We start from the raw sequence: 143,359 nt of genomic DNA, 5'->3' as shown, positions 1-143,359 counted from the left end.
AATCACAGTGCATCTTCCTTTTCAATGTCAAGATTTTCTGCTCAAGTTGGTTTATTTTTAAGTTGCATTAATTCCGTGAAAAGTTTAAATGAATAGTCACCCAGCAATTTGCATGAATTAAATCATTTTCAAGTACTAATTAGAAAAAGTGTGAAGAGCACATTAAGTATTGAAGCAAAACATGATTTTGGGTTAAAAGAAGAACAAACTCAGAACTGCTAGCAGTTCAAAGCATTATGGTCTCTGGAAGGTTTTTGATTTCCTTATCATGCTCTTTCCATGCTTTGGAAAACAACAGAATTAGTTTTCAGTTTAGTTTATGCTTTTTTTTTTCCAGCTTCCATTTCTAAATTGAAGTAAACAATTGCATGACTAGAGTAAATAGAATTTCAGTCTCAAAGCTATAATCAGAAGACTCAAGTAGCAGGATGCCAAAAATGAATGGGTGTGTTTAAGTGGACTCTGAAGTGCTTCTTGCTTGTCTGAGAATTTTGGAAATTGAGTGCATCCTGATCACTTGTATAGAGGGCCAGTGTTTCCTGTTCAGAAAAAAAGGACCATTTTCTAATACCCTTCTGAATAGTAAGTCACAGACTACCAACCAGGTGGTCATCTTGAAGCTCGTAGTGCTATTATTGAAATAAAGGTGGAATAACCAAATTTTCTTTTTTTTTTTCCCCCAATAGGAGTTAGTTATAAATCTGTGAAAATAAAAGGTAAAATGTAACTAATGGCTCTTTTTTTTAGCCTTAACAAAAAATTTCTTAAGTGTTTTAAGGGGCAAAAGAATCAGCTTTTTGGTACACTGACAGAGGACAGCTTGTCTACAAATTCTTGCACCATTAAATTAGAAAAACTTTAGTTTTCTACTTCTCTGAAACGTGGCATAGTGGCAAACTATTCCGCAGCTCTAAACGTCTTTATTCTAAATTGATCCAGCATGGGCCAGGTCATTTAATTGTTACGTGCTGCATTCTTTCTGTCCATGCAATGGTTTAAAAATTAACCTTTGTATAATGCTTAGCAAACTGCATCTGGATTAAATATTTTGAGAAAGTTAAGACCATTCCTTTTTCTTATTGCCATAGTGAAGCTTAAGACTTCCCTTGAGGAAACTGTTGGCCCAGCCCCCATCTTCACTTCTTTCCCAACATGTCTTTACTGCTCTCCAGTGGAAACCTTGGGAAAAATCTTATCTATACTGAAGTCAGTAGAAACAGACTTTTTTCCTTGCTGGGGCAATGATTTCACTCTGGAGCAGAACTTTTTGGGAAAAATTTAAAAATTAAGAAAGCTTGGAGCCACTAAGCCAGACATAAAAGCCATGAGGTTTGTTTACAGCAGTGTTTCTGCATGCAGTCAGTTGTGGGTTTTGTAAAAAAGGGAAAAAAAAATTATCAAGGTGATGTTTTTTGAAATGCTTCCCCCTGCACAAGTCTGGAGCACAAATAATGTTTTTAGTTCTTTGCTTTACATTTATTGTTTCCTTGTAGTTTCTGCCTCAGAGAAGGTCTTATTTTCATCCTGAGACACTCCCAAGTTGCCTCATTACCCTTTGAGCAAGAGTCTGATCCTGCAGCTAGCTCAGTAAGAGTCACCATTCAGACAGTGAGCTTTTAAATTTCTGGGAGCAATGACCTCGGTGCAGCAGCTTGAAGTCTTTCACGTAATAAATGTGACTGTTTCAGTTAGCTTCTTTTTGTTAGAGACAAACTCGGCGGTGTACGTTCGGAGCACTCCCCTTGCCATTGTGTCAGCATTGCCTCAGGAGCAGTAAAGCATCTGTGTAAATAAGATGCTTGCTGACAGTATAAATTATGTAGTGGCTTCTGGTTTTGTGTATGTTGTTCAGAATGCTGTTCTTATGGATGTTTTTCCTCCATTCTGTTTTTCCTTCAGCCTTTCATTATCCTAAGCTTAATGTGTCCCAGCTGATGAAATCTTCCTGGGTGAGAACAGGTACGTACAGTCTGTGTGAGTAAGTAAAAGTGCAATTAGTTTTGTGAGTGGGATAACTAGCCTGCATAAATATCGATGGCTTAGGGGTGCTGCATTTTTATGAGGTAATAACATGTCTGAGCTGAATAAATTCTAAAACCAAAGGCCCAGTGACCCGGAATATCTGGGAAATATAAATCCCTGGTCTAGAGTTAACTACTGCAATTCCTTGATAATGCACACAAAGCACTTTTTGTCTGTAAGGCAGTTCATTCTTGAAACAACTCAGACTGTCAGGCATAAAGTGTCTACTCTGCATGTTGTCAATATGCCACATTGATTTTTAGGTATCTGTTTTAAGTGAAAATTAAGATTTTTATTTGTGTGACACTTTCTACCAAAACATGCCTGGAATAAAACAGAGTGAAAATAGATGAATTCTGAGTGCATGAAAGAGTTTAATCACATTTCATTGATCTCTTCTGATTCATTCACAGAAGATCCCTCCCACCAAAATCTTCTCAATGTCTTATTCTGTAATTTACAGATGTGGCTGAGCTGTCACATTTAGGTGCTCAAAGGCTGTTGAGGTTGCCTGCCTGCTGTAAGTCTGCTGCTTTTAAGCCTGACTAGTGAGGAGGCTGTGCCTACCAAACTTGTTCTTAGGGTGCAGGTGCCCCACTGGATACACTTTTGTCTTCCTACAACTTTTACTACCTGCAGTTCACTTGTTGCATAGACTTGTTCTTTTTTCCAGGTTTCCTCTCACCACTCACCACTTTAAGCAGGAAACCAAGTTGCACCTTAATTTCTGAAGCCCACATGGTTTGCTTTAGAGAAGAATTTCAGATAATGCTCACTAATGTGGGAGAAGCTCCTATGTGTGTCTCGTATCCAGTGTCATCCTTGCTTAGAGATTTATGTTGGCTTTTTTGGCTGCACCCATTCCCTTTCTTGCTCAGCCTTAGGTTTGTCCATTGCTGCTGAAAATTCCCTTAGCTCCTGCAGTAAAAAAAGGGTTTTTCCAGCTCTGAAATCTCATCCCCTTGGGTTTTAATAAACTTCCTCCCTGTAAGATTTTGAAAGCCAATTGCAGCAACTTCTTTTTTTTTCTTTGCTGTAGAGGAATTCCTTGTAGTCTCAGTTCTTGCAAGATTCTGGGAAGAGCTAGTAGACTTTGGCTGGGTCAGTGATTTCAGTCAGTTTATTGTATCGTAAGGGTAATGAATCATGACATAGGAAAATGATAGAATCTATGCATGTAAAGGTTTTCAATATCAAATTACCCAGATATATGTGCATGTATCCCAGTAGTCATAAAACACTGGGATATGTGGTGTTCTCCCTCTGTTGAAGAATACAATTCATGCTATTAAGCGTAATTCATTGATACTGAAATCCAATACACAGGCAAGAGCAGTTTTCTGCTTGGTGTATATAATAGCCTTAGGTCACTGTCTAGTTTGCTATTTAATTCTCAGATACTTAGTCTGTGACTGAATTCAGAAGACAGATGCTGTTTATCTCAGTGAGAAATCATGAAAATGTTTCTGTTTTCTGACATCTGCAGTGAAAAGTTTTAAATTGAAAAACTGGCTTTAATATATTTGTTTTTAAAAAACCCCTATATTTAATTGATTTTTATCTAACTGGCGGCTTTTCATTAAGCACCACACTTTAAAAGAAAAGGTGGAAACACAGAAAAAGGGGCTTCTGAAAAATAGAAACAGTTTTAGTGGAGGGGAATTAAGACTGAGTTTATTTAATGCAGTCAGCAGTGAGTTGGTTTGCTGTCCTGGAGGATTGCTCAGTTGGGTCATTTGAATGACTATTGCTCCATTCACTCCACTTTTCTCTAACTGCTAGTAAAGGTCCCCCTTTTTTCTCATTTTCCCTCAGGGATTCCTCTCAGCATTAGCTGCCCAAGTGAGCCAGGGTACCTACTTGCCAAGTGAGCAGGGCTGCTAACCATTTTTTTTGTGCTGTGGTTGGCATACTTGCTAATCTTATCAAGGGAAGTTGCACTTGAATACACAGCTTCATTCATGTGCTGCTGTTCTACTTTTTCTCCATGACTCTGAGCTCTTGCCCTCCCCATCTCCAACTCTGTATCACTTCTGAACACAACACTTTGACTGCAGTTAGTTGAAGCAGACAATTTAGACTTAAGTTTTCTCTTTTAGTAGTTTTTGAAAATTCATGGAATGTTCATAATTTGATCCAATTTTAGAATTGAAATAGTTTCCTTCTTATCCTGGGTCTGTCTGGCTTGGTTAAGGTTCCAAAAAAGTCCTCTGCCTGAATTTCTTTTTTCCACCAGATTACTTATTTTGAGTTGTTCCCACCAAATGTCTCCCTTTTCCAACATGTAACCTCCAGCTGAGCAGGTCAGAATTCCCATATAAATACAGGTGCTCTCGAATCGTCCATGAGCTGTCACAGGGCGACTCAAAGCTTGTAACTGAAGTGGAGGAGAAGACACTGAGAAGTTTTACTAATGAGTTTGTTTTCTTGGGTTGCTTTCTGTGCCATGCAGTTCTCCTGGGAGTCGTCGACCAGCGAATTCAGGAGGAAGTGTTTCGGGCTGAGATGGAGCGGAAGCTCGCTCACCTGTTAAACGAGGCTTTGGTCCGAGGGCGGATATGGAGACGGGCCAGTTTTGCAGGCAGCAACATTGTGCAGGTATGAAGAGCTCAAAATCAGAGGATGAAAAGTAAAGGGTAATAAATTGCTGAATAAATTAACGTTGTTCAGGTTTTGAGCTGAGAAATGTAACTCAAAAGCATGTGTCACATTTAGCTAGTTGATGATACTTGTGTTTTACACCTAAAACCAGGATTCTTCTTGTCTCTTAAGCTAAACATAACAAATGGAAATAACTGATAAGTTCCTACTAAAAATTTCTGATGGCTTCTTAGAAACAACATTGAAAATTATTTTACCAACATCCTATTTTAAAAGCATTCTGTCTTGTTTAGCTTACATGAGGTGCCTAGCAAAAAAGGAGACAGGATGATCATCTGAAAAAAATTAATCTGCTGGGACAGCTACTTCACAGTTCTCTTGGTTTGGTAGTGGTGTAGAAATACAAAATAGAGTCGTGTGCATCTTGATGCAACAGTAGAGTAGCACGTTCTGCCCCTTAACATCTTATTTGTCACAGTACTCCTGGTCACAGGGTTGGATTTCTGGTAAAAATGATTAATCATGCCAAATTTTGCACACATAGCAACTTTTGTTATTGTTATTTTGATTCCAGTGCTGCTTTAAAGTTTTGTCACAGGCGGATTTATTTACATAAAGTCCAAGAAGACTTGGATTTTTAAAGTTTTAAATTCTTATGTGTTCTTTCTAGTCAGTTCGACAATCTGTAAGCCAAAGTACTTTTTAATGGCTCATCATCTTAAAATTTTCCAGCTTATTCATTGACAGTTGGTTTACCCTCCCAGATGCCCTTTTGCATTTCAGATCTATTGTCTTTATTTAAATTAATCCTACAGTTTTTGCTGCCACTGAAATTTCCAGATGTTGGGATAGTCTTACTTCTGTTTTCCTGTTTCAGAAACATCTGTTTCAGTAATGGAGATTTTATTTTATTTTTCTTCTGTACAGCTTTGAATTGCTGCAAATAGGTGTCTGCTTCAGATCTTCTATTCCCAACACCTCCTAGTGCACTTTGTTCATTATGCCTTTGTCCTCCCTTTGCATATAAATTAAACAAATATTCCTTATGTTGCTAGTGAAGATACCACAGCCTATAAAATGTGTGTGTTTAGATTAGAGTTTTATGACTTTGCACTATAAAGCTCAGGTAATTTCTTTTTTCATGCACAAAATTATGGGCACATCCTTTTTAGACAGAGAGTAGTATTTTGGAAAGTGAAAATACAGCATTTTTCTTTTGACTTTGTATTACTTACTGGGCCATAAGATGAGGTCTGCAGCTCGTGTTCCAGACAGCAGTGCTGCTCATTTATGCCACCTAATTAGTGCAAAGAGCCTGCCAACTGCTGTCTTTGGGCAGAGGAGGATTCTGTTCATTACAATCAGCACATCTTACCATCACAGGGCTTCTCCAGGTGCTCTCAGCCCACACTTGCAAGTGGTTAGAAATGTAATGAAGGAGATGTGGAAGAAGGGAGGCTGAAGAGGTACCTTGCAGCGAGGTGTGTGATGGGTGTCCTGCTCTCCTGGGTGAGAACAGCGGGTACCTGCAGGTGCTGCAGCACCTTGGTAGCTTCCTTGGCAGGATGTTCAGGTGTGTGGCAGGTGAGACAGCCAGAGAGGCTGTTGTGTGCAGCTGGACTGATGCACCTGGTCGTGGGCTCCAGAGTGAAGGATGGCTTCTTTGAAGGGTGTTCCCCTGTTAGCTGAGGATCTTGTCCATAGGCATCTGCCATGAACCTTTTCCTGCTGTTAATTCTGTTCCTCATAGCCAAGTTTATAAGCTCTGTTTGAAGTGTGTTTGTGTCTCCTGGGAGAGCTAATAATGTTTCTTGTGCTTTATATTCAGATTTTCCCATATATATTTCTTGCACACAAATCAGTGACTGCTACGATAATAGAGCACAATGAAGTGAAAATAAGAACAAAAGCTGCCAGCAACAGAAGTGTTGCATAGTTTTGTTAACAGAACATGCATATATCCATTAAAGACTAGACTCACATTTCACTTGTGTTGTGACCCTGTAGACCAGAGTTTTTCCTGAGGTGAAATATATTTATAGTGTATTGAAATGTGACATTTCTAAGCTCTGTGGAAAATCAGGACTGCAGGTCAGGAGGTGAAGCAATTATTTGTGAATGTTACTGCAGGCATATTAGTTTCCTTTCACGTGCTCAGGAAATAGAAGTGATACGTTGTGAGGTTTAGATTTCATTTCTAAAGGCATGTGTTAGTACCTAAGAATGTTAAAAATTATGCTTTAAACCTAGACATTTTGAAGAAGAGCTTTGGAGGGTGCCCAAATAGCAGGCTTTCCCCTTCTGTTGGACTGACTGTGCTGTTAACAGGTGGCACTCCATGACAAAAAGAGAAAAAAGCCTGTAACCATTATCTACAAAAACCCCTCTGAAGCCTCACACCTGGTTGTTATATTTCTGATAGTTCCACTGATTTTCGTATGATGTTGTATTAATGTTTCACAGAGTGAGCCATATATATTTTCAATATGCATCTTCTGTTGCTGCAGATTTGAAGGCACATGCTTAATGTGGTTTGCATTGCATCTTCAGAGACCTATGCTATATTTTGTCAATAGTTTACTGTAGTAATTCTCATTGCATTTTTTAGGAAGTAAATGGCTTAACTGTAGTTTAAAAATAGACCAGCAGCTAATAAAAAAAAATTGTTTTCCTTCATTTCAACATGCTTGGTCCTTTAAACCTAATAGAAAGTGAAAAGATGATCCTAGTAAATGAAACAAAGAGGAGTGTTCTGATTGAAAGAACATGTTAGGCAGCATTTTAGTTGCAATATGTGTGAGGAGGTAGCAACTATGAGGGAATGTAATGACTGAATTGAGCTTTTCATTAAGGCAGACATTCGTTCTCTTGTTTTTCTGGTGACAGCTTATGTGTCTCTCCTGTCTGAGGAAAGCCTGTCTTGCTGTGAGTTCTTAGGTTTATAAATGAAACATTTGGGTGCTGCTGCTGCTGCTTCACCTTTTCCTCTGAGGCTTTTGGCCCCTCCAGCAGCCGTCCCAGGCAGCAGTTGGCCCCTCTGTCTGGTTGCTCACAGCCTGTTCCTATATCTGTGTGCTGTCCAAAGCACAATACAGCTTGAGTTAATTGCCCAGACACTAAAATCCTGCTTTTAATAAGACAGAAAAAGGATCTTTTTTGATTATTTTTTTTCCCAAGGTGATGAATGAAGCAAAGAAAGGAAAATAATACTTGTGCACGAGCTTTGGAGATTGTGTGTGCATATCTGCTTGTTTCTAAGTAGTGCTCGTGCCTTTGAGACCCTGGAACAGTTCACCCAGGGGTTCCTTGCTCCTGTGGGTTTGCTGACCAGGACATCCCACTAGCTGGCTGTGACTGTAAGAATGCCTTGGGAGCTTCCCTACCACTTGTATTTCCCTGCTTGAAATTACGAACTAGATTTTGTTACCAAGGCAACTCTGTTCACTGACCTATGATATTCACTTGAAAACACTTTTTAAATTAAATTTACTGACACCTGAACACAGTTAAGCCTTTCCTCTGTGGAGGTTAAATGCACATCTAGTATCAACAAAGATGGTATCATTTATGTACACAGAAGTTGAATTAGTCTTTTTGTCTGGTTTTTTTTTTCCCGTCCCATTTTCTGCCTCCTGTGTTTGAAATTCTTCTGTCTCCTCCCTCCCTGTGTCATCCCTCACTGTCAAAGTGTAAATGTAAAATGCTTAAATGCTTCCTTACATGTGGGCTGCTTTGCTGGATGCCTGGAAAATAGTATTTGTCTCTGCTTGCATTCTTAGCACTCTCAAGGACAGAGACTAAACCAGTCTGAAGCTGCACAAAGCGTGTAATTTGGAACCATGTGTCACAAAACTTAGAATACAGAAACACTATAAAAAATAGGCACAGTGACTGTACCTCAGTTCCATGACCAGATTTAAAACAGTTCAGCCCCAGTATGCCATTTCCTCTGTTGCAGCAAACTCAGAGGCTAGTTAAAACAATCAATAAATAAAATTTAGTGAATCAGTGTGACAGAGATGAAAACTGAGGTACTGATAGTGTCACAGTTACTGTGTTTATGTACAAGTCTAAGTGTCTTGTATTTGCTTCCAGACTACTGTGCTAGTCATCAGCTTTCCCAGAACAGAAATCCATAACCATTTCCCTATGGTTTTGGAATTTTGTCTGCAGCTTCTTTCTCTGTGGTGTGAGCAGTCATAAAACATTGTGTATTCAGAATGAATTATTTCAGGTAAAACTTAGCCTAAAATAGTGAGCTTAGTTTGTCAGCACTAGCCTGCACCTCCACTGAACTTTTTCGTGCTTGTTCCCATGTTCTTTATACTGTGCTGAAATACTTCCAGCTACTTCTTCCTATCTCCACTCTACTGTTCTCACTCATCCCTGTTCCTCAGCATAGGGAGCTATATGCTGTTGTTTTAAGTTCTGTGTTAAACTTTGTAGAGTTCAGTTGCGACAACTTGCACTGGAGTCTTGTCCTTCTTACCCTCTGCCTTTTCTAAAGGCAGCTGTGGAGAAGTTCCTTGGTTAACCCGTTCAGTCAGGTTGGGACTGTTACCTGGTGTGTGTGTGTGTGTAACACACATAATTATAGTGCTTCTTGGATGCTTCACAAGCCATAAAATATATGACAGTTCAGTTAGAGAATTTTCTAAATTTCTCTGAATCCGTGGCTTTGCTACGCACAGAGGGCTTTAATAAAATTTAAACAAAGAACCCATTGATTTTCAGTCCCATGTGGCCTTTGAACTCCCTGACCCTCCATGTGAGTTAAGTGCTGTTTGGGAAGGTTTCTTCTGTGCTGGAAGCAGAGAGCAGTCTGTATGCCCTGCTGCTCTGTGCACTGAGAGCAAGCTGTGGCAAGCCAGCTGAAGCAGACATAATATAAAGCTGTAGACATTTGTTAACTAATTGTATAGTTGTGTTCCATGAAGCCAGATTCAGGTTTATAGCTGCTGAATATGTCTGTTGAATTGATGCTGTTTTGTTACCTTCAGCCAGGGATTGGTTGCCCCTTAGCTGGTGGAAGAGTGAAGGGTGTTCCGCTGAGCAGCAGCATCGTTTAATGGGTCCTGTTAGCAGCTCTTGCTGTGTTTCAGAGATCTGCACATTTTTCTGCTCTATTTGTAGATATTCTGTTTCTTGCATCAAATGTGGCTGACACTGAACATTTATTCTTTGCTTTCAGTTGATTTGTCCTAGAAGACAATTTTATGACAATTGTGCTTTCTCTTGTCTCATTTTTTTTTCCCCCTCTTTTTTTTTTTAATATAGATATACACACACATCTTGCTGTTACCATTCCTGGGAAATGCTTTTTTAGAACATGTTGAGTTGCTGTTCCCTAAAACCAGAATATCATTCCTGTTGAGCTAGAAGTTGCACTTCTTTCCTTCAACATAATTTGTTTAGTTGGAATCTAGGAAAGAAAACAATACAAAGCTTTGCTTTTGTAAGCTTCAGACATGCAAGCATTTGTGTGTTTGCTTTACTTCAGGCCTATGGGCAGTTTCTGAGATTATAATTTATTAAATATGTACTTTATAGCAGAAGGATAATTCTGAAGGAAGCAAAATACATTGCTCTATTTATGTCAATTCCTTCCAGAGCCCTTCAAACTTTATTTAAAAAAAAAAAAAAATCATGACCCAATACCTCCTACTATTTTTTGTCCTAATTCTTGTTTGAGCTCACCCTTACATGGTAAATGGTTAAACAGAGGAGAGTTGTTACATAAAAAGATGTAATTTTACAGGAATTCAAAGTTATGTGGTTCTCATATGCAATGTAGATGTTTGGTGGTTAGAGAGTATCTACAGGGCTTCCTCATAGCATGCATTCTTTTGATTATTAATGTCTTTAGATGTAGGTAGGAAGAATTGCTTCCCACAGCGTCAAATACATTCCTTCCTGAAGAAGGGTGGATGCCAAGGGGAGCTGTTTGGAGGATGAAGGTGGCTGTGCAAGCGCTTAAGTTGAATCAGAGCAAACAGTTTTATTTGATGCTAACAGAATATTCGCCTGTGTAGCTGCTTAACATTTAGAAAAACTGGAGCAAAGAGGTGTGTGTGTTATGAATAACAAATCAAAGTTATAGTAGGTATCTAGAGAAGGGAAAAGTGCAGTCACACTTCTTACTTCCTACTAACCAACAATTGCTAAAGGCAGTAGAGGATTCCACGGTGGCATCTTTAGGGTGAAAGCAGTTCTCTTACTTATCAGATCTGTACATTGTTATGATACAAGTAGGGGGGAAAAAGAATGGTTTGTCATAAAAATGTATCATACAAGCGAATATCTCTTGAAATTTTCCTTTCTGTTACAACAGGGCAGAGAGAGTATGGACTGTAAGGCCAAATGTATGGGACCTCCAAGCAAACACAACTTAAAATGTAAAAGCTTTGCAATTTCTTTTCAGATCGTGAATGTGTCACGGTTAGTTGGTGTTGATAACCCTGTGGAGCTGATCTACTTTGTGGAGGACCAAGATGGGGAGAGACTGAGTGCTCTGAAGTGCTCAGACCTGATGAACAGAGTCGATATCCAGCGGGCTGCCATCATCCTTGGATACCGCATTGAAGGCAGCGTTGCACAACGTAAGCCCTGTCAAATCCACACCGATGCCAGCAAAGGCAAACAGGAAGGGTGTCTTTAGCTTTGGAAGTTACGGCACTGTACAGTGCCTGCTGTTGCAGTGTTTTGTTCTTGGAATGCTGCAGCTATGACACTACTGAGGAAATCCATTTTAGCAGCCTTGCAGTGAGCTACGCGGTGGTGTTTGGCTTTTTAAAGACCCCGCTGAGCTTAGGGTTGCAGCAGGGTCCTTAAGTCAAGCCTCACTGCATTCACTCCATGCTTGTGCTGGAAAAGTACTGTGCTAACTAAAGACCTTCCTGCCATTCTCATCTCATCCTGCTAGTCCAGTATTTCTTTAGTTTATCTTGCCCAGGAGCTTGCACAGACCCCACAATTGTGAGATGGGAGAGTGTTGGTATGAAATGGGTGTTTCCTTCAGCTGAGTAATGGCAATGAAATTTAACACAAGTCACTGCTTTTTTGTCTGAGTTACTTTTTCTGTGAAAGATGTACACTCTTGGTAGTTGCGGCATTTATTACCTCCACTGAATATGATTGACTTTGGTTTTATTTGTTTGTCCATCAGTATTATATATTATATCAATAATATGATCGTCTAATGAATTTAATATAAAAGTAATGTGATTTTTTTATTATCTATACATCAGAATGAATAGGATAGGTCATATAAAGTCATACAATTACTTTATTCAGGAGGCTTGGTATAAAAATGATTTTCAGTAAGTGGCGAGACAGAATACCTACTCAAAATTCCATTTTACAATTAGGAAGGACATTTAAAAGTGTCTTAGGAACAGACAGGTATGATTTGCAAAATACCTCATTGGTATGAATGCTTAATTACCTTTTCTCATTTCTGTGCAATATGGAGGCATGAGCTACATGGTACCACAGGGTATTTTGCCAACAGAACAAGCATGTGTTTGATACTTAAAATTCTCTGCAAAAAGAAAAATAAGAAAATAGTAATAATTGCACCATCTGTATGTTTCTCTAAATTTTGTCTCTCATTAAAACAGTTGTGTACAGATAGGTCCGTAGCTCATATACATCTGCTTAATATCCATTAATGGACCGTAATGCTGGTTAGACAGAAGTGAAAGAAGTTGCAAGAATAAATTCTCTTTACAAAAATAATAAGTGTTGAACAAACTTCATGAAGTGTTTATAGCTTGCTGTGCGTGTTGAAACTTGTTACATTTGACCTGACATTAGAAATTTAAGAGTCAGAGAGTCATAGAAATCTTTAAATGCTTCTTATTGGAAGAAACTAGACCAAGAAAAGGTTATTTTTATACCAGAAAATATAATGTCATAAATGAGCTGTTAGGTGTATAAAATACAAGATTAATATGTTCTTTTAAGCTCTAGGCTCATCATTAATAAAATGATATATAGAAAAAATAGAAATATTCTTTTTAACTTGAAAACATCATTTTTAGAAAGTGCATCAGTTTGACTAGAAATATATTATTGGTTTATATATATATATATATGTATGTATGTATAGTTTTTAGTCCCACATATAACCACTATGCAAAATAGAGCAAATGGAAGTTTTGTCATTTCTTTAAGTTTACTTTTTACAAGAGGGACTTGCTTGGTTATACTTTCCAGCAGTTTTGTTTTCTGTTTGGGGCTAAAGGATCTCGCACACTGACAATGGAACAGAGAGAAGAAAGGAAGTAATCAACAATGCAGAACTATATACCTTGGTGGGGGGAGTGTCAAATTGGTTGTGATGACAAAATGTTAAGGAGGAGAGGCAGCTGGTGATACTGCTTAAAGCAGGAAACAGGCAGCAGTGTGGGAAAGTCCATCTTACCTTTGCTAGTGGTAGAGTCTTTTTTTTTGGACCCATTTCGGTATGTCAGCTTAGTTTTGGGTTACAGGATGATGTGGCAGAAGTGCATTTTCATTAGTATTTTAAGCACAGGTCTTCAGAAGGTGGGCCAGGACAATCAGTCACCTGCCCCATGCTTCCTGAGCGTGACATACCTTAACTTACAGTGGTATGACATTTCCTGTGATGTACAGCTGGTTTCTGATAAATTCCTTAACTAGCATTTACAAGAACATAAAAATACATAACCTTGAAGTGCCCTCAGTTTAAAAGATACCCACATAATATTGCTGTCTTCCTTTTAACTTTACAGCTGTGGAGAAGATGAAGGAGTCTGCTTCAGAGACACAGAATAGCAACCTCTGGATTATCGTTGGGGTGGCAGTCCCAGTTGCCGTGGTGCTCCTGATTGTTATTATTTTATACTGGAAGCTCTGTCGAACAGACAAGCTGGAGTTTCAGCCAGACACAATGAGCAACATTCAGCAGCGACAGAAGGTAAAAGGGGAAGCTGTGCTGAGAGGAGCTTGAGTATTCTGAGCATAAACGAATGTGAGACTCTGGGGAACACCTGGCATCCTTAACTAGCATGTGTAAACACAGTTTCAGAGCATTCCAGTTCGGGGAGGGGGGGAAAAGAGGAAAGTAGTCTAATGATAGTTGAAGTCAAGAATCCTGTAGTGTTTTATTTATTCTCCTGAGTATATGATACTGCATTAGATAGATCCATCCCTCTGAAATGTGGCCACTGAGGCTGAAAAGAACCTTTCTTTATCACTTCATTTCAAGGCTGTGGCTGGGACTGAATAAGAAGAAATGTAGAGTCTTGAATCACTGACCTTGTTTTCCCCAGAAGGCTGAATTTTTCTTTGGAGAGCTTCTGCTAACCAAAGTTGACAGCTAAAGTGCACCACCCATCATACCTCATGCTGGAACTGGAATTTGCTAGACCCTATCCTGGCTGGTCCATGTTCTGCCAGGTCTCTTTTTGTTGCAATTGTGAGAGCTTGTTGCAGTACTAGAGCGTTAATTAGTGGATCTGTGTGTGCCTGCATAAGTGAGCATGTTGGCCATAGTGTTGGTTAGGATAGTGAGAAATTCAGTGCCCTTGTCTTTTTCTTGTCCAGGACTGTAAATCAAAAAATTTGTGACCCAGGATTTTCACAAAGGATGTATTCAGTAAAAAGAATGATAAAGTGCCTGAAAGGTTATTTTCTTTTTACAACCAAAGAGAACTTGCATGTGTCAGAAATGCTTATTATTGACTAGACCTTCAGAGGCATTAATAAAGGAAAAATAATCTGCCTGTGCTAATCCTGTGGTACTGCAGTCATGTTCTTGCACTGTCACCTCATGTTCAGTCACACAGTTTCCTCCATAACGAGCCTTGTCTGTACACCATGCTCTCTTTCAAGATAATTAATGGTGTGAAAGATGAGAGAAACAGAAAGCGCTTACACTTCCAAAGCAGTCAGAACAAATCAATAGTAACTTCCACTTGCCTTGCGACTGCGGGTTGTGTGTCAGAATCCAGGCTGGCAACAAGTGGTGCCTTTTGATGAACTCCACCCCCTGGTACCGTGTTTCACCTCTGCTGTGGTGGGTTTTTGACTGAGGAAGTTCCCCACAGTAGTTTTGACTAATTTGAGTAGGGTCATACAGAAGAGGCAAGAGAGGACCATTACCCTTGGTACACTCTTTGATCACATTTTCAGTACCTCTTTGCTGTCACAAGGTTTTTTTTGTAAGGAAGCAGCTGGGTTGTATTGGCTGCAAGGCCAGAAACATCCTTCATATAATTACTTTCTTTTAAGAAAATGGCTCAGTTGCTTTTCCCCACTGCTTCCACAATATTCTTCATCTTAATCATTCATGAGTCAGAAGCCTCAAACTTGTTTATATGTGAGTCTCATTTTGGATTGCCTAGGGAACCTGTCACTTTGCCTTCTTTGGGGAAGTTGCTGTAAGCAAACTAGAAAGAACCAGTATGGACATCTAGTTCAATCCTTGTGCTACTGGAGGTAAAGCAATAAAAAGTCTCTTACATTTTTATCACTTTGCACATCAAGCAACTGGAAGAACCTACTTTGCAAACCATTTCCTCCTTTCCCCAGAATAAAAGCAGTGCTCTGGCTTCCTTGCTATTAGGCTGTCATTGGGATTTCATGTCTTCAAACAGTGGGTTGGAATTCTGGGTCTGAGTAGGGTGTATTTAACCACCACCAAAGACCCCCAGACAGTCAAAACAGCATACAAATTATTAGGGACATTTGGTCTGATCCTGCCCTCTAAAATTGTCTCCGTATTTTATACTTTTTATTAGAGTAAATGCAAAGAAGTGATCAAAGGAGTGTCATCATGTGGTCAGGGATTTATGTCTGTAAATAAACTCCATAAAAATGGACTCAGCCTCCCCCTTCCTCACCACAGCCACAATTATTTCCATTCTCTATTTTCAGAGTTTGACCTTGGCACTGAAGGGAGGTGAAAGCCTGCACTACATCTGTAAATAGAAAGATATTTAGGTTAAAGATCTGAGTTTTTATCTTGGAATCTATATATGTAAAAGACAAAGATGCATTTGTAGTGTGCTAGCTCTTCTTACTTCTGTTAATATTTAACAAAAAATTAATGTAAATGTAGAGTTTTTCATTAGCATATGTATGGCATATTTCCATACTGGAAATAGAAAACAAGACTTTTCAACCTTGTAATAAGTCTATAATGTGTTTTGTGCTTGAAGATGTGTGTTGACTGGAAGACAAGAAACTGAGACACACATTTCTTGTTCAGCTGAAATCAGGTATCATACTGCACTGGTGGATCTCCAGGGGTGTCACCAGTCTTTCTTCAGTGTCTTTAATTAGCCATTTTAACATAGCAGATCAGTGGGCAGCATAATAACCTTTAGAGTTCACAGTAGCAGCTGGTAGCAGATTACGTTACCTGTGACTTAAAAGCCTGGAATGGGGTTGGGAGTGAGGAGAAAGCCTGTTTGCTTCATGCTGCAGAGACAAGACTGGAAGGCTGGTTCCTTGGAACACTGAGAGACAGAATTCAGTAGATGTACTGTAAATGCAGATTGCATAAGTAAGCCACAGGTTGGGCAGGTGCTTTTTATTCTTAGTTAGAATCTCTCTTACAAAGTTGCATTATCCTCTTCAGAGAGATTCTTAGACACTACAAATTTTACTGGATTCTGTAGCCCCATATTCATTCTTAGTCATATGTTTCCTTTCTTCTTTCACTTAATTGTTTCATTCTGCTTTGAAATTCCTGGATTTTCTCCAAGTGTTTTGGTATTCATTCAGACAATACAAGTTTTATTTTTAAACCTTTACATATAAAAGATTACTTTTACAGAGTAGGTATGATTTCTGTGTTCCTATGGCCACCATTAAAAGTCATAAGCTGCCTAACCTCGCAGTCTATCTTCTGATGAAGGAACCCAATACTGTTATCTGCTGGCAATTAGAGCCTACATGCCTTTTTGGGTGTATGGGATATGGCTGCTTGGGTACACCTTGGTGAGGTGAAGGCCACCCGGTAGTTGTGCTACACAGCAATTCAGTTGTACTGCCAGCACATCATGCCAGCACAGCTAACTGGCTTTGGTACCTTAAATGCTCTGTGGATGCCCCTTTAGACTATTTGGGTCACAGCTGCTCACTTGTGATGGTCAGTAATAGCAGATTTCCCACTTGAGTGGACATGGCTGTGTTGAATAATACCTAGATCCTATGGTGACAAGTCCAGAGGTACCCAAGATTGCATCAATATTTATGTGCCACAGCAGCCTTGAAGCTGGGCTTGAGTCCAGATGTGCTGCTTGGCCCCACCCTTAAGGCCAGGTCATTCTCAAAGGTAATATAGATAATAGCAAGGATTGTGTTTCTCTAAGGCAGTGATACAGGGCAGGGTGGACTATACACGGCAAAGGCCTGTTCTCCTCGTTGGATGTACCACTCCACCAGTTTCTGTTCTTTCCATCTGGCCTTCCAGCTTCATTACAGGATCAATGTCCTGCAGACAGGATGGCACAAGGATACTGCTTAAAAAGGCTCATAATGTTACTTTCTGCAAAGAGTATAGAAAGGGAGCCTATTATTAAGGGATTTTTTACTTATCTGCTGTTTCAGTGAATATACACACAAATACATGGGAAAGAAAACTTTTGTGGGAACTGATGCTAGCAAAACCAGGCTTGATCATAAAGTAAGGAAAAATAAAGGATCTTGAAGAGACTCTGGTTTGCTAATCCATCCTGTTGCGTCAAAACAGGATTAACAATACTTGCAAAACGTTTGGTTTCCTTTTTTATTCTGGAGATTAAATGGGAAAACATGCTTAGATCAAAGTTATTTGTATGCTTTTTAAACTGAGAGTTAAGGAAACAGGGGAGAGCAGTGCATCTATGCAAGATTCATTGGTCTGTGCAAGGATAATTCTTTTGAAGAGATGATACTAAGATATTTAAAGGGCACATCAAATATTCATGACCTGTTCTGTAAGCCATAGCAGCCTACTGGAAATTCACCTTGATGTGACCTGGGTTGTTGCACTGGATAAAGATGTCTTTGCCTTGTGAAGTAAAAAGATGCACAAGTGGCATTTTTGAATAACAAGGTTTTCTCTCTTGGCATTGCCTATATCCGCCATAACATTGTCCCAGCCTTTTGCTTATCCCAATTTTTTGTTTTCCAGCAAGGAAGCTGTGCCTTTTGTGGTCAACTGAATTTTTGCCATTGGTTATTTTTCTTCATGAAAAAATTAATTTCTTTAATACCCAAACCATCATTTTGCTCTGTACAGGGCCTCTGATGTTTTTGTGCAAAAACACTCATTTGCTCTTCCCCAAAGAGCAGAAAAAACATTTTACATGTTATCCACAATGGGAGCAGCATCAGCAATACTATTTCCTCCTCTGCGGACATCCAAAATTTAAAATGGAACCTCGTTCTCTAGGGGTTTCACTTTCCCTTCTGTGTACAAGCATTTGAAGAAAAATGTCAGATTCCTTCCTATAGCATCTCAGAGATAATTTCAGCTGTAGACAATTATTCAGGGAAGGGCTCCCTGCCCTAATGGCGAGAACTTGGCACCTGTGGACAAGCTAATTGGCAGTTTATTTAGAGGGTCTTGGATGTTCCCCTCTAAATGCTGGGTGTGCTGAAGTTACTGCTTTTGCAGTGATAGCTTTGAGTGGCTTGCTCAGTTCCTTGTTTTTCCAAGGGCACATCCTAAAACCCATGGGGAAAAATGCCTACTTCTCCAGTCAGATGTCACTCCTCTCTGGAGCCTTCTGCACCCCACGGTGGTTCTTAGAGACTGAATATGTCTTTCTGGCTCAGTGTCCCTCCTGTGTGTGTTTACCTGTGGCAGAGGTGGAGTGGGTTAATCCCCACAAAACCTTGGACAAAGTACTGCACCTTCTCCTGGAGCAGCAGCACAGGTAATGCCAGAGCTGGAGGGCTGCCAGTTTGCCTCGTGTGCCAGCACACCTCAGCTAAGTGTCATCATCACCTGGGGACTGTCACCAGCCCTTGCATGTCTGCTCTCATCAGCTCATGGTCACAGGTAATGAGTCATGCCTTCTGCAAGATGTCTGAGAGGCACTTGTGTGGGTTTTTATTCCCCCCCCTAAGCAGGAATATCTGATATCCAAATGTCATGTGTCAGGTGTAACTTTACACCTCTGAATTGAGAGTTTTGCTTATTATTGTATGTTCAGCAGACTATCTCTTGGATGTTCCCAAGATCAGAGCTCAGCCCTGCTGGAGGCTAAATACTAGGCTTCTGCTCCTAATGCAAAGAATTCTTGTGATGTTTTGACATCCTATAATCCTTTTGTTCATCTGTATAATGTCGAGGCAACAGCTCTGCATTGCAGAAAAATTCAGTCAAAAGAGACTCCTGTTAAGAAAGGCATCTGACACCAATCTTATAAAAACTACTTGAAAACTGACATGAGTTTATGCAAGAGATTCATGTTTGCATAACAAATATCATTCATTTCTAATAGCTACCTTGATTAACTATCCAAACTGTTGTCTTTTTTTGGGATGGCATACCGGATCTCCTTCAGAGTCAATAGCTGGATTCTAACAAGGGATGCAGTATTCAACATCTTAATTACTTCTCAACAATACATTTCTCTGATGGCAATTCCTCTGAAAGAGCTCTTTTGTAGTAACTCTTCTTCTGTTATGAGGATTAACTATTTGCAAATGGTAGAGGTAAAATACCACGCTTATATATACTGCTTATACAAATAGGTATAAAAAGTAAAATGTCTCCATCTGCTTTCTTACAGATATTTGAGTATCTGTCTTGAGAGCATTCCGAAAGGCCAACTAGCCCAGATGCCAAAAGAAAAAGCCTAGAGAAGGGGAGAAGGACAGGGCAAGTAACGACAGGTTGCTTTGCCTTGAGGAACTCTTCAGCCCCCAGTTATTTGTGCCTCAAGGACTGTGTGTAGAAGTGATGATATTTAGCAACCCTCAACATGCTTCTTTTCCATTAACTTGTTTGGTCCTTCTAAACCCGTCTCAGCTGCTGACAGGGATTTCCACAGCATGTTAAATGAAGAACCGCATCATCTTGTTTCATCCTGCTTTTATCCTGCTACTTCTGAGTTTTCTGTGATGTCCCTTAGTCCTTGTATGGGAGGGGACAGGGAACAGCTGATTCCTAGGCATTTCATCTTTGCCAGTCCTGATTTTACAGAACTCTGTCATATTCCCTCTCTGCCATCTCTTCTTCCAATCAGAGGAGACCTTTTGAACTGGCCTTTGAACCTTTGAATAATCTGAACATTTTCTAGTTCTTTTCCATCCTTTTTGAGAGAGGGAGGCTAGAAGTGAACATGCCATTCAAAATGTAGGTGATCAGTGGATTTTTAGTCATGTTTATGTAGTGGTTACTTTTCAAAAGGAGTTAAAAAGAATCTGTTTTCAAGATACAGATGAATGTTGTGCCGTCCTAAACATAATAAACCTCTGAGAAGAGATTAATACTGGGGAAATAAATTTCTCTCTCCTAACAAAAGACAATAGAAAGTCTACTGTAGAATTTAGCTGTTTTGGGCGCTAGGAAATGCACCAACATTAAATCATTGTTGCCTAAGGTTTTAATGTGCTATCCACTTGCAGTTGAAACTTGCAGTTTCATTTCAGCAGGTGGGATGTTTTCTGTAGTACATGTGAATGTACTTTCTGTGCATGTTAAAACCTTTTAAGGTATATAAATGTGTGAATCATTGAACCCAACAAAATACCAGCATGAAAAAGTAAATGAAAATTGCTGACCTATGCTCTATCTTTAAAGTCTTTAGTTAAAAGTGGTAGCACTTTTCTCATTATCTGTAGAGAGGATGTGTGGTATATGTGCACTGTGCAGATGGTGAGAATCATGTTAGAATGTATTTGTTTGCTTCACAAGTTTGGAAAGGAGTTCCCTAAATTTGGAGGTTTTTCATTGGTTGTGCTGTCTCTCTTAGAGGTTGCAGTTGGTGCTGGAGTTGTGTATGTGGCCTTAGAAGAGTTAATTGTTTAACGTAACTTACGGGTGAAAATCTGGTGAAACACAGACAGCTGTGGCCTGTCTATCCTATAAAGTTGCCTGTCTTCTTCTAACATACTCCTCACACTTCCATCCAACCAGTGTGCAAAGGAACCTCACAAACAGTGATTAAGATAGTATCCACCCAGCGGCATTTCTGTCTGAGGAGGAAAGCTAAAACTGTGTGTGATTCAGGAACAAAATTCTGCCTGTTACAGCAGTTACCTCAGCAGCCTGTGGGCATATATGTACTCAGAGTTATGGGCTTTCAACAACATGATCCCTCTTGTATTTTGTAAAATTTACTGAGCTGTCATGGTAATATTAGTGTGGCAGGAAGAAATGCACAAAGGAGAAGAAGGGGGATGATGAAAATCCATGAGAAGAATCTGTCTGAAGAAAATATTTCAGAACAGGTGTCTTGAGAATTTCAGGCTTTATAAAGTTTTGTAAGTTTGGGGGTTTCTTTTATTTGTTTTTTATCCTTCTCCAGGAGCAAAATTCCTGAGCTGGTATTTTCTGTGGGATTCCTGCTTTCCTTACTATTTGTTTGGTGGTAAGCAGTAATACAGCTTTGACTTTTCAAAGGAGGGAAAAGGAGGTCCAGAGGCTGTACACCAGCTTGTTTTGGTTTTCTGTGCCAGTGCCGGCTGTACAGTGCAGTGCTTTTTCCAAGCTTGATGGGAGAAGCCCAAGCAACTCTAAGCATGTTTCTTTTCCCCAAGGACAGGTTTGCTCAACTGCTTTACCTTTTCCCGAAAGGGTAATAGTTGACCAAAGTGCTGTTGTGATGACAAACGGGAGACGACATTTGTATAGAGAAATACTTGATCCAAAATAAGAAAATGGTATTTTGTACATGGAGCCTCTTTTTTGGCCCTCAGGTCTCAAAATCCTGCTTCTGGTTTGAGGCTTGCCGGAGAGGGCACAGGTTGTCACACTGCTGTAGTGGGAGGGTGGTGGCATCCCATGAAAGATGTGATAAATCCAGAGAACTGTCATTGCTCATGCACTTCTTTTTACATACAGACATTGTTACCAAGTGAAGGTATTTAAATTAGAGACTTCTTTTAGTTTTGGTCCCTAAACATATTTTCTAAACCAGCAACGAGTGAAGGAATCCCTCTGCACATTTCTCAGTGATGCTTAGTGTTGAGGTTTTTTTAAAGTAGGCGTGGAAGTAGTTCGGCTTATGGTACAAATAGGTTGCATCATGTCTCATGTCAGAAAAGAGACACAATGACACAAAAAGACCTCCAGAGATACAAGTGGGTCTTTCTTCAGTATTTTGAAGGTGGCTATGGAGTCAGAGCTCTCCTTCTATGAGATCTTCTAATATGCTTTTTTCATGAATGAAGGGGTTTTGTGCCTTAAATCAGACCTGCATTATTGTTATTGAATCCCATGTATAAATTATATGCATACTTTACAGGCAGTCCCTGGCTATCATCCCAAAGGGGGTTATGTTGAAGGAGAGCAATGCAGACAAAAATACAGAGGTTGTACTTATGTAGGAATGATAATAGAAAAATGAGCTGAATAAGAAAATGAGACTCTGAAAGGTGACCATGCCTCAGTACTTCTAAATTCTTGCTTATTGGTAAACTGGTAGGTGTTTTGAATATCTTGTGGAACAGTGAACTGCGTCCAGTATGGATGAATGATCCTTGAGGGAAGATCCAAGAAGACTTCTTGGATGAGATAGTAGACACATAGTGCAAAAAGAGTTAAAATTAAGAGGATCCCACCAAGCATACATGCAACTGCACATTATTATCCTTTTTGATGCGTCATGAGAGTAATGCAGTGAATTCACGCTAACCTATGCTCTGGTGCCCTGGGAATATGGACAGGGGTTTGGTGGTGTGCATCTCAGGTTGTGAAGGCAGTTGGCAATGTTTAGTAGCTTTAAGCTGTCTTAAATCACACTGACTTACATCTTCAACCCACATTAATTTTAAGAACAGGCTTTTCCATTGTCTTGCTGTGTTTAAGCTTGTACACTTGCCTGGTTTTTTTCTGAAAAGTGTCTTCATCCTGTAACATTCTATGTGCTAGCATGATAGTAAGGTTCTAAGTCAGCAGGACTTCTTTACAGGGATTCTTGTCCTGTTCACAGGTTATGTACTGACACTAAAGTACATTTGTAGTTCCTTTGTTTCCTTAGAAAGCAGCCTGTGCTCAATCCAGCTGGCTCTACAAGGAACAAGGCAAGACCATGGTATAAAATCAGTAGAAAATTGTCTTAATACATTATTCTTCATATTATGTCCAAATTCAAATGCTGCTTATAGGAACTACGGGGAGACTACTGACTTAAGTGTATTTCTTTTCTTCTGCTTTCTGCTGAAATTACTCACTGACCTGTGAGCAGCATTTGCTTTCTTTCAACAAACAGGTTGTTGACATTCCTGGTGTATCTCTGCATCCAGCAAAACAGTATGTTGGCAACCATTTTGTATTTCTGTGGCTTGAATCACACTGAAACTATTATCTGCTTTTATGCAATAAGACTTGACTGAGTGGCACAAATTTTGTAGGCTTCTGCAGAAATTATTAGATTTTTCTGTGAATTGAGCTTCAAATACTGGTTTGGGTTTTTATTTTTTTCTTTCAGTCTGTAACAATAGAATTAAAACACTCTCTTGGCTTACCAATATGAAATCATCTTCCTCTAAGATTTTGGCAGGCTCTGCATTTGTATTATAATATAATTCCTTATGAGTGCAATAATTTAGACGTATTCATTTTGGTGGTAAGCTTCAGAGTAGTTTCTCTCCTTCTCTTTCACAAATATATTAAGATAAATGAAAACCTCTAACAACTTACATTTAAAACAAGAAATCTTTGCCAAGACTGGTTTTGTGCAGTCTGGGTAAAGGCATCTGAGGCTTGAGGTACCTGAACAAGTAACAATATCAGCACAACTTAAAAAGTGCTCTTAAAAAGCTACTGTGTTCTTTTCTTGGTGCTGATTAATATATGAGTAGTAGGTGGCTGATCCACACATGGTATCCTGACTACCAGTCCAAGATGAGCAGAGGTAATGCAACCTGTTACATAACTTGATATAAAGAAAAGAAAGAATTCAGCAGGTGGCACACAGAAATTTGTACGAAAATGTTGGAAACATCTTCAGTCAGGAGTAACACCATTCATTTCACTGAGTTCGGTGATCTGGGCGTCTGGTCTTGCAGAAAGCAGAGTTGTGGTTCAGCATCCTTCAGACACTTTTCACTGAAAATGTGGATTTTGGCTGCTATCAGGTCTCAATTAAAGTCATTATCTTGCTGTGGTCTACAAGGAGATGTATGAGAAGCGTAGATTTTTTTTTTTTTTAAGAAAACAAAGCAGGCTTATATCAATGTTATTTCTACAGTAGTAATCCTATTAGTATTTCTATTTTTCAAATAATATTATTTTTAATAAGTGATTTTATCATTTTTTTGAGGACCATCTTTTCGTATTCAGTCATGTATCATGTTGTATATATGTCTGTATTGTCACATTTTTCTGTCATGTTTTTTTCATTCATATGCACAAACATATACACACGTTGGATAGAGCTGGTAATACCAACTTAAGTTGTTTTAGGTGGAGATTTCTAGAAATATTTGGCTGTACAGAACTCTGCAAGACTTGAAGCATTCAGGCCATTTCCATTCAAGTATCAGTTTCATATTGAAACTATTTTTTAAGATGAGAAGAAGAGTTTGTTTTCCAAAGAACAAGGTTAAGAGAAAATAAAAAGCTCTGTCTGAATTTTGGAAGTTGTTGTGGAGAAGCTCTAGTGCGCATTCTGAGCCTTAGGGGGTGCAGGGTGTGGAAGGAAAGGGAACAAGAAGGTTGTTTGGTATGAGGGAAATGCTTTTGCTGATTCTGTGGGGAACTACTAGTTTCTGACTTAAGTTTTAAAACTTTAGGAAAATGTCTGCATGGGGTTGACAAAGACTTGTTAGAGATTTACCAGTTAAATTCCCAGAGGGTGACACCAGTTCTGCACATGCAAGGTCTGTAGAGCTGTACCGTAAAGCTGAGAGGGTTTCTTCTCTGTTGTGTTACGCAGAGCTTGTTATGACATCAGGTGTTAAAAGTATAAAGAGTGATGAGCCTCAGGTTCTTGGATGCTGTAAATGGGCACTGGCAGCTGGCAGGCAGAGGGAGAGGCAGGAGAGTGGGGTAGAGAGAAAGGTTCTGCCTGTCAAGGAAGAGTAAGACCAACTGAGGAGTTTACCTAGCTCCAACTTAAGGAAAATATAACTGTTGGTTCTGTGGTGCCTGGGGTGGTGATAAGCTGAGATTGGCGTGTCCCCTGTTGCCAGCAAGTGTCCCTGAAACCCTAAAGTCTTAGCCACCCCAGCTGTAAACATGCATGAAGGACTCACCTTGCATTCCCTTCTCCTTTCACTGTGTGTTTGCCAGCTTCTGCATGAAATGAAACTGGTATCCTGGTTTTGCAAATAACATTCTTACATTCTGCCCAACTTTGACTAATAGCAGAAGGCCCAGCATATGCCAAGGATCCAGGATGCAGGCTGGGAGGGAGCAAGAGAGTTCCTGTGGAAGAACTGAACTTAGGATGTTCTAACTCAAGACTTTATTGCAGTGCCTGTGTGTGAGAGGATCCAGTTGTGGTTGTTTCAGATAATCAAACTGCCATTTCTTACAGTGTGAGTGCTGGTCTTTGCAGTACTAACAGCCTTTTAATTCAGCTGCTGTGTGGTCTGTCTGCAGATAAACATTTGTGGATACATATGCTGTTGCGTATGTACATGTACACATAAATATATCTGTTCCCATGACTGTGCTTAGATGAAAGGTTATGTTGGGCTGCAGCTAGGAATAAGACTATTCAAAGTTAAAAGATGAAAATTTTATATTTTTGTATGGTTTTTTACTCCCAGACGGGTTTACAAACTCAGTCTGCTGGAGTGACTCTGAGATAGGTTGAAGTTCATGCTTCAGACATGCATCATTCTAAGTAAAACCATACTAGTAAGTCCAGTATTCCTGGAATGTTTGTCTCTTCAGTTGTCCTTGCCCACCCCACCCATCACACTATTCAAAAAGCAGTAATAACTTGGCAGGTTGATAAGAAAAGGGTAGAACACCACCAGACTTTTTTGTGGAAGAACTGTGCCCAGCACATGGTGAGGACTGTCATCATCTTTGGAGCCAAGGGGGCTGGAGTCTGTGGAGGGGAATGTAGTGAAGTAGAGGATGTGATCATCAGGAAGCATCAGCAGGCCTGTGTGGGCAGGAGGGGGGAGTATGAAAGGGGTAGAAGAAGGGAAGTCACTGAAGGTTCAAAGGACAAGTGTCATACAGAGGAATATCTTCTAGGAGAATAGACATAGCTTCAGACAGGCCATAAGTGAGATGGGGTACTAAGAAGTTTCAATAATCGAAGTGGTGCAAACTGGCCATATAATTCTGATAGCAGAAGTGGAAAGTTTGTCTTCAGAAGTATTTGGTGGAGGGTGTAAGGATCATACTGGGGTTTTGGTTTGTTTTTTTTTTTTAATTAAGTAAGCAAGATCCTGAAGACAAATGTTTAACATCTGAAGGGGGGAAATTTCAGGAAGGCTTCACTAAATGACAGTGACTCAAAAAAATGGAGACACAGTTACACCTTCACCTAGTGTAGCTCCCCAGTGCCTTTTTGAATCTGTAGTTGCAGTCATTTGCATAAATTCAATGACTGAATCACCCATAATGCTGACTTGAATGGACTGTTGTAAAGCCCAGGACAAATGGGTATAGTGGAAGACCTCCAGATCTGTTCAAATAACAAGCTTACTCATTTGGTGAGAAATGAACTCCAGAACCTCAACAGATAAACTGTTGGATTTTACAGAAGAGCTTTTATTGCCATCTACTGGTTTAAATAGGCGGCTTGCTCGACTGCATCGCCCTTTCTAAGAACCATTTGGAAAATGTTTGCTTACTGAGAAAATATTTTGAAGAGATTGTTTCAGAATATTCCTCAGGCGAGCTTATCTTTGGCATGATATCAGAGGAGTCTGTTTGCAGTTAGCTGTGTTGGCCTGCCAAGCTTTATGAAAGGGGGTTCATTTAAACATCTGGAACCTGACGCACCCATAAATGCACTCCAGCACATGCTTCACTTTGCAGGAAATCAGCTCTAGGAACACACAGAGGGTTTTGTACGTGTGGTGTGCAGCAGGTTGTGTGTGCGTGCACGTCGAAAACTGGAGTTGTTTCTTCCTGCTTTCAACTTCCAAACTACATAAAATTGAGTGGGGTTTGAAGAAAAACTTTCTCTTAATTAGTTCTTCAGATTTTCGAGTTACTCCAAAGACCCCAAAAAAAATCAGCAGAGAGCTTGAAACTTGGAGCCTTGATTAAGTCTGAATCAAGTCATTGACAAGGTGAGATTAGCTTTTTTTATAAATACAGTTATGAAAGTAAAAGGCTGAATTCTGTGTCTTTCTCAAGCAAGATGCCTGTTGAATAAGATCTTCAGGAAAACTTCTCTAAATTCCAAAGCCTTTTGTATATTTTTCTGTCTGTTCAGTATGAAATTCCTAAGAGATTTTCATTTTTTTTCTGGAGGCATCAGTACTGGCTGACAAGTCATCGCCAGGCTGCTGTATAACTCAGATCTGCAGAGCGTTTATCTTTCATCAGATGAACTAGGTGTTTGTACAAGCACTCCCAGACTCCTGCAGATTTGGGGAGCTCAAAATGAGAAAGATCAACGGTGACATTATTCGAATTATTTAAAATCCTGCATCTATTTTGGCTGGAAGAAATACAAATATGACCTAGCAGCTGTAGCCATTCCAGTCTGTACGCAGGTGTCTACAGCCTTGCACTCACAAGTACACAAAAAGCTCCTCACACAATGATTAAATCTTGAAGAAATAGCAGTAAAAAATAGTAGCAGCATCAGAAGGCTCTTCTTTAGCTAGATTTGTTGGTTTGGAAGCTTAAACTGTGTGTCTTATACTGCAGTAAGATGACAGAATTGTGGAGAGTTTATTTTTCTTTTCCCTGGCGCTCTCGTGTTCATTCCTGAGACTACCATAGCCTGGCCATCCTCTCAGTGGCCATTGTTTGCAGATCTGAACCAAAGCCTTTGTACTCATGTTCACTTACGGTTCCTGTTTTTTGTCTTTGTTCTTTTCTCACAGCTACAAGCCCCCAGTGTGAAAGGCTTTGATTTTGCTAAGCAGCATCTGGGCCAGCACAATAAAGATGATGTCCTGATTATCCATGAGCCAGCTCCTTTACCAGGACCTATTAAGGATACTACCCCATCTGAAAACGGAGATGTGCCCAGCCCCAAATCCAAGACTTCCACAAAGCCTTCAAAGACTGTTCGGCACAGAGGGAGGTCAGTTCACAGAGATAAAACAAATTGGAGTAGACAACAGTTTATTAAGGGCTAGTGATTGCTGTATTTTTAAGGCAATTTCAGTGGAAACAACTGTTCCAGAGCTCCGGAACTCGCATTTTCTAGCGAGCCACCAGTTTTACACCTCGCTACTCATTAGTACAAGGTTGTGAGAATTCAGTGTTCATTTTTCTCTTAAAGGGAGCATACCCAGTTAAGAGGGGTATTTAAGACAGTGCTGAGTTGACTGGAGTCAAGTCATTGCTTTTTACTGGAAACACCAAATGTATGTTTTCCAGTGCAATTTCTTTGTGATCTCTAGCTACTAAACCAGTGGGTGGTTAAAAGCAAATGGAAACCATTGACAAAGAGTAATGTGTTTCAATTACATTAATAGTGATCAATACATGTATGAAGAGTCGGGATTTCCAAAAATAAGCCATATCTCCAAAATTCAGGAAATATGCACGAATGCTGTTATTTACCATTATCTGGTGACTCTCATAGCAAACAAGCCTTATTCTGAAAAAGGAATGATAATTGGCAGCTCTGTAAATGGAGAAGTGTCTGTCAACCATCAGCAGAATTTTCCTAACCTTTTCCAGTAATCATATGATGTGACTGTCCCTTGCTGGAAAGGATTGTGTTTGTAGGATACATGATGTAACAAAGTTATGCAGTAAAGAAGGATCTGTGCACAAAAAAAAAGCGGATAAGTAGGAAGGTAACAGGTGGGGAAAAAAACCAGAGCTCTGAGGAGAAGACCCCCTCTGAACTACAGTTTCTGCTAATTCTTCTTCCTCCCTCACTCTCACACTTCTTTGTCTCCAGCTCTGCATTCCCTGTGCTTGTACCCATTAAATAGTGCACAGGGGGAGAAAAAAAAAGCAAACAATCAAGGGCAGAGTTGGATGAGCTGAGAAAGAAACCAGTGGTGATTCTGACTGAGCTGCAGGTCTCTGCAATGCAGCTTGCTCCTCTGTTCAGCCCTCTTCGCTTCCTCTAAAGCCCCAGTTGTCTTAAGATCCTTGCTTCATCTACCCCATGTGTGCTTCATAAAGCTCAGTTTCCCCCTTCCAGATGCTAAGCCTGTCTTCCTAACTCCCTATAGGCCTTTTAAGTAGAACACTGCCAGTGCTACAGTGGAAGGTGGGCAAAACTGGAAAATAATGGAAGAAAAATGAGCTAACTCGTTTTGGTGTAGCTTACATAAATTAAAACAAAGCAGTTTAAATTGGGAAGACAAGTGTTTATGGGTTCCTTTTAAAAAGTTCAGAAGTGGCCTAGGACAGAGATGCTACGTGGGGGAAGGGAAGGCATCTATATTTATATGCAGATAAGCATAAGAAAAAAGTTTAAATTTTAGGTTGCTGCTGTGTTTTGTCTAGAATAATTCAGAAAACCAAGCAAGAGAAATTTCAGAAGCCAACATTCTAATGATACACTGTGATCCCATTGTAGAAGGCCAAGTAATTCAGGTGTGATTTGCCCTTAGTGAAGCCATGTTGGCTTCATGTCACCCGTTCTTAGTTTTCATGTGCCTTAGCATAGTTTCCAGGATGATCTTCTCCGTGATCTTCCTAGGCACGGAGGGGAGAGTGACTGACCTGTAGTTCAGACACTTGAAATGTTTTCAAGAGAATCTCCTTCTTCTGCCTCATATTCCCTTAAGAAAAAAATCTTCCTTTAGGCTTAACTATGGAGATGTTGCCATCATCTCTCTGCCATGCTGTTGTTCCCATGTCAGCTTGAGATTTGAGACATTTATTCCCCGAGGCAGAAGTTGAAATGTAAAATGGTATCATATTGTGTTATGTTGGATTTAGCTGCTTGATGTTTCGTGAGGAAATACAGGATGCAGTTCATCACAGTTCAGTTCAGGGTTGTATGTTACATGCCAGGAAGTCTAGTGGTGATGTGAGTACGTGTTCTGTGTCTGTAAGAAACAACAAACAAGAACAGCCGAGTTCAGAAAGCTCAGCATCCCGCAGCTCCAGCTGAGAGTTGGACCTGTTGTTTTGGCTTGAGAGTATACAACTGCATATTCCTCAGCACTTACAAGAAATGACTGATGTTGACTCAACACTATTTATGTTCCTATAACTTGGTGATAATTTGGATAGACTGAGAAAAGAGTATGAAGGGGAATGCTGAGCACAGTGAGATGAAACAGGAAGTCAGTAGGAGATCTGGAAACAGAACTCCAGCCTCATACCCTGCTGAACCAAGACACAGGTGATGGAGATGATAGCTCTGCACACCCTTTCCCCCATAGAAAAAAATGCAGTGATGCAGATCTCTAAGCTTATTGAGGACCATTTGTCCTCTTTTCCCTGCTATTATTTTTTTTAATTGGGATGTGACATTAGTATTACAGTCCTACAGATCAGGGCATTATTTAGTGAGGAGAAAAAGGGAAGTTGAATTCAGAGCATTGCCTGCTGCAAGGAGTAGATTTAGCTTCAATGGACTTGTCAGGCTACATATAGTTACCTTAGTCTGTGGGCTCTAGGCAGGTTGATGTTTAGCCAAGAGCCTCAGTAACTAGTTCAGATACCAATCTAGCCCAAGCAAATCCTGCACTTAGGAGGTAATGCACAGACATGTGCACACTTTCCATGATTAACTCCCTGCTGAAATAGAATATGAGTGTTCACAGGACAAAATGGTCACTAGAGACACTATCACAAAGGCTGATCCCATGTGAAAAGACAGCCTTTGGTGTCAGGCAGTGGTGTGGGCCCTGTATCTTTTCTATTTTTATACTGTCAGAATAATTTTGCAGCTGAAGTATTTTGTTGGGGAAAATCATGATACTCTTTTATTTTTCTGTATTGCCTACAAAAGCCACGAGCAGTGAGATTGTAATTTTTAGATAATAAATGTTCTTAAGAATCTTGTGACTGCGTGGAATAAATACATAAAAGAAGCATTTTTGAATGGCCTTACATTTTGCTAGTCAGGAAAATATTCACATGGATTTGTATTGTTAGCAAGAGAACAGCAAGTTAGTAAGGCTGAATGTTAGACTGGTTACCTATATGGGTTTCATATTTCCAATATAATTATTCTCTTTCTGAGAGGTAAATTACTAGTTACAAATGAAGAGCTTTTTCTTGTAGTGTATTTTAAAGGAAAGATTACTTAATAACATTGTCACATGTGAATCCTGTTGTAGTCATTTTTCACACACAGCAACAGTAACACTGTGGCGTGAATATCTAGCTGTGATAATGTATTATAAATTTACTTATAGACAGAGGAAGATTTTAACAGACTTCACAAGATATTTTAGCACAGGATTCTTTGCATGTCAGAATTGTGCCCCTTTGCAAACTTGTGTTACATGTTGGTTTGTTTGGTTTTTTTTGTTTGTGGCAGAATTTCGCCATCAGATGCTGAATCCACAGCAAGTGAACAATCCAGTGGGAGAGAAACTGGAGAAGAAGGTGCAAGACCATCAACTGCTGCAAACGAGGGCAAACCACGCAGAGCAGTGAAGAAGGGTTTGTTACTTTTTTTTCTCCTTGTGTGCTCTAGTGCTTTACTCAGGTTGAAGAGTTACTCTGCTGCAACTTTCCTAAACTCATCTTCAATCAGCTGTTGATTTTTCTGCTTTTTGCCACAGAAAATCCCTTTCTATTTGGTTTAGTTTCTTCGGTTGAAACTGAAGAGCTACACATTCCTTTCATTCCAGCAAGCTTTTGAAACAAATGGCTTAGCAGGAACAAATCTTGCTTCCTTTTGTCCCACACAGACCCCCAGCAAAACTCTTTCCAGTTAGGCCTAATTGTGTCTCTCATGGAACCAGAATTGCAGACAATTACATGGGCAGTAGAGGTCACAGCAGGACTTCAGACCACGGGGGTGTGTCTGTAACACTAACTTCAAAATTGTGATAGGAAAAAAAAGACACCAGAGAGGTAAAAGTTCTACAAGTGAGTTGTAATTACATCGTCAAAGTGCCTGCACAATTGTACTTTAGAACGATGAAAATTCAGTGCTAATATGTTAATAACACTGGTATTTTTTATAAAGAACCATCTTGCTTTCAGTTAAAGTGCCACTACTTTTCTTGGAGGTGCCCTAACATATATCTGTTTATATATTAGTAAAGTTGATATAACATCTCAGGAGGGTTTGAGTTCCTCCAACCTATCTGACTTCAATTCTGTTGCTCTGTTTTAGTGTTCTCCCATTTCTTCTTACCTGGGAACTCCATATTTGTCTCTTCATTTTCTATCTGGCTTAAAACTTTATGTAAGGTTTAACATTTCACTTTGGTATAGAAATGTTAGGTGTTGCTGCATCTGAATTACCTGGTAAAGGCAACAAGGAGACTGTGTAAAATTTGTCCTTTCTACCTATCATGCCCTTACTGGGTAAAATACACTATTTTTTAGCATTTGGTGCCTCTAGTTTGCAAATCATAGGGACTATTTTTAGCATTCAGAATTGGAGGCACTGTCTGCAGAGAGCTCTCTACTAAATGGGAGATTCAGTTCCCTTTTCGTGCAGCTGAGATTTGGCAGTTTGATCCAAGTTCATGCATTTCATTCAAAAGTAAATGCAGTCATCTTACTGCTGTGTTTTTTTTCCAGTTGCCATTCTAGCTAAATTGCTTGTCATAATTACTGTGTTGTCTCTTCTTTTCCCTTTATGTTGTCAGGAGCAAACAGAGTGGGTAAGTAACCAGAGCTGGTAGTTGAGTACAAATATGAATAGAGGTGTTGGAGTAGCTGCAATTATGTCTTAAGGGTGGAAGAGTTTGTCTTCTGAGTCTTAGAAAATAAAATTGCTTTTGATCTATTGAAGTATAGAAGAAGTCTCAGTAACACAAATTATAGTAATCCAGCACATTTTTCTAATTTTTTCCTCCCAATTCTTTCAAATTATTGAGGAAAACATCGCTGTGAAAGAAGCAAAACTAAGGCAGCTGTTGGTCCTGAAACCAGCTTTGTATAAACAAGTTGGAGATAATGTTAGAATTAACGTCTTTACTGGAAGCCCAAATAAAACAAGAGCTACCTGCAAAGAAACACAAATATTTTGTTGTGAACTACTGTTTTCTCTGCCAGGATTGAGTCATGGCAAACATAGGGCAGGAGAAAGCTGATGCTGTCTTTGATAATGTATAACACATCTAGTGATAAAATAAGGATTGTGTCCTCTAATAGCACTGACCATCTTATAATAGCCAACCTTCTGTCCATCCTTCTGTACTATGCTGCTTTCCATGGTTGTGTGCAATGAGTCATCAGCTGCATCCTAGGGATATCACCTACTGGAATACAAAGTAACTGTGTGGAATTTCTCTCTTATTGCATACTCTGGCATGATTAAGATACCAGTGGATGAGCTGAAGAATCCCATTGACTTTATCTGATTTTGGATGAGGCCTTATGAACCTTGGTTGCTGTGTCTCTCGAGGGTGCAGGAAGCAGTAGCCTTTCTCTGTCTCCAGCTGTATTGGTTTTCATATGAAATCACAGCTGCCTGACATCTCAGTTCAATTAATAGTTTCAGCTCAGGGAGCAGTGATGAACATTGATCCTGGCATGTGACCTATATGATCTAGTTGTTTAAACATGATCTGACCAGTACTGGGGTATTAATACCTCTCCATTATTTTTTAACCTCAGCTGAATTAGTCTGAAATCAAAATTTCATGCACATGGTGCCATCTGATAGTTTTATAGGGAAGATTTTCTAAACGTGACTAATAGTGTAACATAAGAACTTAGAAATGAGAAATTGTGCTTATTCTCTCTGTTGAAACTTCTGTAGGACCTCGTTCATGTATTGAGTTAGAAACTGTTTCTCCTTTTGTTGTATGTATGCAGTGCTGTGCAGTTCCTGACTTTATCTACTTTTCTGTTCTTCCATCTTGGTTTGTATTTATAGACACATTCAGTGTATGCACACAGAGAGAATTTAAAGGTCAGCTGCAGCCTGTGAGGGTTTTTTGTGTGTATCTTTCTGCAAAAGGGAGTAACGTGATATTACTGTAGATCCTTACCAAAATTTGTCAGTGGGACTTCTGATGTAAAAAATGAGTTTAAGAACCCTTTCAGCTCAGAGGCCCCTGCCAAGCACTTGTTTATGTGTGTACAAGAGAAAGTTATGGATGAAATTATAAAGATTCAGAGTGAATGCTCAGTGTGATTGAATATATTGGACCTCGTTAACCAAGTAATATGAAAATTACCTTAAAATTTTATGTTGGAGGTCAGTGAGCTTGGGAACGGCTGATAGAGTGAAAAGGTTGGGGAAAAATGACTAATGTACAGGAAAGATGGATGCAGAAGTTCAGATTTCTGTTGACTACACAATTGCTCTGAGGGATTCACACTAACTACTTAACATATCTTGTGCCCCTCTTTGTGAGGCAATGCTTGCACACTTCTGAGAAATGCATGAAGATGAGGCTGTGAAGATGACAAATGTTCAAGATGATATAAATAGCTACAGAAGAGAGATGGATATATTTCATTTAGGCTCTGTGTCTTGAAAAACATTTGGGACACAGAGGTCTTGAATGGAACTGTGCCTTCTTTTCAAGAACACTTACACAGAAAAATCACATTTATAAATGATGCATGCCTTTTATAAATATGTGTTTGACAAGGCTTTGATCAAGTTTGAGAAATATGAATAGGGATTTTACTTAACTTGTGGCCAGGTTGCTTTCCAGCCCAAAAGTAGTGTGCTGTGGATATGATAAAGCATACCATTCCTTTCTTGTCCTGCTCCCTTATTGTACTAGAAGAGGGAAGCAAAGGAGAAAGTCATCTACTGTGATGTTCTACAGAAGATAGGATTCACTCCTCTTCTGAACCCTATCCTGCATTACCAGCACATGTTGCAACAGGATCACAGCAGTGACTGTTTTATTTCCCTTCTTGTCTATTGTAGCTGGATCATGTTGATCAATAATTGATTCTGTATCAGAATGAAATTAGATTTTCCTCCTGATTTGAATCTTGAGAACCACATCCCCTTATTAGAAGTCTGTGCAAGGATGTTGGACTACGTCCCTCCACACAGTTGTGTTCCTTCATAAGGAGAGTCACAAGTCTTGATATCTCATTGCTTGTATTTCATGGTGAAAAGCAGTTTGAGAATTTGTGGCTTTATCACATGGATAAAACAAAAGGTTATTTTGCAAGTTTTCAATAGCTTTTGCAAGCCTCATCTGCATAACAGTTTCTGATTTAGGTCTAACTTGGAAAAAAAATATTAAATCTGTGCTTAGCTGCAAATCACTGGGGGTGATCCTATAGATTTCAAGTCTTTTGAGGGAGATGACCCATTTCTATTGAAGTAATTAACTGTTGGCAGGACCAGGGGTGCACTGCCGTGCATACTGGTTTTCATAATATCTTTTGCTGATTTTATTTGAGTTGGTTTAACCTCTCCAACAAATTACAACATGACAATATTTATGCAGCTTGCTTATTATTATGTGAACTGTTTATCCTGTCACAGAGAATAAAAGCTTTAGAAGCTTTAATCAGTAAAATGTCTGTAAAATTCTTTGTGTTTTGTGTGGATTTCTAGGGGTTTTTTGTTTGTTCCTATATCCCTCCTATCACTTAAGAAATATGTTTTGCATTGAGACTTCTTTCATTGCTCTTTGAACCCCCATTTGAGCAACTTGCATCTCCTTAAGTACTGATAAGAGGAATCATTAGCAGAATGTACTTAAAACAGCATTTTATGGAGTAAAGTAGATTGACATTTTGGGGGTTTGCAAATGCCAAGATCTTGATTTACAGAAATAAAGAATGACAGCTCACCTTCTGGAAATATAATGGGAAAATGTTTATAATTTGCAAACCACGGGGTAAACTTGTTGTACACTAAATGTGAGTCAGCTGGAAGGCCTGTAGGGCAAATTAGACACAGATGGAAAACAGGGTATAGTTTTGTAGCACGGCATCTGTAGAGCTTAATATTTGACTGTGATAACCCTGGCAGCACTACTTCACTCTGTATTGGTTCTGATGGTTTAGGACCTCCTCAGACCAGCAGTGGAAACGAACAGCACTCGTCAGCCTCTATCTTTGAACATGTGGATAGGATGTCCCGTTCCTCAGATGCCAGCAGACGGGTCCCAAGCAAGATCCAGCTGATTGCCATGCAACCCATGGCAGCACCTCCGATTCAGAACTCGGTGCTCTCTGATCGAATAGCAGAGACCAACAAAATTAATAAAGAGGTATTTCTAAAAGTGCTTTGAATGTTTTTGGAGGGCTGTATGCCTAGACAAAAGGGAAGTGAAAAGTATCCAGTTTCTTGTTATTATGAGTCCCTTGTAAGTTCCTGAGGAGTTCAGTCTTGACAGGAATAATTCTGTTTCCATCCAGAGAAATTATCTGACCTGTTTTTTAAGAGATGCCTAAACCAAAGTTTGAACTCTGAGAGAGGAGCAAATTTGATGGTCAGGTTACCTTGTGTTAGCATCCTTTTGCTAGTCAGCAGGACGTTACTTAACGAGAGTTGTGCCGATTAATGTATGAGAATTAGAACACGTGGCCCACCTTGCTTTTTATTCTACACTATTCCTTTATTTTTCAGAACTCAGAATGTTGGTTATTCAAAGAAATTATCTCAAAACATTCTGGGGTATGAATTTGCAGCCCAATTCATTGCTTTCAACTTCTAATGTGTTTACCTGACAGTAAACATACAAAATTTCCTGCTTTCTCTGAGGGTCACATTACTGTAAGCAGAATACGAGCATGCCTGGGGCATGAGGAGAGGTGATGCTCTGTAAAACCACATCATACACCGCCTGACAGTACCACATACCTGCATCCTGGTTTTGTACTGGGTGTAAGATGACATCTTTTCGTAATTCAGAGTGGAAGATTACTGAAGCCTGTAACTGAACTTTGTTAAGAATCTGTGTTTCTCAGTACCTTACTGAAGAGAGGCAAATACATATATCTAGGATAGAGAGGCAAGAGGAGCCACAAAACAGAAATCTGGCTATATGGGCAGAAGACATATGATTCTAATTATAGACACAAAGAGCAAGTCTGATTTGTGTCCTATAAATGTGTGGGTTTTTTGTTTTTTTTTTTTTTTTTTTTAAATTTTCGTGAGAGATTACACAAAATTCAATTTTTATTTGGTTCCTAATTTGGTGATGCAAATGTGTTCCAGAACTAGTCCAGCACAGGCAGAGCAGTTGTTGCTACCTAATCTGGTGGTCAAGTGTTTGCCAGTGGGAAGAATGACTTCAGTGGGTGTTGGGCCAGGACTTACAAGATATTATGATGTTAGAATAGCTTCACCCAGATAATGAGATGCACTTCATGAAATTTGAAAAAAGGTAGGAGAGAGGCATGAAAACTCAGCCTCCAAGAAGATGGGGAGCTGAGAGTGTCATGTTCATCTGGGGATCTGGGCCCCTTGTGTTGCTGCTGTGTTCCTGCATAGCTTATGGCAGCCTCTCATGCACAGCAGAGGCACTGAGTTATGAGCTCAGTTGGCTCTTTAAGTTCTTGCTTCTTATGTGATGAAGGTCATTAAAGGGAAAGGGTGACAGATTTTAACACTGTTGATCAAATATATATCTGTTTGCTTAGCATAGCTGACTACAGACTGGTTAGTCTTATTTTTTCGGAGCCGTGTTACTTCTGGCAGACAGCAGGAGTTTTTTGTGTACCTCCAGCCTTTTGTTAACAAACTGCCACTTCCCTCTAATTACACCTGCTGTGCTGGCAATCGTGTTGTGTATAATAGTATATCTACCTGGGGAGACAATGGGGAGACTGCAAAATATCCAGGAAGGAAAGTGTGTTCATAAATTGTGTGACTTATTTTAGTCCTTCAGAGATTTGAGGGAGGAGGGAGGCAGGAGCAGGCAGAGAGGTGGGGAGGAGAGGTTTACAGAAGAGCAGCACAGTCCAGTTTGCAAAATGCACAGCTGAAAAAATATTCCTTTTTTTTTTATTCTCCTTCTTTCTTTAAGATACAAACAGCCCTGAGGCATAAATCCGAGATCGAGCATCACCGCAATAAGATTCGCCTCCGCGCCAAGCGTAAAGGGCACTATGAATTTCCAGTGGTGGATGACGTGGTGGTGGTTGACTCCAAAGAGCAGCACAGAATATATCGCAAGGCACAGATGCAGATTGACAAGATCTTGGACCCTGGAGGCAGTGTGCCTACTGTCTTTATAGAGCCCAGGAAGAGGTAGGGATTTCAAAGATGGAACAATTTCCTTTCAGAGTCAGCACCCAAAGTACATCAAAACTGTACTTCTTAACTGTCAGAGCTTAAAATCGTTTTGATTATTGGTTGGATTTGAGTTATCTAGGTGAAAAAGATTGGGTTGTTCTAAACACTTTTATTTATTTCAGTACATGCCACTATGTTTTGTTTTCACATTATTTTTTACAAGTTCTCAGCAGTGAATTCTTGATAAATAAGCCCAAATGTATGAAAACAGTCTTAAAACATTTTAGTGTTTGCTCTGCCATTTGTTTGAATAATTCTTGTGTGGTGTAGAGGGATCAAAATTGCAATATCAGCACTAAAAAAGAAACCTGCAAGTAATATATATGAAAGTAATATAACCAGCAAGTAATAATATTTTTATAAAGTGGGGGTGGGGGAAATATGCAAAATAAGGAGAACCTTGAACAACCTAAAAAGCATAAAGATTCTGAATGTTAAAGGCAAATTCACAAATCAATGAGATTACCCAGAGGGAATACATTAAAGGTTATGAGGCACATCTGTCAGCCTCACAGATCTGCCTTCCTGGCCATGTATTTGCAGAGAAGGTTTTCCCTGTGTTCTGTTTTGGGCTTATGAATATTGGCACTTTGTTCCTGGAGCACTGGTACCCTGTGAGGGCTTCTGCACTGATAGAAAGTAGCTTTTCTCCAGTGGCGTGGGTTCCTCAGCAGGTTTGCCTGGTGGGGTTAAACCCTCTGTACCAAGCACAAAGGCTTGGTGGCGGTGTGGTCTGTTCCGTGGCTGCAGATGTGTCACACACTGGGCTGGGGGGCTGGGACACAGGCAACTTAGACAGATAAATGTAGGAGGGAGGTGACTCCGGAGAGAATTAAGGGAAGAATGGAATGTTTTGGAGAGTTGCCAATGAGTGTTATTAGGAGAAGCTTGAGGAAAGAGATTTGAGCTACCTAATGGGGTTAGCATGGAAAACTGGGGAAGGGAAGAGAAACGGGACTGAGGCAAAGATGACTTGGAGGAAATGGGCAGAGGAGTTCAACCTTGAGTGGGATGAGAAGAGAAATTTCAAAAATAAGTGTGATTATCTTTGTCTCTCTTTCTCTCTGCTTTTTGTTTTCTTCCTGCTAAGTTCTCGTGCCAAACGTTCTCCCAAGCAGCGCCGTCGCCATCAGATAAATGGGAGCCCAATTGATGCCGAAAAGGACAGGTTAATCACAACTGACAGTGACGGGACATACAAAAGGCCTCCAGGAGTCAATAATTCTGCATATATTGTATGTATGTCTCTTGAATAGCAGGAATGTTCTGCTAATGATGACGGTTGTGACATTGGGAGGTTTTTTGCCTTCTGTTTATGACCTATATGGTTAGTTTTAGTCATGTGGTTAGCATGTAAATCAAAGTGAAATGAGGATTTCATTGACACTCTGTCATTATTAAGCAGTAAAATTCTGCCAAGTATTCCTTGATATTACAGAAGCCAAGAACCAAAGCCCTGTTTTCATTAATGCCACTGTGTTATGCACATGAAAGTCTGCTTCGCATGTTCCACAATATTGTGAACATAGTTTCACTCTAGTCCAATTTGCTGGATGTTATATATTCATGTGTTACAGAAAATTTTATCCTTTGCTCTTACTGAGTGGAAGGCTCAGTTCTTTTTGCGAGAAATTTTCTCATCTTTCAAATGTGGGAATTAATTATTAATGAAAGAGAAACACGTCTTTGTACTACAGTAACTTGATATGATTCTAGTGCGGTGTCTTGAAAATTAATTTTGTTTCACATCTGAAAAAAGAAAGATGCTGAAGAATACTTCTGTTCAATCATATTCATGTCACAAACAATATTTAGGCATCTTTAACCACTTCTAAGCAGATTTCATTAAGCCAAATGCTAATATTGGAAGCCCCCGGACAGTTCTCATCTTTAAAGATGGTTTAATAATTTTAAAGAGTTTCACTGTTAGCCGCATATGCAGTCAGGTGACTCTGATGTCAATTTCTGCAGTTTCCCTTTGCCTTCAAACATAAGTGTGATGATTTTAATGTCATGCTGCAGTAGAATGAATTATCATCTGAAGCTGTTTAATTAAGACATGGCACACAGCAGGCTCAGCCCCTTTGGCATCTGCAGTGAGACTGCTCAGAATGCTAAGTTCCTAATAAAGAAGAGGCTTGTGCCTCTTGACGACTGATTTTGCAGTCTGCATGCAGTGGTAAGAATGAGCTCTGATAATAAGTCTGCTGCTGTAAAGCTCGTTTAATTTCCTCTCACTGATGAACAATAAGCCCATGTGGTAAGATCCCAGGTAGTAATTATGATGCATGCCTAAGGTATTGCTGCAATGAAGCACTTACATGAATCCCATTCAGGTGATGCACCCAAGTTCAAGTTCCATGCAGGTAACCCCTTAGTTCCTTAACAGCTTCCTTTGTGTGTTTTTCTAGGAGGTGATAATTGTTTAGTGTTAGTGCTGATGTGGCCAGTTATAAGCTAAAGACAGAAATAATTTCTTAGAGCTGCAAAAGCTGCAAAGAAGTTAAAGATGTAGACAGAGCTGATTGTCTTTTTCTGGGTGGAGAAATGCGCTCTGCATGACTTCACTACGTGCTTGCAAACCACAATGTTTCTGTTATAGCTGAGTAACTCCTGCACAAAGCTCTGCTGCCTTACCTGAGATCAGAGTCCTTCAGATCACACTGAATGAAGTATTTGAACTGCTGGTGTTGTGTATGTGCATGCAGAAGTGGGGAGGGTAAGGACAGGTGCTGTGGTTCTGGCAGCGTTGCTCAGACTGAGGGCCCACAGGGGCTTGTAAGCTGGTTAGATCTTCTCCTTGGCTGTCCTTCACCTTCTTTCTTTTTCCTCCAGTCCGATCCAGACTTGCCTCCCGACCCCCAGACATCATCCTCAGCAGATCTGGGCAAGTTCCCCGGCTTGCCCTCGCACCCGGTGTCGCAGTACGTGCCCCCGCAGCCGTCCATCGAGGAGGCTCGGCAGACCATGCACTCGCTGCTGGACGACGCCTTCGCGCTGGTGGCTCCCAGCAGCCAGGCAGCCAATTCCACGGCCGTCGCTCCGCCCGGGGTCTCCGCGGCACAGCCGGTGAGCAGCTGCTGGGCGGGGGGCAGCCCGTGCACCCAGCAGGGAGCACCTCGTGGGCCAGCTCGGGCACTAAGCAGCACCTTGGTGATGCGGCTTAAGAGGCGTCGCTGGGCAGGGAGATGGCGCTGGTTCACCCATGGCCACTGTTGCTGTGCCTTTGCTGCCAGGACTCACCACAAATGTGGAACTTTCCTGGAACGAGGAGAATTCAGGAATGACCATGACAAGATGGTGAACTTGCTTTCTAAGCAGTTTGGTTTCTTTTCCCTTTTCCCATCTCAACCACAAGAGAAGATAAGGGTTCTCCTTTAGGATAACTTCAGTTCTTCTCAGCTGGGATCTTTCACAGGTCAATCTTGCTGTGTCCAAGAGTAAAACTTTATTATTTTTTAGTATGTGTGGTAGTTTCTATTTTGACAACGATAAAAAGAATGTATTTGGCATAGGTCATATTTTTCAGCAGGATATCCAAAAGCTTTCAGGAAGTGAGGGATAGGGAAGCAGTATTCCTGTGTATGATTTTTTGCTTTTGATGGAGCACTGAGTCACATGGATAATCTTTTAGGTCATCACAAATTCTATTGAGTCTGAGCCCTGTGGTCTCTCTGCTGCAGTCTGATGCTGCTTGAGGTCAAAAGATTTCCAAATGCAAAGCTTGGTTTTTAGCTAAGTAGACATTGGAGCAGCTCTTGATCTTCTGCAAGCGAGAAAAAGTATTTCTGAAAGGTTTTTAAGTTAAGACTCTGATCACACAGAAGACACTTCAGCCCACAGTGATTCCCAGGTCTTCTTGTGCTCCTTTGTAAAACTTAAGGTCTTATGGCTGCCGTCAAGACCTAAATGCAGGCTTAGTGATCTCTGCCATTCATCACTTAAAAGGCTGGCCATGGACTTTCCAGGGTATGCATTTCAATTTTAATTTGGTGATTTTTTTCATTCTTCTGACAGAGATACATGGAATTTGGAATGACTCCACCAACAGCACCAGGTCTCCTACCAAGGTAGCTTTTTACTGATAAAATTATCATTTATTATTTTCCTTGCAATTACTCCAGATTTCTTACTGGCCCTGGTATATTATTATGCAAAGTACTGTATAAATGAGCAGTAACAGGAGTCCAGATCCAGTCTGTGTTTATGTAGCATAAATGACATATGCATAGTGTGTGGAATCCAAGCTTCTGTTTAAAAGAAATGTGCTTCTAGCCCCTCAGCTATAGAGATATCCTTCCAAATATTCAGTAAACCACTGAGTCTGAGCTTTTGGGGAGCCTGAAACAGTTACTCAGATGCATGTAATATTCCCCATACTCTTGCTTTCATCTTGTTTCTGTATCCTCAGGGCACCACTCACTCATAACAGCTTTCATATGACTAACAGATTCATTCTATTTTTAACTGAGTTCAGAACAAATGACAGAGCACAGTGACCCTCGCAGAGAAAGTCTGCCTTGCAGCCCTATTATTATAAAATCAGGGGAAGAACAAAGTTTCCATCTTGTTCTGCCCTTGTTGTGGGAGAATTGTGTGAAGGGGAGAAAATGGTTGTCCAGGTGACTGTTAATTTCACATTTGGTTTGTGTGCTTTAACCACATGTGAAGCTGAACTCTTGAGTCATGGTACTCACTGTGGTCCGACTTGTCTCACCCTCTCCCAGCTGCTGCAGCCAGGCTGGTAAAATGGTGGCCTTGTGCTGCTCTCTCATTACCTTCTTAGAGTTCACCATATGAGATGAAATCCCACTGCTGTTTGTGTCATTCATCAGACTTCACCTCAAGTCTTCACTGTCCTGGAAAGTTGATGGTAAAATGGCTGTGAAGAGCTTTCCTTTATTTATTGTTCTGCAACCTGATTTTGAAAAGACCAAGTAGAAAAAGGGGAGTTTCTAAGCACCCTGCTTAGTTCTTGGCTGGAGGTGACAGTTTCAGTGTGAGTGCCGTGTACGTGAAATGGCACACAGTATGACATCCGGTGTACTTTTTGTAAGTTAGGTTACCTTGAAGATTATGAGCTTTGAAACTGCCAGTGTAAAGCATAACCAGTTGTTGGTTATTGAGGAGATTTTGTCTTTGTTGGCCTGTTACATATTCAGAGCAAATGGAAGTGCTGCAGTCCATGTTAATACACCTGAGCAAGATAGCGTCTACACAACATATTTTTTGTTCAAAAGCTTATCATTCTTTGGCATAGGCAGTCTGAATTTATGTAAATTGCAAATTAATGGCAACGTGATTAACAGTTCAAATGCTGGCTTTGCCAGTGCCGACAGATTAAGTTAACAATCTGCAAAGTCATTGATCTTAACAGAAAGAATTCCTCTAAGTTTTCATTAAAACAGAAAGTTTCCTAAAGCTTGGTTGATAGAAAACAAGGATAGAGTTGTCATGGTTGTGCAGTGGGAGTTATTCTCAAAATCTGAAGATGGTCATAAACAAATTGATAGAAACAGTGCACCAGTTAGAGGAAGGAAAAAGAACCTGAGGTCAGTGTGATTAGGTGGCATGTATCAATGTCATGGTCCATTGGCTTAAGTACCCAATGTGTGGAATAATATTTGGGTGAGCATACTGTTCTCTTCTCTGTAATAACACAATCAGCATCTTTAATGGGGTGGAACCAACCTGAGGAAAAAAATCAAATGCAAAAGACCTAGGTCACGTAACAGCTAGGCAGACACAAAGGCACAATGAACAGCTTTTGCCAGAAAATGGGTATTGCATCATGCAACAGACACTTAGCAGTAGTGGATTTGTGGTGTAAAACTGGTTTTTGGAGCAGTATGTCCCGACTTAAATGGCTGGAGATAATTTTGGGGGTTTTTTTTGGATGTGCAAAAATCGAAAGCTGAGTTTCAGTCTGGAAATAGGAAGGAGTACTAGAAAGCCTGTGTGATACAGATGCAGAGCTGTATCCTGGTTTTATACTCTTACGTTGATCTTTGAGTTTAAGGAGAAGCTATATCTGTCTCTTTTAAAGAAGATGAGAAGCTGAAGGCTTATTAGATGTGAACCTTTCAAGTGCAAACACATCAGCAGTAAAGAATTTACTTCCTGTCCTCTGAAAAATTGGCACAAAAAGAGTACATTTGCAGTAATGTTGAGAAAATATTTTCTTTAGACAACGTCAAAAAACTGTAGTAATTCGTCAGCTTCAAAATTCCAGCTCAACACTCCAGGCATAAAGGGCCAGATGATCACATCCTTTACTGATTACACTGATTAGCATAACAGAAGTGATATTGTTAAACATTGCCTACCCATTGAAGCATTTATTTTAACTAGCTTGTGTGGTTGGAAATGGTTTCCTCTGGATCTGCTGAGTGGACAGGTGGGGATTGTACGTGAGGGAACTGGGGAAATTCTAGCACTTCCACAATGGGATTGTTGCAGCTTAAAGCCCTTAAAACTCCTCCATTTAGTAACACTGTATGCCAAATAGCTGGCACTTTTATTTACAATTACTTGTTTGTGCTTTATTAGGCAATTTATTATGTCAACTTTCTTTGCTATCTGGCTGTTGTATGAAGGTGGGTAGTTTTCCAGAGAAAGCACAAATCAAGATTAGTCTGAATTAGATGCAGTCACGGGATTTTGTGGTAAAACAAAAGGTGTAAAATTGAGATCTTGAGGAATAGGATACATTGCAGTCCATAGCCTAGGAGTTGTGTTAAAAGCACTCATCCCTAACACTTCGTGTAGTTCCATGTGCCTGAGTTTGGATGCTTGTCTCACTTTGCTTCACTTACACTGACACAGTTAGTAGAGTTAGATGGGTTACAGTTTCTGTTGTTAACTCTTTAGCAAATACATAACAGTGACTACCAGCACCGGCCTGATTGATAGGAAACATTTATTTCAGTGTACATTGCCTTTCTTCGTATGTGCTAATGACAGCTTTGAGTTGTTTCATGAATCTTAAAGAGCAGTTTGAAAGCTTCCTGAAAAATTACCAGAATGCTTCATGAAGTAATAATTGTTCATGAAGTACGCGTGTAATGCAGTTTGTATGTTTTGGTTTATACCAAAACTGTGTGCCCAGAAACTCTTTGAGTAGAGTCAACTTTGTTGCTGAGGTAAGCAGCTACATCACTACTTTTCAGTTTTATTTTTTTTTATTGAAGAAAGGTTTTTTTTTCCCCCACCAAGGGGAAAACAAGATCTCAAGATCTGTGAACTTTTTTCTTTGCATTGAGGAGACTGCAGCATGTGAAAAACACTCATGTAAAATTTTGTTAAAATATATTTTTCACATGTAAATATTCTCCTCAATATTGAAGGTTATAATTACATTAAAAGGCATAAAGAATTGCTGTAAGAGGTACACCTACATTATTGTTTCTAATTAGGGATTTCACTTATTTTAATCTTGAGTCCTTTTCCACAGGCAGAACTTTGGGCCAGGTTTTCTTCAGCCTGCAGAATTAATGCACGGAGAGCAGCCACCACCTGAGGTTCAATATTCCTCCAGAGGGATGTACTCAGAGGAAATGCCATCAGTGGCACGGCCACGACCAGTTGGAAGCACTGCAGGTACACTTCACTTAAGTTGAATATGCAGTAAAATAACTGATCCTTTTCTGTATCTTACACCAAGGTCACCATTAAGACATCATTCTCCTTCAGCTGCTACATGTGATATGTGGTCCTTGTCCTCATTGCCCAAAAGAAAGTGATCACAAACTGAGGTTAACTTTAGTTTCATGGGACCTTGCAGAAAAAGGAAGTGCTTTGCCCCTTTTTTAGTATCTTACAAGCACTGGTTATCACAAAGCATATTTTCACAAAACCCCATTTTTAAGAATGGAAAATTACTTGTTTTAGAGCGTACAGTGTATGCTAACTTTCCATTTCGAGCTCCTTCTTTTGTGCTAAATGAACTAATTGATGCATCCCAAATCAGCATGCTAAATAGCAAAAATTTTTGATACTTTTCTACATCTGTGTTTCTCATTTCTCTTTGTAGAATTGTATGCATTATAGTATCTCCTAGTTTTAGATTGTATTATCTGTTGCTGCTGTCCCACATGAAATCACCTTCCCTGATTTGGTTGAGATAACTTTGATAGCAGTCACCAATGCTATAATGAGTAAGATACTAACACCACATAGCAGTTAAGCAGCAAACACTTCTAAGAATAAAAGATTATATTGCTATGCAAATGTTACAGTTAATTTTCTCCCAGATAAATATTTTCTTCCTTGAAAAAGACTGGAAATATGATCATATGCTTATGTCAGAAGCCTAGTTTTGATAGTTGCTATCATCTCCCCGTAAATGTTAAATGAATGAGAATAGTAGGAATGTAGTAACTTTTACAGCTTAATGATGGTTATTTTATTCTCTGATTCACACTTGTCTAAATGTTCATATGTATTCTGCTTTAAAGTGTGGAGGTAATTCATATATTTAGTTTCTATTCCTCAGCATAATTACGTGTAAATATCAAACTTCTCAAATATTGAGGGGTTTTGAGAGGAAAACAGCAAAGTGATCTGACTGTCCATCATGTAAATCACACTGTTGTTTTTGTCTTTTCCTCCCCTTTTGTACATACACACAGTTTTATGTATCTCTGGGTTAAATGTTTTTCATTTCTAATGAATGATAAAATACTATTCTAGTAATTTTAAGAATAAACATATAAATGACATTTCCCTGGGAGAGGAAATTCATGAAGAAGGAAACCTGGCATGTTGTTACATGTCTCTTGCAATTAATGGTGGCAGCTATCCTTGCATATGTTTGAAAGCAGCAGGAGTGAGGCAAAAGAAGGAAAAGGAGAAAGGAGGAGGTTGGCTTTCAGGCTGGAAGGAGATACAGTGTATTCTGACCTTCTCGTTAGTTAACGACAGCATCATTTAATATTTAACCACAAAGCAAAGCTGAGAGAAGCACACTCACACAGAGCTGCGTATTTTATTCTTCAGAGCCCTAGAACAGGAGGCAGTCTGCAGAGTTAGGGTCTTGCCAGTGTGATGCAAATAAGGTGTGCCATAGGAGCAAATGGCTTCTCTTTGCTGCTGAGTAATTGACATGAAGGCATTGCCAGAGCTTTCAGTAAGCCCTGTATGAAAAGGGCTGGCATGGTTTTGGAATGAAGAGTAGTCCATGTCAGAGATGAATGTATCTCAACCTCTTCTTTCAGTGCAGTGCCATGAAATGCATCACACTCACATGAACTGCACAAAATGCACATAACTTTTCTGTCTTCATTCCACACTGACAGCCTTCTTTCTGCTGATTTTAATTAATTGCACAGAAACAGAGCTCAGTTTTCTTCTTGTCTCCTGCTTCCAGCAAAGTTTTATGTTATCATGTGTCTGCCCTGCAAACTTGACTATGTATAAAGATGAAAAAAAAACCAATATTTGCTTTTAAGGTTCTCAGATACAGCACCTCACTCAGGTGGGAATTGCTAGCAGGATCGGAGGTCAACCAGTGGAGATCCCCTCAGGCAGAGCAGGGCATGGCCAGCCGGGGGGGCCAGGGTGGCCCCAGTACCGTGGAGAGGATGAATGTGCTAGGCGAGATGCAGTGAGTACTGTAACAAATGTTACACATTTGCATAGTTTCCAAAGTAGTGATATGTTTGGGTATTTTTTTTCTTGCATTACTGTTTGGAACTTTTTTCCCCCTGGAGTACTTTTAGTTGCTTCTCTGACATTCTTTGCTTTGCTCTTCGAACCCTTGTTAGCTCTTCTGACTTCTGCTTGCTGTTCTTTCACCTTTGCTTCTCTAAATGCTTTCTCTCATTTTACCCTTGTTTTTTTTGTTTCCTCACTTGAGGCCTTCACCCATTAATTGCAGTTCATGCAGTTCTGCTTCTGAGCTTTAGCAGAGGTGGATACTGCTTTCCATTTCTTCTTTGAAATACACCTCTGTATTTTGAGATCATTGTCATTAGAAAACATTGAATTAAATTGTCCCAGGCTACCATCCTATTTTGTATGCATATAGTTCTTTTATCTTCTGTACCAGTGCTAACAGCAGGAGTCAGGGCAGCAGAAAAAGGTACAGACTTGCACATAACGTTAGAGGTGTTTCTAAACAAGTTACTGTCCTGGCCTAAGTCAGCAGGATGTGGTAAATGAATACATACTCATTTACCAGTGTTGCCCAGGTAGCCATGGTGATTTCTTGTTCTTGGCAGTGGTGCTTCTAGAGGTTGACATTTCTGATTCAACCAGATGTGTGAGGTTGAAGATGGCCTTGCCAGGAGAGAGACACTTGCCTTCTACCAGTCCCTCTTTGGTGTACTTGCATCCTGGTGCAGACTGACCTGTGACAGGTTTATTGCAGTACTCCTAAGAGTGACAGTTTTAGGCTTCTTCTTTTGCTTCTTAGTTTAAACTATCTTTTTGCAGTTTCTTCCTTGAGGAAAGAAGGCAGGATCTCCTCCTTTTGCATACTTAGGACAGTGTCTGTTTGCACTACTTGAAGTTGCTTTGCAGTATTGCATGATCTTGACATAGCTTTGCAGAAAGGAAATGTAACAGGATGGGCTTGAGATTTTGGTGAATTTGAGCTGCCTCCACTCCAAATGAACTCAAGAGCAGCAGCATAAAGTTCTTGAGAACTGGGTGCGCTATTTGATACTATTCAAAAACTTTAACTGTTAAAGCCAAAAGATCTATTTCCCTAATTTAATGTGCTTTCTGCACTTAAAACTGTGGTATTTGAATGCAAGATCATAATTTCAGTTTACCTCGAAAAGAGCACTTGCATGAGAGATCTTAGTGTCTCCTGTTTCATTTTCAGAGACATCTCTGGGTTACCATTTATCGACCTTTCTTTACATTTGTCTCTCTTTTCTGAAAATTGCTTTCTAGATCTGTGGGCATGTTCCTGTTCAGGTCATTTAAATCCAGGTTGTCTTTCTTTTGGTTCATCTCAGTTTAAAGATTTCCTCGGCTTGGACAGAACTTTTTGCTCACTGGTTGCTGCAGTTCATATGTTACTGCAATAACGTTACTGCAATGTGATTTTTTTTCTGTTTGTTATTTTAAAAAAGAGCAAAAGGAGGAGATCATGAACTAAAACTTACCTGAGTGTGGTGTCATCCAGTTGTAGGAGAGCTCACCTATTGCCTGAACTTTCCTTTTCCTGTGAGCAAATGTTTGGGTTTTTTTGCAAAGCATTCTTCCCATTAAAAAAAAAAAAAGGCCTTGGTCTTGTAGCTTTCTGTACTTAAATAATTACCTTCACAGTTTTGACTTTCTCACTAGGACAGAGCTCTAAATTTGTCTTTACTCCTTTTGGAAATGAGGCTTTGCTTAATGATGGTCATGTTTCTTATGGTGCACTATTCAACTGATCCTTTGCAAGCAGTCTTACTGTTCCCTCATTCTGAGCAAGTTTCTAAAATCAAACTCTGCATTTAGGAAGATTAGAATCTAGAGCATTTTTCTTGCACACAAACTGGAGAGGAATCTACATTTGTCTTCCTGCAATAGCCCTTTGGCTCACAATATCCTCACCCATTTATTCCTGAAGTCCTGATTTTCTGCTGGAATATGACCTCTCACTTTTACCTCCCAACCCAAAGCCAGTGTGCCAGGGTACCATCAATTCACCTTAATTCTCCATCCAGAAGGCCCAGGGCAACCAGGAGATTGACAGCATTTCCTTAGCTGGCACAAAATACAATCCTGGGCAAGTGCTCGTTTGAGCAGCAGCACAAGCGAAGCCTGGCTTACAGATGGGTTCCATGTCTTGCGTATCTCCACCTCCCTCCGCCAGCTGGCATCACCTCCTGCCTATCTGCAGTCCCCTCTAGCTTTCCACTGGTCTCCCAAGTCTTCTCCAGGTTTCCAGTGTTTCCCCAAAGATACTCCTACCCTTTCACTCGATTTTTCTACTCAGCTGCCCACTCTAGTGTCTCTAACAAGTGTCACCAAACTTAGTTGTCTCTCATGTCCCCGGGATAGCCCCTGTGAGATATGTGCTGGCTAAGAGATCCAGCAGAGCGCAGCCTAACTTGACCTTTTTGCCACTCAGAAACAGATTCAGTGATAGCAAATAAGGTTATAACAAATCAGGTTATGTCTAATTAGCTACCTGGTTTTGTGAATTTTATGTATCTGTTCATACATACACATATATACATATATGTTTGTGTATGTATTTATACATACAGTTCAGTTGAAATTGGCCAGAGTTCAACAGTTATTAAATGGAGATTAACAAATTTACAATGTCATCTCATAAATCTTCATTCCTTAAGAAGGAAGATTCAATAAAAATGTTTTTGTGAATTGTTTTGTACTGCTGTTAATTATCCAGAAGTTTCTAGATAAAAATATAAAATGCATAGATATTATATGAAAATATATATTTTTGCATATATAATGTTATATATCTTTGTGTGTTTCTTTTAGTAAAGAAGTTTTAATAAAAACCAGCAAAAATTATTTCAGCCATTTTGCTGTTTTAGGTTAGTAGAGATTAGGTTTCTAAACCAATGTGGCATTGAAACTTTACAGGCCTGTGTAATTCCGATACCATATGTGAAATCACAGAAACACACACTTTTCTTTTTCTGAGATATTTAAGAAAACCTTGATAAACATTATGTAAAAAATAGCCACTGTGGTCAGAAGTTCTTCCTAATTTCCCTTAAAAAACCATTCTTATGGTGGTAACTCAGTGAAGTGTGAGATAGGAGCTGAATCACATAGTGCATTTTAATGTGAAAGTAACCTGAACATAATTTAGGTTGCTGTTAAGACTCATGTATCAAGGAGTGTTTCGTTTTAATATTTTTTATGTTATCTATTCTCTATGAACCCACAGAGTACTTGTCAGGTTTGCCAACTCTAGACTGCACATACGAATTAGTTTCAGGTTTCACTGCCAAATGAATAATTCTGAACAATCAAGAGACCCATTCATTCCTTTCTCACACTGAAATCACCTCTCTTTTAAAAGAAATAAGACAGGATGTTACTTGGAAAACCTTTACCTATCTTTCTTCTATTAAAGCCTCTTTTCCCCTTAATCTGTCTCCCAAAATTAACTGTGTAAAGGAGGAGTGCTGTAAGTGAGCTGCGCAAGAGACTCAGAATCTTTTATTAGTTCTGCTTTATACAGAATGGCTTAAATTTTATTCATCTGTATTATGAGAGGTGTTAAGGAATTTGCTGCTATGCATTTCTGTGTTCCCTGCACACTGCTGCCACTGTTGCTCAAGGTCCCCTGTATGCTTCCCAGGCTCTGCTTTGTAATGTCTTCATTCCCCTCCCCCTTGCTCCCAAATCCTCTTCTAGCTGACCTTGCTGTCCTTTCTTCCCCCATCAGGCTGCTCTCTCTGCTACTCCTTAAGGCTTGTCCCCAGAGAAAGGTAGTGCTCACTGACTTGTGATGGCTGTGGTCTGAACCTGCTGCTCCCCCTGAAAAGGGGATTACGTTGCTTTGCTCCCACTTGTGCGTTGGAGTCCTCTGTGTCCACTGTTTTCTTCAGGCTGTCTCTCAGCCTTCAGCAATACGAGGCAAGAGGAAACACTTGCTTCAGGGTTGTCAGCTGGAATCTAGATTTTCAAAATGTACCTTGTTTGTGTCCATACTGGGAGTTGGTGCAGTCGCACAGTGTACTGTAAATCCATGCTTTGTTTTAGTGTAAGCAGATTGTCTTGCAGAAAGACAAGCCATAAACTCAGGCTTCTGCTCTCTGTCTCTCTTGTTTTGTTAGAAAATGTATGTTACTGAACAAAGGTGGAATTAACCCCTTTCTGCCCTGAAACAATGATTGTCCCTAAGCTGGGATAGTGTTTCTCAGATATTGAGTATGGAAAAATCTCATCTTTCAAATCCAAGTAGTTTTCTTCTGCTTCTTTTTCTGTTGACCGTGTTTTCCCGGGCACTGGTCAGTCACAGGGTGCTCACAAGTGTACAGTCTGAACAGGCAAAGCAGGCAGAAAAAGGGAAGGTGGAAGTAGTAGTATCTCTGCTTATATATAGTATGGAGAAATGACCGCTGGGAAAGAAGTGGTTTGCCTGCTGTCTTTTAGGAAGTTGATGGAAGTGGATGGAAAGAGAAGCCAATTCTGTTGATTTCCGGTCCTGGGGGGGTTTCTCCCCCCCTCCTTCCATTTCAGTTCTTAAACATAATGTGGATTGGAAAGGGAGTCAAAGCTTTTGAAAAGCTCTGACCTTGAGGCAGTCCAACAGTCCAACAATCCAGTGTTGTGTACACTTGTTGTTTTGTGCTCCATAAGAGATACCACTCATTCATGTAACAGAAGAACCGTTGCAGCAGATAGAAGCATCTCCATGTTGCTTTCCCCCCTGTTCTTTGCCTTTTTGCTTTCTTGTCTTTTCTGGGATAATCATGTTTATTCAGAAGGTACAATAAAGCTTTCTCCCTTTTTCCAGACGCATATGCATGGACACCAAGAATATTCCTCCTCACCAGTATTCCAGATGCCGAGGACTTCAGCCAGGCAGCCCTCAGCACCTCCTGCTCAGCTTCCACACAACAGCCTTCAGGGCCAGGGCCTTTGCTACACCACCAGTTCCACTGAGGACCTCCAGCCCGGCCACTCATCAGCCTCTCTTATCAAAGCAATCAGAGAAGAACTTCTGCGGCTTTCTCAGAAACAGACAACAGTGCAGAACTTCCATAGTTGATTTAGCATTCCACTGCAAATCTGCCAGGTATCTGCTTCCTATGGAAGCAAAGACTTAGAGGAAATCAGCAATGTTGTTCTCACAAAGGAACTTTCACAAATCTGTTGACAGCACTCTGGAAAAATCGAAAAAGGCAGCAAAATGAGAACAGTAAGGAGAGATGGGGGACAAACAGGGAAAATCATCAGTGTCATCACAAGTAATGTTAATTAATCTGCTAATATTACAGTGCTCCTCTTCTCTCCTTACCCTCACTCGGCCTAACACATAAATAAAACCTTAGGTCAAGAACTCAGTACCCCAGCAACAACCACAAAATAAAGACAGGAACAAACTCCGAGAATGATAGACTCCTTTTTCTAAGGAAGTAGGTGAAGTTTTGAATGAACTGAGATGACATTTTGCGAGAGATTACAAGTATTCTTATCTCTCCAGTGCTTATGGGGAACTGGTTTGTGTTGCTGTTTTGCAGGATTGCAAACTGTATCAGCTCAAGGGTCTTGAAGGTCCAATTTCACATAAGAATCACTTTGGTTGTCAGGAACAATGGGACTACTTAGAATTAACAGTCTTTATGAGTCACTTGTATCAAACTGGAACAATAATTGTTATAGCTCTGTGGTTCCGAATGGAGCTACCCTCTGCACTCTTCCTTGTTTTCCTTCTGGTGCTGAAGCTTCAAGTGTTCCTTCATCTTCAATGTTTGCAAAGTGAAACATTGGCCTTGTATAATTAAAAAAATATTTGTAGACTCATTCAGGCTGGAAAAACAAAGCAAAGCATCCAAACAGAAAGGGCTTGGTATCTAATTTGTTTAAAAATTATTGAAAACTGGAAAGGGAATACTCAGCCACAGTTGAATTTGGGGAAATGTGTGTGTATATCTTTAGAAAAACATATTTACATACTAAATGCTCTTGCAAGACTAGCGATAAAATATTGCCTCTCTGTAGTTTGCTTTGTGGACAGAAACCAATCCAGCCTGACTGGTACAGGGTCACCAGCATTACGTTATAAATTGATGTCCTAAATCATTGCTTATGTTTGGATCTGAATAATTTTAGTGGAAGTCAGTGACAGTTTAGAGCATTAACATAGGCTTAGATTTGCAGTTTTGAGACAGTTTCTATATTTATACTTGTTTCCAAGTCCTTTGGACAAAGGGTAAGCATTATCCCCATGGTAAGAATGGTACGTGCCATGGAACTGTTTGTCGCTGGGTTTTTTTCAGAGTTTTAATTTAAAATTAGCTACAAATTTACTAATACTGGCCATTGCATAACTGTAACTGACATAATACATACAGACATTTTGCTTAAGTCATGATTGCTTTCCTTTTCAGGTCAGAATGAGCTAAAGCTATTGAACTGGCACAGAGGTGGAGGGCAGGCTCAGTGTCGGGGAGGAGGCTTGGGAGCCCTACCCCAGGGCAATGGAAAGCAGAAGCATTAGGTGCTACACTGTAGGTGTTTCAAACACGAGCTGGTGGTAGTGGTCAAGGGTCTACGGAACAAGAGATCTGCCACAGAGAGCATTGGGCAGCTGGGCAGCAGCAAAGTGGGTGTTTGCCTCACTTTCTGGGGTAGAAATGGCATTGGTGAAGTACAGGTGTGTAACACTGGTATGGTGTGGCGGTCTTTGGCTACCAAATCTGCTGCTGGCTCCAGTACACAGTTCAGTAACTGCAACAGGACTAACTCAGACTGAAATGAGAACAGGTGGGAGGACATGGTGGAAGAAGTCACCTCCGTACCTTATTCATGAAGTGCGTACATCATACTCATGCCTGAAGCCAAAACCTCAGTTGCTCACTGTGGGAAAAAAAGGTGGTATGTTTTCCTCTTTACTAGGAAGCTCAGTTATTTTTCTGTTTACCTATGATGATCAAAATGCTGTATGAAACTGTTTTGAGGGACTTAGTGTAATGAAGCAGTGTAAATTAATTTCCAGTTCCCTGGCCTTTGTGTGAAGCCCTCATGGGCACCAGTAGAGGTTTGAAAGGAATCAGAACACCAGCATGGTTGTAACAGCAGTACCAACAGGTCATTATCATTTGAATTTTTTAAGTTTTTTGTGTGATAATTCTAGGATAAAAATAAACATTTGTTTCTGCCAACTTTGTAAACATAAATGTTGCCAATGCTTCTGCAAAATGCCAGGTTTTGAAGAATGAAGAGTGTATCAGGCAGTGTTCATTTGGTCGTTTTGACAGCACTGAAGGCTGACTGTTGCTAAGTGTTCCCATTAAAACCATCTCTTTCAGACTCCACATCCTTCTCCAGTTTAATTCTGTAGAGAGCTCAGAGACCAGTGCTTATAATACTAGCCCATTACTGTGACTTCATTTCAAGAAAATGTGGTCTTCCAGGAGGTAAATTAATTGTCTGGTCCAGCTATTTAAGAACAATATGTTCTCTGTGAAATAAGAGCTTTGAAATTTAGAGGTACTTAAAGCCACTTCTCATTCATTCTTTTTGCTAGTGATGGTGATGCTATTGTGAAATTCCATCCTTTTATATTTGGATGTTCATAATTTCTCTTTTCAGTCCCAATCTTTATGAAGAACGCAGGACAAATATGTACTTGTAAATAAAAGAGGCTTTCTGGTGAAGAAAACCCTCTTTAAAATTTTCAACAGGATAGTAAAATATATGAGGTCAGAAAGCTGTGTTTGGAAGTTACATTCTCAGATTGGCTGGAGACCTGATCCAGTGTCCAGAAAATTGGTGTGGCCTAGTCTGTATCTTCATATAGGAAGAAAAGTAACACCAGTTACCAGCTGCCAGTTCCAAGAATGGCCTTAACAAGGGAGACCCACACTTTTTGCAGCTACATGAAAAGCTGGGGTTTTTTGTGTACTACAGAAGGATTCTGTGGAAGGCATGTGCCAGAGTGTGTTTTTCCACTTGGGAATTCGGGAGGTGGGAGGGAAATCTGTAATTTCTGCATCCCCATGTGCTTGAGTTCTTATGCCAATTTTTTTAAATTGCCCTGATAGAAGTGGAGGGGGGAAGACCAAAGCTTTTTTTCCTGAAACTTAAAAATATCCTGTATTTAAGTATCTGTTAATGAATCTACCAGATTTTGAAAACACTGATCAGATGAAAAGTTGGTACAGGCACAGAAAGCTGTTACCATCAGTTGCATCCATTTCCATGACTAAACCATCTGGTTCATGGAATCCTCATGCTCTTCCCTTTCTTCACAATTTTCCTTGACATTTGTGTTTAGTCTGTGTTTAGTTTGGCATATAAAAGAACTTGGCAAGATGAGAGCTACATAATTTAGTGTGGTTGGTTTCCTTTTCATGGCCAAAATGCTGACCTCCAGCCTGCTTCTTGGTTATTTTTGGAGCAAAGTGAAATGTTACAGTTATTTTTCATACACTCAGTGTGAAAGGTGGGGCATGCTTCAGTACTATAAAATACTCTCCACCAGGATGTAGCACATGGTGTTGGGGTTAGTGGCTGTGGGCCTGTGACTCAGGAAAGAAAACTTTGCTTTATTTGCATAGGTGCTGGACTGGTAATGTTAAATACACCCACTTTGGAGCAGTGAGTGGAATCTGAGTGACCCTTTGCAGTGGACTGTACTTGCAGTGCTTTGGATCAGGCTTCTTATCTAGTGTTTGGGGAGTAGCAGGGTCAGACAAGGTCTGTGTGCATCACCCTGCACCAAAAGGTTGGCGTGGTGTTGGCTACCCCAGTGTGGTGGACATTTATGGACACAAGTAAATACATAGAGTGATCACCCAGAAGTGCAAGCTCCCAACAAGCCAGTGCCTCTAAATTAGACCAAGGACAGCAGGGTTTCAGGATTGTCTTAGAAAGAGGCTGTGTACAGCAATGGTAACTTCCCCAGAACCACAACAGCTCACGCTGTTGTTGTTAACTCTCAGCTTGAAAACACATTTGACAGATTACCTAAGGAAGCTCGGTGTACATTCAAGCCCCAGTGTAGTCACCTGTTGTGTGATGTGGATGGCAGTAGGCAGCTGAACTCACTTTTTTACCTTTTGCCCTCACTACGTTTCTCACTTTTCCAGCTATCATAGTTTTAGCTCAAGGAAGAAATGTGCATTTTCTGTTGCATGCCTTAACCAGCAGTTCCTTGTAAACAGGTGCCAGTCCTTGAAAATTCCTTATTTTGGCCAAGAGCTTTGAAGTGGCAGGATGAAGAACATTTGTGCCTTTGAGGTGGGAACGTGTTGTGGGCCATATTGTTTCTCCAGGACTGTTTAGATGTGCCTAGAGAAAAGCAGCAGCTTTGAATTGCTTGAGTGTGGAAATAAAAATGCAGTTCCCTTTTGTGGAGGGTATGTTTTTCTCTTCTTGTTAGATTTTATTTAGAAAGGGAGGGGACACGGTGGGGGTGTATTCTGCTGTCACAGTAGACATGTTTCAGTGTGGGCAGAACACACTCAGCTTGTGACGTAGGATTGGCAGTTCAGATCCAAATGTTGCCCCGCATATTTCCCTTGGCTGCATCTGCATGACTTCCACTGAAAACCATGTAGTCACATGTATGCTTTGGAAGAACTCATCCTACAGGTTCTTGAGTGCCATTTGGGATGCACTTGGCAAAAATGTTCTAGCTTTGGTGTACAGTGTCCCCAGGGTGAATTTACTCGCACAGTATAAAAACTTGAGAAGCAAAAATCCTGGGGAGTTGCACCACCTTTTTAGAGACTTCCCTGGAGTAGGGCTGCAGTCCCATGAATCCCACTGAAGACTGATAGACTAAAAAAATTACATTAGTATTAGAAAAATACTCATTTCTTTGCACTTCATAGTTTGTAGGGATGGAATGTTTTGTCTTGATTTTGTGTTACTTTTTCTTGATACCTTTTACATATCAAATAGTTTTTTTCCTTTGTAATGGCCACTCCTGTTTAGTTTTGAGTAGTTCTTACTCCGTAACTGGAAATTTGTGTTTAGGCTGTTACATCTTACTTTAACTGGAATAAAGTGTTGGCACATTTGAACAAATGCTCTGAAGAATCCTTTGAAACAAATGCTAAACCTCCTTGGATCCCTGACATGGTGGTTTTCAGGTCCACTTGCAGAAATCCTCTTATTGGCCACGTGTAAAGCAGGTGAAATGAAATGAGAACTAAAGAATTGAAAGATGAAAATTATTGGATTGCATTTCCAGATATATTCAAATGTACGCACTTCTTAAGAGCTCTGTAGTGTTCCCAGGAAAACTTCTCAAATGTTTCCATCCCAAGGCTTCTTGGAACTTGGTTTCCTCATCCAGGCTGTTGGAAGGTTTTAGTGCTGTGCATGATTTAAAAGCAGTAGCTGCATATTGTTTGTGTTTCAGGAAAAACTTTTTTGTATTCAAGGAGAATTAGTGCGGTGTTATATTTGGCAATGCACAGCATTCTTTTGGTCCTGAAACACAAATCTGAAAGAAACTTGACTAAAGAAATAAAAAAATTTTTAAAATACTGCTCTAATGAAAAAGCAGGAAGCTTTTATCCTTGGACTTGAGGAGATAGGAGGAAGAGTTGTGGATTAGCCACTGTCAGTAGGAATTCAGCATAGTCACCAAATACAAAGTAGTTCCAATTCAGTGCAGTGCAGGTGATGTGAGCATCCACAAACTTCTGAACTGATTGCTGTATTTGTGTCCATGCAGTCCTGCATAAAATGGTTTCAGGTAAGTTGCTTTGTATTTTGCATGGAACACTTCCTGTCAAGCATTTCCATGGATGATTTTCATCCTGACATTAATTTCTGTCTTTGGGCTTGATGGTGGCACAGGAATCTCCTGTTTAGAAGATCTGTAGATGTGCAGCCATGTATTTACATTACTGCTACATCCTGTACTTCAATGCTGTGTGGGAGAAAATTTGCTGGGACACTGGAACTGATGTTCCTGCTTTTGCAGAGTAGAACTGCAGTGAAGTCACGAGAAGCTTTTTGTTGCTTCCAGCATCACTGACACAACATTGCCTACAATAACCTTGCTCTGCCAGGGAGCAGAGTGCCCTTTCCTGCAGCTTAAGGAGCACTCAACTCTAGTGCCAATGGGCATTATTTAGTCTTAAGGAGGAGATAACCTCTCTTACCTAACACATTATCACATCTGTATAGGATGTAGTTTTTCTCAGCTAAAGAATGGTGGTTTCTTCATGTATTTGAGCCCAGAGGGTTGCTACATTAGAACTTGCATATTTTTGAACTGATCTGACTTAAATACACAGTATGTTGAAATGCCAGGAAGGGGAAACAGTCTAGCAGAGGTGGCTTTGCAGGTGCCTCCCTTCTGTTCTGCCATTTAGGCAAAGCAGACAGAGCTGTGGAAAACCTGAAGAAGTACTCTAACTTTTGCTCCAAAAGGCATGCTGTCAATGTCATACTGTCAAATTGGACAGGAAAAGTCACAAGTCTCCTAGAGCTAAATTTTTTTCCAAGCAGTTTGCAGACTTGGGGGACAATACTGCATTGTTTATGCTGTGGTTTATTTCTGGAAGGTTATTGCAAATTATGAGTTGGAAATCAGCTCATTGAACATGTTTGATTGTGGGACAGAAACCTGCAGTGAGTTATGAATTCCACAACAGCTAGTGGTACTGCAGATACCACAAAATAAGCAGAATCTGGAGTGTAAGGATGAGAGAGGGTGGTTGCTTCCCAAGAACGCCTGTATTCCATTCCTTTGGCTGTAATTAATGACAGTAAGTTTTTGAAATCGTTTTTGAAAGTTTTTGTAATGGCTTTATCAAAATTCCTACAGAGTCCCAGTACAGAGCACCTTTTCTTATGAATTCAACCTCTGTCTTTTGTCTGTGTGTTTCACGTGAGTAGGGAGCTGTGATGCTTGCCAGTTTTCATTCCTCTAGTGATTTGGCCAAGTGTAATCATTGTAAAGTGCAATTGCTTAATATGTAGCTCGTTCACTAAAACCCCAAGGATCAAGGCAGTGAGTAATGTGAGTCATTAGCAGAGCAGTGGTATCTGAAAAGATGAAGAGTCGTGCATCAAGTATCAATCCATTTAGTCTTGAATTAAGAATTTTTTCAAAATCACTAGTTGGATGTGATGGATATTGTCTCAAGGCAAATTAAAGTGGTTACCCTGCAATGCTGTGCTGCTGCTAATGTTTTTCTCCTTTGTTATTAGAAGTGCTGCTCAGTTGTATGTCCCCACTGCTCTGTTTGTCTGTCTGAGACACTTGCAAACCAGCAGCTTTCCCAGGTGCCATCTTCATCTCCTTTCCCTTTCCAGGAACTACATACCTTCATGCCTGAAATTCAGAAACTTTGTCCAGAAAACATTAACAACTCTGCTGATTTAGTCAGCAGTGCTGAGGTTCAAACTTGGGTATTTCAGTCACACTTTTTTTTTTTTTCTTTTTTTTTTTTTTTTTTTGAACCATCCAGGTTTCAAAAGTTTTCTTGCTTTTTTATTTTTTTGGACTAAATCAGAAGAGCTGGAATAGGTTTTTTTCCTCCATCTCATTCCAGTGAGGAACTTTTTGGTCCTGGAGAGACAGTAACTATAAATGACTGGAGCATTAAGATTTCCATCATTGTTTGGAGCTATCACCTTACTTTTTAAATGCTTGGAAATGTGCAAGTGCCTACACCAGCTCAGTGCCATGAGGTTGTATGTAGCAGTCTGATGGGGCACCCAGGTTTAGCACAAAAATGATTTGTGTATGCTGAGAAATCAGTGGTTATGCTTTGCCTCCAAGGTTTCCTATGGGAACAAAAATGACAGGCTTCCTGAACTGCAGTGAAAAAAACCCAAAGAACAAAACAAGGCATGTGCTGGATGTTTGTGTAGCTCCCTTGAAATCAGCAGGGGTTGGACAGCATTGCACTAGTTGGGGTCAGCGATTAGAGGTATTAAACTTTGAGGGCTATTATTAAGAGCATGAAATAATACACAGTAAATGAGAATATCAGTCTGCAACTCTGCTCATGGACCACTTTTATGAGGCACTGTACTATACAGTCATACATATTTAATTTGTGCATTTGTATGTTTAATTTTTGCATCAAAACCAGACCACGGCCTTCTACTGTGACTCAATTGCTCTTAAATGAGGGGTTATAACCCACAAGCTGTGCTCCTGTGTGCTCCCTGGCTAAAATTATTCCAGGAAATGTAACAGCAGACTACAGATAATCTTCACATTTTAGAAATCAGGTATGTACAATCCATTTCTGCATACTAATTTCTGTCTTTATATCAATTTCTCAAGTCTTTTGGCTGCAAATTTTTAATTCAGTGCTTTCTGTAACTGTTGACAAGCCCCTGGAACATTGACAGTACCATTAGGGCTTTTCTCCTCCTTTTGCAGGGTGGGTTGTTTTGCATTGTACTTGTGATTGCCCATAGGATCAGTACAGCACATAGTGTGTACCTTGGAGAGTCCCTTTAAAAGAGTGCTTTGGGGTTTTGCACTGTATTATGTAGGAGCATGTGAGATGTTTACAGACAGCCTTGGAGTCTGTGGAACACTGCCACCTTGTTTAGGGATCCCAGACACACTGGGAGCATCAGTGCCTTCATGAGAGTCATCACAGGACTAAGTTTTTCTGAGGGACTCCATCAAATGACATGAAAAGAAGCAGCTGTAGATCAAAGCTGACAATGCCATATGTCAGAACAGGTGATGCAGTAAAAAGCAACACTGTTATGTTAGACCAGAGTTTTACAGGTTACTGATCTAGAAAAAGTATACATTTCACAGCAGAAATTATCTGTAAGGTACTCCATTTTTATACCTGATTTTGTGGAGACGTGGGTGTCACCTTTGAACACAGGCACACAGAATCCTTGAGGGCACTACGTTATATGAAAAAATACGGGTTTTTTTCCTTTTCTCCCCAGTTTGCTTGAGCTGGGAATCCTCAAAGGAAACTGCAAGAAGCAAAACCTGAGGTTTAAGTCTACTTCAATCCTTGAAGGTATAGGTCTCTATTTTGGAGAGAGTGAAGAATGAGCAAGCTGTGCTTCTAAAGGCAGGCTTTAGGAAGCCCCACAGAATTGCTCAGTTGTTGTGAAGCTCTTTGTGGCTGTTGTTCTCTTAGGACATTAGAACTTGCATCATGTGCTGAAACTCAAAAGACATGCAAAAGCTATGAAACATATCCCCTCAAAGATGAAGAGCAGGCACTGATGTGTTCCCAACCGAGAGAAAAATGCCCCTAAGTCTGGAGAACTGTAAGATCTGCAGAAGGCAGACGTGAAGGCAGTAAGTGGAGGTTTTTTCACAGTATCTTTCACATTGCTTTCAGAGCAATGAACATTTTCTGCTATTAAAATGAATGTAACAGGAAAAAAATTATGTGTGTAGGTAGAAGATTTGTTGTACATGAGTGATTGCGGTGGTTGAGCTGTCAACTCACTACTCTTTACATTTTGGTGTTGACTGAGATCCCTTTGTTTCTGTAAGTTTGTACATAAATGAAGGGACTTTGCTGTTTTGCTTGGTTATTGGGGGTTTTGTGGAAAGAATTTGATCCAATACTGAGATCTGAGATTTGTCATGTGAAAATTACTTTTTGTTTAATTGCTCTATATTGAAATGTTGCAAATTAAGCCCTTCTCTTTCAAAACTTACTGTCCTGACATGAGCATCTCTGTTCAGCATTTCACCCTGAAAGACTTCTTGCCTTAAGTGATAGGGAAGGGTGTATTTTCCTCAATGTCTAACTTGTCCCTGCTCCTCTTCATTGGGGCTAGCTGATAAGAGACAGCTGTCCATCCCTTTGAAGTGGCCAAATTATCCTGATCAAAGTGTCTAATTGTGCCAGAATCAATTGGAAAAGTCTTAAACTGATTTCTGTCTTTTCTCACTCATGAAGTTACACCTTGATGAGCTGATGGGAGAGTATAATTATTATTAGCAGATAAAGATCTTTAATGGTGCTTTTTAAATTTAAAAGTAACTTTTTATGTTTCGTTTCAGTTGATCTCTAGCAGGTTTGCTAACCTTGTGTCGGTCTAGGTAGGTTTAACTCTGATTTGTTTTAATAACGGATAGAAATAAAACTGGTGCAACTGCCCTAAATCAGAGTTTGGCTGCAGTGAGCCAAACCCTCGTGCAGGAATATGTCTTCTTTGAATCCTGTTTCTAACAATTTGGGTTGAGTAATTCCTTGCCAGTATAAGCTTTATCCATATAAACCAGTCAGTGAGAGTCTTTCAATCAATAGGAGTATTTATTATCATCTTGTATAAATAGGAACAGTTTTGTGCATGCATCGGATATGCTGGTTTAAACCTGCTTTCCACAGTTCAGCTTGGCTTAGTTTCTCAGGCAGGTGGAAGCTGAGTAAGTACAACCAACATTCAATTCCTGCAACACATCTAAATGGCTCTGGAAAAATTAGTTTTACTTTCAAACCAGCCCAAACAATCCCTAAGTTTCCATAAGAAAGTTTTCCCATGTATCAGGTTAGTGAGTGAGGAGGACTTGGTAAAGTCAGTGAATTACCTCCAGTTACTGATGTAACCTGGCCTATAGCTTAGTAATGGCTCTGGTAATGTTGATGCTCCAGAAAATAGCTTGGTGTGCCCACTTTCTGTGTCAGAGCCAAAGGTGTGTCATGCACCTTTGTGCACGTTGAGGCAATGTGCTATAGGCTGGTAACTGGTCCCTCAGCCTCTCCTCCTGCTGTGCTCACAGCAAGCACGAGAGGGCTCAGGGAAAAGTGGGCGTTTTTGCACTGTGGCACATATATGGTGGCTTGCAGGGACTTGCCTACCCCACACCTTGGCTGGCAGCTCCAGCCTGCCAGAGAGGGTGAAGCCTTGGAAGCTGCCCTGCTTAGATCTGGCTTTTTTTGGCTGCAGGTGTTCCCTTTCTTTTTGTGTTTTTTAGCAGGTGTTAGAAATGCTTTGTCAGTCTGCCTGCACCTCACTGCTCCCCGGTGCTGCTGCTTGCTGGCTCTCTCTGCTTCAGGCCACCAAGTATTTGGGCTCATCAGGCCGGAGTTTCGTGATCTTGTCCATGCAGAGCAGGATGAGGGTCAGAAACCAGAGGCTCCAGCCGACGGCCGCTGCGATCCACCCATAGTCGTCCATGCCCGAAGGGCAGCACGTGGCCGCTTGCCTGCAGAAGTTCACGTCTGGCGGAGGAGAAGTGGAGTGAGCTCATGGGAAGCCAAGTACATGGCAGGCTTCCTTTGCTAGAAGGCAGATGGCTCTGCCTTGGCATCTTTCCCCTAAACGTGTCTCTTAATCTGGTGGATGACTCTGGAGTAGTGGTGGGATCTCAGGTTGTTTGGGGCTGGCTGTTTGGGAAGGACGTGGTAGGGCAGGGGAAAGAGGCACTCTTGGGAATCTGTATAGTGCCTATGGGCAGGCAGTCTGGCAGGGAGCTTCAGGACACACAAATTAGCTATCAATTAGTCTGTTCAAAGCTATGAGTCTGTCTCAATATACCTAAGATATCGTACCATGGCAGTGGAGTCTTAGAAATGCATCCTAAAGGTTCACCCACAATGGAAGCCTTGAGAAGAGATAAATCCCTTCCCAGGACAGGCTCTCAGTCACTGTGTAGGCTCATCACCTGGCTTTAACCAGGTAGTAATGATTTATGAAGACTTACGAAGACACGCTGGTTCGTACTCAGTTGTTGAAACATTGGAGGTGCCTTCAGCTGCTGCCAGAAGGAAAGCACAGGAGAAAAGGTAAGTGGGATTAGAAAAGCAATGTTTGGCATCAAGCAGGAAAATCTGGAAGCCATTGGCCTTGCAGAAGTCTGTAGGGTGGAAACAACTTGGAGAAAGGAAGTTCCTGCCCCTAAACACTGCTGCATTAGGGTATGCTTCCTTATGCCACCACTTCTAACACGGGCTGCACACTTGCTCAAGCAGCATCCCTAAGGAGCAGATGAATCCCTGTACCTCTGCCTTGGTGTGACCCTGGCCTGAGCCGTTCGCTCAGAGCTCAAATTAACCACAGTGCTTGCCCAAGCTACAGGGGCAGAACGAGCAAGCATGGAAATGGGAGAGACCATGCAGTGGCATGGGGAGATCCATGGCCAGCAGGCTGTACAGCTGCCTCCTTTTACCCTTAGAAAAATCCCAGGGTGCACAGAGTCTGGCAGAGCCAAGGGCTGAGCCCATCTGCGCAGCCTCAGCGGGTCCACCAAGGCCCCAGGAGGAAGCTTTGGCTTTGCTGCAGGTCAGAGCATCTGAAACTGCTCTGGCTGGACTCCAGTTCGGACCAGCATGGTAACCAGCTCAGGTTGGAAAATACAACATCCAGAAATAAGTAATGAGGGAGAAGCCTGGAGCTTTGATGAAGGTTTTCCCTCTTTATCCTGCTTCCTGCCCAGAATCAGCACACACACATGCACTCTGGCACAACTCTGTGGCTGGTGTCCAGCTCTTCAAACCTGCACACGGTGCCACAGGCCATACCCTCTTTAGTACTCCTAAAACCTGCCTTGCCCCTCAGCGTGCTCCCTGCAGCACGGTGGGATCAGACCAGGACAGCTGCAGGATGCCTGCAGGGGTAAAAGCACAGGCTGCCCTGGTCCCTGTGCATCAGCATCTGTCTGTCCCCTGCTGCAGAAGGAAGGGAGTCAGAGAAACACCTCCTCCTGTGCTGCCGTGACCAGCACAGTTCATGTTCAGCTGGGGAGAGCATCCCCTGCACAGATAGATGACAAATGGCCTGGGGAGACTCCAGGAGGGAGGACTTCTGCTGCATGGAGGAGCTCTAACATGCTGCTTGTCCACAGGCCAGGAAGAAGCTATGAGATAACTATTTCTAGTCAAGCCATCACTCTGAGCTGGTAATTTGGAATGTAATAAAACTAGCTCTGGCTTGATTTCACCGAAGGCTGCAGAATAATAGCTCAGATTTCATTTCAGCTGAGGAAAACAAAACAGAATGAGACATTTGACCAAGTATTTGCTTTGAGTTTGGCGTTTTCCAAGTAACAGAAAATAAACTGAGGTTGTCCTGTGGGAGATGTCCCCCTTGGGGTCACCTGCTGTTACCCACCTCTGTGTTTTGAGCTGACCCACCATCAGCAATACCAGAGCTTTCCTAATGGCCTCTGCCATGCTCAGAGCAGGTCCCTGGGCAAACTGCTTCAGGGAAGGGTCTCAGTATTTCCCATTCCTCTGTCTGACTCTCGTAGGATTTGCAGAATGACCTTGGCCAAGCCCATAATTTGTTTTCTCAGTTAATAAGTACCTCACAGAAGCACCGGGAAGTATCATTAAAACCTGAGTATGACCTGTGGAAGGAAGTGCTGCAGAATGCCGAGCGCTGGATCGTGTTTATAGCCCTGGCAGCCCAAAGAACAGGCTGTCAAAGCCAGCCCATCTTTAAAGAGCTGGCAGGTCTCATCTGGTGCTGATATACCAATGCAGGCAGTAGCCTGGTGGGGAAGGAGCGCCTCACAGGTCTCATTTACATTTTGGTTTCAGGCAGCTTCCACAATTAAGGTGGCACCAAAGCCAGATTTTCTGCAAAAAGCACCTAATAAAATCTAAGACGGACTACAGTGATCCTATTGGGTGGTATTGCAGGTAGTCCTTTGCCTCAGCAAGCAGGGCAAGGCCAAGTTACTGTGGTTTCCTGTGTCCTTGGCGTTCAGTGGAGCAACCTGCAACTCAGTCACTTTTACAGTGGCTCTGTAAATAACTGGCAGAAGAACATCCCTTTAGAGTGATGCTGTGATCAGTCATGTCTAGTAATTCTCATTAGCATTAATCAATTCCAACTCTTTACACTTTTTAGGTGAGGCAAGAGAGCCCCCTCATTTTTAAAGAACGAATTACTGTCGGTGGGCAATATATTTAGGTATTGAAAGGAGTGGGAGAAAAGGGCAGGATATCAAAACGGGAGCATAAGAATAGAGAAATACCTGCTGAGCAGGAATCCCAGAGCGCAGCGGTGAGGAAGAGCACAGCGAGGGCTGCCCAGGGCTCACGGGAGAGGTGCTTCATGTCGAGGGTCCTGCTCCCACCCCAGTGACCACACAGAACAGGTCGCTGTCGCTGGCAGATCTGGTGCAGCAAATCCTCGATGAGCTCAGGGAGCCGCGGTGCTGGGCAGAGGGTGGAGCAAGGGAGCTTCCTGCTGCCGGGACACCTTGAACTTTCCTGCTACAACCAGGGAGGAAAGAGAAAGGGCTCTGACCAAAACAGCTTCAGCGGGAGGTGGATAGCAGGAGGTGGCCCCTGAAGGTTAAGCCTGAAGGTTTCTCCCCAGGATATGCTGCAGCTGGAGGAAGGAAAGGCTTCCAGAGCCAGTCCTTCCCAACAGGGTCCCAGGCAGCTTCTGTCTTTTGAGTGTATTTTAGGTCCTGTGAAGATTGTTTAAGAGAGCTGGAAAGGATTAGAGGATTGGGGCAGAGAATTTGTCTCCCAGTTTGGCTATTCTTTTTGCATGTTTGCTTGCTTGACTTCCGCAGTGATGCTTTTTTGGAACGGCTGTGTGGAGTCCCAAAAAACAGCAGCCTTAGGTCATGCTGGTACAGCAGCTGTTAACACAGGATACTCAGGGAGTGGGTGCATTCCTACCAAGAAACGGGGTGCAACCAGTGGCTTCATGTAGGCTGCTGACAGCTACTGCACAGTAACAATGGCCTGGGCTGGGTTATGGGCTGGGATCAGTTCAAGCTGGGGGCACAGGGAGAAGAAGCTGCTGCTGTTCTGTCCCTGTGAGCACAGCTCTGTCCCTGCCTCCATCACCCTCTGCAGAGTTATTCTGGAAAAGCTGTTCTTTCTTCTCTGGTGGTTATTGCACCTCCTCCTTGATATTTGCAAAGGCAGAAGCTGAGCTTTCCTGTGAGCATAGCTCTGCCTGCAGACCTGGAGGATTGAGAGAAAAAGGATGCTGGCAGGAGAGCAGGAATTTTACTGCAATCCTGGCTGGAAAAGCCACACTGTTGGAGTGCATGTGGTGGTGTCCTGGTCTGATGAGCAGCACACATTGCTGCTCTTCCCCAGGCTGTTGGCTTGCTCCTATCTTTGATGCGATGATGCTCTTGTTAGAGGAAACATCAGGCTCTAAATCAGGCAGGAAGGCACTGGGAGAAGTGAGTTCTGCAGGGAGCAGACTGCTGGTGCTCTTCTGCAGTGGTCACTCATGGCTTTGGGGGCTCAAGTTAGAAGGGAGCTGTCTGAGGCCTGCTGTGGGTGTGCAGACATCTTAGGGGAGGCATGGAGGAAGGCATGTGGGGCAGCAGTCCTCGTAGGATGGAGAGCATTTAACAATTTTCTCTTTTTTTTTCCCTTCCACACAGCTGAAACCCACTGGGAAGGACATAACAGGCTTTCCACTTGAATATCACACACCGGGGTACAGCTCTGCAAAGCTGTGAGGTTGATTTGGTCTCCCTTCATTTAAGAAAAACCTTGACAGCAAAACCCACGTAGGCTTAGCCCTTCCCAGTGTTTCTGCGGGGTGAACCCGCTTGTTGTCCTCACCACCAAAAACGCTCTGCTCCCACCCAGCTGTGAATACTTCCACGATGCATCAGGACAAGGCAGCCAGAGGTTGCCCCAGACAGAGGGCACACTGAGCCACAGGTGAAGGCAGGTCAGCTGAGACGGGCATGTTTACCCACCTTTTCTCCCTGTTTTCATGTCAACATGCCACCGGTGCTGGCGGAGTTGGGGCTGTGCCGGCTGGCCCGTGACAGCCACCTCCTGCTGCTGCCAGGATGCACGGCCCCGTCCTTCTGTCCTTCAGCTGACACCCGAGGTGTGGCACGAGGTGAGAGCCATGCTCTGCTGGCAGCGGGGCAGGGCTGTGACCCCAGCAGCCACCGCTCTTGGCCTCGGTACACAGGAGAGATGCTGTAAAACGCTCGGAGCTGCCTGGAATTCACCTATGGGATAATCTTCATCTCTGCCTCATTTCATTGTCTCAGTCCTTTTGTGGAGGTTGCCTTTAATTTGTGTGTTTTTATGAGCTACCTGTTGCATCACAACTAAACCTCAACTCTTTAAGTGGTAAAGGGCCTCCGCTGTCTGCCAGTTTGACCTTTCCCTTCTGAATTTCTCACCTTCTATTCCCACTGAAAGTTGACCTGGCAGTTAATTTTGTAAAAGTAAATGAATTCAAAAGTGTTCTGTGCAGCAAAAAATGCTTGAGGGGAAATGAAAAGACAAAACTGCTCTGCTATTGCATGAATGATTCGATTTTTAATGAAATCTTTTTTGAATTTTAACTATTAACTAAATACTCTTCGTCGGCTTCTAGGCAAATGTCTCCATTTTTAAGGGATGCTGAAAATGCATTTGCACAATTAACATAATGTATTTCTTTTCCTTTCCAAAATGTGTTCCCTCTGTGGTTCAGGAAAGGTTGCTCCGAAGTCTCCTGAAGCGGTGAACAGGCTGCGCTTGGCTTCAGTGATTTTTGGATCGGGTTGGAAATGAAGGCTTTGCTTGATAAGTTCAGACACAATGGGAGCTCTGCAAAATCATCTCCTGACATGGATTTGGATTTGTTTCATTTCTTCTTCATAACATGTTTATATTTCAGTGCTGTGACTGCCTGAAGAGTGATAAGACACTCCAGTGCCTTCCCCAGATTTCTACTCCCGTCTCCCTCCACGAGGGTGCCCCGGCACATGAGGCACAACTGCAGCCCCTGCAGAGATGCGGCTTCCTTTCCTTGGGCTCCCATTTTCATGCAGTTCTCAAGACAAGACTGTTTACTCTAAAATTAGGTACTTCCCCAGCTCTCCTCTTGGAGATTCTTGCACAGTGTGTAGGGCTGCTGGCCAGCTTTTCCTGATGGTTATGAAGGAGGCAATACCTGCTGTTCGATAGATTTTGTGCCACAGAGACCTTCATGGCTAAGATCCTCTGGTGGCCAAAGTGTGTGTGTATATATATATATGTATATATATATATATATATATATATATATATATATATATATATTCTGTTTACACAGGGGATTGGTTTATATTTTTCATTCCAAATGAAATCTGATTGCTGCTGCAAAAAAAGCACAAGATCTTAAACCTGCTGCCAATAATGTGTCCATCGGGGAGGGCCAATTTGTTTGGTGTCTTCATTGATGTGAAAAATAGCCATCTAGGATAAAGCTGCCTGTGAACAGGGGGGTTGGTTTTTAGAACTCAGAGGAAAAAAAAGTCGAAACCACAAAGATTTTACTCTTTACGTGAAAGAAGGGGAGAGGGTATGTGCTTTCTGTCACACAGAGGAAAGCAACTCTAGCATTTTGGAAAACTGCACAAAACACAAACTGCCTTTTGTGTTTTCCAGTCCAGGCTGGGAGTAGTATTAGACAAATGTTGAGCCTGTGGCCCTACTCTGACCCCACACTGTTCATCTGGAGACCCCAGTGAGAGGGCCTAAGACCAGTCAGGCAGTGGAGGGCTCGGAGAAAGGCTGCCTTCAGCTCGTCCAGGCAGAGCTGCCTGCACCAACAAAGAGCCCACTGATGGGGCTTCTCCAAATGCTGCCTCATGGCCAGCCATCTTCATCTGATCTGCATTAATAGGATTATTATAAAATAATGTTCTTACTTCCACATGCCAGAGGCATGAAATAGGATATGCTTTCTGCTTCTCTCCTCTCCGCTTCTCACCTGGGAAGGGTGGGGGGAGGGCAGCAGAGACAGCTTTATCCTTGCTTTCCATGTTTGCTCACTTCTCAGCTAATGGGATGGAGCGACTGGCTTAGTGCAGCTTGCTTTGGCAATTAAATGCGCTTTGGGGACCCCTTCTGCTCCCCCAGCCCCAACAGCTTGTAGGGGAGTAGCTGTGTGAAACTAGGGCTGAGTAAGAGCAGCAAAGGAGCAAAGAGGAAGCAAACCCTGGTGTCTTCATATGAACACAGGGGGAAGAATGTGCTGTGGTTCAGAGGTGAGGGGAGTAGCCTGAGAAGCTGTTTCATTTTGTTGTGTCAATATGCACCAGTTTGGAACTGAGTGATGACTCCTGTTGTTTAGTATCACAGCAAGGGCCAGAAGGCAAAGTCCTTCCTTTGCCACCCCAGCTTCTCCACAGCCCTGCATGGCATTCACATGGTCAGTGGCAGTGACTTCACGTCTGCCTCGTCAAGGAAATTTCCAATTTCCCAGCAGAAGGTGCTGACTTTGATCAGCCTTTACTCCCTTGCTGTGGTAGCACTGATAGAGAAGGCAGAGCTGACCATGGGCAGTGGCTGGTCCAGGAGAAGCACAGAGCAGCCAAAGTGGGTGGGAGCCCAGGGAACCCTGCAGCCAGTTCATCTGCATGGTTTGCTGAGCAAGATGTAAGCTTTAGGCCCACTGGTCAAAATTTCCTTGTAATTTTAGTATCTCCTTTTTGGGTCACATAGCTCGAGACAGCCAGACTTGAGCAAGCAGCAGGACCCCTCTCACCAAAGCAAACCTTGCGAAGTGGGGCCACTCTGTCCCTTTGAACAGAAAACCCCTCTGCTGGGAAACCCTCTGCTATTGCTCATTTTTTGTCAGTGCTCCCATGGACTAACTATTCCCTTTGTCTCGTTGGGCCAGGATTACTGGGAACTTCCAAAAAAACAGGTCTGAGAAAGCATTTATTTAGGGGTACTTTACAATTTGGATATAGCCATGCATTTTCATTAGTTCTTCTTTTGAGAGGAAATTTTTCTTCTGGGTGCTGGATTTAGCAGTGTCCCAGCCAGACTTTTCATCAGGGTGAAATCCTGCCTCCTCTCCCTCAGTGGCAGATAAGCCACTGATTTTATGACCGGCCAGATTTCTCTCTGGAGCCCTTGCTTTAGCAGCTGAAGTGGCAGAAAGTCTATGAAGACCCTTTTCCTCCCCAGCATTTGTTATGTCAAGGGGTGGGAATCAAGTTCCCTGTCAGCGCTGCCCCTGGTTAACAGAGCCCTGCTCTCCCAGCCCTCTCCTTGCTCTATCGCTCTGCCCGTCCCCCCGCGGCAGGAAAATCATTAATCTCCCATTGTTTCCCTGTCCTTTCCCAGACTGCTTTCGGCGAGGAAAAACCAGCGAGAAACAGCGCAGAAGTTTTTTCCACCTCCCTGGCGGCCGATCCTCCACGCAGAGCGGGCGAATGGGGTGCCAGGGGCTGATAGCGCTCCGCGCACGGCGGCTTCCAAAGGCTCTCGCTCCCTTCGGGTGGCCGGGGCGGTGACAGCCAGGTTGTCCCATCTGTTGTCAGTCCCAACAAGCCGCGTGCTGCCACAACAAGCCTGGCACCTGGCACAGCCCCGGCGCAGAGGTGGCGACCCAGCCAGAAAGCGTTCGGTCCGGCCCGGTCCACCCGGGGGCTGTTCTGGGACAGAAGAGGTTTCCCTTCTCTGGTCCAGACCAGTTCTGGCCTTAAAAGCAAAGGTCTGCCGTGCCCTGTGCGGGACGGGACATTTGGCCAGGGCTGCCCTCCCCTCCCGGCGCCGCTGCAGAGCCCTGCTGTCATTGTCACCTGCGGACGGACAGCGGGCGAGCCCGGGGACAGCTCGCCTGCCCTGCGGAGAGGGGCTGGCGGAAAGGAGCGCGGTGGCCGACAGGTAACCCCCAGTGACAGCTCCTGCACCTTCTGCCCAGCTCCCCGCGGCACCGGGATCTGCCCTGCCCAAAGCCGGCCCGCTTTAATGCATTTCCATGGAAATAGCGGCGGGGGAACGCGTGAGGCAGTTCTCAATTAGCTGCTTTCCTGCTACAGCAAAAACTGGGGACGAGGGAGAGGAGGGAAGGGGGGAGGTGATTTCGACAGAGGCATTGCTGGCCAGCAGGTGCTTTTGGGCAAGCCTCCTGCATCTGTAGGAATAGTTGAGGGGTGAAAGCTCTGCCTTCCTTGCAGTAGGTATCTCTCTCATTCCAAATCAAAATGAAAGTGAGCTTTTGGGGTTTTCACTGACTGATTACCAAGGAAAAGTAGAACCCTGGCTTTGAATGGTTTGAAGCAGCTTAATTAAGATATTTCTAAGTATTTTGAGTTTTGTTCTATAAATTCTTAGGTTGTTTGTTTTTTGTTTTTTTTTTAATGCAAGCTAACTGCAGGTTTAGAAATACAAACTGCTTTAGATTATAGTTTCTTCACACTGTTCAGTCTAAAGAAATTAAGATTGGACATTTTGATGATCTTTTAAACTTTTTGAAAATCAGATTTACCTTAGATTTTCTTTGCGTGCATGGTGAGAGTCTCTTGCACCTTTTGCCTCTTTTTCCTGTGAAAAATACAGTTTGCTGAAAAATATCCAACCAAATTTAAAATGCATATACTTACTCAATCCATTTAAGCTGGCACATGACATTTTCTTTGAACAAGCTATTAGCTATCATACATTGTATTTTCAGCATCTTAAATTCTCAAGTGAATGGGTATAGAGAGTAGGAGAAGGAAGCCTCCCAGGATATTTGAGCAAACACAGACCTGTGACTATCATGCTCCTGTTAAACAAGCCTTTATTATTTTGTGAAATGCTTCTCTTATATTTAAGATAAACCTTTTCTACGTTATAAAGAGAATTCATAGAATCCACAATTTATTTAAAAAATGCTGAAAGACAAGGTTCATAGAGACAGAAGGGGTTAAAGACAATTAACTTTCTACCCTTGTCAACAAGTAGAAGTGAGGTTATAAAGGGATTTTGTTTTGCTATTTATAAAATATAGGCTTGCTACAGAATTAAATGCATGCAAGAAGTGTATCCACTTGCATGTTTTTCTCTGGAAAAAATAATTACTGTGTTTGTGCATGCTGATCAGTTAATTTTGTGTGAGAACAACTAAAGACAATTTCTATGTTCAGGTTATTCAAAGTAAATAATAAGAAGGACAGAGATGAGAGGAAATTTTGTGCAATGCATGTTATTTCATGTATCTCATTTTGAAAACAGTCCTTTATGGGGAGAAAATTATTCTGAAATCTTAAAGGTTGTTTTAATTTAAAGAAAATAGTCTGCTCTTCTCCCCACGCCCAAGTAACATGCTCCAGATGGGTTTGCAATGTTCATACTATCCATGGAAGTGATAAAGAACCAGTCAGGCCTCTTTCTCTTGTCTAATTGCAAGGTGAAATGATTGGGGTTTTTTTCGGGGGGGGGGGGGTGGGGCTCTGTGTGTTTAAGGCAAAGAGAAATCGAATCCTTTCCAATCACAGCACCCAAAAGCCAAATAAAGAGCCTGAGTGCAGTGGTCTGAAGTGTTTAGGTCCAGCAGAGAACAGAGCAGGGTATTTGCTCATCACTTGTCACAGGAGACCAGTGACTTCCCCCTTTCCCTGTGGCACACACATACCATATCATCTACCACTGCTCTGGTGGGATGAAGCCTCCTGTGGGTTCAGGGAGGATCTTAAAAGGTGAAGAAATCCTTTTGGGAGGATGTGATGAGCAGCACCGGGTTATATTCCAGCACTTTGACTCGGTGACCCCAATGTTCCTGCAGAGCTTGGCACCTTCCTGCACCTGCCTGGGCAAGGAAGACCGTGCTGCTGCCACAGAGACTGCCAGGGCCTTCCAGGTCAGAGGAGAACGGGCGAGATGGCCTCCGTCTTCCGGAGTGAGGAGATGAGCCTGAAGCAGCTCTTCCTGCAGGTGGAGGCTGCCTACTGCTGCGTGGCTGAGCTGGGGGAGCTGGGGCTGGTCCAGTTCAGAGACGTGAGTAGTCCCTGGCTGGCATGCTGAGCTGTTAGAGATGTGCCCCGGGGTGTGCTTGTCCTTCCTTCAAAGCACTTAGGAAAGATGCCCCTGTAGGGAGGCCAAAAAGTCCATGGTGAGAGCGGGACTTCCCCAAGGCTGATCTGAAACCCAAAGATGATGCTGAGACTCAACCCATCCCTGAGTCCCATCTGGTGCTCTGCACGCCCTCTGCACAACCTTAGAACAGTTCTTTGCATCACCAGGACACAGCAGGTGTTTCCATTGAGGATCCCTCTGTGACTCTTGCTGTCACAGCAAGGTTGCGTGGAAGGCCACCATGTCCTTGGCCACGAGGGAGCTCACGGTATTGCCCTGCCAGTAGGACCCTCTCAGACACAGTGGTGTTTGCCATCCACACCAAAGGCACTCTGGTTCTCTGCTGATGTTAAAAATGAGCGCAGCAGCGTGCAGCCTTCAGCCCCAGGCTTGTTTTCCCTCCTGTTTTTAGCTGAATGTGAATGTCAACAGCTTCCAGAGAAAGTTTGTGAATGAAGTGAGAAGGTGCGAATCCTTGGAGAGAATCCTGCGTAAGTAAACGCTTGTCAAATGCAATTGGCTTCCTGCCAACTGGTGGTGTGGGATTTATTTCTTTTAAGTGCTCTCACACTGGGGAGCAGAATTAGTGGCAAAATGGTGATGTTTTCATCTGAGTCCCTGGAAATGTTTTCCATGCGTCAGCTAATTACCACTTCACCCCATATGGGCAATAAATTGTTGCCCCTGTTTTGAAAATGGTTAACTGAATTGAAAGGAGGTTAATTAGCTTTTATAAAATCACAAGGTAAATCTGGGGCTGGGCAGGAGGCTAATCCAGATAACCTGACCCTTACACCAGCACACCAGCTGTTGGCACACACTTCTTGTGGCCAAGGGCTTCAGTCTGCGGGTAAGTCCTTAAAATCCAAGCAGCAGAGCTTGTGATTCCCACTGTCCTGTGGATGAGTGTCCTGGGAGCTCTGCACTCTCCCCACCACAACACTGGCGCCTGCTGGAGCCACAGTGGCAGCACTTGCCATTGTTGGGCACAGCAGTGGAACCTGATCTTTCTGCATGCCTTACTCACTGCCCCAAATAAAGGGGGCCATGGTGGCCACTTGTGCCAGGGCTGAGGGCTGCCCACTTGGGATTGGGTACCGTGGCTTCAAAAGAAACAGCTTCTTCACTGAGAAGGGAGGCTGGGGGTGTTCATTCCATGGTGGCTGTGTGTGTGTGCTGGGATGATGGCCCTCATACATCACTCAATCTTGTCACACCGCCATGGGAGGCCTCGGTCCTCGCTGAGCAACAAGCTGGTGACCAGGATGATGCACCAGGGGTGATTCTGTGCTGAGACTTCTGTGCCCTTTCCTTGCAGGTTTTCTGGAAAATGAGATGGAAGATAACGTTGAGATAGTCAAAGGAGAAAAGTACCCAGAGACCCCCCTGCCTCGGGAAATGATTGATATGGAGGTACAGAATTTGGAGTGGAGCCAGGAGAGAGAAGGGCTGTGCACCAGGTTGTCTGTGTAATGTGCTCAACAGAGCCCTTCCCTGCAAGGAAGGATCTGGTGCCTGAGGCTGGCACAACCCTCCCTGCCCGAGGAGGTGCTCCCCGAGCTGCTGCCTCAGCACTTAGCTTGAGGCTAGTCCTGCTACATGTTCCTAAAGGATCCCAGGCTTTTTACCATCCCCTGTGAAACATTTCTCTGGTCCCACATATTAACGTATTATATTAAAAGTATCACTCTCATAGAATGCCCCCACCATCCTATAGGAGAGAATTAGAAGGGGTTTGGTGTTTTACCAGGAGAGCTGAAGAGAACCAACTTCACTGCATGAAAAACCAGGACTGTCTGTCCTGCTGGGAGCATGGTTGTGATACTGGGACCTGACACAAACACTTGGGCCTTGCCCTTGGATGTGCAAGGGACGCTTTATTCTAGCCCAGCTGGAAGCTAAGTTTACTGACAGGGTAATTTTAAAATGCTGTGTATGTAGGTGACTAGAAAGGAAAATCAAGCTTTCCAAGGGCTTCAGCTTCACAAGCAATTTGGTTTCCTGGTGTGTTCCTGGCCCCACATCATCACCTAAGTTTTGGCCTATAGCTAATGAACCTAAGCTAATGGCCATGTTGTAGGTAGCTTTTGTAGTCAGTAAACTGACAGCCAGTCAGCCTGGGGTCTGAGATGTCTGCAAGGAACAGAGATGCCTAGACAGGCTGAGACACCAACACCACACACCCACCTTACCTGCCTGTGCTTGAGTCAGGGGCATCAGAACTCCAGTGCCAGAAGAGGACAACACAGCCAGCAGGGAATGTTTGCAATGGAAAAAAAAAATGATGCATTGATGAGTATCTCCTTACAAAAAGTGTTTTTTGAAGTGTTCATTGAATATTTCTCTATTCTCCCTTGAAAAAAATGAAAACTGTTGTTTGAGATTTGGTATCAGCTTGGGAAAGGGCCAATATGTGCTTCAGAGTTTTTCTGGATGTGCTTGGACCCTGAACAGACAGTGCTGGAGAAACTTGAAGCCGAGCTGCTGGAAGCCAACCAGAACCAGCAAACACTGAAACAGAACTTCCTTGAGCTGACGGAGCTCAAACATCTGCTGAAGAAAACCCAGGACTTCTTTGAGGTGAGAGGCCTCTTGACTCTTCCAAAAGAGATGTGGAAGGCTCTTAAAAATACTTGCACTTTCATTTGGTGTATGTTGCTTTTAGAGGTCTTTACCACAAGCCATTATGAGGTTTGCAAAAGCACCTCACTCATTTTGGAGCCCGGATTGCTCCGTGAGTCAGTGGGGCTCAAAAATTGGGCTCCCAGATCTCTTTGAAAATAGCATTTATGCTTTTCCATTGCTAAGATATAGTTACTTTTCTTGTTTTTCCTTTGGTCTAAATCTCTGTGGAAAGCTACCTTTGGGGAAAAAATATTAGGAGAAAAATGGGAAAATAGTTTTCAAACTGGCAATGCTGAAGAGTGTTTTTTAAAACTAATGTTTTCCAGGCAGAAACCAATCTGCCAGATGATTTCTTCAGTGAAGACACATCTGGACTTCTGGAGCTGAGAAGCACTCCTGCAGCTGCAGCTGCCAAGCTGGGGTGTGTATTGGTGATGGCCTCCAGCTTGGCCATGCTTCCCACCTGTGCTGCATTGCTGTGACACTGGCACAGCATCCTTCAGCTTCTTAGCAGAGGGTGTTCCATGAAGATGAGAGAGTGACTGCCCTCAGAAGTTATCATCAAACCTATGGTCAGGTTATGGGTCAGTAGGACAAATGGACTTCTACTTCCAGGCCACCAATTCCAGTGATCCCTTAGTAGGTATTGACTGAAAATTGCTGTCTTAAGGCATCTCACCCATGACTTCTGGACTCAGGCATCTGGCTACCAGCCTGGTCCTCATGGATGGATGTCTAACCACAGAAACAGCCATGGTATTGCATTGGGCTGCAGTCTGATGTTTCTCAGAAAAGGAAAACAGGAGAGTAAAGATAAACCACCACTTCAATATTTCTACCTCCAGCCTCTGCCATTCAGGCACTCTCTGTTTGTGTGACTTTAAGCATCTCTCCATTCCTCCATTTCTAGCCAGAATTGTCTCTTCTCCTTCACCTGTTGATCTAGGAAAGTTTTTTTTAAAGAGAGAACACTAGGATAAAGTCAGTAGATTGAGATAAAAGCCAGGCTTGAGCAGGGAAGTTTTTCCTAGAAGTGTCTGCTGCAGCAGCAGAGCCTTGGCTAGCACAGACCAGAAGACAAGGGATTGTGAAATCATGTGTCCTGCAGGTCCTAAAAGGCCTAGAATGGGCTTGTAATTTATTTATCCTGTAACTCTGCTCAGATTCACAGCAGGGGTAATAAAGAGGGAAAGGATGATCCCCTTTGAGCGTTTACTGTGGCGAGCCTGCAGGGGGAACATCTACCTGAGGTACACGGAAATGGACACCCCCATGGAGGACCCTGTGACGGTAGGTACCAACCTGGTTTTGCTTTCCTCTGCCCTGTGTGGATGCTTGTGACCTGCAGACACAAAGCTGGTGCCCTGGACCATGCTGCAGCACTGGCTGCCTCTCCAGAGCTCGGTGTCTGAGGGCAGCCTCTAGGGGAAAGGTGGGAAAGTTGGAGGATGGGAGAAGATTCTTTGACACTGCTTTCCCCTTTTGCCACTATTGAGGTGGTTTCCTTCTCCTGGCTGTCAAGATGCATGTGGGGCCTCCCAGGGCAGCTGTATTACAGGAACCACCATGAAAGTGGACTGTGGCTGCCCCCACCCAGAATTAGCCATGGAGGGTTGATTCCCCTTGGTGTCTCTGGGGTGCCTTTGGAGCCCTGTGCTCCAGTGGAACTCTGTCCCCTCTGCTCCACCTTGCTCCCTCCCACATAACCCAGAGCTGCTGCCCATGCCTGTTTTCTGAAAGAGCATCTGGGGAAAACACTGCTGATGGGAAACTGGGGCTGGGGGACAAAAACAACCCACTGACTTTTCTGCACTGGACTCTGGGTGTGTTAAATTCTGCTTGAATTGTGTGTTGCAGAGAGAAGAGGTGAAGAAGAATGTGTTCATTATCTTCTATCAAGGAGAGCAGCTTAAACAAAAAATCAAGAAGATTTGTGATGGGTAAGGCAGGCCTGTGGCAAAGCCACAGTGACTCCCATAGAGATGGTTACTGGCAGCCCAGGCTGGCTGAATTTGGAGCTAGAGATCAGATCTCCAGCTCTCTAGCTGTCAGCTCTGCAACCAACCTCTCTTCTGCTCCTCAGCTCTGCTGCTCCTAATCATGAAAGACATCCATCACTTTGTCACGTGGAACTCGAGATCCTACATTTTCCAAAGTGACACACAGCTCTTGAGAGCTTCAGTTGCTAGGTTTTTAACTTGGAACATCTACAAGGGACTTCTGTTTAAAAAATACTCAGCACTCTTCCCCTGAAAATCAGGGGCCCTAACTTGAAGACTGGGAACATGGTAATCCTCAACTTGCTCTCAAGCCTTCCTGCACTTCTTCATAAAAAGTTGATGCTGTAGTTTATTCAATCCTTTCCCAAGGCCTTTGAGCAATATCTGTGTAATCAGAGACAGAGCCCAGGAGAGAAATGAACGCTTCATACAACCTGACTTGTTTCCGCCCTGTTAAGCATCTTGAAAAGATAATTCAGGTTGAATATTTTGTTACTCTTTCATAACACTGATGACCGATGAGCTTTGTTGCAGTGTAAATCAGATTTGATGAGAGGATGTGTCTGCTGCCACCAGACCCATTTCAGGTGTAGCCCCTCAGCCAGGCAGGGCCCACCAAGAGCCGCAGGGAGAGGGTGAGCAATTGCTCTTCTCTGACATCCATGCTCAGGGCAGATCTTTCCTTACATCCTGCTTTTAATCAGAATAAAAGCAGGTAGATCTTTCATCCAGCTGGCGTGAGTGACTTCAGTCCCAAGAAGTGACAGAACCCTGGGGTCTGTGAGCAATTCCTGCACTGGAAATGGGGCCCTCCAGGATACCTTCTAAGGGCAGTGGAGGGCAATGCCCATCCAGAGAGCAATTCAGCCCTCCTGAGGTGGGCATCTGTCTATAAAGCAGTCATGGACAGCTGAGGGAAGACACCTAGCTCTCAGTCACTGATTTCTGATCGTGAACCTCAGACGTGCAGTGAGTTCTGCCATAGCCACTGTGCAGGATCAGTCTGCTGCTGCCAGTGGTCTTTGAGTGTTCAGCAAGTCTCATTCTCTTCCTGGATTACAATTTCCTGCACATAATAGAATCATAGAATGGTTTGGGTTGGAAGGGACCTTAAAGATCATTTCATTCCAACTCCCCTGCCATGGGCAGAGACACTTTCCATTAGACAAGGTTGCTCAAGGCCTCATCCAGCCTGGCCTTGAACACTGCCAAGGATGGTGTGTCCACAACTTCTCTGTGGCAACTGGTGCCAGTGCCTCATCACCCTCACAGTAAAGAATTTCTTCCTAATATTCAACCTAAACATACCCTCTTTCACTTTAAAGCCATCCCCCCTTTGTCCTATCACTATATGCTCTTGTAAAAAGTCTCTTTCCAGCTTTCTTGTAGGCCTCTTTAGGTACTGGAAGGTTGTGGTAAGGTCTCCCTGGAGCCTTTGCTTCTCCAGCCTGAACAACCCCAATTTTCTCAACCTTTCCTCATAGCAGAGGTGCTTCATCCCTCTGATCATCTTCATTCTTCTCCTTTGAACTTGCTTCCGCTGGCCCATGTCCTTCTTAAGTCTCATTTCTTTGCCTGCTTTTTAGATGCTGTTCAGAACCCTTCTCCCCTTCTTCATGGGCAGTTGCTGGTGCTGAATGCTTCCCACTGGATTTTCCCCTGTGCCGATGGCCTTGCAAGTTGCCAGGCCATACATTTAGAGCTGAATGGGGCTGCCCACAGAGTGCTGAAAGTTCTTCATTTTGGATGTAAATTTTTTTTTTCCCCTGCAGCATTTAAAATTCCCTGCAGTCAAAAGCCCAAGACTTTTTTTCTGGGATTGGGAGTAAAAGAATACACAGTACAATGCCTGACAACATATTCATTGTTGATTGACACCGAAATCACCCAAACCATAGGCACAACCCTCTGCAGCAAGGCATCAGGCAGTGCTGGAAATGTGAGCAGATCCCTGCAGGGAGGTTGTGACATGCAAAGTTTCTAGGAGCCAGTGTTGCAGATGTGGTGGTAGGTTCACATAAAGGAACTTAGACTGGTTTCTCTCAGGCCCTTGTAACTGAAGGAAAATACCCCTACCAAAGACAAATCCACAGGACACCCTTTGCAGTGCTAATGAAGTCATCCCTTATGTTCCTTCTTCCTTTCAAATGTTTTGGTTGCCAATGTGCACATATACATGGACATTTTACTGAGTGGCAGGTTTCTAAATGTATTCATCCCCCGACGCTCCTTTTGTGCTCTGTGGGCCATCAGCCGTCCCTGGTACCCAGGCCAAGACATTTTAGCCTGGTCCACCTTTAAGGCAGGGTTGACTATACCTAAAGCAGATGGCAGTGTCATTGCAGCCCCAGCAGGACATTTCTGCTTAGCACTAAGTCATCATTCATGACAAGTAAATATCCTGCAAAAATCATGGGACTGGTCTAAGCCAGCCTCCTGCAAGGCAGGCTAAGATTTGTTTGCAGAGCTGTGTGCCTCGGGTTACGCTTGTAGTCCCTGCTTGACTCTAATTGGTAACATTAGTCTGCCAATTTCATGAGCATTAAGTCCATGCACAAATTTATTAGTGAAAGGTGTAGAGGGAGCAGGAAGGAGGAAAATGTAAGAATTTTTTTCTTCCTCCTTTTCTTGCGGCTGCCTCAGTACTAATGTGAATACTAAACTGGGTTTATCAATGTAAGGATTCCCTGCTGAATTCTCCTGGAGCTTTCAGAGATGTCTGTGCCATTAGGGCAAAGCTGATACTCAGTATGCAAAATGGCTGTTAAAAGATCAAAGCAGCACTGCTGCAATAACGTTATTGGGAATGGGGGAACTGTACAGCATGGAGGAATGAGCTTTCAAGTTTGATTAAAAATCCTTATTAAAGATGAACTAAGGGCTGTGAAGAATAAGAAGATGGAAATAATTAGGTAGGGTGAATAACCTTTGGAAATGAACACCAGGTGTTGAGTGAGGAGAAATTCAGTTCTGGAAAGGGAAGTTTAGCTGAAGAGCACATGCTGTCATTACACACAGCTCTGGGCTGATCTCTAGGAAACTGCAGCATGTTTTGTTCAATTTGCAACTGTCCTCACTTGTATGTGTGCTGGAACTGATTTTGTAGAGCAGGTGGTGAAATATCCTGCGCTCAGACAAAGCCAGAATACGATGCTTATCTGTACACAGAGCCTGCACATTTTTGTCTCTTAAGGAGGGATAGACCCCTCTGACCCTGTTACATCATCTTTTAATTCATCTCACGTGTGGAAAGACAGCCCTTTAGCAACACTAACTCAGTGTATCCATGGCAGGATGGTGGAAATGTGTTGCCTTAGGTCAGGGCCAGGAGATCTCCGCTCTGCAAAGAGGACGGATAACTTCCTGCAGATCTGATGGGCAGTATCAAAGTGGCAGGGGTGGCACATGCACTAGATATCACTGAGCAAGCCAAGCAGGAAAAAAAAGGAGGGATCTCTGCTATTTTAGTTACTGCAGAATCTCAGCTCAGTTCAGGCTTGCAGGTGGAGAGCAGCAGCAGTGCACCCTGTGACCTGTGAGGTCCCAGGGGGAACTCCTTGTGCCTGCTGTCGTGCATGAAGATACTCTGGGACTTGCTTTGCAGTCAGGACAGGTAGCTGCACGCTTCTCAGAGAGACATGCAACTCATTTCTAATGGTCTGTACTGGGATCATACTGTGCCTGTACAACACTGCAGTGTGCTGCGCTGGTGGAAGCACCTTCACACCAGGGTGACCTGCAGCTGTACTAGAGAAGGTCGAGTTCCATGCTATAGCTGAAGCAGTACCTGCTTGGAGCTAAGACCTTCACTCACATGTTAGAATCCCACGTTAGTCCTTCTTATACCACACTAAACAAACCTTCTGAACGTCCCAAACAGAACCTTGAGGGTACACTTACAAAAGCATTTATACTGATTTATCTAAGCTGGCGTAACAGATATCGCTCTCAGATGTTTAAAACCCTTCACCCATCTTTCCCTTTTCCCCAAGGTGTCTAGCCAAACAGGTGGACCAGAAGCATACAGCCGTTCTCCTATTTTATCCTGGAAATACAGTCCTTTTCTTTGTTTGCTTGCTTGCTTGTTTGTTTGTTTTTACAGGCTTATTTACTTATGCAGCCTCCCCGCACAAAGGGCGTTTGCTTGCAGTGCAGCAGTAGCTCAGCCGATGCCTTCTCCCAGTGCCTGCAGGAGGGTAGTGCAGATACAGGGACACGGTATTTTTCCAGCCTCGGTGCAAGAGGGACATCTGTTGGCTACTGTGTTAACGAGAGGCTGCCTTCGCCAGGGTGGGTTTTTGTTGAGTCTCATCGCAGTTCAAACAGCTTGTGGATAGAAGGGACGTGCCTACGTGTTAGTGCTGACCACTGAAAGACATCAGGTACTGTGTATGAGCTAAGACAAGGAAGGTTTTTCATTTAGAAGAGGTGAAGGGATCCTTATTCTCGTCAAGGGATAAATGTACCTATTTGCACCTTTCCACGAGATCAAGTGCAACTTTATAGTATGTGAGAAGAGTATACTGGGCATACTACTGGCTCAGGAATGAAGTCCGGTTTGCCTGCCTTTGAGCTGAGCAGAGTAGGGAGGAAGAAAACTCAGTCAAATAACTGGTGTTTCTCAATTCTCTCTTACTGAGGCTAGATTTCGTGCCACAGTCTATCCCTGCCCAGAGTCTGCCACCGAGCGCCGAGAAATGCTTGACGAAGTCAACACAAGGATTGAGGATTTAAACACAGTAAGTGGCAGTGGTTTTACTGAGGACTGAACCCTGCAAGTGGGACCTGCCCAGATATTGGTCCTGTCTGAAACAATGTGGCAGACCACACAGGTTATCCTCCCGACACATTATCTCATTATCTCCATTGTTCAAACAGCAGCACTGTGGTGGCCACATGATGCGTGGAGGTCCCAAGACCATGAGCTGTAGCTCTACTCGTGGGGATGATATGCCCCAAGTTCGTGGCACAGAGCTGCCTGCAGGAAATGGCAGCTTGGGAGCACATGGTGAGATGTGGCCAGTCTGTAAGCAACTGGGTAGGGAGCCAATGCCACAGCTCAGTAACTTCCAGTGGTCTCCTCTACACTTGCAGTGACTCAGGACCATGCAGGGAGAGTCCTCGGTGAGCAGCACTGTGCACCTGGTGTCGAGTGATCCTGTGTCCACACCTGCACATGCTGCTCCCCAGGATAACCCACACATTCATACAAATAGTTCCTTTTCATCAACCCTCTTCCATCTGCCCTCCCCAATTAACTACTGAGTGCCCCCTGTGCTTCCCTATCAAGTGTTGCCCTGTGTTGTGCTTACAGGTGATAACACAAACCGAGTCCCACCGCCAACGCCTGCTGCACGAGGCAGCAGCCAACTTGTGGTCCTGGGGCATCAAGGTGAAGAAAATCAAGGCCATCTACCACATCCTGAATTGCTGTAACATCGACGTCACCCAGCAGTGTGTCATTGCAGAGATCTGGTTCCCAGTGGCTGATGCTGACCGGATAAAAAGAGCTCTCCATCAAGGAATGGTAAGAGAGCAGCATTTTGGGTCCTTGAAGCTCTCACCCACACTGAATTGTTTATATGTTAAGCTTATGTTCAGACTTGTCTGTTATCTTAATGTGGGACTCCCTTTGCTGTTTCAAGTCCAGGTTGTTTCATGGTTGTTTGGTGTTCCATCTTTTGAGGGAGCTTAAGATCAGCATTAAATCTTAGCAGGTTTGTGACAGACCCACGAGCCAAAAGTGGTATCGTGGGGCCAATTCTTCTCTCCTATCCACTCTGTGCCTGTCCTTGTCACTGGGTTTGCAGGAGCGCAGTGGCTCCACGATTGCCCCCATCCTCACTGCCATACACACCAGGATGGCACCACCCACCTTCAATAGGACCAACAAGTTCACAGCTGGATTTCAGAACATCGTGGATGCATACGGTGTGGGCAACTACAGAGAGATGAACCCAGGTGAGAAATGCTCAGCTACACGCATCCAGTTTGCATGAGCCTAAGTGAAGCCTTTGAGCTCTCTCACTAGATGTACCCAGTGCTGACTGAGAAATCTGAACTGTGTTGGAACTGACTGGTGTATGGGCATGGATTTTCTCAGGCAAAGAATGATTGTGATGGAAATAATGAACTACACAAATACAAGACGGGGAACAAATGGTGAGGTAGCAGTTCTGAGGAAGAGAACTAAGCTCGTAAGGGAAATGGAAGTTGAGCTCACTGTGTAGAGGCAAAGAAGTCCCAAAGGACCTGATAAAAGTGTGAAACAGTGGTAGAGGATCTCAGAGAGACCACTGAGAATTAATTGAAGCCTAGAAATGGGGGCCCATGGGAAAGGGCCAGATTAACTCAGATTGTTGAGGCTGGGCAGGTTGAGAAATACAGTAGTAAATTTCAAACACTTTTTTTCTGTTGCAAAACAGAATGCAGCTATTTACACATGTGTTTATTATGGTGAGACAAGAAACAAAGGATAAAACTGCAAGGAAGGTACAACTGAACAGTCTTTATGATGGTAAAGCTTGTTCTGCACTAGATGTAACTGCCTGGTGTGTAAGGGAGGGATTGAGGAGGCCTTTAAGGGCAGTACCTATAAGGAATGGCCTGTTGGGGCAGACTGCTTCTCTGATGAGGCGTTTTTGTTTAGGGGGAGCTGAACTTCTCGACCTTTCCCTCCTGCAGCTCCCTACACTATCATTACTTTCCCCTTCCTGTTTGCGGTGATGTTTGGGGACTGTGGCCATGGCGCTGTCATGCTGGGCTTCGCTCTCTGGATGGTCATTAATGAGAAGAGCCTTCTGGCCCAGAAAAGCACTAATGAGGTGAGTTCCAGGGAGCTGGTGCAGCCTATCAGCATAGGGAAAGGCTCATCAGCCCCATTTGATAAAGGAGAGACATGCAGCCTCCCAAAGGCTGAGTGGAGATCATTCAAAGATACCTGCGAGGCAGAGATTTGGCAGTTCTGCCTACTTATACACAGAGGGCCTAAGGGACCCCAAATTTTCTACAAATAATTGTATATACATAGATTAGTACAATCAAGTCTACTGTTGGTTGAGGCCCACCAACTGATGGACCTGCAGGTACTTTGGTCACTGGCACTGCCTTCTCCCCCTGCAGATCTGGAACACCTTTTTCAGCGGGCGCTACCTGATCCTGCTCATGGGCATATTCTCCATGTACACTGGCTTCATCTACAATGACTGCTTCTCCAAATCGTTCAACTTCTTTGGCTCTTCCTGGCATATCATCCCCATGTTTAAAAATAACACTTGGAAGTAAGTGCTAAATGTAGGAATGATGTAAAAACACCAAATGGAGCATGTAGGCTTGGACAGAGAGACTGCCTGTGTGGGGAAGGGAAGGACTCCCTGCTGTGGATGCGGTCATGAATGAATCAGAGGTTTTGTCTGACACACACAGATGAACTCACTATTGAAATGGAAATGTAGAGTCCCTGGGAACACGCCTGTTTGTTCTGGCACTGATGTGCATAAAAATCTGCAGGTGTCCAGGACCAATGCCTAGAGAATTATCAGTGTGAGGGAGGCTGTCATTGTGTGGGGCCCATTTACATGCACACAAGTGCAGGATAACAGGTCACAGAAAGACTGGAGTCAGCTACAGATATCCTGTGGTAGTCCTCAGCACACCTCACATAAATATACTGGGGATGGAGAGATTAAGCTGCAAAGGTCATTTCCCTTTTCTCTTGTAGTAAGGATGTGCTTCTAGACAATACAGTGTTGCAGCTGGATCCAGCAGTCCCAGGAGTCTACTCTGGAAATCCATATCCATTTGGAATAGATCCGGTAATTAAATTAAATTGCTCTAAGATAATTTGTATTTCAATCCTGTTTCTACATGTCAGGTACATCAGTAGCTCCCTGTGCTCTCTCCTGAAGCTGTGCTTTTCAACTTCTTGCTCTTTGTCTGTTCCTTACATGGTTTGTGTGGCCAGCAGCCAAGCCCCACACAGCCCCTTGCTTGCTCCCCCACCAGTGGGATCAGGGAGAGAATTGGAAGGGTAAAAGCTGGAAAACTTGTGGGTTGAGATAAAGACAGTTTACCAGGGAAAGCAAAAGCTGTGCACACAAGCAAAGCAAAACAAGAAATTAAGTAATCTCATCCCATGGGCAGGCAGAAGTTCAGGAATCTTCAGGAGAGCAGGGTCCCCTCACACATAATGGTGACTTGGAAGACAAACACCATCACTCCAAGTATCCCTCCTTCCTCCTTCTTTCCCCCATTTTATACAGTGAGCATGATGTCACATGGTCTGGACTATCCCTTTGGCTAGTTGGGGTCACCTGTCCCACCTGTGTCTCCTCCCAATCTCCCAGGCACCCCCAAATTCCTCACCAGCCAGCAGAAAAGGCCTCAGTGTAAGCCCTGCTCAGCAATAACAAAAACATCTTTATACTATCAACCCTGTGTTTAGTACAAATACAAAATACAGCCCTATACCATCCACCATGAAGAAAAATAACTACCCCTGGCAAAACCAGTACATTCCACCCCTTACTCCATGCCGTTTACATCGTGCTCAGGTCCCACGCTACTCAATATACAACTTCATTAACCACCACTGCCCCTCCCACTCCTCAGTCCTTCTGATGCTTCTCTTTAGCAATTAGCAATTAATATATTGCTGACAGGTCTGCACAGGCAGTAGTAAAGTGGTAAGCAGGAAGGAAGTTCGATTTTCCTGGAGAGTGGTCTTGTGCTACAGTCTCTTTTCTACCTCCTGTCTACTGGACTCTGTTTCCTTACTTGAATACTTAACCCATTCCAGAGATACCTCACCAGTTTGAAGGCAAACTTCCAAATTTCATACAGTCTACTTATGGTATGGAATGTGAAGTAAATGCCAGTATTATTTAACTTTTAGCCACATTTTCTTCTCTATGTCCTATTCCCCTTTTTCTTGTTGTTCTGTCATTACCATGTGTTGAAATGTAGTTTTTAACATCAAGCTTTCCAGTTTCAATCTTCGTATTAGTCAAGTAACCTCCATCCCTGCTGGATGGGCTCTCATTTCAACTGGTCATCCAAAGAAACTCTGTCTTCCCCTGATTCTCAGAGACATGGTCCTCATAACCAGTTTTTTTTAAACTCAGCTCTAAAGCTCTGCCCAGGATGTGGGCAGTCTGGTTCAGGAAATCCTGTCAGAAGCAGCTGAGTTTTCTGCATGTTGCCCTGACACATCTCTAATTTAGGCTGACCTAGACTACCTCTTCCAGCCAGGCTTCTCCCTGTTCAAGAGGGTGAAAGTCCTGGCTGGGAGGGAAGAATGGCTGAACAAGTGCTGGCAGGGAAGGAGTGGACTGGAAGCACCAGCCTCTGTGTGGCCCTCTCTGAAGAGGTTATCCATGTCATCTGTCCTGATGGATGGATGGCTCACTGCATTTTGCAAATCCTGGTGGGAAGACTGGGGTGTATCTTGGAAAAAAAGAGTCACCCTGAGATGAAGAAGCTAGGCAGTCTCTTTGGTATCCAGAGAAGATGCAAAGGCTAATGTTTCACCCTCTAAATAATCCTGTCTTCCTCCTTTCTCTTCAGGTGCTATGCTTAGTGTCTGAAAAGTGGTACCTACTTACTGACTCTGAGGACAGAAGACTTTGGGGTCTAGGAAGTTTGAGAAGAGAGGAGAAGCAACCCCGAAGCTCTGTAGCATAAAAAAGGCAGGACTGAGAAGGGTTGTATGTCCTAACATTACTAAAAAGTTAATGCAGAGAGGCAGGCAATAAGCTGATCTCCACGGCCAAAGAGCTGTGAAGAGTTTTTTCTGTTCAAACAAAAAGTTTGAAAATGCTCAGTACTTCTCTGGTGAGGGTGGAACTAATTTTGGTTGCAGCAGGAGGGATTTCTGATGCCTTTCCACTTTTGTTAAAGAAGATGACTCAGCCTAAGGACAGGATATGACACAGAAAAGATCTAGGTTCTGCTACCAGCCTTTGCAGTGATTTCTGGAGGACTGAAGCAAAGTCATTGGATCATTTAAAATCCTGGTTATTTCTTCTGTTAAACCAGGCTAATACTTTATACCTTTTAGATGAATACCTTGTCAGAGGGAAAAGTAATAAAAGGAACAACTAGATTTCTTTGCCTTGCTACCCTCTTACTAGAACTGGTAGGAGTAAACTGATGGTGTCAAAACAACAACTTGCACAAAACTGTTATTGATCAAACACCTGAAAATCTTGTTCTTCTCTCTCTCTCTCCCTGTTCCTTTACCCAAAGATCTGGAATGTTGCAACAAACAAGCTGACTTTCCTGAACTCCTACAAAATGAAGATGTCGGTTGTCATAGGGATTGTGCACATGATTTTTGGGGTGATACTCAGTCTCTTCAACCACATGTAAGTTTGTTTCACCAAGCCTGTTACTGCAGCAGCACACAAGTCCTCGTCACTAAACCGGTGTCTTTCATTCAGAGAAAGCCTCATATTTTGGACTGATGATTTGAACTTTGACCTTTCCCCAGTGTGAGCAGAAATGTCCCATACACTGACTGGCTACACCATATACAGTGCTAAGTCCAAAGGACAGCCATAACATTACAGATATTTTCTTCAGTAAACTCTGTTTTTAACTTACTTCATTATATTCTCGATTCTGCAGAAATATTGAAGCACACTAAATTAAAAGTATGCAGCACCTCCCACTATCGACAACTTTTCTCTTGAAAGACAAGCTCTTTGGCCGAAACCAAAGCACACTGAAATCTTGCAGAGCATGTGCGTGTGCATTTTACCTGGCTTAGCAGCCCTTGGTCAGGATTTGTGGGTGTGTTCGTGTATCTCTGCCTCTATATTTTGTGACAACAAATAAAAAAATGGTGATAGAGCGGAGGGGCTGACACTATCATGTTGAGAGACTCTCCAAAGCTGGAATGCATGTAGTGATCTTCAAGGACAGAAAGGGTTTGCAGAGGACAGAGAGGACCCTACAGACTTGATACTACACCTGGTTCTGACCTTCCTCAGCATATAATGCTTAACTTTGTAAATCAGCTGTTTTTTGAAAATTGGATTTTATTTCAGTGTAATAATCTTTTGAGGTGCTGAGATACTGGTAGGTCAAGAACAAAATCTGAAGAGAATCAGTATAATAGAGCTTTTGTATTTAAACAGTGGCTTTCATTGATAAAGCCTGTAATTATGGACTTCTTTCTTGGCTAGTGATAGTTGTATATTTGTTAGGTTATTTTCCAAAGACTAAGTAGTGTACAGTACTGCCAGACTTGGGTGCAAACTTGCATTAATATCTAGTGTATTAATTGCAGTTATCTTTCCTGATTCTTTCCAGCTACTTCAGGAAATACATAAACATTATCCTTCAGTTCATTCCAGAGATGATTTTTATTATCTCTCTTTTTGGCTACCTGGTCTTCATGATTATTTTCAAATGGTGTCATTTTGATGTCCACTCATCCCAGAGAGCACCGAGCATCCTCATCCACTTCATCAACATGTTTCTGTTCAATTACAGTGACAGTTCAAATGCTCCATTGTATCTGCATCAGGTATGGATCACCCCAAGCAGCTTGAATCCCCTGTAGTTTTGTATTTGCTGTGGGTGTTGTGGAGAGTGGGCATAAAGATGTGGGGAACAGTCTCAGAAGCTCAATCACAAGTGTCAGTCACAGAAGTAAAATTTATTCTTCTGGTATTTGTGTTGGCCTTGTCAACAGGGAGGACAGAGAAGCTATCAATCATTGATGCAGAGGAAATCTCTTTCCTAGTGTCATTCTTACAAGAATAATGATGTGGTTGAAGATACTGTTGGGGGAGGAAATCAAAGAAGTGGGACTAGAGATGCAAAGCTGGATATTGCAGGCATGCTGTCCTGCAGTCTGGTCACGATGCTAGAGACATCTCCCTTTCTTGACAAGTTCCTATTTCATCTTTGGAAAGCTTTAATACTTTCTATTTTCACCTAAAAAAAGTAGAAGTAGCTAGAGAATTTTCTGGGAGCTTTTTGTCAGAAATAACTCCTCTTGGGAGTTCACTTTAAAAAAATAAAAAGCAAGCAACAAAATCTCCGCTAAGAAAAAACTTGTTTTAAAGTCATCTCTATTTATATTCTCAGAATATGGATTTGGTTTTTTCTTTGATTGACTTTTCATCAGCAGCATCAGTGAAGAATCTGCAAGCAAGTGCTGCATCCAGCCACATGTGTGCACCAATACCTATACAGTTGCACACTCTGGGCCCTCCAACATGAGCTCAGTTTTAGGGACAGCTGGTGAGTCAGAGTTAGTGACTGATCAGCTCCAAGTAACTATGGTAAGGATTCAGGGGAGTTTGGAAAAACACAGTCGTCCCAGCCTTCAAAAAGTCTTTAGATAACATTGCGCTTTGTAACAACCCGAAGCTTTCCCAAGGTGGCAATTTTTTTCTCATATTCCTGTCTGCCTGCCCCACCAGGAACAGAATGTGCCATCTGCCTGGACAGTCTGAATGAAAATATTGTATGAGACCAGCCATAACGTGGTCAGAGAGCTGACCCAGCTTTAAAAAGATGCAGAAGTTGTAGTTTAAGGTTTTCGTTGTTTTGCTGTTGCTGTTTTCTGAAAGTAGAGACAGTTATGTCAGGACAGCAATAGGGGTGCCATACTGCAGTGTAAGAACACAGCTTATACTGTGGGGACAGTGTTTTTACCAAGCCTAAGCGATGGGGATTCAATTCCCATCTAGAATTGTGGATGTGGAGTAAATCCAGAGCAAGAGTTGATTGACTTGACTCTTACTGCAGCGTTTTTACACTGATCAAAGCAAGGCAGACTGACTGACTCACACACAGTTAGGACATTCACTTGGGACACTGAGCGCCACATTCAAGTCAGTAACTCTGGATTTTGCTAAATTAACCCTTTTCAGCATGAAAGCCATTACCCGCAGACTGTTTCATCTCCAGGTCTCCAACCATCTCTAGCTGAACATACTTTCTGGAGCCTTAAGCACTATACATTTATTTTCATGTTCTTGCAAGCAGAGGATATGCAGCCAAACAGGGAGTTGTATTTGTTGTATTTAAAAAATGACCATTATACGGACTTAGGTTTCTAACCATAAATGTAGTTGGCTAAAGGTAAGTAAAGCAACTTTTTGGGTTTTTTTGCTTTGTCTTTTAGAAAGAAGTGCAGAGTTTCTTGGTCATATTTGCTCTGATTGCTGTTCCCTGGATGCTCCTAATTAAACCTTTCATCCTCCGAGCCAACCACCAGAAAGCGCAGCGCATGGTAAGGGATGTGGATCAGTCAGGGGGGATTCACAACAGCAAAGTCAAAGCTGAGGTGACAGACCCCAAAAACTCTTTGCAGTGATCGAATTCTGCTTTTCTTTGGTCTCAGGCTTTCTCTGACAATTTCAAGGTGTACTTCACGCTACAGGATGTGTGTGGACATGTCTGAACCATCTAAACTAGAATCACAGAGGGGCTAAATTTGGAAGGGATCACTGGAGGTCATCTGGTCCAAACTCCCTGCTCAAACAGGGTCCCCTAGAGCTCATTATTCAGCTTTGTGTCCAGACAGCTGAATATCTCCAGTGAAGGAAACATTTCCCTGGAATCAGGAGCTTCACTAGCAAGGACATAACCTATTTGTTAAGCTGACACCAAGCTCTTCCACCTGTTGTATCCAAAACCAAAGAAGATTCAGAAAGACTGAAGTGCTGGTAAAGCCAAAACAGGGAGAAGACCTCAGTTGTCAGTCCACAATCTCCACTAACCACCAGTTTGCTGCTCTGTAGAAATGGGGCATCTGTGAAAGTCCTGGCCTTGCAGAGAGTAATGGTGCATGAAGGAGAGGCTTGATTTAAAAGCTGTTGCCTGCTTTCTAGAAGTTCTTTCTGCCCTAAGTGATTGCCTTCACATTAACAGAGCCCTCCTTCCCATGGGCTTTGTGGTTTGCCCACAGCTTCTCAACACACACTGTGGCAGCTGCAGTTTCGCAGTTGTTCATTAATTGTCTCCTTTATTACGCTAACAGGACTTTACTTGTCAGTCAAGATTTACTTCTCTTTATAGTCAGAGTTAGTGCCTGGAGTACCTTTAATAGGGCACAGATGTTTCCATCTGAAGAAAGAGATGCTGGTTTTGCTGCTTGACCTTTTCCAACCCAGTCACTTCTGACCTATAACTGAAAGCCAGGTCCCTGGGAGACATTTGCAGCCCTGCCTCTGCACTGTAATTTCTTATTTTGTCATTCTTCTGGGATTTGGATGAAGGCTTGACATGGCTGACTCCATCTCCTGCTTTTATGCCAGCAACATCTGACAGGTTTTCCCCACCTCCTATTGTGCCCCCATACTTCTGTTCCTAATTTTCATATGTTAGCTGTCTGATCACATCCTACGTTCCCCTAGATTTATATGTTTGCAGCAAAGTCTGTTTTCCAGGCTGACATTCAGGTAAAGCAAAGACAAAGCGAGTGTGACAATCATTACTGCTGCAATAGCAAACAAAGGGTTGTCAGGAGACCTTTCCCATGAAACCTGCTGGAAGCTATAAAGGGTGACAGGGCAGAACCTGACAGAAGCCATAAGGTCTCTGTTTGGTTATGCTGTATAATAGTACTGTTAGATCAGGTTGTTGAGGTCTCTAGAAAAGTCCTGTAAATAATAATTGCAGAGAGGTTGCTACAAGGTTTTTCGTGAATTTAAAGTTAATCAGGAGCTTTGAATTTTATTTCTGCCTGTATCCAAGAATTGTGTGACCTTCATCAAGTCACATGATCCTCTCAGGCTTTGTTGCTCTTTCACTTGACACTAATTCCTTTGATTTGCACGCATCTAATTGAGATCATCAGTTTTAATGTACCTCAGTTTTCTCATTTGCTAGAAGTGATGGATCTTCGCATGGTGGAAACAAACATTGTGACACTAGAAACTAGCTACAAAATAGTTGGAACCACTGGAAAATGCTCTAGGATGGAAAATATCTAGGTATTATTGGCTGCTTGGCGGAAATACTCAATTTCTGTGGTCCACGATGTCCGACTATTTTTGAAACTGTCTTCGTGTTCATGATAGAATCCTTCACGTGTTAGCCACCATGAGGTTATTGAGGGAGTTCTGTGCCATGGACTTCTTCATTTTGGTGTCAACCAAACATATTGCATTTTGTTTCCGAAAGATCCATTCTCAAGCCATCTCAGGAAACTCTGGAGGTGAAAATGAGGTAGATGTCCCAGAGACCAATCACTCCAAGAAAGCTTCCCAGGGAGACCACAGTGGTGGCCATGAAGGACATGAGGGTGATGATGAAGAGGTAAGAAAATTTGGACAGAAAATTGTTCATACAGACACAATAGTAGAAGACACAAAGTCAAGCAGAAGACTCTTGCAGAGTTGCCAGCCCTTCTTTCTAACAAGATATCAACACACACTGTAGCAACAGTTTGTGTTTCCAGACAGAATAGGGTCTGAACTTTCAATGAATTCATTCCTCTAAATTTTTCCTTTGGTTTTGCCTGGTGGTGACAGGCATTCTTGTAAACCTCAAGCTTTTACAAACCTCAAGCTTTTGTTTCCTCGGGGGTGGTTGTTTCACTTCCACATTGCACCCAGAGAAGGTCAACCCTTTTCAAGGAGTCGCTGAGTTTTCCTTCCTCTAAATTGCAAAGGAGCATTTAGAAGTTGGCAGCCAGAAGTGTTGACTAGGGAGACAATCCTTCCTTTGGCAGATATTGTCAAGAGCTTCTACAGTATGAAGCAACAGAGGAAAAAGTGACAAAAATATTTGTAGCAGTTGGGAGTATCAACAATATTGAGTGTGGATATGGCTGGCTGTTCACAGCCACAGGGGATCTTCACAGATTTGCTTATTCATTATTATGAGATACACTTATTCAGTGATATCTCCCAAAATGTGTATGCCCACAGGCAGATAGTCTGAAAGCCCCTCTTTTACATAAGAATTTCTATCTCTATAAGAAATCACAGATTGGCAGCAACTGGCTTGACATTTAAGGATTTGAAATCGCATGAGTGGAACATGAGCTGTTCCCCAAACATTTGGTTTTCACTGGAAATGTATTTCTCGAGAGAGAATGTATGGGAAGATCATACAGAACTGACACTTTTCAGAGCAGTCTCTTTTCCTGGGAAATACCTTTTTGTTGCTCAGGACGTAGCAAGGAGTATGAAGAGCCTAGGGTGCAGTGTTGCTCTGTTAACCAGGAAGCCCTGAAGTGAGAACTAATAAATCTTATTTGGTTTTACGTTGTTTCAGTTCAATTTTGGAGACATATTTGTCCACCAAGCTATCCACACCATTGAATACTGCCTTGGCTGCATCTCCAACACAGCCTCCTACCTGCGGCTCTGGGCACTGAGCTTGGCCCACGCACGTGAGTGATTGTCCACCTTCAGTCTCCTCACCATGCTGGTCATGGCTTCTGCTGGTGTTTGACTATTCCTGCAAATTTCTTCATGAAATCCAAGTTTCTATTTGTGGACACTTGTATGTCAGGATGTTTTGCTTCAGGTTAGATCACTCCAAGTGTTTCATGGTGGGCATCTCATTTTTCAGAGGTGATCCCTGGCAGCTCTGACTGCGTTCACTGGCTGGGGCCCTTTTCCTGCGCTGCTCTGTAGTCATCCCTCTGGAATAGTCCTCATGGTGTGTGGCACGTGGGAGGTGCAGCCCACTTGTGTAGTCCAGCCCATGGAGGTAAAGGCAGTATGGGAGCCACAGCTGCTTTTCCCAAGAGGCACTTGCTGTAGCCTTGGGGCACGCAAATGAATGCCGAAATTACTTGAAACACTCATTTTTATTTTGTTCAGCAAACAAGAAAGAAAAGGTCTGGCTCAAGAGCTTCTGGAGTTTGTCATTTTCACTGAGTTTTTTCCCAGAAACATTCAGTGGAACATCACATTCCATGAGAAATGTACAGCATTTCAATGTCTTTTGTCTTGATTTGTGATAAAAACAGATGCTCAAATACTAGAAATTGCCTCAGGCTGGAACTTAGATTCTCAATGTCTCTAGTTTTTCTGAAATGCTTTTTATTAATGTTGCTGTAATGCCTGTGGCTAGGAGTTGCACCTGCCCTAAAGAACTGAGCACACAAAAAAAGGAAAACAGACAAGGGGGGGAGCGGGGGGCTGTGGTGTGGTGTGCCATGGATTGACAGGGGTGAGCTGTACTTCTTGGCACACAAATGAGCTTAGTAGGAGTTGAGTGGAAGCTGATACACATTAGCTTTACATGGAGGACAGATACCTAAATAAAATAAAACAAAACAAACAACTAAAAAGCTTAGCTAGGGGCGGTCCTATGTATTCTGCCTGGAGAACTACCATAGTCCTTTGCAGCCTTACAAACTGGGAAAAATGGTGAGCTGGCAGACTGCATGCTGTGCCTGTCCCTAGTCCATAGCTGCTGCTCAGCACTATTTTCCTTTTCTTTCCTTCTGCAGAGCTTTCAGAGGTCCTTTGGACCATGGTGATGCACAACGGGCTCAGCAGCAGCGGCTGGGCAGGTCTCATCGCCATCTTCATCATCTTCGCAGCGTTTGCAGTGCTGACAGTAGCCATCCTGCTGGTCATGGAGGGGCTCTCAGCCTTCCTGCACGCCTTGCGTCTGCACTGGTACGTGGGGCGGTCCTCTGGAGCTTTTCCCAGAGCAGTCTGTGGGAGGAAACAGGCTGTGGAAAAAGGGGGGCCATCAGCCAGTGTTAGACGTGCTGTGCCAGTGCATTGCAACATTAGTCGTCTTTGGCAAATGAAGTAAGGGAGACTCTTCCAAGGGGAGCTCAGAGGTCCCTGCTCTCATCTGCTTCCTGGAGCAACCAGCGTATCCTCCTGCACCTGTGGTGGCTGTGAGCATGTGAGGCAAATGGCAACCTGCAGTTCTGTCCTGGTAAACACGCAGAGCCACTGAGGCCACCTTGACCTGAGTTACCAGGCCCAAAGGCAGCACAGCCACTCCACTGGCTGTGTATCCCAGCCAGGGATCTAAGAAAGACCGCTGCCTAGGGCAGCAAGACTTCAGCTGGGGTGCAAACCTGATGAAAACCTGGGCCAGTGCTTGTGTTGTCAGCCCAAGTCAAGTTCAGGCTGCTTAGGCTTTGTGGCAAACCTGTTCCAAGGTAGCCCATGTCTGCCTTAACTGGTCATCAGTCCAGACAAGGACAGCAGTACAGACACATCAGCATGTGAGCAAGACCAAGGTGACAAAACACCCTTCACTGCCACCCTAACTCAGCATCCTACCTGAGCCCCAAGCTGTGGTCTTTTTCACCACGTAATGTCCCACCACAAACCCTAAACACTGCCAAGGCAAACCATGGCGAGGCGCTTGTTATTGTGCAGGGAGGAGGAGGTGTTTGTCTCCCACCAGTGTGCAACCAGCATGTGGTTAACCTAGCTCTCAGAGCTGCTAGAAGCAGGTTACCAGGCAAGGTTCTGCTGATTGGCCTTGTGATGAGCATTTCCAGTCTGGCTTGATAGAAAGTCAGAGATGATGTGTGCCAGGTTGCTCCCTGGGCTGCCTGTGTCTCACTGCTGCTCCCATAAACAGCCTGTGCTCTGAGCTCAGAGTCCCCCATCTTGTGGCCCCCCTTTTCCCATGGGTGCCATGTTTCAGCCTCTTGGCTGGCTGTAGGTCCTGCCTACAGGCAGCACTGATGCCTCTCTCTGCTCCTCCCAAGGGTGGAATTTCAGAACAAGTTCTACGTGGGAGCCGGGTACAAATTTTCTCCATTCTCCTTCAAGCACATCATCAATGGCACCGCAGAAGAGTGAAGCCAGTGCATCTCTGCTTCCCTCCTCAGACCAGGCTCTGTTTCCTTGTGGTGGCTCACCCAAAGAGTAGGGTACGTGGGATGAAAGAGAATGGGACGTGGCTCTTGAAACAAGAGCAGCTGTAGATGAAAATGTCCTAGCTACACTCCACACTGCTGTATCAGCTGAGAGCTGACCTCTATCAGCAGGACTGGCTGGACCCTTGGCTTTGTCTCCACTGATGTCTTTGCTGAGTACCTGGTGGTCAGCATTTGATGGGGTCAGCTGCCTGCTGCTTGGTTGAAAAGAGGAGATGCAGCTTTGGAATTAAACCGGCTATTAACAATCAACTCACATGCGTTTTGCTCCATTTGCTGCCTTGTCATTGGGGTATATTTCTTTCCAAGGAAAATATGATTAGTCTGTTGTTGATCATATGACACGATTAATTCCCTTATAGGATTGCAGCCCTTCATTTAGCACAGAATGCAAACCAGCTCAAAGACAGATCGTATTGCAGGCTTGCAATTTTCTACATGCTTTACTAGAATAACCCCCTCTTTATCTGATTTGCTCCAGGGCTTGACAGAACTGGATTATAGAAATGTACACACATCATCACTTAACAAAAGTGTTAGTTTTGAGCTGTGTAAACAAAAGTTTCCACATTGGCAGCCATTTTATTTATTTCTATTGACTTTTTTCTCACTGAAGACTCAAGATGACTCCCCTTGTGCTGCATTTTTCAAGATGGGTTGTTAAAGCAGATTGTGTAGAAATGTTAATACCTATTGAACAGAAAGAAGAGTGGAATCAAAACAGTTGGCATGAATTTGAAGTACTGATGTACTGCGATCTGCTGAAATATTCATGAATTACTAATCTTTCAAACTGAATAGCGTTAACAGGCTGTGGTTTTTTTAACCTTGAAGTATGTAAAGAAAACAGAGTGCACCGAGGGATTTGGAGTGGACAGTGCTCCCTTCCAAGGGGCGTGACCAAATAAGCCCTTATTTTCAAACCTCACTCCCTTGATATCCAGCTCCACCAAAAAACCCACCTGGGAGTGTTCCCAGCAGGACACACAGTGTGATAGTCATTACAGGTTGTGTTTCTGCAATAGCCAGGCTTGAGAATCACCTCCAGCTACAGTGACGGGGAGAAAATACAGCCCCAAGCCAAGCAGTTGTCTCAGTTTTACCCTTGCAGCCTCAAGAAGCCGTACTGAAGTTGGGCAGCAGTTACCATGAGACTTTTTCAACAGCTTGGGTTTGGAGCAGCAGCTGGAACTGAGAAGAGGTGGACCCAGGAGTGTGTCCGTGACCCATGTGTGGGTCCCAGGTCACCAGTTCTTTGGGCACAGGTAACCTACGTTACAGGCAAAAACCACACAGACGTGACTGCAGATGGTGTCACAGTTGCTCAGCACATGCACATCACCTTTGTCTCTTCCTTCCAGCCTGTTTTGTCTATTCCTACTCGGGAGTAGAGCTGTCTTGCAGCAAGAAAGGCCAAACCAGTTTGATGCATTAGCAAACGCAGAGAAAACCATTTGCTTTATGAAACAGTGGGTGAGTTTTCTGCACAAACACATATTTTATCTATTGCAGCCTTCCATGTGATTGCAGTGTAACTGAGAAGATGATTACCAGAAACAGAATATCCATTCCTTTCACAGCTTCTTGGTGTTTCGCTCTTTGTCTAAGGTTTACAGTTACAGCAAGAAAAACAAGTTATCCTGTGAATACCTCAGGTGACAAGATGGTCTGTTGTTTACTGCACTGAACAGCAACTCAAGCATTGGGCTTAATTCTGTATTCAGTTCTCTCTGTTGCTGTGTGCAACCAAACAACACAGCAAAGCCTGGTGATATGGGAATGGTACTTCCCCACTCCACAAGAGGACCAAGCCCACTAATATTCAGGAAGCATTCAGATTGCCTAGAGGCAGGGCTGCACTGACGCACTTTGAAGAGAGCCCTGGGTTTCCTCTGGGTTGTTTTTAAGAATTCTTTAAAAACCCAGGAATGTTCCAGAGAATGCTTTGTTTTTAAAAGATTTTCCTGCAGAGGATGAGGAGGATTTTGGAGCCGAGCAGTGAGTGCCTGTTGCCCTGCACAGCTGCTAAGCTGAGTGGAACTGGTTCTGTGAATGTGGACATCGGGTGTGGTCAGGTCCAGCAGAGTCCACTGTCACAGACTAATAGGCTTTCTTGGTCCAAGAGCCCAGTGGTTTCATCTGAATTTTACCCAGTGCTGGAAGAGGTGTGACTTGTCATTACCTGACCCAAGCCAGGACCTCAGCATGCCACTCTGCAGTAGACTCAGGATCTGTGCCTAGGGGGGAATGGGTGCTTCTGGATCCAAAGCTCATCCTATTGCTGGGGAGTAGTTTTTTTCTGGTGGCATGAGTTTAGTCATTTTGTAGGGAATGAACATTAAACAAAACTCGGTGAATGACCGTGTAGGAAAGGAAAGGAAAGGCAAAGAAAGAAAGAAAGTCAAGCCAATTGGATTTAGTCACTCACAGATATTCTTTCCTGAGGTTTTATTCCTTCTTGTCAGAGCCATTGCTGTGTGGGTCTATGCCCTCCCACCAGGACAACTTTGTGACGTGGAAGATGAAGAAAGCCAGGTATTGAGTCTCCTAGGTCCTCTGGACTGGTGATAATGAACTGGCTTTTGGGCTGAGCTTTCAGAAACTCCAGGAGTCAACAGTTTCTTGGAGTCCAGCACCTGGCTCCTGCAGCAAACGGCACTTTCCTCAGTGTTTACCCATACAATGGCTCTCCATCATGTCCTTGGCCAGCATAGAGACCTTTCTTCTCACTCCCACTCTTTTGTTTCTCCCGGACCTTTCATGCCTGTAGGCATTTCCATTTGTGCTTCACTCTGACCAGCCTTTGCCTTTCTATGGCAAATAATTAAAATACCACAAGGTGGCTGAAAAAATGTAATAGACATTGTATCCCTTTGTGCAATCCCAAACACCTGGGCCTGAAAGCTCATCTCTGTGGCTTAGAATTTCACTGGAATTTTGGTCATGTTTTTCCCCTTCCATGCTGGGGAGCTGGAATGCTGAAGCATCTGCGCCCTCCTGTGATTGCACACACACAGTCTTTTTGCAATGAAAACATAATGGTATGGATCTGGCAGACTGGATTGTGCATCTCATTCATCAGATGCCAATAACGACTGAATATGGGATATTATTAAGAAGAAGATATAAAATAAAGCTGTGAGATAGCATATGCTAGCTGGTAGCAGATATCTTCCAGATGCTTGGAAGTGTAAGATTCAGCGTGGGAGTTACACACTTTGATAAAACAGTTGCACCATTGCTGCCAGCTCAGTGTATGTATTCAGAACAGAAGGGCTTTGGAAACCCCTGTGAGACCAACACCAACGTGGAGTAGCAAAGGTCAGCACATACATTCCTAGTCACAAGCCCACACCTGTCATAGCGCTGAGATTTGCTGCGCAACAAGGTTGTGAAATGAATGGGCAGTCACCTGAACAGGTTTAACTGATTTATTAAACAAAACACAAACAACAGCTGGAAGCGAGGACCCAGGACAGGCCCAGGACCCCAAGGACAAAGCAGAAAGGATCAGCACTCTCGAGAGGCTGGGCGCTCCCCGTGTGCAAAGGTAACGGTAGGAGGATGTGAGGCAAAACCCTGCAAGAGATCTTATAGCCTCTGGTTCACCCTGCTTGGTTCGTTTGTCAATCCCCTTTCCCACTGGTCCTTTTAGGGTTTCTCACCGGCACATTTCGGGAAGCGTTCCTGTCCAATCATCTCCTCCATTCTCCTTCCCGCTGGTTCTTTGAGCCCACCAACCATGTCCCGGGATGTTAGGGTGATGTAAGACACCTCACAGGCTATTGGCATCTAGTGGTTATATGGGAGTGTTACACCCGTACACTTCGAGCACAGACATTAATTAACCTTAACTCTTATAATTAACCAATCACGAAGTCCAGCCCCAGCCTAACAAGTTCACAGTATAACATTTAACAACCGCAAACGCCTTTATAGCAATCGGGATCACTGCGGTAGTTTAAGCCATGAACACTCCCTGCATTTTGCTACCTCATCAAGAAATTTAGAAGGATGAAGCAAACCTTACTTTTCCCATGGTGCTGGTGCCTGAGTTGGCTTCATCTAGCCTAAGAAGGGCTGGTGGTTGCAGTGCCCAAGCAGGGGGTGGCAAAGGTGCCCTATGTGGGCACTGACTGCTGCAGGACCTACCTCTGGAACCCATCAGATAAAATCTTGCTGGTGTTTCAATAATGATGTGTCCCAGCACCCTCCTTCCATCTGCTTGGAGTCATCCTCACAAGAAGGGATGGGCAAAGCACCAACACCTGTGGTGGCAATGCCTGTGAAGGACCTGCAGATGCCGTGAGATAAGCACAGGTCAGCACTTGGGCACCCTGCCTGCAGCTCCTACCTCTGGGTGCTGGAGGCGGGCAGAGAGGGACCTGCCCGTGCCCAGCAAGGAGGAAACCTGACTCCTGGGAGCTGGATCCTAAACCCACAGCACTGCCAACACGATAAAAAAATAAATAGCAGAGGAGAAACAGTCAGAAGAGGAAAGGTCTTCTCTGAGCCTGAGACGCCACAGAGGTAAGAAACCTTCACTAAATAAAGGAATAAATATTTAGTAAAATCTTGCTTAGTATTGGGGGCATCTGATTAATTGTATGATTAGATACCCTCACTCTCACCTGTGGGGAAAATTGTCAGCCACACAAGGTCTCTGACCTTACTGACGAAGTTCCCGGTGGTGTCACAGGCAGCACTGCATGTTGTGTGCCCTTCGTGCCTCACAGCCCTGCAGCGGGGTCACGACATCATTCTGATGGGCCTCAGCCGCAGTTTCACTGTACTCTTGCTTGTTCCCATCAGCTGGAGGATTGTTATTTTCCCTGCCAGGAGCAGCTGTGCCGCTGCTGCTCTTTCAGCTCATGTAATTGGCATTTAGTTAGATTTACAAATAGAGGGAAATTTGTGACTCCTTGAAGATAGACACTAGCTGCTCCATCAAGGCAAACAGGGCTGCAAAGGTTTGGGATGAGCAAAACACAGGTTTGGTAGGAACTGTTGTGAGGTTTACTGTGCCTGCACAGATTTCTGGTGTTTTTCGAGATGCTAGAGAATGTATCCCACCTGCTCACCTGCTGCTATTTAAGATTAGTGTGGTTCTCACATTAGGTACTATCCACCATCCTGATACTTCTGAGGGTGTGTGGCTACTGTGGGGTGTTGGAGGTGGCACTGCAGCCTTCTGCTTGACCACCTAACCCTTGTTGGGAGTTCTGCACAGCAGCACCAGGGATCGGGGTTCCCCTCCCCTTTTGTGGAAGTGTTGTGGCACATAGCCCAGAGTGGGTAAGTGCAACTGAAATGCTCCAACACCCCTCAGCAAACAGTAGCAGAGTATCCCAGCATCAGGATGGGCGGGCAAAGGCTCAGGGCTTGATGCTTGTTCTGCCAGCACCGTGGGCTGTGCCTGCCATAGACTTTTTGGAGGAGAGTGTCTGTTTAACCAGACAGAGGTGTGATGTGGCAGCTTAGGGCTGAATGTGTTTACAGGTCCCTAGTCATAAAAGAACAGAAAAGGAGAAAAACAGGTGCCCAGATTTTGTTATTGCAAAGCCTTTGGCGATTCAGACACACAGGAAATCTTCACCTCTTCCCGTGGGCTCTTCCAAGCACCTTGTTTGGTTTCTGTTGAGCTAGTTCCACTTGGAAATGGCCCCTAGCTGTTGGCCTTCATGATCAGCTGGTGGCACTGCGTGCTGCTGGCAGCTATTGCTGCCTCCAAGAACATTGCTGAGAGACAGATGTAACCAATATCCTTTGTATCTTCTTGGGTGCTGGACTGTAATGATCTGTGACAGCAAGGTCAGGGTATGTGACCCGACCGACTAATCTGCCATTAGCCCTTAATGACCTCCTCCTAACTGTGCCTCAGTATAGTATCAAGGTATCCATCCTGGAGTACTGTAATTCCATGCTTTCTGTGTTCACGCTGCCCTCTATCCAAATGGGAGTTTGTATCTTTCACTACATGCTCTTGGCCATTAGTTCCCTCCGGCTCTTGCCCTTCTGCAGCCTCCCCGGTCTCTGCTGGTTGGCTGTGAATACAGCCTGGGCCCAGCCCAGCACTCCTGAAGGGAGGTAATCAAAGGAGAGGGTGTCAGCAAAGGGAAGATGTGTTCAGCCCCCCCTCTGCAGTGTCTGAGCATGCACTCAGCAGGAAAGCTTGTGGGTTACAGCAATCAGTGTGCTTAATCCCTGCCCTGGGATTAAAATGAGTTTTTCTGATGAGGAAAAGCAACAGTGATGAGGCCAAAGGATCTAGTGCTGAGAGCCAGAAACACTGGCAGAGGAATCCAGCTTCCAGTTGCAATCCAGAGTGCATGGCTGTGTTATGGATACCCTGAAAGAATGGGGATTAGCGTGGCAAGGGATGAGGCAGAGGGGCTGGTTTGCAGCAGGAAGCTGGATGCTACTTGGGTGAGGAGCTCAGTGCTACCCCTGCCACCCCCAAGATCCTGGGGTTAGGGAGCTGGCTGGGTCACCTGGCTTTGCGTCAGTGGGAACTCCCACCAGGCTGAGCAATTGCAGGGTGCAGCACCTCTACTGCCCACTCAAACCCAGCTCCCACTGGGGAGCCTCCAACAGGGGTAACCACTACTGATTGTATCATGTCTTGGCTCCTGGAGATGCAGCATCAGCATTTCACTGACCTCTGTGCTGGGGAAGCTGTCACACACTCTCTGGGGTTAGCAGGTTTCCAGTCTTCCATAGGCAGACTTCCTAAGGCAGGCCCTGGACTTCCCATAAAAACAGTCAGTGTGATGTGATGACTGATCTCTGCCAGTACAACTAACTTACCCTGGGACATTTCTATGTGGTTTTCACCAAAACCCCAATGCCAAGGGACATCTTCCAGTAGCTGCATGAAACAAACTCATGTTTGACCGTATCTGAATGTTTCTCTTCCAGCATGAGGAACTGCCTTGCTGTTTTCTTGCTCAGGTGACTTTGTGACTGTCGCGAGGTTTCACAGGTAAATCCTAACCTTGGCCACAGTGACAGTGGGTCCCAGCAGGAGCTGAGATGGCCACTGCACCAAAAGAGGCAGAAAATGCTATTGGCTTGGAGGAAATCCACACAGAGGGAAAAGAACCACCAAAAGGTGAGTTTGTATTGGCAGGAATAGAAATTTGGGTCCTTATTTAGCTGGGGTAGAGGGAGGTTCCTCAGTAGTGCCACTCCAGCTACTTAAAACCTCTTGTACATGGAGCCACAACATCAGCATTCTATGCTCCCTTCCTATCACACCTACCAGGCTGGTGACTGCTGCCTATGGCAGTGGGAAGAGCTGGCTGGCTTGGCTTTTCTCAGGCCTCTGCTTTTTGTAAACATTTGTTTATATTGGTAATTTGAGGGTTTGTTTACTTGGGATAATTTTTTAAATGTTATTCTTTATTTGTTTTTCTTTTTATTTGTTATTCTTCTTTGCAAATGTTATTTGCAAAGCAATTTCAAGTGTACAAGGCTGTCCTTCCTCCATTCCCACTGCCTGCTGTTTCAGCAACCCCCTGTTGTTCCTGGCCACCAGGACATACAGGGGCTGGTCAGTGGACACATAACTGGTAGATGTTTCCAGCCTTTTTCCTGGTGCAGTCCCACAGTAGTATGAAAAAGGTTGACTTGTCACGAAGAGGAGGTACAGTTTGACTGCTGACAGTTTTTGTGTCTTAATTTTCTTTTCATGGTCAGGGCAAAAGACATTTACAGTGGAAGAAGCTGTGGAAACCATTGGGTTTGGCAGGTTCCACATCATGCTTTTCCTCATCATGGGCAGCACTGGGGTAGGTATCTGCAGCCATCTGCACTGGCCTGAAAAAAGCTTTCTTCTCATTTTCCTCATTACTGTGCAATAACAACCATAAGCACATATTGCAGCCAGCCCATTTTTTTCCACACACACATTCTCAAGCAGGATTTCTGCTACTGTCATCACTGGTGAAAGTAGATTTTGGCCCCATTGATGCCAAACCTGTTTCAGGGCAAAGCTGAGCAGGTTGGCCCAGAGCATCAGGGCTTGGCCCCTGCCCTGGAGCACTGTCAGGACACATCTTCAGTGGTGCCTGAGGGTTAGGTTCAGCCTCGCAGTGGCATTTTTCATGCCATACCCATGACACCCAAACCCTGTGCAATTTGGCTCAGAAGGCCTCATGTCTTCTCACCCAGCTACCTGACAAATTTCCTAACTTTCATGGTCTTGGGTGAATTGTGTTTCTATTTTGGGAACTTGGGCAAAAGCCTGAGCCAGGCTGGGGTAAAGATGTAGTGAGGGTCTATCCATGAGGATCGCTGCAGCTGAGGTGAAAAAAGTCTGACGCTGTGTGTAAACCATCAGCTCATTCTTAACTGAAGGCAGCTGCTGGGGCAAGCAGCCAATGGAGCAATGATGTTTTTAACCAAAAATAGTTTTAAGAGTTCATGTTAGATGCCTGAATTCACAGCCGGGTACCCACCCAAGCAGCTTGGTTTCCAGAGATAGGTGAAGATCTACTAAGACAGCAGGGTAAGAGTCTTCTCTGCCAAGGATGACTCTTTCCAAACGTGCTAGATATACAGTGTATCTATACCTACTTTCTAGGTGCACCTTTCTCTCCTCCTCTCCCTGTCACCAACATCTTCCAGATCAGGCACAGGGCTCAGACCACTGTGGAGGGCACCATGGCTTCCCAGGACTGTTCTGACATGGTGGCACGGCCATGGCTGCAGGGCTTGTAGGACTTCTTGTGCATTCCTTCCTTGCTAATGCACACACTTGTTCCCAAAGGTGGTTGAAGCCATGGAGATCATGCTGATAGCTGTTGTGTCCCCTCTCATCCGATGCGAGTGGCAGCTTCAAGACTGGCAGGTGGCTTTAGTGACAACAGTGAGTGACTCATGTTCCCCCCAGACAGGTCATCCAGCATGTGATCACAGTCATGGGCACCACCACAGGTTCTGGAAAGCACATTTCCCAGCGAACCAAACAAATTCCTAGGGCCTCCTTACAGGGATAAGAACAGTACCACAACTGTAGACAGCTAGAAATCCAGCTGATGAGAGCAGCTGTCCATGCCCAGAGCTTTAATGCCAAAGCAAGTCCCCACTTCCACATGCTTATTTTGAAATCCTTGCCATCCACCCCCAGCTTTGAGGGATGCAGCAGTAAATGCCTACACAAAGGAAGCCATCCCCTGAAAGCCACTCACTTGTGGTTCTGGGCACTGCAGTTCTTCCTGCTGCCCTGCGAGCACACAGCTCAGCTGCAGCTGAAGGAGCAGAGCACCACTCCTGGTGCAGCTGGGAGTGGGCCCTCCACAACTGTGTTTCCATCCCCCTCAGATGGTGTTTTTTGGCTACATGGTGTTCAGCATAGTGCTCGGGCTCCTGGCCGACAGGTACGGCCGCTGGAAGGTGAGCAACTGCCGGGGGCTGCGTGTCCTTTTCCTGCGCTCCATGGGAGCCGTGCACCTGGCTGAGCCTATGCTTTAATGACCCTAATTCTTGCCCTTTTGCAGATCCTGCTGCTCTCCTTCCTCTGGGCAGCCTATTTCTCCCTGCTGACCTCGTTTGCCCCATCCTACATCTGGTTTGTGTTCCTGCGGGCCATGGTAGGAGGTGGCGTGTCAGGCCACGCGCAAGGGTAAGGCTGTGCAAGCCACCTTCCCAGGGAAGGTAAGGGAGGGGATGGAAGGGGGAAGGGGACCAGATTCCCACATCGCCATGGAACAGAAAGCCCTTCTGCAATTTCACTAGATTCCGGTCCATTCACCTAATTTGCAGTTTCCTGAGGCCTGGAATATAGGGGGGCAGCTGGTTTACATGAAGTTGGTGACAGAGGGATTATTAAGCACATATAAAAACAATTAGACAGGTAACAGATGAGTAAACACTGCTTCCTCCTTAAAAAGCCACAACAATTCTGCTTAAGTAGAAAATTCCTTTTGAATGATGTAAAACGTTCCCACTGAAATGAAATTTCTGTCCTGTTGGGGCAGAAAGGGGGATGTGGAGAGGAGAAGTTCATAATACTAACAACAACTTCACTAGGAGCCTGGAAAAATAATTTTGTTGTTGTTGTTGATTCTCTTATGGAAACAAAGGAAACATTTCAGCATCTTCCATGGTTCCTCCAAGCCTGGTTGCTGCCCACAGAGGAAAGCCCCAAACTGGTCACATTGATCCAAAAGCCCTTTGCTGAAGGAAAGAACGTGAGGGAGAGAGGTGCTGTTGGGAGGAGAAGGCACCTGTGCCTGGGTCATGCAACTGCTGAGCTCCGTGCACTGCCTCCCTCACAGGAGGGCCCCCATTCCCTGGCCATGGAGGCTGCTAATGAGCCTTCTGATGATGGAGGGAAATGGAACATTTTATAAAACACTTCACTGGCTGAGACAGAAGGAGCCAGTGTGGGTCTCTTCCCACCTCTCTCTCTGTCCAGCCAAGGAAGTACAGTTCACACCTGGGAGCTTGAGAGATGCCAGTGCCAGGAGCCCCCTGCCCCAAGGGCACTCCAACCATTTAAAAAGTGGAGCAGAGGGTTCTCTTTATTCAATGGAAAAAAAATCCTTTTACTAAAATGTTCATTTCTATGAACATATCTATGCCTGTGCTGACACCTCAGTCACCCCACAGGACCTTCCCATAGGTTTCCTGATGTACAGACTGTGGTGTTTACCCACTTGTATCCCACAGCCATGGGCTAGAAAGGATTTGTGCCTTGTGTTTCCCTTGCATGTAATGTGGTGCCTGAGTGGGAGGCATATTGGACAGGGATTCCTGGTCTCTGGTGGTGCCTTTTCCAGGTCTTAAAATCAAGAGTCAAACACGGTTAGAAGGGGAAAAGGGATTTTACCTTGGTATTTATTTTAAGGATCCTTAGGTGCACTATGTCCAGGTCGAATGCACTGAAATGCACACCGCAGTGCACAGCCCCAAAAGATTGGGTATAACATTATAGGTTTTACTAATTAGCATATCTATCAAAAATTCCCCAGTGAGAGGCTCTAATGAGTCCCCTTCCCCAAGGAACCTTTCCCTGGATGGTTCTATCTTAGTTTACAGAATGTGCTCTGGAGAGGACCTTGGGGTCTGGGGCACACTGATCCCTAGCTACAAAGCTTCTAAAATGTTTAGTCTCTCAGCTTGACAAACAAGTCCAAGAATGTAGGCAAAAAGCACTAAGAATACAGAAGCTGTAAAAAAGGTATAAAAGGGGTATAAAAGAAAAGGCAAAAAATCTTCATGGCATCGCTGGGTGCTCAAGGTGGAAGAGGGATGGTATTCACAATCTGAGTTGAGCTGAACTGTTACTTATTTGTATGGAAATTCTCATTGCAGCTGTATTTCTGCTTTTTTTCTTCTTTTTTTTGCTAGACTTATCATAAAAACCGAATTTTTGCCCACCAAATACCGGGGATACATGTTGCCCTTGTCTCAGGTAAAAGTGAATACATCACTGTTTCTTCTAGCTCCGAGTCCCGGGAGATTTGTCCCCCTGCAGTTTGGAAGCCAGGTCTCCAGCACATCAGCACTTCTCCCAGACTAACCACACTTGTCTGGGTCTGAGCGAGTGTCTGCTGCCTCCTGCACCTCAGTGTGCTGTCTGTGTTATTAAAGACATACACAGGAGAGAGGCAGTATCTTCTCAGATAATTTGATGCTCCAAACATTGTATAGGGACTTTGAGCGATGGCTGACACCCAGGCTTTTGGTTGTCCTACTGATAATGGGGCTGCCTGGTCTAATGGGGCCAGTGCTGATGGACTGGCAGGCACTGGAGCTAGTGGCATTCCCAGCCCACTCCAAGCTGAGGTGTATCCCCCCCTCTCTTTGGACCCCCGGGCATAAAAGTGGTGTAGGAACCCAGAGTGCCGAGAATATTTCTCTGCCTGTTTTTAAGGGTTCTTACCCCCCTGAACAACACTGTTTTAGCTTCAAACCTTGGAAAAAAATTACCAACAGTCAGACAAGAACTAGAGAATACAGTGGTGTGAATTAGGTGATAGACTACAATGAAAGATTGTCACAGGGTGAAAAATTTAGAGGTTTTGGGCTTCTCTTTGTAGTAAATAGATAAGAGTAAAAAATACCAAAATGGAGGATTGTTGTTGTTCTCCAAATCTTCTTCTCCTTCTTCTACTATTCCATATTCTGCAGTAAAAGTAGTTTGGAATGACTGGATAGAGAATTCCGCAGTTCCTGCCCGTGTTACTGAATAATTGGTAGGAAAGTGAAAATAATATATGTTTTTAGTAACTATTGGTTAAATTATCTTTAAAAGGCCATGTAAATCTTGATAATTGGACTTCTCTCCTGCTTTCTGTGCTCTATGCTGTACCTGGGTCACGCTGGTGCCTCTGTTCTTCTGATAAGATTTAATAAACAACTGTCCGGCAGCATTGAAACTCCAGGAGAAGTCTCGGTTTATCTTTGAAATTCCTTGCAAGGACTTTTAGAAAATTCTCTCCCATCCGGAGGGATTTGATTTATGGCACAGTTCAGTGTCAAAGTGGTTTATGCAGTGACTGCCAGGTGAGGTCCCAATCTGCTCCTCTCTGTGCTCAGGCTCTGCAGGGGCTTTGTACAGGACAGGGTTAGCACAGATAGTCCCAAATGTGGCCTGAGACATGCTGAGAGGGTTAGGGTTAGCAAGTGCCCACTTGCTGGGTCATTGCTTACTGCAGACTTCTGCAGTGGGGAGTTGCTGTTTGTGCAGATGATCAGTGGTGACCCCTCTGAGTGCACCAATTCATCCCACTGCTGAGCCAAACTCCTGGTGGAAAGGGATAATTTGGTGGCAGGGATAATTTGCTTTTCACTGCAGCCTCTTGGATCCAAGGGCATCATTACCAAAGTGTCATCAGAAACACAAAGATTTATAGAAGAGAAATCTTGTATTTTTCCCCAGAAATTTGTTATTTCTGCTCACAGGCTACTCATGAATTTGCTGCAGCTTTTGTGATTTGTGTTGGCTGAGCTCCCTTGGGTGATCCCCTGGAAAGGCACGTGTCTCCTAATGGCAACAAGCAAACCTCAGGAAGGAATGTATTTGCAGAGCAGAGGACAGATTCTCTGTTGGTACAGCTTGGTATTGAGTCTACTGGAGAGCCACCAACTTTCAGCAGTGGAAATCTGGCCTAGTTTTGCCTTCTGAGCCCGTAAATCTGCTATTTCCCTGAAGAGACCTAGACAAGAGGAAAATTCGTGGGCATGAGCACTAGCAGAGAAGTGACTGGGAGGACAAAAGCAGTGGCTTTAAGTACAATGGTAGCCACAGCAAATTATCGGTTTTCACCTGGAGCTAATTAAGTCTACCTTCACTGTCCCTCCCTAAACCCTTGTCTTTCCCTCTTTCCCTCAACCCAAGCCCAGCTTCTCAGACAGCCAAGGGATGGCTCTGTTGAACCTCAGCATTCCCTAGCACAGTTCACAATCTATGCACAGAACCAGACCAGAAGGGAAGAAAATAAACAAATCATTGCCATGAGTTCATGTTCTAAGCCCTTTCTCTCCCCTGGAAAGGTGTTTTGGCTGGCAGGTTCCTTGTTAATCATTGGCCTGGCATCAGTGGTGAACCCAACCGTCGGCTGGCGGTGGTTGATCAGAATTGCCTCCATCCCTGGCATTCTTCTCATCCTGGTGTTCAAGGTAGGAAGATCTCCCCTCCCCACTCTCTGCTGTACTGCCACTGCCCTGATGTCTCCCCAGGCACCACGAGGCATCACCCTCCACCCCCTGCAAGCCTGGGGCTCTTCTTGTGTCGTCCCTTCTCCACTTCAGTCCTCTCACCCAGTGGCTTGGTAGGGCCCTGAAGTTCTGGTGGGGCTGCAGACCAGCTGCTGGGGAGATGTTACCTTGCTGGGGATGGCCTGGCTTTACTGGTCTGCTGTATCCCTCCAGCAGCCCAGGTTCCAGTGTCCAGGCTGCCAGCAGTACCCAGGGATTTTGGTGATGGGCCAGGCACTGAGAGGAAGTCAGGCAAGGCAGGGTGTGCAAAAAAACACAAGTAATACCTTTGCTTTAATGCTGGGCACAGCACACGCTCTTCAGTCTTTACATTTTCTAGGGCTGAGGAAAGCAGCCTCAGTAAAGTATTCAGACAACAAATGAGTGTCAGGGTTAACCACAGCTTCACCAGGTTTCCTTCTGCTTCAGAAAAGTCAGCCTTGGACATGAGAATCACCTGATTTGTGGAGGGTGATGTGGAAAATCCCTGCTTACAGTGCTCCCGGGCACTGCAGTGCTGAGCTGTGGGTGGTGGAGTCCATGCAGATGTAAAAGCCCTTTCGGCAGCTGAGTGAATGCACAAGTCCACCTGGGCAGGCAAATGTAAGGTTGCTGTAAATGTACACTCGTATAACTTGGGTGTGTAGTTTCTCTGATTATTTTTGCCAGAAAAATTGCATAGCAAAAGTTTGTCCTCCAGGAAAAAAAAAAAAAAAAAGGGCAGAGTTAGTATACATACCTTTAAAAAGGAGTCTTTAATTCATATTAGAGTGAAACAGATGGAATTGTTTATAATTTAATAGAGACACCATTTAATTAAAAGGTATTTTATTTTGGAAAAAGCACCAAATGATAGTGATGAGTTAGTTCCTACATTTCAACCATGACTTCCTTTTTAATAATGTCCTTGTGTCTTCAAGACTTTCGCTTGAGCAAGTAATATGTGCCTCATGTCATTTTAGAATGTCAATTAATTCAGGATTGTTTTTGTTAAACCTGTGTCTTTGGCTTTCACCTTTCATATGTGCTTGACACAGATGCCTCAGTGGCAGACCCCTGGGGAGCTGGACCAACAAATGGATTTGTTGGGCAGGGTGAGCCCCCCAGCATGGGGTATGAGGGGCTGGGACACACAGTGTACCCCAGGGCATGGCTGGGGAGAAGGACAGGCAAAAGGCTGCTCCAGCTCATGGAGTGCCCTGTGCTGATCTGAGCAGGCTCCTGGGCGTGATGGGAAGCTGTGAGCAGGACAAGAGAGGTGCAGAAAGGCTTCCTGCTCTGCTTTCAGTTCATCCCGGAGTCAGCACGGTACAACATGACCACAGGAAACACGGCGGTTGCGCTGGCCACGCTGCAGAGGATAGCCAGGATGAATGGGGTGGCCATGCCAGAGGGGCAGCTGAGGGAGCCTGCCAAGGTAAGCCAAGGCTGCCCAGCCCATCCACCCCACGCTAGGCTGTTGGCACCTGGGCTTCAGAGAGGGAGAGGGACTGCCAACCACGTCTTGCTCTGCCTCTTGTGTCCTCCCTGCTTGGCTCTTTTCCAAACAACTCTTGGATGTGGTGATGGAGATGTCGTTTCCTTTTGGAGAAACAGTAATCCTGGCCTTCAAAATGGAATGGAGCTTTCTGCTTTTTTTTTTTCTCCCCAATTTGTGTTTGCTCAGAAATATATTGTGCTAAGAAAAGATTTGCTTCCTTTACCACAAAAAGGGCTCCTGGCAAAGCATGTTGTTCCTTATTGCCCACCCATCCTGCAGGGGTGTTCCCTCTGCCATGAGATCTGGGAACTGTCCCTTGGGGTCTCTCTCAGGGCTGGGACTGGGCAGGCTGCAAGGATCCCTGTCATGAGGTCAACACAGTGCTCCCAGAGGCTTTGCCCAGCCCCTGACCTGGCTTGTCCACTGACAAGACCCCAGGTCCCCGAGACCAGCAGAAGAGGGTCAGAGCAGGAGAGACCATTTCACAGATACCACCATCTGTACCTGTAGGCAGCTGAGGAGCTCAGGAGTGGATCACTGCTGGACTGAAATGCCCAAAAACATATGTGGGTGCTGTAGGGGAGACAGCGGCCCCCCAGGCTTCTCCCCCTTCCCCCCAGTGTGAGCCCTGCTGACTGATAGGTGGGAACTTGGTCAGGTCGCTCCTTTGACCCCCAAGAGAGGAAGATTAGACAAATCCATTGTCCAGGGCCTCAAAATTATTATCCAGCTCTTTAAAATCCCTTTTCTGGACCTCTTTTCTGCTTATTCAATCCCACAGGCACCAAGTATTGTCCTTAGCAATTCATGCATGATGGTGCTATTGTATTGGAATTAGTTAGGATTGAAGCTTCCCTGTAGTTTAATTGAATTTATGTAATGGACCCAGATTGGATGTGGGAAGGGCTTTTGTTAGTTGGGCACCCTCTCAGTCTTAACCAATGACGAGGAAAATAAAAATAAAGGCAACCCACACCATCCTTGTGACCTTGTCTCCCCTCAGCAGAGGGATCCTGGGGAGCAGCAGGGCAGGCAGGGCCCCCAGTGCCTGCCTGTCTCTGCTTGCTGGCACTTCAGGCCTCCCAGGAAGATGTGTGTGGCCAAAAGCTTGCTTCACAGGCAGAGCAGCACACGGGCCAGTGGGAGCTGACAGAAGCCCCAGCAGTGCTGGCTCCTGGCAGCAACCAAGGCCCCCTCTGGCACCATCACCGTCACAACAGGACCAGACTGCTGAGATCTGGGGGGGTCCTGTGGGGGCCAGGAGAGCGCAGGATGTTCTCTTCTCCCCTCCTCCATCCTTTGCAGTGCAGCTTCCTGTGGGTATCTCTTGGGAAGCGGGGCTTTTCTCTCTGGAGGTTTGGTGGGTGCTGTGTTGCACCATCTGTGCCTCTGTCTGTGCCACCAGCAGCCTGGGGACAGGGGGAGCACAGGAGGGCCTGGAGTGCCAGCTGCTCTCACAGAACACTTGCTCCTGTATAAAAGATGCCTTTATAAAAACTTTTATTTCTATCATATGATTTGCAGGAAAGAAGGGGAAGATTCAAGGACCTCATCCACCCCAAATACCTCAGAACCACTTTGCAGATATGGATCATATGGTAAATTTTTTCTTCTCTTGCTTATCAGCTCATTGTCTTGTGACAATTGAAAGTGTGCAGGGAGCAGAAGTCTCCCATTGACTCTGCCTTTAACAGGACACCACTCTGCCTCAGATGGTGGCTGCAGATCCTTGGCAGCTGGAGGGGACCATGGGGACATGGATCACCATAGGTTTGTCCTGTTTCAGACCACACCTCAGATACCCTGACTGGTTGCTGTTAACATAGGTAGAAAAGGGCTGGACTTCCAGGATGTTGCTGTGAGTCCTTGCTCAGGACAGGGCGGCTCCTGGGAACCAGGGGAGAACCTCGGAGCACAGCCCACACCTGCCTGCAGTGGGATGTGCCTGCAGCTCTGCTTCCCTCCTTGGGGTAAACCTGTTCTCCCCAAGGGCGGCCAAAGGACCAGTGAGACGGGGCTGCAGCAGAAACACATTCACCATTACCAGTGCTACTCGCTGAGGGAAATTAAGGTGGAGGAGACAGGTTTCACATGCAGTGTTCCCAGCAGCTGTTTGCAAGGGTAATACATGTTTCATTGACTTTGCTGTCTGGAATGGAAACGTGTAAATAATAGGTCCATGGGAACCCATTGACCCAAAATGTTGCGAAGTCAGGCCTTGAATTTTTTATGGTTTTTTTTCTCCTTGACTTCTATGAGTGTTATGAAATATCTTTTTTTTTTTTTTTTTTTAATCTTTCTTTGCCTCCTAGTCCTCCCAGGAGTCCCTGGAATGTTCTTGGGTCTGCATTCCCATCCCCCCCAGCATTCCCTGCCTTCCCAGGTGGCCTAGATTCTGCTGCTCATTTCTGAAACTTCCAGGGGGGGATAAAAAAGTGGAAATTACTTTTCAGCCTGATTATGATCAGGCATATTCTGAAATACTTGGTAATGACAAAGCAAGGCTGCCATCACCAATGCTGTGTTCTTGACACCCAGCCAGGGTGCAGTGTGAGCCTCTCCGGCCAGTTAATGAAAACTCCTCTTGAAAATCCCTGGGTAGGAAGGATAAGGACATTCACACTCTTCCTGTGCTCCAGTGTGGGGTCCCTCCCATGGGAAACAGTCCTCCATAAATTGCTCCAATGGGAGTCCTTCCCATGGACTGCAGTTCCTCATGAGCTGCTCCAGTGTGGGTCCCCCAGGAGGTCACAAGTCCTGCTCCAGCATGGGCTTCCCATGGGGTCACAGCCTCCTTCAGGCATCCACGTGTTCTGGCATGGGAATCCTCCACAGGCTGCAGATGGATCTCTGCTCCACTATGGACCTCCATGGGCTGCAGGGGCACAGCTGCCTCACCATGGGATGCAGGGGAATCTCTGCTCTGGCACCTGCAGTACCTCCTCCCTCTCATTCTTCACAGATCTGGGTGTTTGCAGAGATGCTCCTCACACATGTTCTCACTTCTTTATCTGGCTGCCATTACTTTTGCAGTTTTTTCCCCTTCTAACACATATTATCCCTGAGGCACTACCAGTATTGCTGATGGGCTCAGCCTTGGCCAGCAGCAGGAGTCAGCTGGCACCAGCTCTGTCAGGCATGGAGGAAGCTTCCAGCAGCTTCTCACAGAAGCCACCCCTGTAGTCCCCGCCCACTGCCAAAACCTGGCCATGCAAACCCAATACAAAGCTGACCTATGAGCTGGGGTGGGGTTTACTGAGGAAGAGCAGTGAATGGACACACGTAGGAGGGGAATGCCATGGGACAAGTGACCAGTGGCCACTGCTCTGCTCAGGCTAAGGTGGTCCATCATGCAGAGCTGGTACAAGCAGCAGCAGAGATCCCAGGGCACCCAAAACCTGCTGCATTTTAGTTTCCTCGCCTTCACCATCACAGCTGCACCTCACTGCAGCATTTCTCCCCACAGGCTTGGCATAGCTTTCGCTTATTACGGCGTCATCTTGGCCAGTGCTGAGTTGCTGGAGCGGGACCTCGTCTGTGGCTCTGCGGCCCCACCACTGCAGGACTCTGGTGATGACTCTGAGGAGAGCCACAGCCCCTGCCACTGCCACTTTTTTGGGCCTGCTGCCTACCAGACCATGATCATCAGCACCGTCGGGGAGATCGCACGTAACCTCTTCCCCAATCCTTGCCCTGCCATTCCCCTCTCACAGTGCTCCCGGCAAAGGTTTGAGCTGTGCATGCACTTGGTGACGTGCCAGGGGCCGACGAGAACCTGGCACTGCTGGCAGCTTCTGGGATACAGGCCAGGAGCTTGTGGCTCTTGGCTCAGTAGGGCTCTCAATGGGGCAACCTTCAGGCTCTTGTGTTTGGCTGGGCTGTGGCCAGGGGGAGCAAAACCACCCAGGCCTGTGCTGCTCACCCAGTAGTGCCTCGCTTGCATGGCTCAGGACAGACATTGGTGTCCTGCCTCAGCACAGCCAACTTCAAGAAGCACAGGCTTCATCATCTGAGGGGAAGGGTGAAAAGAAAGGGGCATGGGGCAAATCACAAGCTTTTACAGGGTACAGGAAGAGAATGGCAGGGTTTGTGCATTTTACAGAACACTTGGTAGGCACTGGGGATGCAGAGAGGTATCTTTGAGTCGCACCGTGTAAGGTCTGTCAAGGCAGACAGTCGTTGCAGTTAGATCATCAAATGTTTTATGGTTTTCCCTTTTATTTCCAGTAAATCCTGTGAACCTTCTCAGCATCAATCTCCTCGGAAGACGTCTAAGCCTGTGTATCACCATGGGATGTACAGCTCTATTCTTTCTGCTCCTTAATATCTGCACCTCGAGGTACTCTGGCTTAGACTCTAGGTCTTGTTCGAGGGTATGCAATGCTGAGGGTATGCTGTGGTATTCTCAGGTCACTGGTCTGTCAGGCCAGTAATTCTTGTAGGTCTGGGAAAAGTCTCTGACTGGCTCTCCTTTTCCTGGGAAAGCTGTGGCAGCAGGTGCTGTGGTGCAGTGATGTGCAGAGGGGCTCACTTGTATTACTGAGCCCACATGGCTTCCCCTAAGCATCCAACAAGCTGCTTTCTAGCACAGTCCAGTGTGGATACAAAAATGCTGCTAGCAAGGATTTTCTTGCTATTTTCTAAGTCCATGAAAGACTTTTCTCTCTCACAGAAGAGGTAGCAGAGTTCTGTAAACAACCAAACACCTGCAGCCTTGAAAAGTCTTGTTTATAGTATAGTAGAAAAATATTTTGACAATGGATGTTTTAGGATTTTAGCCAATTACCCCCAAGGGATGGCTGATCCTTGTCCAATTAGACTATGAAGAAAAAAAGTCTATAAAAGAGTTTGTAAAATAATTAAATAGATCAATCTTGCTGCACAATTCCTGCCTGCTGGATCTTCTCTCCTCTCTTCCCCATGGCTGCGGGACATGGTGATATGCCCTAGGGCATTTTAATAGTCCAGAAAATTTAAAAATACACTAACAACATCCACCACAAAGAAGTTATATTTTTCATTCCCTTTTTGCCCCTTTCTTTCTTTCTGGCATCTCTGCAGATGCTTCTCAGTGACACTAACACTGCTCCACTGGCTTTCTCTCTAGCGCAGGCATGGTTGGCTTTCTCTTCATGCTGCGTGCCTTGGTTTCAGCAAACTTCAACACCATCTACATTTACACAGCAGAGGTGAGTTCTCCTTGAGGTATGTGGGGCTGCCTGGAGGCTTGAAATACCATTTGTGAATACCCAGGAATGCTGCCTGCTAGTTTATGGGCTAGTTAAGAGTCCCCTTACTTGAACTATGTATCTCTGGCTTCCTGGGTTATATATACAATTCTTTTCACCCAATGGAAATTGCCATGTTCTGTCTACAAGTAGTTTTAATCCTTCCGAGAGTTTGTCCTTCATACAACTTTGGAACCATGAGTTCTGCGAGTTAAGTACAAATTGCTGGGTTTTCTGTTGTTCTTTTTTTAAAAACAGTTGTATGGAGTTAAATGGATTTCCTTGTTGATTGAGTAAAGTGATCCAAAGCAAACAGAAGCAGCTCCCTTGCACTTTTAATAGTGCCCTGTAATATTTAAACTTGCACCAGGCTTTAATAAATACAAAAATTTTAGTAGTTTTGAATTATTTGCTGTTGATGTGAAGACCATTGCTGTAACAGCCATACCATAAATCAGTTCTACTCACAATTGTGCCTGGACTCTTCTTCAGTTAATTTACTCCATTTGCTTGGCCCAGTAAAGTGTTTAAACAAAGGCTTGTGTGAGTATACTTGCTAAAATCTGTTGATACTAAGAGGACTTAAAGTTCAGAAAAATTAATATTTAAGTGTTTTATTGGCACATTGGTGTTTGGGAGAAAGTGAAAAACAAACTACACAAAGTGCATTCTTCTAAGCCTGGAGATTTCTTACTGGGATCTGTTTTTCCTTTTTCCTCCTTCTAAACAAAAGTGCTGTTGACAAAAATGAATAGGCAGACTTGAAAGCTGCAGACAAGACCTTGTCCTCCTGCTTTCCAGATACAGGGCCCAGCAGTACTAATGGAATTCTTCCTTTAGCACCCAGCCTAACCTCTGTGATTCTGGTCATAGAGCCAGGAGATAGTGGTGGTTAGTGGTGCTAAACAAATGCAGGGGAATCCCATCCAGCTTTGACTTGCCCTAGAACTTTACTTAGGGCAAAAAATGACAGATTTGTAGTGGCTCAAAAGAGACCCAAGGGAGCTTTTATTTCTTTTCACATCTTATCCCACTAGCTGCCCTTGATAAGACAATGGGTTTCTCTGAACAAAAGTTTTTAAAAAGGAAAACAATTATAGACATCATGGATTGCTGTTGTACTAATCCAATATCTTTCTGGCCTGTTTTAGGTTTATCCCACCACAATGCGAGCACTGGGGATGGGGACAAGTGGGTCATTGTGCCGTGTGGGAGCTATGGTGGCCCCATTTATATCACAAGTAAGAGCATGCTTGATAATGTTGGTAAACATTGTGCTGAGCACTGCTATCAAATGCAGAGAGATGCCCCTGAAGTTCATCCTAAAAAAAAGGAGGATGTAATCAATTCCCCCCCAGTCCCATGTCCAGAGTACTTGGGTGGTCTTTGCCAGATGTAGCTTTGAGTATCTGTCATCACAGAGTTCAGCTCTCTAATATCTGATACTTTCTGAGACCTCTTAAGGTTCAAAAGATACTTTTTTTTCTATTGTGGAGTCTCTCAGGCATTTGTGACCCTTTGTCCACTCTTAATTGCTAATTAAGTGCCAGCCCCCCACACCAGCGAGCTCCTGTTTGATGTTCTTTGCCCTGCAGGTTCTTATGAGTGCTTCTTTCATCGGGGCCCTGTGTCTCTTCTCCTCTGTGTGCATCGTGTGTGCCATCTCTGCAGTCACACTGCCCATCGAGACCAAGGGCAGGGCCCTGCAGGTAGGTACCACCACACCAGGAGCTCCTGTGGATCTAAATGCTGTTTAGGGACTGGTAGGTGATGATTCAGCCAGAATCCATCCCCAGCTCTCCTGAGGTTTCACAAGCCTGGTAGGCACACACAGGAACGTGCTGTTGCACCAGCTTCAAGCACTGTTATCCCAGTTGCCCAAAGCTTTTTTCTTGTAAAGGAACAAGCCAGGCTGCCAGCCCCAGCCACCTCATGTAAGTGTCTGAGCTTTAGCTTGTGCAAGCCCCTCTTCACATCTATCTCCAGTCCTGACTTGAAGTTGCAGCTTCATGGGCATACGCTCTGCTCTGCCTGTGCTGCAAGGAGAGTACCAGAAGCTTCTCACAGAGGGAGAGCACGGCAGATGCACAGAACACCTAAAACACTAAAACAATTTCTTCATCAGATTCAGGGCAGGCAGGAGCCCCACCTGCTGTGGTCAGTGTTTCCTATGAAGCAATCAGCCAAAGCACTAAGCACAAAGATTAAGGGGGCGAGTCTAAAATCAGCAGTCTCCCCTGTGAAAGTCACACCAGTTTAATTAGAGGAGGTGGTGAGCAGTCCTGTGATTGAAATCAGTTCATCTGTACCAGCATGGAGATTTTCATGGCCTGCAGCAGCATGGGCACACCACTGTGTGTCACTCTGCAGTCTGACCCGTAGAGACCACAACACCACAGGCTGACAATAATCCGTATTCTTTGGCAGCCTAGAGCATGGTAGATGTTTGAGCAAACTGGGTTATGAGGGCTTCTATAGGAGAAGGGCTCACAAAGGATGTCTGCACTTCAGGCGGCTCTCTTGAAAGCTGTTTCTTGCATAGGCGAAGTTACAGCATTTCAGGGAGTGGGTATGCAGAGCCAGCCCTACAGCTGCCAGCTCCAGCTGTAGGCATACCTGGAGCCGCTTTCTGTTCAAGTTACAAAGCATTATATACTTTTCTTTGCAGAGTATCTTAATACATAACGACCAATAAGCACCATACACAATACCTTTACATTTGCCTATAGCCTATCATTACTACCACCATCACCATATTATACTCATTATTATCCAGTCACAAAAGTAAGTAAGTTACAATTTAAGCTTACAGTGGAAAATTCTCAGATCTCTCTTCTTCTTCTTGCTACATCAACATTTCTTGTTTGCCTGCCATATCTCTCTTTTTGGTAAACACGTGTTTTCTATTTACTTATGCTCTTCTTGAGACTTATTTACTTGGTGAAAAACATGTCTTTGTTTGTAGTCACATACCTTTGTCCTACTCCTAAAAATCTCCTTCCAACTCATCTCCAGCCTTTGCACTCTCAGTTACTCAGTGCTGAGTGTTTCAGCAAAACATCTTTTACTCTATACCAAAACTTGCTTTCATTTCTATCTCATCCTCAGTTTCTACATTCAGAGCTCTTTCTGTCAAGCCTACATACCTGTGAAACTTTCTTACCAAACTTTCATCCTCTCCAACAGGCTTCAGAACCAGACTTCAGAAAACCCCTCCCTACAAACGCACCTCTGTCACATAGGTATACACACACCTCATTGGGGCATAGCTGAATTTTTTCTAAAGTGTGTGGGACAGTTAATATTTGGTTTTCAGGCTTAACAGATTAATTGTTGCCTGTTTCCTTAAATGGTTGCCTTTTAGAAGTGCATGTGCTTTATAGTCTTATGCAATTTAAAATGCCTGTATGATAATTCGTAGAGAATGTGGGGGAGAGGGGGAATCAAAGTTTACACAAGCAAATGGACAAACCAACTTATTCTCCCCTTGTGGGTGAAATTCAACCCCATGAGCAGAGGCCAGAGACACTCAGGCCTTCATGGGGTTGGATTTACAGTAATTACTAAGATAGTTTGAAACATAAAAGAAAAGCTTTGATGCAGCTACAGCTGGAACAACTTTGGCTAAAAGTGGTTGAGAAAAGTGGCAGTGTAATCATTCCTTAATGGGATCCCCCTTTTCCTGGGGAATTATCTCAGTTAATTTGCTATCCTCCTTGCTACAAATAAGAGTTACAAACTCCAGCTGCTGGCCTTTACATGGTAGAAGTCAAAAGGATGGAAAAATAAAAATCTGTGGAACTTTCTGTGTACTCAGAGAAGCGCCCACTAGATCTTAAATCCAGCATCTTAAATTCAGCTTGTAAGGTCTCAGGGTCATTTGAGAGATGACATTTGTCTGCGTAGCCATTCAGGGATTGCCAGTGGTGACTGCTGAACACAGGGTCCACAGGCCTCACACCCTACAAACATCCAACCCACGCAAGAATTTAAATACGTGACATAAAAGCTTTTCTAACACGGCAATATTTAGTCCTGAGGCTCCAGGCAATAGATGTGTTCCTTAAAACTGGATCTAAATGAACCAACTAAATAAAAAAGAAGTAAGTAACTTAAAGTGTATTTACGCTTGCTCTGGTTTATTAGGTCAGTACCTGTCCCCTCTCAAAGCAGTCCCGGGGATTGCCTGTCAGAAGTGAGACCTTTTGGACATACCCAAACATGTGTTCATTTCCACTGTATCCAGTCCTATGGTTTTTACATGCACTTTATTAATTTTAGGTACTATTTTTGCATTCCCCCCTTTTTAGCAAGTAAAATGAGAGCGGATGCTTGGTGTTGGATTGGGTAGGAAAGAGAACAACCTCCTGGAATCTGTCACTCCCTGTGAGCTGCATTTGATGTTGATTGCTTCTCCATGCTGTTTCCATCACAAAAAAATTGCAACTGAACACTGTAAGAGCTACGATTTGCGTAGACAGATGGGAAATTTCTCAAGGACCTTTCCTTCCTTATGATTCAATAAACACGTTTTCTACCCTTCCTGTGAAGTGAGATGAAGACCCCTGACTTCCAGCGCTATCAGCAGTGACGCTGCACACACACAACTAAAAAAACCCAGGAAAATCATCAGGTGAATTGAGGTAAGGGGGGGAAAAAAATCCACAACATAGATGCAGTTGTTGCCGTAGCATCTTGAAAGAACGTAGTACTTCCTCCAAGTTCTTGTTGTCATGGGTTAGCTAGCATAGTCCTGGAAGTGATGTTCTTGCAAAGGGGTGCTTACAGCTTTCCCCATGACCTGACAGAACCTATCAGATGGCCAGTTTGAATATGGACAGTTCTTTGAGCCACTTAATATTGTGACCACCTCTGTGATCCACACTTAAGAATAGGAAACTCCGAGGCAGAGCTCTCTCTCGTTTCCGGTGCTGGCACAGGTGGCTGCAGGCCCCGTGTGGGGGCCACGGCCATCCTGGAGCCGATGGGCCCTGTTCCACCCACGGAACCCCCCCCCCCCCCCCAGCCCTGCTGTGAAGAGCTGAAAACCTGAGAGAAGAGAGAGGAGATGCTTAAAGCTGAAAGTCTGTTGTGAAGCTATGATATATCAGAGTATCCCGTTGTAATTTCATGAAGGCATGGGGGGTGGAGTATTAAACTGGCAAGCAGAAGCACCTGCGCTGAGATAGGCAGATGCTGACACAGCTGTAATTTTATGAGAAGTTGAACAGGGAGAGATGGAAACAATGAGGACTTTGGCTCCAAATGGGAAAGGAGAAAACCTCAGTTCCTAGAGATGCTCCCAGAGATAGTCCTAAAGATGAAGATGAGGAAGACTCTTTGCTCCCAGGGAAGGAGAAGGGCCTCTGTTCTTAGAGATGAAATGCTCCCAGAGAGGGGTGAAGAGAACTTTTGTTTCTGAACGGCTCAACCTTAAAACACCACCTGCACGGAAGTAGTAAAATCTGAATGTCAAACCTCACCGCAGCGGTGATTTCGGATGATTGTCAGGGTGATATTCAAAACCACCAGGTGGAAGGTGAGTCAGGTTTTTTTTCCCAGGGGATTCTTTCAAGAGAGTTTTCACAGCACACAGCAAAGTAACTGGACCGCAGGAGTGTTTTCCACTGGGAGAACAGCTTGAACGTGAAGCTGGACCTTTCAGAGTTCAAATGCTGCAGTGGCAGTGCTGCTTTATTTTTTTAAATCTCCACTACTGTGGCATGCACTGACCACCCCAATGTTGCTGGAATGGTCTCCCTCACCATTCTGTTCTGCTCCTTAAGGTCTCTTCACTCTTTTCTGGTACTCTGGGATGGTATCACTCGCAAGCAGCTCTCTTCAGGTAGTAAAAACTTGCCATTACAAAACCAAACAAACCAAGCAACGATGATGACAGCATGTAGCAGGTTTGGTTCTGTAACCAGGCAGAAACACCAATTTAGTGCAGTGGTTTGGTCCAAAATACTCATTACTGCTTATCTTCTGTGAGATAAGAATTAGGAGAAATACTGGGCAAAGCAAGTATTAAGTCGTAAGTTAAGTAGAATGATAGTGAGAAACTTACATTGAAACTGTACTGAACTGTCGAGGGGTGGAAGTTGAATGTAACTTTGATAATAATTCTTAAATGTGTCTTCACAGAGGTGAGGGGTGGAGAATGTCATAGGTTAGCAAGCATAGTCCTGGAAGGGATGTTCTGCAGAGGGGTGCTTACAGCTTCCTCAGTGACCTGACAGAACCTATCAGCTGGCCAGTTTGAATATGGACAATTCTTTGAGCCACTTAAAAGTTATGACCACCTCTGTGATCCACACTTAAGAATAGAAACCCTGAGGCACAGGCTTTCTCTTGTTTCTGGCACTGGGACAGGTGGCTACGGGGGCCGTGCAGGGGCCAGAGAGCCAGGCCAGGTCCTGCTCAGGCCAGGCCAGGCCGGGCCACGGCCATACTGCAGCCATGGGCCTGTTCCAGCCGTGGAACCCCCCCACAGCAGGGCTGTGGGCAACTGAGTGGCTCAGCTCCACCCCCCCTCCCCCCCCCCCCCCCCCCTCCACTGCAATGAGCCACATTCCAGCTGCAAGGCCGAGGTGAGATTAACCCTTTTAGTGCTGTGAAGAGCTGAAAACCTGAGGGAAGAGAGAGAGAGGAGATGCTTAAAGCTGAAATTCTGTTGTGAAGCTATGATATATCAGAGTATCCTGTTGTAATTTCATGAAGATATGGGGGGTGGAGTGTTCAACTCGTAAGCAAAAGCACCTGCGCTGAGATAGGCAGATGCTGACACAGCTGTAACTTCATGAGAAGTTTGGACAGGGAGAGATGGAAACAATGAGGACTTTGGCTCCAAATGGGAAAGGAGAAACCTCAGTTCCTAGAGATGCTCCCAGAGATAGTCCTAAAGATGAAGATGAGGAAGACTCTTTGCTCCCAGGGAAGGAGAAGGGCCTCTGTTCTTGGAGATGAAATGCTCCCAGAGATGGGTGAAGAGAACTTTTGTTTCTGAATGGCTCAACCTTAAAATTGTACCCCAAAAAACTTCAAGAGTGGACCCTCGAAAGGGAAAAGCTGCAAGTCATGGGAAGGGACTCACATGCGAGCAGAGAGACTCCTCCTCCTAAATGAACCGAACAGTATTTGGAGTGGGCGGCTGTCTCGTTGTGATAATGTTTTCATAGCACGAGCAAGAGGAGACTTCTCTTTCTAAATGGACTGAACAAGGTTACGATGGAAGTGGTAAACAGACTGAACATCTCAAGGGTTGTCTTTTTACATTGTCAGTGGGAGAAGGGAGGAAGGTGGGGGGAGAAGTGTTCTGAAGGTATGGTATAAATTTTTTTTCCCTCTTTTAGGTCTGTTAATAAACTTCTTTATATTCTTTCAAGTTTGGTGCCTGCTTTGCGTTTCTCCTAATTCTTATCTCACAGAGGATAAGCAGTAATGAGTATCTTGAAGCAAACCACTACACTAAATTGGTGTTTCTGCCTGGTTACAGAACCAAACCTGCAACACAGCAATATACAAAAAAAACCCAAAAAACAACAACAAACAGAAAACCACAAAAAAAAAAAAGAAAAACACTCTAGGTAGCCTAAAACTCCCCCACATGCTCAGAAGTCAGGTCAATGGCCTGCTGCAAACAAAACAGAGTATATTTAAGGTTACATCTGGGGTTAGGGTTCAGAACACCCCCAAGCCTAGAGCTCCAGGGCCACTGACACTGTGAAAGGAATGCCAAGGGGAGCACGGCGCTGCAACAACTGTGCGGCCTTCGTGGTTTCCTGATTGGAGCTGGCCTCAGCCCAATGCTGTGTGTAGGGCTGTGCCTGGAGCTAGGGCTGGGGTTAGGCCTAGGGGTAGGGTTAGTGATTCCAAGTGACCCCATCAGGGACTCCAATGACCTCAAGTGACCCCAAATGACCTCAAGTAACCCCAAATGACCTCAAGTAACCCCCAAACGACCTCAAGTGACCCCATCAGGGACTCGAGTGACCTCAAGTAACCCCAAATGACCTCAAGTAACCTCAGATATCCGCAAATGATTCCAAATGACCGCAAGTAACCCCAAATGACCTCAAGTGACCCCCAAATGACCTCAAGTAACCCCCAAATGACCTTGAGTGACCCCCAAATGACCTCAAGTGACCCCATCAAGGAGTCCAATGACCTTGAGTAACCTCAGATGACCGCAAGTGATTCCAAATGAACTCAAGTAAACCTAAATGACCTTGAGTGACCCCAAATGACCTCAAGTAACCCCAGATGGCCTTGAGTGACCCCCAAATGACCTCGAGTGACCCCCAAATGACCTCAAGTGACCCGAATGACCTCAAGTAACCCCAAATGACCTCAAGCAATTCCAAATAACCTCAAGTAACCCCAGATGAACTCAAGTAACCCCAGATGACCTCAAATGATTCCAAATGACCTAAAGTAACCTTAAATGACCTCAAGTAACCCCCAAATGACCTCAAGTGACCCCATCAAGGAGTTCAATGACCTCAAGTAACCTCAGATGACCGCAAGTGATTCCAAATGACCTCAAGTAACCCCAAATGACCTTGAGTGACCCCCAAATGACCTTGAGTGACCCCCAAATGACCTCAAGTGACCCCATCAAGGAGTCCAATGACCTCAAGTAACCTCAGATGACTGCAAGTGACTCCAAATGAACTCAAGTAAACCTAAATGACCTTGTGACCCCAAATGACCTTGAGTAACCCCCAAATGACCTCAAGTAACCCCCAAATGACCTCAAGCAATTCCAAATGACCTCGAGTAACCCCAGATGACTTCAAGTGATCCCAAATGAACCTCAAGTAACCCCAGATGACCTTAAGTGACCCCCAAATGACCTTGAGTGACCCCCAAATGACCTTGAGTGACCCCATCAGGGGCTCCAATGACCTCAAGTAACCCCGAATGACCTCAAGCAATTCCAAATAACCTCAAGTAACCTCAGATGAACTCAAGTAACCCCAAATGACCTCAAGTAAGCCCAGATGACCTCAAATGATTCCAAATGACCTCAAGTGACCCCCAAATGACCTTGAGTGACCCCCAAATGACCTCAAGTGACCCCCAAATGACCTCAAGCAATTCCAAATAATCTCAAGTAACCCCAGATGAACTCAAGTAACCCCAAATGACCTCAAGTAACCCCAGATGACCTTGAGTGACCCCCAAATGACCTTGAGTGACCCCCAAATGACCTCAAGTGACCCCATCAAGGAGTCCAATGACCTCAAGTAACCTCAGATGATCGCAAGTGATTCCAAATGAACTCAAGTAACCCTAAATGACCTTGAGTGACCCCAAATGACCTCGAGTAACCCCCAAATGACCTTAAGTGGCCCCCACCAGGGACTCCAGTGACCTCATGTAACCCTAAATGACCTTGAGTGACCCCAAATGACCTCAAGTGACCCCCAAATGACCTCAAGTGACCCCCAAATGACCTCAAGTGACCCCATCAGGAGCTCCAACGACCTCAAGTAACCCAAATGGCCTCAAGTAACCCCAAATGACCTCAAGTGACCCCAAATGACCTCAAGTGACCCCATCAGGGACTCCAATGACCTCAAGTGCCCCCAAATGACCTCAAGTAACCCCTACTAGACACACCAATTACCTCAAGTAATTCCTGCGACCTCAAGCAACCCCTGAGGGTCTGCACCCTCAGCTCTCTGGGGGAACAGCCTGCAGCACCCCACAGCAGCACATCAGAACCAGGATGGCAGGGACAGGGATGTGAAGCAGACTCTCCACCCCTTCCTTCCCAGCCTGCTCCCTCCATTCATCTTCTTCTCTTGGAGCTGGCTGCCCAGCAGCAGGATCTGAGCAAGCCAGAGAACTCCCCTGGCTCATGGTAGCCCTTCAGTTTTGCTGCACACAGTCACTACAGAGCCTTAGACTGGGTTAAAAAACCCCAAAGCGACGGCTTTGGGATCGGACAAATGTGGAGGAAAATATCCTCTGATAGCAGGCAAGTTACAACCAACCCTCCCCACCTGGTTCAGGCAAAAAGAAACTTTCCTTGGAGAAAAATGAAAGAGATAAAAAAACTCTTTATTTATCAAACACACAGGAAAAGGATAATAATGCTGAACAATAAAACCTCAGAGCTGTGGAGAGAAACCTGGGAGGATTTCAGAGTCCTTCTGTAGGTGTGGTCCTTCTCCTCCTCCTCAGAGCTGTGGACAGAAACCCAGGAGGATTTCAGAGTCCTTCTGTAGGTGTGGTCTCTCTCCTCCTCCTCAGAGCTGGGTCAATGTAGGCCCACCTCCGGGGCCTCGGTGGAGAATTCTCCCGATGTGTTCTGACGTTGAAACAGTCCAGAAGAGAAGAAGGGAAAAACCGAAATCCCAGGAAAACAAAGTTCACCTCTCTCTCCCTCCGGAGAAGAGGAGCTGAAAGCTGGCTGGAAAGCAAGCAGGGTGCTTCCCCTGCTCCTCCTCTCACCTCAGCAGGACGCCAAGGAGCATGCATGTGTGTCCTTGAACAACTGCTTTGGAAAGCTCAGTCGGTTTTTTTTCCTCTTCCCCCTCTCAAGGCTCAGTTTAAAGGCACAGAAAAGCACAAAATTAATTTCTGGGCATTGAGCAGTGATAGGGGATACACATCATAAAGTCACCCCAAGACACTTTCGTTACACAGAGAAAAAGTATAAAACAACTCAGTGGACACGAGCCTACTCACTGTTCAAGTCTTATTCTTCCTGGCCTCTCCCAACCCTGTACAATGCGTCTGAAGGGAATGGCCAAAGGCAGCTATGAAGATAAAACACACAGCGATAATTCGCATACACACACACACACACACACACACATTCACCAGTAGTGCTTGAATAAAATGCACCTGCTCATCTTTCCCACTTATCAGAATATTTGAACAATTGTTCCCCCTTTGGCATAAAATTCCAATCAGAGAGAGAAGTCCCCATGTCTGCTAGGAAACACACTTCTTGCTTCAGCAAGGGCTCCAGTGTGGTGAGCCCCGAGTATGATAGCAGATCCTGACACCCTTAACAATCAGTTTCTACTGGTTTGTTTTACAAATGGCACACTGATTCCTTCCCAGTCGCTGTCCTGGCGGTCACCCCCTTCCCTTTGGTCTTGGGGCTCCCTACACTTTTTCCCATCAGGGGCTGTAAAAAAGGTGCCATTATCCTTGCCTGTACCTCTACCTTTTCTTTATCCCTTCTTTCACATCTTTTCTATACCTGAGATGCCTTTCTAACCAATTCCTGGGAGGGCCCACTCAAACACCTCTCCAGCACCTCCTCCTGCTGCCTGTGGGCTCTTACTCTCCCACAGCTGCCAAATTCTCTGCAAAATCACTCACCTCCCCAGTGACTCAAAGTCCCTTCTTGTATCAGGCCAGGCTTTGGTGGCACATTGTCTCTTACACCATACACCAAAGCCACTTGCCGTACCTTACACTTGTCAGAGACTGAAATGTTACAGCTTATGACTTAAGCATCTTCATGAAGAACTTCTGCCTATTATAGCAAAACTCTATGACAAAGGCTGCAAAGAAGACCACCACACCCTGAACAGGGCCCTGAGGCCCCACACTACTCACTGATGACTTTTAGAACACTTTCTTCTTCCCAGCCCCTGCCTCTTTCCCACTAACAACGCAGGGAGAGAAAGCATGCAGTTTTTAATTTGTTTGTCACTTCTAATTTCTTCTGTTCATTCAGTGAAAGAAGAGTCTTTCTTCCACTGTACTGTGGAGTCCCCCCTCCATGGGAGACAGTTCTCTGTGAACTTCTCCAACTTGGTTCTCTTCTCACAAGCAGCAGCCCCGCCCAACCTGCTGAAATGGGAGTCCTAACGGGCAAAACAGGCAAAACACCTCCTCCTCTTCTCCGGCTAGGAAAAACTGCTGCCCGTGAGTCACTTATTTATATGAGTGAAGGTTTTCATAGCTCCTCTTGGCGTCCACTTGCTCTGTCACGCAAGTGAACCCCTGCGTCTCTCGTGGACTCAAGGAGCTGCGGGGGGACAGCTTACTTACCCATAGTCTTTTACTACAGCTCGCTGAAGAAAATTTCGGCTCCGGCGCTTGCAGCACTTCCTCTCCCTCTTTCTTTACTGACTTCAGTGCCACCATGTCGGTTCTCCTCACGTGTCTCCACCTTTCCTTTTCTCTGACATGGAAGAAAAAATTGCTGCTCGTAAGTAGCATTGTCACCAAGTTCCACCAGTTCAAAGATTTCTGTAGGAGTTTGCAGCGCTGAGAATTTGCTCTTGTCTGGATTCCATGTCGGGGAATTGCTCGCCATGCTTGCGCCACCAGCCACGCCGCCACCATGCAGGCGGTGCCAGCTGCCGCAGCCCTGGCACCATTCAGCACCTCTCTTTATGCAGAGTGCTGCAAAGAACAAGCCCCTGCCTCTGCCCTTCTGCTCGCAGTACAGCTGGCTAAAAGCCACTAAGCCTTGCTAAGACGGTGGCGGCTACACGGCCGCGCTGCCCACACGGCCTCTTGCGGCGCCGGGATAGCCCCGGCCGCAGCACCTCCCCACGCCTCGGAAGAACTGAGCGCAGTTTTTTTCCCTGCCTTAAATAAGTCATCACAGAGGCACTACCAACTTCTCTAATTAGGCCAGCAGCACGTCTATCTTCAGAGCTGTCAGAGATTGGCCCTGCTGGACATAGCAGAGGCTTCGAGCAGCTTCTCTCAGAAGCCGCCGCGTGGCTTCCCCCGCCCCCACTAATAAAACCAGGCTGCGCTGAACCAACACACCCCGGCAGGTGTGCGAGGTGATGTGCAGCGCCGAGGTTTGGCTGCAAACCGTGCTGGGGCCAGGCTTTTGGCAGGCACGAGGATTTCGAGGCTCCCAGCAACTACGTTGCAGCTCGGGGGCGCCGGGCTGGCGTGCTGCGGCTGTTCGCCGGTGGCCTGTGGCGACTGTGGGAGTGATGGAGAGGTTGAGCAGCACAGCGGCCCCTGTGGAGTGGCCACTCTGTTTTAGTGTGCAGTGCCACCCTATGACAAAGACAGGCACGATCTCATCGGGCGAGAGGCAAAGCCAGGCCTTTTTCTCATTCCACGCAGCAGAGAGGCACAAGCAGCATTTGGATCCAGTCTCTTCCATGCACAGCACCACACCAGGGCTACAGAGCCAGGCAGAAGCAGGCTTGGGTACGCTCAACTGTCTGCACAAGTCAAACTGCAGAATTCTGGCACAGTCAGAGCTCAGTTAATCCAAATGGCTGTCTGCTCTCCCAAACACTGAGTTTTCATTTAAGATGACATAAATGAAGACTAAAAAACAATAGCTAGGGCAACCACAGACAAGTACTGCTCTAACTCTGCAGCCTCCGAGGGCAGAAGCAAACCTTATGTTGTTGTCAGAGCTTCTGGAAAGTAGACCAAACAAAATAAGGTACTTCATCCTCATTTTGTGGTGATCTTAACCAGGATAGATGGAAGGGCTGAAGAGCCTTCTTTCTCTTCAAACTTGTGTACTCCCAGGTGAATGCTGGTTGCATTCTGACAATGACAGATTGAGAAATACGGAAAAAGAACAAGGGATTGTGGACAGAAAGGATGCTTTTTCTCCCCTCTTTAAAAATACACAAAAATGACTGGTTTTGCAAACAAACATTTTTCCACTCAAGATTTTCCGATCATTAAACAGAGGTACATCACACTTGAGATACCTGTTAAACAAAATAGTACAGAAATACCATTGTTTCCTGCTGGTGGTGAGAAAAATGGTGCAAACCAAAGTATTCTGTCCTTTACTTCCTCCATTAGAAACTCTCAAACAAATTCCTCTTCTTCCTTTTTTTTAAAGTTATTTTTAATACCCTCTCCCTTACATTTTAAAATTCCCAATAACTTCTTTGGGGGCAACTACACTTTCATTATACCAATCAGTATTGCAGGACAGTAACATTACACCATCTTTTTTCATGGTTTGTGTTGAATACAGTACAGAGAGATCAAATTATGGCCAGCCACATGCCTTTGGTAAAATTAAAAGTCTGGTGAGATCACATTTTCTTCAAACTCAGCCACATGTTGAACCCATGTCATGTTTTGAGGTCCAATTCTATACAAACTTCTTCTTCAAAGCAAAGTTAAACAGCTGTCACCCCACACAAATGGCAATTTCTGAGCTGCTCCAGAAAAGAGATGAAAGGTTTGAACTTCAGAGAAGCTCTTCACATGCCTTGATCTCCGTTAGATTTGTGTTTCAAATGGGGTAGAAAATCTAGTAAATATTCACAAACCTACAAGTCAAAACAGTGAGAACAGTGATAAATATTCTCAGTTTTTAAAAAACTTCCTGTCGTAACACATGGGGCTCATTTAAGCAACTGACGGTCTTCTCCTTTGAGGCGTTTTTTCCGGGGCTGTACAAAGTCATCATCTGAGTCATCAGTAAGTTCTGGATTCTCTTTTTCACTCTGGCTGCTTGGCTGTACAGGGAACTTTCTCTCAGGATAAAGGTTCCTTAGAAGATCTTCAAAGTAGGCTTCGAGTTTCATGCTGGCATCAGCCACTTCTGAGTCAGGCTGTTGGGTGAATTAACATCATCAGTGCATCATGAAATAGCTTTGTACTCAGGTCACACTAGGACTTTTAGGTAACAAACGACAAAAAACCATCAATCAGCAGCAAGAATGGCTACAGAACACAGGGTCCCAAAGAGCACGAGTCTGCAGAACAGAGAGTGAGGGCAGATCTTTCAACACCCCCCAATGATTTTTTTCTCTGACAGGTGACCACAGAAGCCACTCAAAAAAGCCACACTGCCTGGGTTCTGAAACCTATGTAAAGAGATTCTAAGAACTCTTAAATCCTGACTGGGGTGGGGGCAGGGGGACAGAAGTTGTGTTATGCTGTGAAACACATAGATATACCCTCAGGGTGTTAGAAACTTCTCTAGCTTACAGATCTTTTTAGTAACAGTGAAAATATTACTCAGTAGACAATGACTATAATGTGGAAGACTCGGCAGTCCTAAAGTCATCCATACCCACCAGAGCTTTTAGTTTCCTGAAGTGGAGATCACTGTGGTGGGAATAACTCCTGGCTATCAAGGGTGACTGGATGAGAACCCCATGGAGGCCACTTGGAGAAGCCTTTATTCCACTGTAATTCTCTCTCATTTTGTGGTCCACTCAACCTGCATCCCTATTTCACCATGTGTTCCCTTATGTGCAGTAGGGGATAATAATCACTCAACATGCAACTTGAAATCCTAAGGGAGAGTACAGAGCTCCCAGAATGAAAATCCCACTGAATTTAAGATCTGAGGCAAGGAGGATGAAACCAATTTTTAAATCATAATGCCCACCATTAACCTGCATGATAAAAAACTGTCCTTTTCTTTACCTGCTGTCCTGCCATTCAGCTATGTTTGTTACCATCCTCCTCCCCTCCATGGAAAGATCTCCACTGCAGAGTCATCTCAGATCACAGCAGTATCAAATCTGATCGATGATTTCACCTCAGTCTCATCATCAAAACAAGTTTAATACAATAAATTCTTGTGTTGGAAGTTCTACCCCCATTACAGTTTTCCTCAAAGGACTAAACCAACAAAACCTGATAAAGTATCTACTTTTCTAACCTCATTAAATTCAGCACAGTTTTGGAAAATCAGTCTGAAATCAGCCACAAAAGCTTCTGGCTTTGTGTAGAATTAATTGGTCACTTCAAGTCTTTCCTTGATGGTTGACAAGCCCATAGGCTTTTTGATTATTTTGTAGTAATCAGGGACCTAAGTGGAGAAAAAAAATATTCCCAAATGCAATCATATTCATAATTTATTGTTTTATAAGCCTTTAGATTTGAGGGAGTGGGCAAGGTTTAGTCTCATCTTCAAAGTATAGCTCAAACATATAAGAATTGTAGTTTTTAACATGCAGACAGCTTCTGGAATAACAGTGATCTATGACAATTTGGTGACGAAAATATACTCCTTCCAATGCCTATTTTAAAGTCATAGAGAAACACATAAAACCTCCACCTCCACTGACTACATCTAACAGGGCCAGTGGCTTGGTCTGGACACTGTTTTCAGGTGTAGTCAAATAAGCTATCTATTAAGTTTCATTCTCAAGACCACCATATGAAATAAGTCCTTTGAAATGGTGGCAAATTTCAGAGATATCAATGGTTTTGACACTCAAACTGTGGCTGTAGGGTTAAGATTTTTCTTCTTTAGAAAGAATAAGAAAGTAAATAAGAAGAAAACCAGTGGTAGCATTTCTTTTTTCTAATTTAAATTTTAATTTATATTTTTTTCCTACTTTCTCCTAACTAGATTCACATTTTTCATACCTGAATTTAGTAAGACATGGCCATCATATGGTTAATCAATGATTCTCTTGTGCCATTTCTTATTATTAAACCCTGTGGAATGTTCTTCAGAATTCTTATTCAAATGGAATAAAGGCTGCATAGGAACATACTACTTTTGGATGTACTCTTTCCCCATTTAATTGTCCTTTCCCACTGATTTGTTTGAAGAACATCTTTCATCTGATCATGGTGGTAGCTCTGTGTATCCTTGGACTTCTAATGCACCCAGGTACTGTGTACCATTTTGAACTAACAAATTTCAAGCTAACAATAAGAAATTCTATATCGTATCAGTACTATGGAGTACCCCAGTCCTCAAAATCAGGTAATGTTTAAAACCCCCAAAAACATCCCAATTCACCTTCTCAGTGATATCACTCAGGATATGAAGTTAGCAGTGTTAGAACTTACTTTCTGTAACTATTTCTGAAGTATTAAGTAAAATCAGCTGTTGGGGAATTTTACTTGTAAATCCCCTGCCAACCCAGTGCTTCAACTTTTAACTTCCCCCCTTCACAGAGTTTTAATAAAACTAAACATGTTTAATGTATTCAATATCTGTGGAATTTGACTTCTGATAATGGAGTTTGGAATGCCATTAGAAACATGGCAAACATGCTGCTAACATAAAATGGGAAGAAGTGATGTACATACTGTGGGAGGAACTGGATCTTGAAAGGCAGGACTCATCTCATGGCAGTAGAGGTACAGCAGCAGTCTTTCACACTTCTGTGTCAAGACAAATAGATACCCAAGTAATTCAGGAATCCTACGCAGTTTATTCTAAAATCAGAAACTACAGAAAATATGGAACAGATGTTTAGTATTCCCCCTTTTTCTTTGTGTATACAAATATATTAAACTGGATCTTGAGCCTTGAGAGAGATTCTAGAAATACTTTTGTGTGATTTTATGCTTGCTGATCCCTTACCAGAATCTTTAAAGGACTTAAATTTAATGCAAAATGTCCATCGAGCACATGTAAATAATGGTGTGACAGTCTGTCCTCCACACACACACACAAACACACACACACACACACACACACACACACTGCTCTTGATGGGCAATGTGATTTATCCTAAGATAAGAACACCAGGTGGGAATTGCAACTGTCTGGATGCTTGCATAATCAGTGCATTCCAGAGATGGGGGAATGGTGATGATTGTGATTGATCTTGGTACTGCAAAAGGGTACAAAATGCTCCTGGAGACTGGGCCAACCGGGCAAACTGATCTCCAGAGCTTGCAGGGCAGCTTCCAGGTGGATCCCACCCCAGCAGGGACACCTGCAGGGTACATCCAGCCCTGGGAACACTCTGTTTTGGACAGGGCTAAGATCCAGCCACATGTGGAGATAAAATCCTAAAGTAGCTCCGTGGGTGCTTTGCTGCTTTGCAATTGTGCTTTCTGCAAACCTGCACGTTTCCAGCTGTACCTGCTTATGTTACAGCCCTTTAGACCTGCTGGTATTATACACTGCATTGGCAATATTTAGGTACTGTATTAGCAATAAATCTCATCAAAATCACCCACATTATCAGTGTCGTACATCGTGAACCTGAGAGTCTTCCCCCTAGTACTCTGCCATAAATAGTGCTACATGTAGACTAAGAGCCCACATAAAATACTAATTTTGGTGTATTTACACAAGTTCTCAACTGAAATCAGGTAAAACACTGATGAAAGTTTCTAACACAGCTCAAAACTGCTTCGGTTTAAAAGTTTTAAATAGCAATTTTATCCTTACCCTACGGTCTAGGGGTGCCAAACCCATGGTGTCTTCCAATTTTCTTTTTTCAGAGCCATGAGCAGGTTTATCACAGTCACACTCAACTTCTGGCTTGGACAAATCCCAACAGAATGTACAAATCCACTCTCCACTAAAGAAGAAAAAGACTTTGTGTGAGGGAGCACACCTTTGACAGAAGGCTTTCCACATATTTCTGGGTAAGTCCCTCATCTGTGGGGTGGGTTTTCTCTGCATCTCTGTTGTTTTGTTGGCGGTGATTTTTAAAACACTACAAAAGGCTGAGACAGCTGGCCAAAATGCTTTACTACAGCTTTGTTTCCTTTTAGTGGCACTGGTGTCATTAATGGTGTCCTAACAGAAAGACAGACAGATGATTTCTACCTTTGTCAGTACTGAAATTTTTCACTTGAGCTCACAGGATTTAAGGAAAGCACTTTTAAGAGCCCTGTACAACCATAATTACAGAGACTAAAGGAATCATGTGGGCTGAACAGAAGGAAAAGTGTTAGTATTATATGGTGAGAACCACATATTCTCTACAAGCTTGATTGGTTACAACACACTACCAATCTACAGAGATTACCACAGACAAGAGTTTTTGTAAAACTGGAAATATTTCACTCCCTAAAACTTTCAGATGTTCATGATTTTACCAGTTTATATAAGACAACCCTGGAGATTTAAAGGTCAGCATAAGACTGGGACATAATTAGTTCTGCAAGCTATGTCCACTGATTGTCAAACACAATTTATGAACCTCTCAGTTTTAAAAAACTATGAACAGTCTATGTTTTTCATATAGTTCTCCACAGAAAAAGAAACTTGCATGCTTGCAGATAACCACCAGAGGGCTGAATCGTCACACAGAAGACAGAATCCAGCAATAACCATTATGAGATCCAACTGCATGTATTTACTCAGAGGTACATTCTAATAACAGCGTCTCCATAAATGGGAAATGGCTTCTGCAGCACCCTTTATTTCATCTCAATAGTAAGGCAGAAGACTTCAAAAATTTAAAAATAAAATCTTACTGTTTCCTATTCAGAGTGAACCAAAGATTTTCACCATCTGCCAGTTTCAGCATACACTGGTGAATGATGGGCATTTTGCTTCAAGAAGAAGTTTTACTTTCTACTCTCTTAACTTCACAGGGTGGTTTATGACAATGTCACCTCTGTGCCTGGATGAGCCTTATAGAAATGATGTGGCAGACATGCAAAAATTGATACAGGCCATGACCTAAAGATCTTATGATACAAGAAAACAAATTAAAGATAAAGGAATGATGCATTACAATATCCAAGAATCAGGAAGAATGTGGTAGGCTGGAGTGAAGGAAAAAAGATGCAGAGGCCTTACGAATCTATATGAGAACATTGTTTTAAACTGAAAGAGGGTAGATTCAGACTAGATACAAGGAAAAAGTTTTTTACTGTGAGGGCTGTGAAACACTGGCACAGGTTGCCTGGAGAGGTGGTAGAGGCCCCATCCCTGGAAATTCAAGGCCAGGTTGGATGGGGCTCCAAGCAACCTGATCCAGTTGAAGATGTCCCTGAGCATTGCAGGGCGGTTCTAATTAGAGGGCCTTTAAAGGTCCCTTCCAACCCAAACCATCCTGTGAGTGTATGAACCTATGACATTGCTCTATCCATCTGAACAGGAACAAAAAGCAATCATGAAAGCAGCTGACTGACCCTGCTGCCATAATAATAACAACATTATTTTGTGTGTTTGAAGGAACTAATGCTGAGGGACTAAAGTCTGTTGGCAGACCTACAGCTGGGAAACAAAAAAAAGCAAGCAACCCGACAAAGATGAGAACAAAACCCTGATACATCTGAAGTCAGGAGGAAACTTCAGCTAACTGTGCTCTGGAGCCCAGGAACACAGTGCACTTGTAGTAGCATGCACCTCTATGGATCTGAACACCTGCCACCAAGCTGGTTTGGCTCCCTTGCCCTCAGACATCGTTACCTCAGATCATCCACTGAATGATCCAGTAAAAATGAGACATTTTAAAGACTTGTTCTTGAATATTTAATTTTAATAGAAACCAAGTCTTGTAATACATAGTTATCTACCTGCTTCAAGATTACTTTTTGTTTCCTTGCCAGAAAGAGTATTTATTGATTTAAGTGCTTACTGTAAGCTTACTGGGTTTTCCTTATGGCACAAAGCTGTAACATAGCATTATTTTAATAAGAAAACCCCTGGAATCTGAAGTTTCAAAAACTAAGAGAAACATTTTTATGTGCCATTTCAAATGACATTTAAAAGAAAGATATAGTTCCAGAAGTATGCCTGTTCAGAGTAGCACAGAGATGATCAATGGGCTAATCTAAGTTGCTATCCAAATATTTTACACCAGTGAACTATGCTGATATTTAAAGAAGACACTGCTCTTTCTCTGAGACTGAAACTTCTTATCCTGGGTTTCATAATACAAGTCTAATGTCTTTTGCTACAATTTTAGATGGAATTGAAGGGGTCATAATTACCTTGGGAAGTTCATCAATGTAGGGACATGACAAAGATGGAAATACTTTGGGACACTTCTCACAGCAAAGGAGCTTCCCTCCATTCTGACACACAGCACACCAATCTTCATTGGGATCATCCTCTTTTCTGCCCTCCCCAGCGTGGGAGGATCCCATCCATCCTGTTTTCCCAGTGAATGTGTTCTCCTGCAGTACCCCTGGCTGGTCATCTGTGCTGGCTGGTGCATTGTTCTTAGCACAGCTTCATCAGAAGTGGAATTGTGATTGGTATCCAGCAGCAATGAAGTGAGTATGGACTGCAGGAAGAAACAAAGGAAGCCAGGTTACAATATTTATGTGAATTTACATGACCTTAACAACGTGCAAACTGACCTGAGTAAGAGATTTACATGCAAGCAGCCATAAAACTTGCAACATGCATGCAGAAATTACTACCACACTATAACACAGGCAAATGAACACAATAAATTAGCTACAAAAGGCTATTTACTGCTCCCCTAATAAAAAAATAATCTCTGATGGCCCAAGAATCTAGCAACCTTGCTTCTGGATATTCCCACACAATGACTGGAAACACTTCCAGCAGCACCTGACAATTTCATCTCTGCAAGTTATTTCTAGACTTCCCAGGTTTTAAATGCATAAAAGCAGTCTGATCACACCAGTTTATTTAACTGGAAGTAGGGCTAGTTTCATTTTGAATTTCACCTCTTCATTTTATTCAGCTTGTTAGTTTTCCCCTGAAAAAGTTCACACCAGAATACAAGTAAATTATTTTAGTCCCCATAAATACAAAATATGCTCCAAAGAGAAAGGAGATCATTCTAGCTGTAAATATTACAGTCCAAGGCAGGGATTCCTCCTCCATCTCTTGCTTCACTACAAAAATTGGGAAATCAAAGCTCCCGTTGTGGTGGGCTTTTGCCTGAAGGCGCCTGGATGTGAACAAAGGCCATTTTCCACAACAGACAGCCCCGCAGTGTCTCGAAATAAGGTCAGAGGTGGTGGTGTCTGGGCCTCTAAGCAAAGCCAGAGTCCTGTCTGGGAGAAACCCTGTGACATTTGTGAGTTTGGAGGTGGTACCCCACCATCAGCCACAAGTGACTGGACAGGAATGGTGGCCATTTTCCAGGGGAAACAAAACTCATTCCCCCACTGTCTTGCTGTGAGAGGTAGCATCTGGGCCTCTAAGGGCAGCCCAAGTCCTAGCTGCTGGCAGCTTTGGCCTGGGAGAAATCCTGCCATGTTCATGATTCTAGGAGGCGGCACCCCATTTGGGCCATACGCAAATGCATATGGATGCAAACGGTGGCCGTTTTCCATGGGAAAAAACCTTCATTCCCCCAGTGCCTTGGGCTCAGGTCAGAGGTGGCATCTGGGGCTCCAGGGTAGCCTGAGTCCTAGTTGCTGGCAGCTTTGTGCTGGGAGAAATCCTTTGACGTTTGTGATTTTAGTGGGCTGGGTTGGCTCGTTCTCAGAACATCACAGCAGTGGTGGCACCCCTTCTTTACTATTCCTAAGCCAAACTCTTCAGATAAATGCAAAGATAGAAGACTGGGTTGCCACTACTTAGGCAAGCCCCTCTTTGCACAAATTATGGTCCAGTCAGTGTTAAAAGAATTGTTAACAAGTCTTCAAGAAAAATTTCCAAACGCCTCATTCACTCCTTTTCTGCTAATAACAAAGTCAAGGCTGATGCTCTAAACCAAACTAGCAGCACTGCAGAAGCTAGTATGCAGAGGTATTTTACCACCCACAATACTTCTCGCTCCATGGATGTGTTAGCAGTGATCACAACCCAGAGTTAGCTGCAGCTCTCACAGAAACACATACAGCAGCCTTGAGGGTGCAACCACTGCCTGTTCCCGGCAGGCTTGGGAAACTACTCATGGGAAATTGGGTGGCTTGAGGTTGGTTCTTTTTTTAAGAAAAAGAGATGTTCTGTCTTTTTAGGAAAAGGCACCATCTGCAAACAAACGAATTCCTCTGAATTCAAAGGAACAACGCATTGAGTAAGGTTATGGACAACTGTTCACTGGTATCAAGCCCTCTCCCCCAAAAAACAATGCTGAAGGACTGGTAACAATAGATCAGGACAAGGCTGAGGAACTGAACAGCTTTTTTACCTGTCTTCAATGGCAGCCTCTCTTCCCACAGCTCTCAAAGTGGATGGGCAGCAGGATGGGGACTGGGAAAGCAAAGAGTTTTTACCCTGAAGAAGTACAAACCAGGTTTGCTTGCCTCAGGGGACCGTACCTCTAGAAACAGAAAGAGGAGAAGGTAGTGGTTATTGCTGAGCCGACAGGAATGACTTCTTAAGTCCCACACACAGGACAGTGAGTATTTCCCATGGCTGCAACGCTTTCCAGAAACAGGGAGCTTTTCATCACTCTTCCCAGCAAAATCTGGTATTGCAGACTTTGCACTCGGATATTCCAACAAAATGCCAAATCGGCTTTTCCAGGACAATTCATTATACCCTTGGACTTCTTGGGAAGCCAGTGCAAGGGAAACACACCAGCCCTATGACTGGAAACCACAGTATTTCATATTCTCGTCTACAGTCATGGATTTTGTTTAGTCCTCCAGGGATTACTTCTCCAGTGTTTAATATGGCAGCCCATAACTTCTGAGATCATTGTCTCATGGATGATGTGCTTGGAGAGAAATGAACCAGAAAGCTTTGCACAGAACTTCAGCATTTTTCATCACATGTGATCTCACAGACACCACTGCATCTTAAAATCCTTTGTATTCCTTTTTCTGCAGAAAATTTCTGAAGGATTCAACTTTCTGGAGCCACAACAGGCCGTACAGAAGAACCAGTGCTTCAGGGGCCCTCTGCATTGTTGTTACATTGCAGTTACATTTCATACTTGACCAGGAAAAAAGGCCAACAAGTTTGTTATCACTGCTTATGAATATCCATCTTATATTCTTCTGACTAGACATCCTACTGGCAGCACTTCACTGCAAACATTTCGGATCAGAACCAAAATATTTTTTTCTTGGCAAGGGGATGATTGAACTGTCCCACCACAAACCTCTGCAGAAATTTTAAAAACACCTCAGAGCAACAAGTATTGTGATGTGAAAATTATGCCAATCCCAAACAGTTGTGTAGCCTGGATGGGATATTCCTACTTCACACTCAGGATTTCCTGTGATCTACAGAGGCAGGGTTATTGTCCTGTGAAAACCTGCAGTTTGGTGAGAAGGAGAGGTATAGACTACTACGTGCTATGTTAGAATCACCACACAAAGTATTGCCAAAGGTATTGTAGAGGTTACATCTCCAAAACTGCTTTCAGTAGCGGGGTGACCTTGCAAGACAGAGGATTTCATCTTGGCACAGTACAGGGGATACTTCTGAGTCTCTCAGAAGAAAAGCTGTGAAACATTTTGTTGTGGTTCGACGCTGGCCCAACGCCAGGCACCCGCAAGAGTCGCTCACTCACCCTCCTTTGCCACAGCTGGGCAGAGGAGAGAGGGAAAAAAATTAACGAAGGCTTCATTAGTTGAGGTGAGGACCGGGAGAAAAACACTTCAAGGGCAAAACAGGCTTAACTTAAAGTTACAAAGTGAATTCATTGCTAACAGAATCAGAGGAGGATAATGAGACGTAAAATAAGCCCGTAAAACACCTTTTCCCCCCAGCCCCTCCCTCCTTCCCACCGACAGTGCACGGAGACAGGGTACGGGGGTTTGGTCAGTTCATCACCAAGATTTCCTTCCGCTGCTCTGGGAGAGGAGTCTTCCGTGGGAGGGATCCCACAGCCTCACAGGGGGAGACAGTTCTCTGTGAACTTCCCTGGCGTGGGTCCCCTCTCAGGAGCAGCAGCCCCACCGCTCCTGCTGCAGCGTGAGCCCCTCCCACGGGCACACAGCTCTCCCAAAACTGCTGCACCATGGCTCTCTCTCTCCTCAGGGTGCAGTGCTCCAAGGACAGGCTGCTCCAGCCTGGAAGCAGGGCCCTCTCTCTCCACCGGGTCTCCCACTGGATCACAGCCCCCTCCAGGCATCCACCTGCTCCGGTGTGAGCACCTCCCCCACGGGCTGCAGGTGGATCTCTGCATCCCCGGTGGATCCCCAGGGGCTGCGGGTGGATCTCTGCATCCCCCGTGGATCCCCAGGGGTTGCAGGGGCACAGCTGCTGCACCATGGGCTGCACCACGGCCTGCAGAGGAACCTCAGCTCTGGCGCCTGGAGCACCTCCTCCCCCTCCTTCTCCACTGACCTTGGTGTCTCCATGTTGTTTTCCTCACATGTTCTCACCTCCTCCTCTTCTCTGACTGGAATCCAAAACTGTGTGACTTCGTTTTGATTTTCTTC

The 143,359-nt window shown here is 43.8% G+C and overlaps 4 protein-coding genes across 4 annotated transcripts in view; 3 read left to right on the top strand and 1 right to left on the bottom strand.

Moving 5' to 3' along the window:
* KIAA1549 overlaps positions 1 to 53,903 on the top strand; it is a 143,063-nt gene extending 89,160 nt beyond the window's left edge. The window contains exons 7-20 of the mRNA XM_082279621.1: positions 1,900 to 1,959; positions 4,475 to 4,620; positions 11,045 to 11,222; positions 13,380 to 13,564; positions 27,784 to 27,986; positions 31,368 to 31,492; positions 36,002 to 36,207; positions 37,969 to 38,192; positions 39,328 to 39,472; positions 41,073 to 41,306; positions 42,255 to 42,307; positions 45,691 to 45,836; positions 47,687 to 47,841; positions 52,678 to 53,903. Coding sequence (XP_082135747.1) covers positions 1,900 to 1,959; positions 4,475 to 4,620; positions 11,045 to 11,222; positions 13,380 to 13,564; positions 27,784 to 27,986; positions 31,368 to 31,492; positions 36,002 to 36,207; positions 37,969 to 38,192; positions 39,328 to 39,472; positions 41,073 to 41,306; positions 42,255 to 42,307; positions 45,691 to 45,836; positions 47,687 to 47,841; positions 52,678 to 52,932 — 2,315 coding nt within the window. The 3' untranslated portion in view covers positions 52,933 to 53,903. The remainder of the gene's footprint in view (positions 1 to 1,899; positions 1,960 to 4,474; positions 4,621 to 11,044; positions 11,223 to 13,379; positions 13,565 to 27,783; positions 27,987 to 31,367; positions 31,493 to 36,001; positions 36,208 to 37,968; positions 38,193 to 39,327; positions 39,473 to 41,072; positions 41,307 to 42,254; positions 42,308 to 45,690; positions 45,837 to 47,686; positions 47,842 to 52,677) is intronic.
* A 9,951-nt stretch (positions 53,904 to 63,854) lies between these two features.
* TMEM213 (transmembrane protein 213) lies at positions 63,855 to 66,865 on the bottom strand (the record flags this gene model as incomplete). The annotated part of the gene is made up of 3 exons (XM_082279891.1): positions 63,855 to 64,024; positions 64,507 to 64,560; positions 66,784 to 66,865. 3 exons carry the CDS (start codon positions 66,863 to 66,865, stop codon positions 63,855 to 63,857), a joined length of 306 nt encoding a protein of 101 aa, XP_082136017.1.
* Positions 66,866 to 74,365: 7,500 nt separating this feature from the next.
* On the top strand, positions 74,366 to 97,952 carry ATP6V0A4 (ATPase H+ transporting V0 subunit a4; the record flags this gene model as incomplete). Its single annotated transcript, XM_082280775.1, has 20 exons — positions 74,366 to 74,491; positions 74,982 to 75,060; positions 75,888 to 75,982; positions 77,024 to 77,149; positions 77,521 to 77,615; positions 78,358 to 78,484; positions 79,052 to 79,134; positions 83,840 to 83,933; positions 84,509 to 84,721; positions 85,005 to 85,155; positions 85,879 to 86,018; positions 86,317 to 86,474; positions 86,915 to 87,008; positions 89,440 to 89,558; positions 90,508 to 90,724; positions 92,336 to 92,443; positions 94,339 to 94,473; positions 95,437 to 95,554; positions 96,626 to 96,797; positions 97,859 to 97,952. The coding sequence occupies exons 1-20, from the start codon at positions 74,375 to 74,377 to the stop codon at positions 97,950 to 97,952; spliced, it is 2,535 nt and encodes an 844-aa protein (XP_082136901.1). The 5' UTR covers positions 74,366 to 74,374.
* Positions 97,953 to 105,061: 7,109 nt separating this feature from the next.
* On the top strand, positions 105,062 to 120,201 carry SVOPL (SVOP like; the record flags this gene model as incomplete). Its single annotated transcript, XM_082281175.1, has 14 exons — positions 105,062 to 105,140; positions 105,728 to 105,819; positions 106,800 to 106,898; positions 107,354 to 107,425; positions 107,530 to 107,654; positions 109,385 to 109,448; positions 111,533 to 111,658; positions 113,025 to 113,153; positions 114,741 to 114,814; positions 116,683 to 116,885; positions 117,444 to 117,555; positions 118,324 to 118,405; positions 119,596 to 119,685; positions 120,040 to 120,201. The coding sequence occupies 14 exons, from the start codon at positions 105,062 to 105,064 to the stop codon at positions 120,199 to 120,201; spliced, it is 1,509 nt and encodes a 502-aa protein (XP_082137301.1).
* Between the last annotated feature and the right edge of the window lie 23,158 nt (positions 120,202 to 143,359).

The sequence above is a fragment of the Coloeus monedula genome, assembly GCF_965178545.1.
Source record: "Coloeus monedula genome assembly, chromosome: 4".
Taxonomy (NCBI): Eukaryota; Metazoa; Chordata; class Aves; order Passeriformes; family Corvidae; genus Coloeus; species Coloeus monedula.
Note: the sequence above shows the minus strand (reverse complement) of the source record. Positions and strands in the feature narration are given on the sequence as shown.